Source organism: Phytophthora ramorum, assembly GCF_020800215.1.
Source record: "Phytophthora ramorum isolate Pr-102 chromosome Unknown Phyram_PR-102_s0008, whole genome shotgun sequence".
Taxonomy (NCBI): domain Eukaryota; phylum Oomycota; class Peronosporomycetes; order Peronosporales; family Peronosporaceae; genus Phytophthora; species Phytophthora ramorum.
The window spans coordinates 1,343,492-1,480,416 of NW_027150654.1; the positions used below are offsets into that span (position 1 = coordinate 1,343,492).

Sequence of the window (136,925 nt, forward strand, 5' to 3'; positions counted from 1 at the left end):
TGCGCCCAGAAGACTGTGGCGGGGAACGGATCTTCGGTTGAACATGCACCGTCTTCGGACCTACCTTCTTGGTAGCTTTCGCAGCCGACCGAGTTTTGCGCGACTTGCGATTAGCAGCTTTCTTGTTGACAACGGCCAGCTGCGGTCGAGACCGCTTTCCGAGAGATGACACACCCGAAGGCGGCACGCTGGATGGAGATATTGCAGGCGAGGAGTCCGACGGACCATTGCGGCCCTCAACTTCACCCTCGCGACCTCCAACAAGGTCGGTGTCCGAATCAACAGTACCCAGAGCTACTCCGGCGTGCACAGACGACTCGCTATCACCCAGGGTGTCATCACGGAGATGATGAACCAGACTGGCAATTCGCCGAGCCGAAGCTTTTGGCGTCAACGACGGATCCAGCTCCTGGACGGCGTCGCGAACGATAGCAATAGCCTCCGAGTCCAAACCCAGCAGAGCGAAGTCTAGCTCGCCGACACATCCGCCTGAGGTAACGTCCAAGACGATGTCAGAATTACCGGCCGAGATGACAAGCAAGGGGGCAAAGACCTACCTTTCGACAAAACGAGCAGTGTGTCAGCATCCAAATCGCGCTGATCGACATATTGACGAAGGCACTGGTTTGCTTTCAGAGTTTCAGCCACCGTGAATTTCATGTCTTTGAGCAAGGCTCGTTGAGACCGATCAGCGGCGGCATCGCCAAAATGAGTCAAGTGTCGGTGAAGCTGGTTCACGCGATCAGAAAATAGCGCCAGGTTCTTCTTGTAATGTTCGCGTTCAAGGTCCATCTTTCGCTCCAGTACCTGCAGCGAGTCATCGGCAGCCTTCAAACGAGCTGTAGCTTGCGCTACCACCTCACTGTGGACTGCCATTTGAGCCGCTTGCTCGGTGAACTGACGATCACTGGCTATGCGAAGCCGATTCGCTCTCGTCACTGATCTGGAAAGCTCGGCGTTTTCATCTTGGGAATGCTGCAGTAGCAGCTGCGCCGTCTCCAACTTCATCTTGTCACCAAAAGCGGCACGCTCGGCAGCTTCCTTCGCAGCCTGCGCATCTTTGACTTGCGCTTGCAGCTGTCCTAGCTCCTCAACGAGGTTGCGGGGGTCTTCCTCCGGTTGGCCTAAGGCGGCAACAAGGTCTGAAATTGACTGAGCATCGGCGATTTTGCGATTGCGTACGTGGCTTGGACGGCGAGGCGGGTTCAGCATCAGCTGCGTAATGCAGCGGACCGCATCGGTCAGTCGCGAACCAAGAACCGCTGATAGCCTGTCGGATGTCTCCTCCGAGGCGTCCATCAAGAGACCATGCAATGCCGTGCCTTCGATCTCGGTTAGTCGAGGTGCGCGCAGATGCGTCAATACCGATGTCTACAGTCGCAACGAGGAGTCGGCAAGCATGTCAAAATGAGTGACGAGTGGCGATAGAATTGGTGCAACACGTACCAACTGCTGTGTACTGTCAGGGGTTGCATCACGACTTGACGTCGGAACAAGAGCTGTTGACGAAGTCGCAGCATGGGTCATAGTCATCACCGCTGGTGACGGCACGACTGCACCTGCAGACGAGGACTCGTTTGCAGTTGGAGTGTGCGCAGCACCAGCGGAAGAAACTGCTGCACTCGGGTCCGAGTTCTGTGCGAGCAGCAGAACAGCGAAGACAAAGCAGGTCATGTGAGTTCGAGATAGCGGAGCAAGCGACGCCAACGATGAGGAGCAAGAACGTACCGAGTTGTCGTTGGTCGCATCAGGCCAGCCCATGCGGCGTGCAATTATCCGAGCAGACTCAAGCGCAGGAGAGGGCTTGGACATGGAGTGCACTCGACGCGCCACAACGCTCGCCAGGTGCGGTGGTTCGCGATGCGGCGGGGGCAGTTGTGGTGTAGTGAATTGACCGGAGCTGCCGTCGCCGTTGCCGCCGTTGCTTTCGAGGTCTGGTCGTCAGAATCCCGTTGGGGGAAGTGTGCGACAGGGCGTTGATTGGCCTAGAAGACCCGCGGCAGAATGACAAGGCACAAGAGCGAGGTGATGTACGGCACACTACGGCCTGACGAGGAGTCATGTCAGGGAAGATATCCGAGTCGTGCCCTTTGAAGAGAAGTCGCATCCGGAAGATATGCCGGATACGCCTCCTGAGACCTCGCTGAGCAGTCGTCAGGAATCCAGGAGTTTCCCAACGGACGAGTTCACACTAGATATTTGTATTGAGATATAGGAAACCATAGTATAGCGATAAGCGCCCGCAGGGCGCAACAAACAGAGCAGATTTTCCTCCCGATCGCACAAGAGTCAAGTCCGGCTACGGTAAGTGTCCGTAGTGTCTGGTCCCGCTTGATCGCCAGGATTATGCCTGCCGGTGGACTCGTGAGCTGATAACTCAAGTGTTCATCCGCCCGGCAAGTCCAAGAAGTAGAGATTGTGTGATTGATTTGCTGCGTGTTGCAGAGAACGAGAGAGCTCGTTCGACCTAGGAGTGCTACAGAAGCCTCCTATCTATCTACCTACCGGAGCTTTGCTCCGGCCCCCTCGCTTACCGGCTGAAAAGTCCTGGACCCTTCCTTCTGAGGGCCAGCGAGGTTTGACTTAGTGTGTGTTGCAGACTAGCCTGTGCTCGTGGCTAGTGCTGTTGTATTGATTGGTTGTCCTACCGACAAGTCGGAGTGCGCAGGGTCATTAACCAACCCGGTGCTAGGGCTGAATCAAGGCCTTCAGGTCGAGACTTCGCCCGATATTCACCTCGTCTTCAGGGGCGAGGTGTGTGTTGTGGGTGGGAGTACTAGCAGACATAATTCTGGCGTGTTCCTACACGACAAATTTATGATGCGAGCAACCAGCCTGTTTCTCATACCGTGCCACGAAAGAATGGGGTTTCCCAGTGTCCTCGGTGCGTTTACACGTCCAGCGTCCCCAAGACGCTACAGCGACATTGCAAGGCTGCCGCAGTAAAGGACCCAAAACCGAAGATATGTACTCCAGCAGAACCGTTACTTGAAGTTGGCATCGAGTACAACAAAAAACTGAAGCTCATTGTTTTTGCTATCTGCCGTAATGCAATTTCTCGGGTTGCAAGGAACACGCGAAACATTTCAAGCGTGCCCACAGAGTTGCTATCACTATCAAAGTACTTGATTTTTTTGAACCGCTATTATTTGCCTCGACTGCATCACTTCAGCAATATATGCAACCATCTCAAGTTTTGATGGAACGAGTAGCCGGGATTGAGATAAAACAAGGATTCCGATGATTTCACTGTGTCTACTTCTTGCCTACATATATTAGCGCCGGGATGAACATTCATCCGGGGTCCCGTGGGTCCCCATTTACACAGTATTTTAGGCATCTGGGCCCCCAGGAACCTAAATTACGGTATTTTGGTATATTATTTAAGTCAACAAAAAAAAATGAATCTTAAACCTTATAACCCGTCAAAACTAATTGATCATATTCGAAGGGTATTATGTTGTGAATATGATTTGGTATGATTGGGCTTGATAAACCGCTAAGGGTTTAGTTTTTTTCTCGTAAGTACGTATTATCTCCATAAACGGATACCTGTCTAATCCGATCAACCGGTTTTTGACGGGTTATAAGGTTTAAGTTTCACTTATTCATATTTGAGTCATTTATGGATTGCCCAAAAAAAATACTTGAAAATCCCTAATATACCTTAATTTGGGTTCCTGGAGACCCAGATACCCAAACTACTGGGTTTTTTGGGGACCCAGAGAACCCTAAAGGAAAGTTCATCCGGGAGCCAATATATATATAGCCTCCACATCCATCTTCGGATGGCAGTCTAGTGTGTGTATTATGTAAGAAGCACTTCCGCATATTATAGCGGTTTTTCTATAGTACCGTTTCCATGTCAGAAAAAAACCATTGCAAAACTGATTGGACAATTATAATAAGATATATGATTTACAGGTATTTAAAAACATTTTATTAATATTTTTAAAAAATGTTCATTGTTTTTCACAGAGTATAGGTTAAAAAAAAGTGAGTTTAAAAACACATACCTGTCAAATCAGTTCTAACGGTTTTGACAGGATAAATTTAGTAGTGTTTTTGGCTCTATTTTGATTGTCTTAAAGTTTGAATATTTTTCTCACATAATTGGCCGTTGTGTCAGTATATCAATATGGACAGGAATCATCACCAGTTATTGCAGTTGAAAATAGTTGTTTTGGTTAAAAATGAAGTCTTTAAAGTTCATTAGTTTATAATTTGTTTGACTTTAGAGTAACTAACTTCACTCAATTCCATATTGTATCAATAACGGAATCATAAATCTTTGCCCTTGATCCCTTGTTCACGAAATTGATGAAGCCACACACTTTCTTTCACGTCATGCCGAGGGTATAGTCTCGGTTGGTGGTTTTGCCATGATCGATAAATTCTTTTTCAGAATTCCCTGAAATCGCTCCAGAATATCCACTTAGCTCGAAAGCGTACTGCACAGCCAGGAAAGCACACCCATTGTTCGTGCTCGCCGTGTATACTGTGCAGCCCTTGCTCCGCTTATAGTAGTCCAGCCAAGGTTCAAATTTGACCCCTACAGCGATTGCTGGTTTCTTGACTTCATAAACCTAACTATGGTCAAAGTTATACAAGAAAAAAAGTTGTACAATTATTTTTCATAGTAAAACGTAAAGCAGGCATCATTGCTTCGTTTTAGGTCTCACACCGCAGCATAATCATACCATATTGCGTAGTTTTACGAATGTCATTTCAAAAGTTAAAGTATGTGACCATTGTTTTACCTCATGGCGAGTGTAATGATCATTCAAAATTAAAATATATCTATTTTCTTTTTGATAATATTAGCAAAATTAAGTATATTATCAAGTTTTAGAGACACTAACCGCAATATATTTGGCACTATATGTCATTACCTTGCAAATATCTTTAGTGGTATCATTTATCTCAAAAAAATAATACCCTGTAAATCTGGGGATCATTTTTGCAGGGTATTAATTTTTGCAGGGTTAGTTTTTTTATTTGATACGTAGTAAATCTTTGCTATTTCAATTCTTATCATTATTTTTAACGTGAAATTAGTTTTTGTCGAGGTCGTCGGAAGAGGAGGAGCATAAGCGAGGCAAGGTAAATTTAGCTGTGGTCGAGATATTAAAGTGTCGGGATGTAGTAGGGTCTGGTCTTCAAAGTACTGAATGGATGCATTACGTAGAGAACACGTATGTACGACTAGGTAATATCATATCAATCCAATCAAGAAGTTTATGTGAAGTACACGGAATATGGGAAAGTCCCTCGCATATCCCCAAAAGCGTTCTTAACGCGCATATCTGTCTAGTGTGGTTATTCCTTGTCAAAGGATTTTTGTTTTGTTTTTCATTTCTTACCCTGTTAAAGTTGATATATATTGGACATTACGTACGTTGATTTATCAATATTGACAGGTGCTAACTCAGTCCGCCAAAACTTTGAAATACTTGCTTGAAATATCCTTGTAAGCCCTATAACCCCCAAATACCATTATAAACTACCCAAAATTGCGTAAAGTGGACTTAATGGGTGGTTTTAGGGTCTGGATGCCCGAAATATACGGGGTTCTAGAAGGTCAAATGACCTCAGATGAACGTTCATCCGAGCATGTATATAGAGATGGCCTTGCCATGCAAACAGATCCATTATGATCCCGTGATGTATGTTGTACGATAGATAATGCTGCCCTTTTATTTCGGGAAAGATATAGTTTGCCAATAAAATCAATACAACACGATTGTGTTCTCATCTCAAACATATATATATATATTAGGACGAGTCTCCTGCCCAGGTATCCTGGATCAGATGCAGGTCTCCACCAGTTTCCTTTCAGGTTTTTATTTATGGAGGAAATAAAATACCATCCAAATATTACACAGGTATCGGTAGCCGTGATACCTGGAATAGTCATGTGAACGCTTCACAAGCAAAAGTCGAAGTGACGAAAAGATTGTTTTGTCGGCCATCACAATTGCAGCTGAATCAATTGTTTCGGCCAGGTATGGCAAATATGAGCATGGGTATCATCCAGGTAAATGCTTCATCCACTTCTTCGACGGAGCGCTTTTTCCGCCGGCGTGAAGACGACCCTCGATCCTGGGCTTCAGCCTTTTGCTCTTCCTCCTCCTCCTCGTCTTCCTCCGTGTCATGGGTGTTGGCTACTTTGTTCACGGCATGCGGACCAAACAGCATAGCGCTGGCTTGTTCACGCTCCTCTCTTGCGCGTCACAGTGCGGCGGCTCTCTCAGACCGAGTGCGAGCCTTCTCTTCCCCCCCCTGCTTCGGCTGCGGCTGCTGACAAGCGAGCCTCCTCCTCTAGGCGAGCCTCCTCCGCCATCTGCTGTTTGATATGAGCCGTCTTGTGGATGCGCGCCATAGCTGTGGCGTCCGCTTCCGGCGTCGCCGCGCCCGCCAACTGCGTGGGAGCTGCCACGTGGCCCCGGATGAGTGGCTGGGAGAAGAAAGAAAACTAAAATTTTGGAAAAGAAACGGTAAACTAAATACCTGCTCAATACCTGTTGTCATACCTGGTCGATACCTGCTGCAAAAAAATGGACGCGAGCCGTGCTCTATATAATAAAATTTAATGAGACGAGGGCCAGCCTTCGACTACAGTATTCCCCGTGTGTTCTCAAACCATGAGCAACTCTACCATTTTCAGCACTGAGCGTTCATCTCAAGATCGACTTGTCTTCACTCAAGCACTGACCAACTTTTTGTCGTCATCGCCAGCCCTTCTCGCGGAGCGTTGTTGTTTTCAACAGAGTGTTTCTCTCGTCAAATATGTAGTACCGAGTCGTCCGTACAGCGAGTGGTGAAGCAGATGAAAAGAATCTCCCCAAGGCGAACTGGGACAGAATCCAACAGTTGTGATGGAAAGTATAGATCTTGGACACACACAGTGAAGCTTGACGGAGCGGAGGGAGGGCAGCACTCTGGGCGAGACCGGAGCGGAGACAGGAAACCACTTGAGGGGTAGAATGAAGATTCGAAAGTGATTGATTGAGGTCTTTAGCTCGCTAGCCTTCTCGCTACTCTAGACCTACTGGATACACACTACTTGATTCTTTACTGGATACTGAGTTACTTCAGCCAATGAGAGAGCGCCACGTCGAAGCCCATCTTGTACCTACAATCTTGTACCCACAGGTGGCGTAATCGACAGTGGCGTAATCGTCGATGGCGTAATCGGCGTGGGTTCGGATTGGACCGGTTCGGGTTAACCGGTTCACGGTCAACAACCGATACCAAACCGGTAACCCTCAATACCCTCAATATAATATACATCTTGCACTACATAGCGATCTACTAGATAGCTTGGCTAGTGACTCGATCCTCGATCCTCGATCCTTCAGCCCTCGCAACCCTCACGGTCCCGCTATAGGAAGCAGCAAGCGACGGGAAGCCCCCCCCCCCCCCCCGCGGATCTTGACCCGCATCAGGATCCGCCGGATGAAGACCCAATGGCGAAAGACAAAGGATGTTCATGCACCACCACTACATCCGCCTCCGTTGGAACGTCTAAGAAGAAAAAGATGGCTACGAGGGAGAAACTCAGAGCACCCGACTCTGAGGGCGAGGGTCGTGCTGTATTGAAGTCTACCTGGTCACGATCTAAGCCGGAGGTAGCATATCGATTCACAGCGCTGCTCGATTTCATTCGCAAGAATCCAGCAGTGCGGGGCTCACAAACCAATCTACGTGGATCTCTCACCGGACCCGTACGAGCTCCAGTGTTGACGACAAGCAAGTTAGACGCTACCATAGATCTACTACGGCTGGTGGAAGAAGATGGCATTACGACTGGAGCATTTCATGCCGATGACCTCTTCCGACTTGACAAGGATGCGACAAGAATCTCGGCTGCGTCACTGTTAAACCTACTGAGGAACCTGGTCGGTGAAATACCGGCGACTGAATGCAGGAACACATGTCAACGGATACCGAGTCGATGGAAAAGCAGACCGGACTGTCTTAATACGCTTCCGCTACATCGGAAGCCAGATCAGACAACTCGTATGAGCCATGGCGCATGTCGCTGGATGCGTCCGGCGCGGCGATGCTTCACACTTGTCTACAGTCCCAAAGGAGGTAACGAGGCAAGAGAACCGTGCAGGAATCAGTCGAATGTTCGAATCAGGCGGACCTCTCTTGTGGGACCACCTCAAGAATCTACAGGTCAGCTGTAGACTATCGAATAGGAACACGCAGAAAATCTCACTACCGAACGGTATGAGTCCCACCAACAACACACGCTTCCCTCGCGAAAGATCAGCGAACGTTCGATCAACACCTGAAGACCTGGAGCGATCACTTACACCGGGTTGGTTGCAAGCACCTCTGCATACCAAGGTTGAGTTTGGTCAATCTCAAAACCTGTACTACTAGCCACGAGCGAGGGCTATAATGCAATTTTGCGCTTTCACGCGAACCCCCGCAGTCCCTCAGAAGGAAGGGCACCGGTTATCACGCCTAATACGGGTTTGCCGAAAGTAACCTCAGCGGGTACTGAAATATTGTCCTGGCCAACGAACCTTGGATGGATTTGGGCTACAGTAACGGTCTCTTCCTGTGACATAACTCAGAACGGTAGTTATATATAAGGGATAAAAACGGGCGCAGATTCCGAATTTGACATATTTTTCCCCATGTTTTGAGTCCTTTCCCTTCATTTAGGCTACTAACGGGAGCTACTTTATCTTGCAATATTGTTTGCAGTTGCAGTCTGCCACGTAGGCGTTGTTCATTGTTGGAATTGGCTAGAACGAGAAAACAGCTGAAGATGTACAATCAGACCAAAATATACGCAGTATATTACCGCAGATCGTGATCGTTAAAAAGATGGGGTGCCTGTTAAAATAAATCTTCAAAGAGAATATATTTTGAGTAACGAAAATCCGTAGAGTCACTTGCTTACTCTCAGTCGCTCTCCTCTCCAGAGTCGTTTTCGCTCTCATCTTCGCCCGACATGAGCTCGCACAGCTCCCCGCCTCCAGCCACTTCGTGCTTTTGTGCATGCTCATACGCGTTAGTTCAGGTTTCTGAGACTAATGAAGCGAGGCCAGCGTCGATTTTGTGTCGCAACTCAGGCATGTCAGACGCTGGTTCGTCAGCAACCTGGCCCTTGATGTGGGCCCAAATAAGCTCGATGGGTTGGAGCCCCGGGTGGTATGGTGGAGTATAGTACACCAAATGCCCACAGGATGTAACGATTTCTGTTGCTCTATAGATCGCTGTGGGCTTGTTAGCGCGCACCAGCGTTAACAGCTCCGCATTTGTGTAGTTTGTGTCGTACCAGATTTCAAACATTTGCAGTTATTAGTATCAACACATCAATAATATCAAAATAATAAAATTGTAAATACCTTTTTCTTCGAGCCAAGTCTGAATGTCTGCTTTTAGGGTCTTGGAATTTGTGGCGGCATTTGTCTGGGTTTTGTGATAACTGACGCCGTCCACGTGAATATTGCAAGGATTATACTTAGACGCCAATACAGCACTCACATTATTGAACCACTTTCAAACTGTTCAGTGTTGAAGCTTCCGTGGTAATCGTCATCGTGCTTTCATTTTAAGTTGGATTGCCAAACTTCACGTGATTCCTTGATCAGCTTCCCTATAATTCCTTTTTTTCTTCTGCGAATTACACCAGTGGCTATAATACAAAATCTTTTGAAGCAACGTTAAGATTAAATAAAAGCAAAATAAAACAAATAAGCAGAAGAAAAACAGTATATTGGGTCTCGTCCACTTTTGGTGAACCGTATCTTGTCCAGGTCCACCCAAGACAGATTAGCAACGTGGTGCAAGTTGCAAAATGTTTCGTCAAGAAACACATCAGGCCGCACCGGAATATTTCTTCTGTTGAGGTTGCCTAGTTTTTTCTCCAAATATTGCGTCCGAAATGTAACATTTGCCGTAGATTCTGCCAAAATATTCCGCGATTTACCTTTTATAAAGCGCATGCCCATACGTCGAAGTACGCGGCGTAGCGATCGCACGGAAATCAAAATGTCGTACTCTTCCTTTAACCGTTTGGTTAACTTGGGTACGGCAACAGGCTTTCCACTCTAGTTCATCTCGGATACCAGCCCACGCACGAAGGGATTTAAAAATTCACCATGTTTTGGTGGTCTATCATATGATTTGTTTCCTTCATCCCCTACAAGTAACAGAGTAACCTGTCCGTCCGTCCGTCCGTCCGTCCGTCTGTCCGTCATTCCGTACGCACCTCGAGCGTAACGCAAATCCGGACTTTCCGTTGGCTATAAATAGCTGCCGAGCGCAGCGAAGGCGGCCCTCCCATTCGCTATTATTATAATTCAAGCCCTCTCATTGGCTATATATTCGAGCCTCTGCGCGATTGGCTATTATAATGCGTAGAGTAGACTACACCACATCGGAAGTAGCCGAATGAAATCGCTGCTGATTGGACAAAATAAACCGCCTTTCAACAACTTTTCTTTTCATTTCCATTTTCAAAACGACGCTCCGGCGACGGACCAGCTCGACGGAGGACCGGGCGCGATAGCTTCGCAGGCAGGTCATCCCCGCCGCAGGCAGGGTAGGTATAGATTAATCCTATTTAATTCTAATACATAACGATTTCGGGAGTGCCGCCTGTTGCGGATAACTGGTACCTTCAGGGCAGTCGAGGGGTAACCGTGCGTGTTAGAGGAGGATAACCGGAGCCGTGCATTGTGTGGGAAGGGCACAACTGCATGGAGGGATGGGTACCCTATGACGGCCACACTGATGCGGCCTAGCCAGCCCCCAAGAGGATCCCATCCCTGCCCAGCGAGCCAGGCCGACCTCTCTCGAAGCAATCGTGACGGTTACCCCGTATTTTCGGGCTTTCTGGTGAACATGCTATTTTGGGGAGCTCCCTTCACCCCCGGGAAGCATAATTCCAGGTTAGAGGTCCGATAAAAAGATTGCAGCTGGCGCCCGAAATGCGTTCCAAGACAGTCCGCCATCCAACCTGCTCTTCGGAGCCGCGGTGCTGAGGCGCCCATTTATGCCCGCCGGCATAGTGGGAAGTCTCATACCAATCCGGGGGACTGGGATGGGTACACACGGCGATAAAAGCCGGCCTAGCCGGGTCGTCCATCCTAGCCCCGGGCTTGACACCGTGTAATGGGACCGGCCCGTAGTGTGGTAACATGCTATTTGGGTTTCTGTGCAGTTACGGCTGTGGCGGACACTTTCCAATCAAAAGGACGAGTCGGCACTATTGTGACAAGTGAGGACCGCTCGACGGTGGCCATTTGCAGTGGTACCGGTGGAAAACCGTTGGTTTGGTGCAGTCTGCGCGCGAACTCGGGGTTTGTACGGCCCTTTAATGCCTATGATGCCTTGCTGCTAAAAAAAATATTAAAAAAGATTCCCAAAAAGCTGACACGTGTCCCTTTACAACCAAAACGGTTAATTGCCTGAGCTGATAAAGCTCAGTGGCATTGAGCGCGACCGGTAGACCTCCGTTGCCAAAGGAAGCAACTAAAAGAAAAGAAAACAAAAGAATTGAGGTACCGAGTCGCGCTTCAGCACCTCGAACCCGCAGCTGTGTCTCCAAAGGTATTGAGACGCAGCACCAATGCGGGGGTGCTTTAAAGGGATAACGGTGGATGTGAGGGACCAGAAACAAACGAAAGCAAACGCGGCAAGGCTAATGAGGTGTTTTACAGCCGTGCAGGACTCGGGTTCGTGGCGAGGACTGTGCAAGACTGGCGGTGCTACACGGGTATCCTGCAGGTGTGTCTCCAGAAGGCGTGTCCTTTCGAATTGCGAAGTACCGGCCGTCCTTTTACTAACGACTGCAGTTTTGGGTGGTTGTTTTCCAATGCACGTGCGCATTTATTGGGAAGTCCACTAACGCTGCATTTGCTGTTGCAGTTGTTGCGGACAGCACCATGGTGAATGTCGGCAGCAAGCGGGAGCGGTACGGCTGTTTCTTGGTTGTTGTCAAGTGTCCCTTGCTCAGTGGTCTCTTTTGTTAGTGATGAGCGGCGTCAGGAGCTGGACCAGCGCCATACCCAGGCCCTCGATGCCAACGCGTCACCACAAGGATATGAGTCTCCAGCGTCTAAGAGGCGACGGTTGGGACGCCGCCGCGCGGCTCAAAGGCGGTTTCGGGTGGCAATGGAGCAGATGGAACAACTGAGCCTACAAGAGGCGGCCGCAGGTGGAGGGGACGTCGTCACAGTGACAACGGGTGAAACTGCCCCTCCTGTGCCAACGGTCGTTGGACAAGGGGCGACTAGCCAGCTCTCTGCAGGTGCTCCAGTGCAGAGGGCGACTGACCCACAAGCAAATCCACGTCGGATGAGGGAGGCGCAGCGAGCGCGTTCCAGAAGAAGTAACATGACCGACTCTCAGCGGGAGAGTGCGCGGCGGCGTGACGCGGAGCGAAAGCTAGCCCGGCGAGCCCAGCTCCGTGCCGAGCAGCTTCAGGACGTACGAGAACGAAACCGGATCGCACAGCAGGAACGTCGGCATAATCTGAACGAAGAGGTCCACGCCGCGGAGCGTGAACGCAACAGTGCTTCTCGCGCGCTTCACAGGAGTGTACACGATCGCACTGAAGAGCGCAGGACAGACCGGGAGCAACACGCGGACCGCCGGGTTCAGCTTACGCAGGAGGAGCGTGCTGAAGCGCAAAGGGTAAACCAAGAGCAACACGCGGACCGCCGGTCTCAGCTTACACACGAGGAGCGCGCTGAAGAACGCATGGTAAACCAAGAGCAACATGCCCAGCGCCGATCACAGCTCACACAGGAGGAGCGTGCCGAGGAACGGATTGCAAACCAAGAGCAACACGCGGAGCGCCGTTCTCAGCTTACACAGGAGGAGCGCGCTGAAGAACGCATGGTAAACCAAGAGCAACATGCCCGGCGCCGATCACAGCTCACACAGGAGGAGCGTGCCGAGGAACGGATAGTAAACCAGGAGCAACATGCCCAGCGCCGATCACAGCTTACGCAGGAGCAGCGTGCCGAAGATCGCATGGTAAAACAGGAGCAACACGCGGAGCGACGATCACAGCTTACGCAGGAGCAGCGTGCTGAAGAACGGATGGCAAACCAAGAGCAACACGCGGAGCGCAGATCACAGCTTACGCAGGAGGAACGCGCCGAAGCGCGAAGGGTAAACCAAGAGCAACATGCGGAACGCCGCAGAGAACATACTGAGGAAGAAGCACTGGAGCAACGCGAGAGAGAGCGATTTCGGCGTAGATCGGCTCGACGTGGAGAGGCGTTGGCAAACCACGACGATTTTGACGTGGCCTACGTCCAGGGTCCAGACGTTGTGAATGGACGCCATCGGCTTCCTCCCACCACTGTTTGTGAACATTGTGGCGCTTGGAAGTGGCCTGGCGAATCAAAAATGAGCTGTTGTCTGGAAGACAAGGTTCGTCTTCCCCCTTTACGGCCTGCACCTCCAAGATTGTTGCAACTGTACCGGGATCCAGCGTTTCGACAGCACATACGAGCGTATAACCAAGCTTTTGCGTTCACGTCCATTGGCGCTTCGTGCTCCAACCGATCCTTCCAGGACGTCAATCAGGATGCAAGCGTAGCGGGACAGAGGGGCGTGTACACGTACCGCATCCAGGGTGCAATGGGTCACTACTTGGGATCTCTACTCCCCTATATTGATCCCGCCACCGGAGAGCGCACGGACCCTAAATTCGCGCAGATCTACATTGTGGACCCGGACATGCAGCAGCGCGCCCAACGCCGCAGAGGAATTTTTGCTGACTTGGATCCTGTGGCGTTGATGGACATTGAGCAAATGATGGAGCAGCACAACCCATTTGCTCAGCAGTTCCTGAGTTTCGGAGAGCAAGTGCGCTCGCGAGACACGAGCGACGTCGTGGATATGGTGTTCCGCCTCCACGAAAATATAGCGCATCCTCGGACATACAATTTGCCAACCGTTTCTGAGGTAGGCGCGACGCTCATCGAGGACGGCAACCTGGATAGGCCTCGCGATCTACTACTGTATACTCGGGATCACAGGCTTCTGCGACTGTTCGAGACGCGCCCGGAGTATGATCCTCTTCAGTATCCTCTTCTGCTTCCGTATGGGGAGCTGGGTTGGACCTACACGGACACATACGCGAACGGAGTCAGACGTCGCAACAAGAACCAGATGTCCCTTCGCGAACATGTCGCCTTCCGGTTGCACCAAAAAGTGGGAGATCAGTCTGCTCTTCATCAAGGCGGTCGTCTCTTTCAGCAGTGGTGTGTCGACCAACGCGCTAAATGCGAGCAGGAGCAACTTCGCTGGGTGGCCTCACATCAGAAGCAAATTCGCGCCGATCAGTACCGAGGGCTTCAGGACGCACTGCTTAACGAAGGTACAATTCAGCTGGAAGCAGGCGAAGGGCTACTCTCTGAGTTTGACAGAGGCGATGGTACGTTGGTCCACCCTGATCGAGGCCGTGGTGGTGATACCCATTTTCTCAACCAAGTGGGACGCCGCGTTATTCTGCCCTCATCTCATATGGGCAGTCCTCGAGCGATGTACCAGTCCTACCAAGACTCAATGGCCATTGTTAGAGAATTCGGCAAGCCTGATGTGTTCATGACAACGACCTGCAGCCCTACATGGGAAGAGATAGTGGAGGCCCTTGGGTCCGATCAACAAAACGCTCAGGACCGCCCCGATATTGTAGCCCGTGTCTGGCAGCAAAAACTGCAAGCTCAGCTTAAAGACCTGAGCGAAGGAGTGCTGGGCCGTATGGAAGCGCGGATTTACGTGGTCGAGTTTCAAAAGAGAGGGCTCCCTCACGCGCACATCTTGATCATTTTGGCTGAAGAGGACAAGCCGCGTACTCGCCAAATCGTAGATCGTATGGTGTCTGCAGAGCTTCCTGACAGAGAAAAGTTCCCGCAGCTATTCGAGACAATCATGACATGCATGCTGCATGGACCCTGTGGAGCGGCAAACCCGTCATGCGCTTGCATGAAGGACGGGAAGTGTACGAAAGGATATCCGAAACCTTTTGCAGAGGCGACAAGGACCAATGTGAACGGCTATCCGGTCTACAGACGGCGTCGACGAGCTGAAGGCGTCCTGGTATGGAAGGGCAGGGAGTACGACAACGCCACTATTAACCAGTGGGTTGTTCCGTACAACCCGTACTTATCCCAAAAGTACAATTGCCACATCAACGTCGAGGTGTGCACGGATATTTCAGCTGTGAAATATCTATACAAGTACGTCTACAAAGGGTCCGATAAAGCTGTGCTAACTGTCGAGGCAGTTCGCGCGGGTGGAGAGCTCCCTCGGCAAGAGCCAAACGAGATTCTGCGCTTCCTCACGGCCAGGTACATATCTCCAGTTGAAGCCTGTATCCGCTTACTCGACTTCTTGATCCAAGGAAAGACACACGCAGTCACTCAGCTTACCGTTCACGTCGAAGATGCCCAAACCGTGTTCTTCAGAGCGACGGAAGACCCGGAGCGTGTCCTGGGTCGTGGGAATCACACCATGTTGACCCGCTTCTTCGAATTGTGTGCGAGCGACGAACCCGAGAACCAGATCGCGAAGACAATGCTGTACCAGGATATACCCAAGGAATTCCGCTGGATGGGAAACACGAAGTGCTGGGTTCGACGTAAAAGGTACCAGGCTGCAATTGGTCGGGTGGTGCATGTTTCACCGCGTGATATGGAGCGCTTCTATTTACGCCTGCTATTATGCCATCGCCGAGGACCGAGGTCTTTCGAAGACCTGCGGACAGTTGATGGTGTGCTGTGTCCCACGTATCGAGACGCGGCTGAACATGCCGGCTATCTGGAGAACGACAGCGAATGGGTTTTGTGTTTGTCGGAGGCTGCCGAGTTCCAGATGCCGTACCAGCTGCGCCAGCTCTTTGCAACAATCTTGGTCTACTCGGCGCCTACGGATGTTCGGGGTCTTTGGGACCAATTCTTCAAAGACCTTTCGCTTGACTATGCGTACAGGAACCGAGAGATGTTGGACCCTTTTAAAACGTCTGTTGTGACGTTCGACACACTGAAGAGTATCCAAGACTTGCTCAGTGTCAGTGGGTACTCCGTCCAAGACTTTGATCTCCCTCGGCTGAGCGAGTTCCCTCGCCTGGTGCTTGAGTCTGTTCTGCAAAACAATCTCATCCGACGAGAGCTAACGGGATATGACGCGTCTGTTCTTGAACAAATTGTGAGCGAGGAGGACCACCTAAACGAGGAGCAGCGCTTGACCTATGATCAGATCACCCAAGCTGTCGAGGACCCACAGGAAGGCAGGAAGCTATTCTTCGTTGATGGACCAGGCGGTACCGGGAAGTCGACACTGCTTCGGAACATACTGGCCAAGGTTCGTCTATCCGGAAAAATTGCAATCGCGGTCGCTTCCAGTGGGATTGCTTCTCTGCTGCTTATGGGAGGTCGGACGGCTCATTCTACCTTCAAAATCCCATTGAAGATAGACGGCGAATCTACTTGCAACATCAACAAGCGATCCCAGGTCACGGAATTGATGAGGAAAGCAAGTTTGATAGTTTGGGACGAGGCACCCATGGCGCATCGGCACGCGTTTGAGGCAGTGGATAGAACGCTTCGTGATGTTTTGGATAACGAGGCAGAACCTTTCGGTGGGAAAGTCGTTGTGCTTTCGGGAGATTTCAGGCAAATTCTCCCCGTGGTGAAGGGCGGCTCGGCGACAGAGACAATCGACGCATGCCTGAAGTCATCCGAACTGTGGCCACTTTTCCAGAAGGTGCGTCTGACAGAGAACATGCGTGTTCGCACGGCTGCCACGTCCGATAGTGCTGCTGAGATGGCTGCGTTTTCCGAGTACCTGCTGGAGGTTGGAGAGGGGAGACACGAGGTACACAATCATCTGGGAAACGACTACATTAAGATTCCACGCGACATGCTCATCGACAACCCCGCCGGTGATCCAGATGAGGACGAGGAGATCCGTCCGGGAGCTATTCCGCGAGGTATGCGGCGCATGATCGACGAGATGTACGCCGACATCAACAATTCGGAAGTCGCAACGGACGAGTACTTTGCGAGTCGCACCATCCTCACCACCACGAACGCGATAGTCCATCGTATCAACGAAGCCGTAGCGGATCGCATGACTGGGCCAGCTCGAGAATATGTGTCCACGGACTCAGTGGAGGATGACGAGGACGGGAACTTATTCGAGCAGGAGGTGCTCAACTCCCTGAACATCAGTGGCATCCCACCCCACAAGCTGAAACTCAAGAAGGGGATGCCGATCATCATGATGCGGAACTTAAATCCCGACCTGGGGTTGTGCAACGGAACACGCCTGCGAATCGTCGAACTCAAAGATCATGTCATCCACGCCACTATCATGGCCGGCGACAGGCAAGGCCAGCATGTGTTGATCCCGCGCATCGTGTTCATCAGCGATGGCGACATCCGCGATTTCCCATTTCGACTGAGACGCAGGCAGTTTCCTATCCAGACTGCCTTTGCCATGACGATCAACAAGGCGCAGGGACAAACGGTGCAGTACCTGGGACTGTACTTGGCGACTCCTTGCTTTTCCCACGGTCAGCTGTATGTGGCCATGTCAAGGGTTACGTCGAGGTCGAGATTCAAGGCGTTGGTCGAGTATCCAGAGCGGGAGGAAGAAGACGGAGTGTACACGGCGAACATAGTGTACCGACAGCTGTTCGAGAGGGCGTAGGCAGCGACTTCGTGTGGATGCATATTTTACGAAATGAATACATTTGTCACTTTGCATAGCGGTAATTGTTGAGAGTCACCATTCCCCCTCGAGCGCAGCGAGTACGCCTGCGGTTTGAAGTCCGTGTGCGAAGCACGCGGGTGAAAACCCAGGACCAAGCAGTGCATGCTAGACAAGCGGAGGCGAAGCTTGCGAGCCGTAGCGGGCTTAGGGTTCGTACACACGGGAACCACGTGAGACGAGCGCAGCGAGCACGCCTGCGGTTTGAAGTCCGTGTGCGAAGCACGCGGGTGAAAACCCCGGACCAAACAGTGCATGCTAGACAAGCGAAGGCGAAGCTTGCGAGCCGTAGCGGGCTTAGGGTTCGTACACACGGGAACCACGTGAGACGAGCGCAGCGAGTACGCCTGCGGTTTGAAGTCCGTGTGCGAAGCACGCGGGTGAAAACCCAGGACCAAACAGTGCATGGTAGACAAGCGAAGGCGAAGCTTGCGAGCCGTAGCGGGCTTAGGGTTTTGATACAAGTCTACTGTAAAATATACTGATAAAAACATAACCCTGTCATAGTAAAAACAGTAGTGAAGCGAGCTGGATGAGCGAGCGAACGGGCACCAACCAACCATGCACCCACCGCCCGCAACGCGGGCGGCGCTCGGCTAGTCTCCTACAAGTAACAGAGTAACCTGTCCGTCCGTCCGTCCGTCCGTCCGTCCGTCCGTCCGTCCGTCTGTCTGTCCGTCATTCCGTACGCACCCCGAGCGTAACGCAAATCCGGACTTTCCGTTGGCTATAAATAGCTGCCGAGCGCAGCGAAGGCGGCCTCCCCATTCGCTATTATTATAATGCGAGGCCTCTCATTGGCTATATAGTGGAACTTCTACGCGATTGGCTATTATAATGCGTAGAGTGGACTACATCACATCGGAAGTAGCCGAATGAAATCACTGCTGATTGGACAAAATAAACCGCCTTTCAACAACGTTTCTTTTCATTTCCATTTTCAAAACGACGCTCCGGCGACGGACCAGCTCGACGGAGGACCGGGCGGGATAGCTTCGCAGGCAGGTCATCCCCGCCGCAGGCAGGGTAGGTATAGATTAATCCTATTTAATTCTAATACATAACGATTTCGGGAGTGCCGCCTGTTGCGGATAACTGGTACCTTCAGGGCAGTCGAGGGGTAACCGTGCGTGTTAGAGGAGGATAACCGGAGCCGTGCATTGTGTGGGAAGGGCACAACTGCATGGAGGGATGGGTACCCTATGACGGCCACACTGATGCGGCCTAGCCAGCCCCCAGAGGATCCCATCCCTGCCCAGCGAGCCAGGCCGACCTCTCTCGAAGCAATCGTGACGGTTACCCCGTATTTTCGGGCTTTCTGGTGAACATGCTATTTTGGGGGGCTCCCTTCACCCCCGGGAAGCATAATTCCAGGTTAGAGGTCCGATAAAAAGATTGCAGCTGGCGCCCGAAATGCGTTCCAAGACAGTCCGCCATCCAACCTGCTCTTCGGAGCCGCGGTGCTGAGGCGCCCATTTATGCCCGCCGGCATAGTGGGAAGTCTCATACCAATCCGGGGGACTGGGATGGGTACACACGGCGATAAAAGCCGGCCTAGCCGGGTCGTCCATCCTAGCCCCGGGCTTGACACCGTGTAATGGGACCGGCCCGTAGTGTGGTAACATGCTATTTGGGTTTCTGTGCAGTTACGGCTGTGGCGGACACTTTCCAATCAAAAGGACGAGTCGGCACTATTGTGACAAGTGAGGACCGCTCGACGGTGGCCATTTGCAGTGGTACCGGTGGAAAACCGTTGGTTTGGTGCAGTCTGCGCGCGAACTCGGGGTTTGTACGGCCCTTTAATGCCTATGATGCCTTGCTGCTAAAAAAAATATTAAAAAAGATTCCCAAAAAGCTGACACGTGTCCCTTTACAACCAAAACGGTTAATTGCCTGAGCTGATAAAGCTCAGTGGCATTGAGCGCGACCGGTAGACCTCCGTTGCCAAAGGAAGCAACTAAAAGAAAAGAAAACAAAAGAATTGAGGTACCGAGTCGCGCTTCAGCACCTCGAACCCGCAGCTGTGTCTCCAAAGGTATTGAGACGCAGCACCAATGCGGGGGTGCTTTAAAGGGATAACGGTGGATGTGAGGGACCAGAAACAAACGAAAGCAAACGCGGCAAGGCTAATGAGGTGTTTTACAGCCGTGCAGGACTCGGGTTCGTGGCGAGGACTGTGCAAGACTGGCGGTGCTACACGGGTATCCTGCAGGTGTGTCTCCAGAAGGCGTGTCCTTGCGAATTGCGAAGTACCGGCCGTCCTTTTACTAACGACTGCAGTTTTGGGTGGTTGTTTTCCAATGCACGTGCGCATTTATTGGGAAGTCCACTAACGCTGCATTTGCTGTTGCAGTTGTTGCGGACAGCACCATGGTGAATGTCGGCAGCAAGCGGGAGCGGTACGGCTGTTTCTTGGTTGTTGTCAAGTGTCCCTTGCTCAGTGGTCTCTTTTGTTAGTGATGAGCGGCGTCAGGAGCTGGACCAGCGCCATACCCAGGCTCTCGATGCCAACGCGTCACCACAAGGATATGAGTCTCCAGCGTCTAAGAGGCGACGGTTGGGACGCCGCCGCGCGGCTCAAAGGCGGTTTCGGGTGGCAATGGAGCAGATGGAACAACTGAGCCTACAAGAGGCGGCCGCAGGTGGAGGGGACGTCGTCACAGTGACAACGGGTGAAACTGCCCCTCCTGTGCCGACGGTCGTTGGACAAGGGGCGACTAGCCAGCTCTCTGCAGGTGCTCCAATGCAGAGGGCGACTGACCCACAAGCAAATCCACGTCGGATGAGGGAGGCGCAGCGAGCGCGTTCCAGACGAAGTAACATGACCGACTCTCAGCGGGAGAGTGCGCGGCGGCGTGACGCGGAGCGAAAGCTAGCCCGGCGAGCCCAACTCCGTGCCGAGCAGCTTCGGGACGTACGAGAACGAAACCGGATCGCACAGCAGGAACGTCGGCATAATCTGAACGAAGAGGTCCACGCTGCGGAGCGTGAACGCAACAGTGCTTCTCGCGCGCTTCACAGGAGTGTACAGGATCGCACTGAAGAGCGCAGAACAGATCGTGAGCAACACGCGGAGCGCCGGTCTCAGCTCACGCAGGAGGAGCGTACCGAAGAACGGTTGGTAAATCAAGAGCAACACGCGGAGCGCAGATCACATCTCACACAGGAGGAGCGTGCCGAGGAGCGGATAGTAAACCAAGAGCAACACGCGGAGCGCCGTTCTCAGCTTACGCAGGAGGAGCGTGCTGAAGCGCGAAGGGTAAACCAAGAGCAACATGCGGAACGCCGCAGAGAACAGACTGAGGAAGAAGCACTGGAGCAACGCGAGAGAGAGCGATTTCGGCGTAGATCGGCTCGACGTGGAGAGGCGTTGGCAAACCACGACGATTTTGACGTGGCCTACGTCCAGGGTCCAGACGTTGTGAATGGACGCCATCGGCTTCCTCCCACCACTGTTTGTGAACATTGTGGCGCTTGGAAGTGGCCTGGCGAATCAAAAATGAGCTGTTGTCTGGAAGACAAGGTTCGTCTTCCCCCTTTACGGCCTGCACCTCCAAGATTGTTGCAACTGTATCGGGATCCAGCGTTTCGACAGCACATACGAGCGTATAACCAAGCTTTTGCGTTCACGTCCATTGGCGCTTCGTGCTCCAACCGATCCTTCCAGGACGTCAACCAGGATGCAAGCGTAGCGGGACAGAGGGGCGTGTACACGTACCGCATCCAGGGTGCAATGGGTCACTACTTGGGATCTCTACTCCCCTATATTGATCCCGCCACCGGAGAGCGCACGGACCCTAAATTCGCGCAGATCTACATTGTGGACCCGGACATGCAGCAGCGCGCCCAACGCCGCAGAGGAATTTTTGCTGACTTGGATCCTGTGGCGTTGATGGACATTGAGCAAATGATGGAGCAGCACAACCCATTTGCTCAGCAGTTCCTGAGTTTCGGAGAGCAAGTGCGCTCGCGAGACACGAGCGACGTCGTGGATATGGTGTTCCGCCTCCACGAAAATATAGCGCATCCTCGGACATACAATTTGCCAACCGTTTCTGAGGTAGGCGCGACGCTCATCGAGGACGGCAACCTGGATAGGCCTCGCGATCTACTACTGTATACTCGGGATCACAGGCTTCTGCGACTGTTCGAGACGCGCCCGGAGTATGATCCTCTTCAGTATCCTCTTCTGCTTCCGTATGGGGAGCTGGGTTGGACCTACACGGACACATACGCGAACGGAGTCAGACGTCGCAACAAGAACCAGATGTCCCTTCGCGAACATGTCGCCTTCCGGTTGCACCAAAAAGTGGGAGATCAGTCTGCTCTTCATCAAGGCGGCCGTCTCTTTCAGCAGTGGTGTGTCGACCAACGCGCTAAATGCGAGCAGGAGCAACTTCGCTGGGTGGCCTCACATCAGAAGCAAATTCGCGCCGATCAGTACCGAGGGCTTCAGGATGCACTGCTGAACGAAGGTACAATTCAGCTGGAAGCAGGCGAAGGGCTACTCTCTGAGTTCGACAGAGGCGATGGTACGTTGGTCCACCCTGATCGAGGCCGTGGTGGTGATACCCATTTTCTTAGCCAAGTGGGACGCCGCGTTATTCTGCCCTCATCTCATATGGGCAGTCCTCGAGCGATGTACCAGTCCTACCAAGACTCAATGGCCATTGTTAGAGAATTCGGCAAGCCTGATGTGTTCATGACAACGACCTGCAGCCCTACATGGGAAGAGATAGTGGAGGCCCTTGGGTCCGATCAACAAAACGCTCAGGACCGCCCCGATATTGTAGCCCGTGTCTGGCAGCAAAAACTGCAAGCTCAGCTTAAAGACCTGAGCGAAGGAGTGCTGGGCCGTATGGAAGCGCGGATTTACGTGGTCGAGTTTCAAAAGAGAGGGCTCCTTCACGCGCACATCTTGATCATTTTGGCTGAAGAGGACAAGCCACGTACTCGCCAAATCGTAGATCGTATGGTGTCTGCAGAGCTTCCTGACAGAGAAAAGTTCCCGCAGCTATTCGAGACAATCATGACATGCATGCTGCATGGACCCTGTGGAGCGGCAAACCCGTCATGCGCTTGCATGAAGGACGGGAAGTGTACGAAAGGATATCCGAAACCTTTTGCAGAGGCGACAAGGACCAATGTGAACGGCTATCCGGTCTACAGACGGCGTCGACGAGCTGAAGGCGTCCTGGTATGGAAAGGCAGGGAGTACGACAACGCCACTATTAACCAGTGGGTTGTTCCGTACAACCCGTACTTATCCCAAAAGTACAATTGCCACATCAACGTCGAGGTGTGCACGGATATTTCAGCTGTGAAATATCTATACAAGTACGTCTACAAAGGGTCCGATAAAGCTGTGCTAACTGTCGAGGCAGTTCGCGCGGGTGGAGAGCTCCCTCGGCAAGAGCCAAACGAGATTCTGCGCTTCCTCACGGCCAGGTACATATCTCCAGTTGAAGCCTGTATCCGCTTACTCGACTTCTTGATCCAAGGAAAGACACACGCAGTCACTCAGCTTACCGTTCACGTCGAAGATGCCCAAACCGTGTTCTTCAGAGCGACGGAAGACCCGGAGCGTGTCCTGGGTCGTGGGAATCACACCATGTTGACCCGCTTCTTCGAATTGTGTGCGAGCGACGAACCCGAGAACCAGATCGCGAAGACAATGCTGTACCAGGATATACCCAAGGAATTCCGCTGGATGGGAAACACGAAGTGCTGGGTTCGACGTAAAAGGTACCAGGCTGCAATTGGTCGGGATGGTGCATGTTTCACCGCGTGATATGGAGCGCTTCTATTTACGCCTGCTATTATGCCATCGCCGAGGACCGAGGTCTTTCGAAGACCTGCGGACAGTTGATGGTGTGCTGTGTCCCACGTATCGAGACGCGGCTGAACATGCCGGCTATCTGGAGAACGACAGCGAATGGGTTTTGTGTTTGTCGGAGGCTGCCGAGTTCCAGATGCCGTACCAGCTGCGCCAGCTCTTTGCAACAATCTTGGTCTACTCGGCGCCTACGGATGTTCGGGGTCTTTGGGACCAATTCTTCAAAGACCTTTCGCTTGACTATGCGTACAGGAACCGAGAGATGTTGGACCCTTTTAAAACGTCTGTTGTGACGTTCGACACACTGAAGAGTATCCAAGACTTGCTCAGTGTCAGTGGGTACTCCGTCCAAGACTTTGATCTCCCTCGGCTGAGCGAGTTCCCTCGCCTGGTGCTTGAGTCTGTTCTGCAAAACAATCTCATCCGACGAGAGCTAACGGGATATGACGCGTCTGTTCTTGAACAAATTGTGAGCGAGGAGGACCACCTAAACGAGGAGCAGCGCTTGACCTATGATCAGATCACCCAAGCTGTCGAGGACCCACAGGAAGGCAGGAAGCTATTCTTCGTTGATGGACCAGGCGGTACCGGGAAGTCGACACTGCTTCGGAACATACTGGCCAAGGTTCGTCTATCCGGAAAAATTGCAATCGCGGTCGCTTCCAGTGGGATTGCTTCTCTGCTGCTTATGGGAGGTCGGACGGCTCATTCTACCTTCAAAATCCCATTGAAGATAGACGGCGAATCTACTTGCAACATCAACAAGCGATCCCAGGTCACGGAATTGATGAGGAAAGCAAGTTTGATAGTTTGGGACGAGGCACCCATGGCGCATCGGCACGCGTTTGAGGCAGTGGATAGAACGCTTCGTGATGTTTTGGATAACGAGGCAGAACCTTTCGGTGGGAAAGTCGTTGTGCTTTCGGGAGATTTCAGGCAAATTCTCCCCGTGGTGAAGGGCGGCTCGGCGACAGAGACAATCGACGCATGCCTGAAGTCATCCGAACTGTGGCCACTTTTCCAGAAGGTGCGTCTGACAGAGAACATGCGTGTTCGCACGGCTGCCACGTCCGATAGTGCTGCTGAGAATGGCTGCGTTTTCCGAGTACCTGCTGGAGGTTGGAGAGGGGAGACACGAGGTACACAATCATCTGGGAAACGACTACATTAAGATTCCACGCGACATGCTCATCGACAACCCCGCCGGTGATCCAGATGAGGACGAGGAGATCCGTCCGGGAGCTATTCCGCGAGGTATGCGGCGCATGATCGACGAGATGTACGCCGACATCAACAATTCGGAAGTCGCAACGGACGAGTACTTTGCGAGTCGCACCATCCTCACCACCACGAACGCGATAGTCCATCGTATCAACGAAGCCGTAGCGGATCGCATGACTGGGCCAGCTCGAGAATATGTGTCCACGGACTCAGTGGAGGATGACGAGGACGGGAACTTATTCGAGCAGGGTGCTCAACTCCCTGAACATCAGTGGCATCCCACCCCACAAGCTGAAACTCAAGAAGGGGATGCCGATCATCATGATGCGGAACTTAAATCCCGACCTGGGGTTGTGCAACGGAACACGCCTGCGAATCGTCGAACTCAAAGATCATGTCATCCACGCCACCATCATGGCCGGCGACAGGCAAGGCCAGCATGTGTTGATCCCGCGCATCGTGTTCATCAGCGGTGGCGACATCCGCGATTTCCCATTTCGACTGAGACGCAGGCAGTTTCCTATCCAGACTGCCTTTGCCATGACGATCAACAAGGCGCAGGGACAAACGGTGCAGTACCTGGGACTGTACTTGGCGACTCCTTGCTTTTCCCACGGTCAGCTGTATGTGGCCATGTCAAGGGTTACGTCGAGGTCGAGATTCAAGGCGTTGGTCGAGTATCCAGAGCGGGAGGAAGAAGACGGAGTGTACACGGCGAACATAGTGTACCGACAGCTGTTCGAGAGGGCGTAGGCAGCGACTTCGTGTGGAATGCATATTTTACGAAATGAATACATTTGTCACTTTGCATAGCGGTAATTGTTGAGAGTCACCATTCCCCCTCGAGCGCAGCGAGTACGCCTGCGGTTTGAAGTCCGTGTGCGAAGCACGCGGGTGAAAACCCAGGACCAAGCAGTGCATGCTAGACAAGCGGAGGCGAAGCTTGCGAGCCGTAGCGGGCTTAGGGTTCGTACACACGGGAACCACGTGAGACGAGCGCAGCGAGCACGCCTGCGGTTTGAAGTCCGTGTGCGAAGCACGCGGGTGAAAACCCCGGACCAAACAGTGCATGCTAGACAAGCGAAGGCGAAGCTTGCGAGCCGTAGCGGGCTTAGGGTTCGTACACACGGGAACCACGTGAGACGAGCGCAGCGAGTACGCCTGCGGTTTGAAGTCCGTGTGCGAAGCACGCGGGTGAAAACCCAGGACCAAACAGTGCATGGTAGACAAGCGAAGGCGAAGCTTGCGAGCCGTAGCGGGCTTAGGGTTTTGATACAAGTCTACTGTAAAATATACTGATAAAAACATAACCCTGTCATAGCAAAAATAGTAGTGAAGCGAGCTGGATGAGCGAGCGAACGGGCACCAACCAACCATGCACCCACCGCCCGCAACGCGGGCGGCGCTCGGCTAGTGTACCTCAAGCTCGCTGACAGGCATCCCAGGCAGCCGAGCGTATCCAGACTCTAAGATAAGCTAGCTAGACTTACCGAAGACGAACTTGACCCCTGGTGGCTTGGGGGGGGGGGGGGGGGGGGCTGATTTATTTCTCCTTTATCCTACAGCTCTGGGAGCCTCTGTAGGTCATCATTTGGCTAGTCCTATATCTATTTACAAATATCAAGTGTAAACAGATCTCTGTGGGAAATCGTATAGCCGGCTCTACACAACCGAGGGTACGACACCAGATGGATAACAACGAGGCTTTTAACCTCAGCCGGGGATTTATTAGACCCAGCCGAGACCTCGGTCACTATTTTCCTAGGTCACTATAACGCGGGAAATGAGACCTGCCAATCAAGACACTCTGTCGCCTTTCACTGAAAGGTGCAACGTCCGCCGGACCTTGACAGATCGGCTCCAAATTTGTGGCTTTGGGTTGCTATTTTCATTCACGATGAACACTAAGAAAAATCTTCATTGCCTACCAGCACTCCGACAAAATCTTCAGTAACTCATGCTTCTTTGCCCGTCTTGTCCGCAGCAGGTGGAAGTGTCAGTATCTCACTTCGTGACTCCAACCGGGCCTCCTTGCGCTTCCGCTTCAGCCAATGGCCTGTACCAATCTCGCCCTTTGCTCCGCCGTCGGTATACAGCTTCAGTCGCTTCATCATGGCGGCGATCGATGGAGGAAATAACCCGGTGCAGGAAAACCCGCTAATGGCATTGTTGGGTCGCTCAATAATAGAAGTCTGGTAGACCGCACACGCAATCTGAATGGAGGCTCCTTTGGACAGTACCATGTCGGCTGTATCGTGTAGCTTTGACTGCAGTGCGTCCGTAACTGCATTCTTGAAAGATTTAAATACGGCGACGTCTAGCGGCTGGTACATATGGGTAGCATTTGGTGGCAGCGCCAGCAGCAAAATTCCTTTGTCTTTCGCTGCGCCAATTGACTCTTAAATAAAATACCCGTCCAAACCGATAAAAAATAATTTCAGTTTGAGCATATTTGGGTAAATACAGCACGTACCGATGTCGAGGTGCGTTGAGCTGTTGTCCAGCACTAACACGATAGGGAATTCAACGCCAAGTCTTGCAACTTAATCTGCAAACATGGACAACCACAGACGAAAAATACTTCCGTTGCTGAACTCCTTCGGTGCACCTGTCGCCCGTGCACCCTTGATGGAAAGTTTAGCCTTCTCGGTCTTGTAAATGTGCTTGGCTGGTAGAACAATAAGGAGAGGAATCGCAGATCCCGCAGCGTTTACCGCAGCCACCACTGCCATGTGGAAGTTGGGGCGCGTCTCCTTACTCCATACGTTGGGCGAGCCCCGCCATACTGCCGTTTGGGCTTCACGTTTCGTAGTGCCACCAGGAGAATGTGGTGCTAGCCACCAGCCAACAAGAATAACTTTGATAGTTTTTACGGTCCTGCAAAAACGTATAGTATACCATGCACTAAAGTGATATTGGGATATCTAGCCAATCAGGGGGCGCCACTATAAAAACGCGAGCTGTGATTGGACAAGAACTTGCATCGTGCACTGAATTGGCACTGTCCGTTACCCTTCATTCTGAGGGACTGCGGGGGTTCGCGTGAAAGCGCAATATTACATTCTAGCCCTCGCTCGTGGCCAGTAGTGCAGGTTTTGAGATTGACCAAACTCAACCTGGGTATACAGAGGTGCTTGCAACCAACCCGGTGTAAGGGATCGTTCCAGGTCTTCAGGTGTTGATCGAACGTTCGCTGATCTTTCGCGAGGGAAGCGTGTGTTGTTGGTGGGACTCATATCGTTCGGTAGTGAGGTTTTCTGCGTGTTCCTTCACGACAACTGGTGCCGCGACCCGGGATTGGTGTGACCTTCTGTGTGTCTTGGTTGCATATAGGTTCTTGCCCTAACGAGCATTCGAGAGAAGAAAGAAGAGAAGAAGAAAGAAGATGGCGAAAGGAGCGAAGTCACCGGTACCAGCAACGCTGGTGATGTCAAGTGAAACACGTACCAAGGGTTCGGGGCGTTTTGGTCCGTCGTTCGCGACGTCGAGTACGTTGACGTCGATCAACGAGCGTTCGGATAGTTTTGACGAGCCGATGGACTATTCTGACGCCAAGGAAGATAATGAAGAAGACGATCTGGAAGAGAAGGCAGCAATTCCCGAGCTTTCGGAAGTCGCGGCGGTATCTGCAGGATGCAGCGGAGGAGTGAGGTCGCTTGCGCGAAACCTCACCGAAGAGTTGAACGAAGTGGCTGGCCCGAACCAGCCAACGGTTACGACGAAGATGGGTCCGACGATCACCGATCGTCGGCGATGGCCGAGGATGCGAATTCTCGGCCGAATGGCGGCCGGCCTCCTCTTAACGGAGACACCCCGGCCGCCAACCGAGTTCTGGGCCGATACCTAAAACTCATGAAGGTGAAGAGCAACTGGATGCGATCCTTCGCTCCAGAGGTTGTTCGCCAAGCCATCTGGATGGAGCTCGGTGGCGAGTTAACTGTGCCCGTGGAGTCGTGGAGTACTCGGCAGGTGGCCGAGGACACGGTGCAACTCCTACGCGCTATGGGATGTGAACCCCAAGTGTTCCCGTCGGAAGCAGACCTCCGAGCATGGGCACCCGAGGACGCCGCTACGGCGCTCCGCAAGTGGAAGCAGAAGCTTCGGTCGGCCTTCGGGGTGGCCGAGGCGGGAGCCAGCCGTCAACTGAATGTCCGCCACGCATCGGATCCGGTCGACCCGTCCATAATTTTATTGCCCTCGACCCCTGGGAGACGCCCCAGAGGGTCGACCGAGGCCGGAATATTTTCGGCCCAAGGTGCGACGTCGACGTATTTCCAAGACTCTCACATGGTGACGCCAAGGTCGGTCAGTCGTACAGAACGACTGGCGAGAGAGGCCGAGGGATATCGAACCGCTCCGACTGCTGGACGAAGCGCAAGTCGGACGCCCAGCCGACGTTACGACCTCCGCGATGACTCGTCTGACGAAGATTCGTTCGACGTCGGAGACACCAGGGGTGACTTGACGGGAGAATGGGCACGCCAAATCCGTGAGTTGAGCTCTGTGGGGAAAGAGAGTGCGACACCAAGGCTAGAGATCGCCACGCATCTCCCACTCAGCAACATCAAGCCGTACTTGGGACTCCACGACAAGAGCGAGAAGTCCATGCAGTGGCTCCGAGCTTTCATATACGAGATGAAAGGGACGCACACGTCGCCCAACGAGTGGTGCATGGCGTTCGAACTAAGTCTTCAAGATGGAGCTCTGCACTGGTACCGACAGCTGCCCCGCAAAACGAGGCGCACTTGGAAATTGTTGAGCGATGCGTTCATCAAGTACTACTGTTCACGGTTCAACCAGTCTGCGAAGGCTCGGTACTACTCGGCAAAGCGAGAGGAGAAAAAGCATGCCTGCGACTACCTCAACCGACTCAACGGTTATGCTCGCAACGCCGGAGTGCAGTTCGAGCATGGCGGTCGTGATGCAAAGGACCATGTCGAACACTTCTTGGGTTCGTGCGAAGACCGAGGTCTGGAAGAGCGTCTGTGCCATGTCCGAGTCAAGAACATCCACGACCTCGAAGATATGATCAACGATATCTTCCGTCGCCGGGAGCGGATATCGGGACGCGAGTCCTCGGTCCGCCGTCCTCGGGGACAAGAAGTGGTACGTCGACGCGACGGTGGACGCTCCGAGGAGTCGCGGGACGGCTATCGCCGCGACAGACGTCACCGAGAAGATGACCGCCGTCGAGAAGACCGCTACCGAGACGAGAACCGTCGTCGGGATGACCAACAGTCCCGACCGAGGGTCACTCTCACTGAAGTACTGACCGACATAGTGACTGCGCTGAATGCGAGACGCCCGGCAGACACGCGAGGAGGATACCTAGACGTATACAACGGGGAATATGATGACACCGAGGAGTACGGACTGGAGTCTCACTCTGGCGATGACGACCGATATTCCGAAGGGTACTCGGACGGCGGATATGGGTCGACCGAGGACCGAGGCCACGTGGCCGCGGCAAACGACACTGAACGTTGTAATGCGGCTGAGGGAACGTTCGCTCGCGCCGACAACCGTCGGCTGAGAGGCAATAAACGGTCCACGCCCGTATGACCGAGGTGACCAAGGCCGAAACTCCACCGGACGCGATGGTCAACGCCAATATGGTCCATGCGCCGCCTGCGGAGGACTCACCCATTCGGCACACGACTGTTTTAAGCGATGCAAGATGTGCAAGCAAGTTCGTGATGCCGGAAAGTATGAAGCCTTCCAAGAACTCACGACTCTCCTCCGAGCTAAGGTCGAGAAGAAGGACCTCTCGCCGGAATTGCAGGAACTCGTCTATGGGAGTCATTTAAACTAGGCAGCCCGCCAACTGAAACTGGGTTGGTCCCAATCGGGCTGCCACAGTTAGCCAAACCTGCGCTGGATGCGTACTATCTGTTCGCATTCGCAGGTGTGTGCAAACGGCCTGATGACTTGAATATGGAATATGTGAAAACGATGGAAATTGTAGAGGAGAGAGGCGTAAGCCTCGGTGGGAGTGAAGTGAATTGGAGACGTACGGAAGGAGACGAAGTGGAGTTAACCGAAGCTTCGATCCTCAGCATGGCCAAAATCGACCATCCATCCCGAGACCTCGGCCAGACGATTAAACTGTTATCTGGCGAGAAAATAGGGTGGTGGTCATCCCAGCGGTACGACAAGAGGAAGCGATTGCGTGTCTTTGTCAAGGGTGCTGTGAAAGACTCGCGAACGAGGATTCTGCTGGACACGGGAGCGAATGTCAGCGTAATTTCCGCGTCATATGCGAAGCGGTTACGCCTGCGCGAAGTTCCAGACCACGGTAGGAGTCTGGAAGTGCGGGGAATTAACCCAGGGGTGATGGAAACTCGCAGGCGAGCACTCGTCAAAGTCACCCTGGGGTGGGAACGCGTGTACGAATTTGAAGTATGGATTATGGATCCCAGCGCAGGAGTAGACGTGGTCTTGGGAACAGATTTCATGATTCCTGCCGGAGTCCGGCTGGATCTGTTCCACGGCACTGCGAGTCTACCAGACGAGGTAATGGTGCCCTTGGTGAAGTCGCAGAATCCGGCAGAGGCCGAGCCGTACAGCATGCGAGTGACTGGACGCCCGACCGAGGACTTGTCGGTCCCTGGGCGTGAGTGGAGAGAATTTAGGTTACCACGACGGCGGCCGCCTCTGACTACTCACGACGTGTGGGCACGCCGGATTGGAAACCTGGTGCCCACTGTAACGAGGTCTCGACGAGGGCAGCCGACGATGGTGCGACTAACGAACGTGTCACCGAAGATTGCTCACTGCGCGAGACACGAATCGGTACTGCTTTGGGTGAAAAGGGGTGACCTGCCACAAGGAGATGGATACACTCGTTTGAACTCCGCTAAGTATGAGGAGTGGCAAGTCCTGGCGTACGCGGAGTGTCGAGACGAGACTTTGTTCGCGCGGGAACGCAAACTCTACGAACGATGGTTGGCAGATCAGCCACCAGCTGTAGAACGACGAGACTATCCGACACCTCGCGGCATCCTACCTCGACCATCCGACGACTTGGGAGGCCTAGACGAGGGCCAGATAACGTTCGCGAACAGGAACACGGAGGAACCGACAGAACGAGACCGAATGCCGTTGACGACTTCGGTGCAGCCCTCTGACGAACCCGTCGGAGATAGATGGGTCGACGAAGATGACGACTCGGTGCCGACCGACACCTCTGATGGCGCGGGTACCACGTATACGAGTGAAGAGGACTCCATCCCAGTCCTCGGTGATGACCCGGAGACCCGATTGGACTCTGCCTTCGTAGCAATGATGCATGAGATTACCACGGGGGACGGTTCAGGTGGTGAGAACACCGATACCGATACCTCCGAACATTTGGCGAATGAGATCGAGTTGACGGACTATGCACACGAGTTGGCGTTCTTACCAGACCTGACCGAAGCCTCGGAAACGGTACTGGATTATTCAGGACCGAATGTTCTGAACCCGAGCGCGACAGTCCGTCAACAAGAGAGTATCGTTGCGGTGCTAAAACGACACGAGAAGATCATGATTGCGAGTGGGAACTCTCTGCCACCACCGGCCTACGGTGTGGTGTGCGATATTGACGTACAGGGGCACCCGCCCATCAAACAGAGAGCTCGGAGAACACCGCTCCGACACCTTCGGAAGCTGTACGAGCTTCTGAAAGGCTTGCTGAAAGCTCGTCTAGTGGCGTTTTCGGACAGCCCGTGGGCGTCGCCCATCGTGATTGTGCTCAAGAAGAATGGAGTTGATATTCGGTTGTGCATCGACTACAAGCTGGTGAACGCTGTTACGGCGATTATGGAGTATGCCATGCCGTTGGTCGACGACTTGTTGACCGACCTGGAGGGCTACCTATGGTTATGCTCGCTAGATGCAGCCAGTGGCTTCTGGGTCATTATGATGACGATGCGGGCCCGCAAGGTCTCAGCCTTCGTCTGTGCGCTTGGGCATTTCGAGTGGCTCCGCATGCCGTTTGGATTAAAGAACGCACCGATGATTTACCAACGAATGATCGACAATGCTCTGTGGGGTTTCGTCCAACCGAAAGGCGGTTGGCTCCACTTCTCGGAGCTTATGCGAACGGCCGAAGCCCACGCCGAGGCTGCACGGACAGGGATGATCGACCCTTCACTGCGACCACACCAGGATTCAACAACTCTGCCGACCAAATTCGAGGCCGACCGAGAGTCCTCGGTCACGCTAGATGCGGTGAATCAGTTAGTGAACAGCCCGATCGCTGACATGTTCTCCACTGGAGACCTGGATGAATCCTCGTTAGTGCCGGTGTTCGACCGGCGGTCGTTTGTCGATGATATCTGTTTGGGGTCCGAGACTTTCGACGCATGCCTGGAGACCCTAGACCGACTGCTCCAACGGTTCACCGATTGTCGCATTAGTGTGAGTTTTACGAAGAGTATCTTCGTTCAGCCGAGGGTAGACTTCCTATCGCACGAAGTCTTTGCAGAAGGTATTCGAGCCGACACCAAGAAGATGAAGGCAGTGACCGAGCTGCCGTTCCCTGCTTCGAAAAAGGGGATGCAGTCTTTCCTCGGTGCGCTGAATTACTACAGTCGGTTCATCCAGGACTTCGCAGTGTATGGAGCAGCCTTGTACCAGCTGAAGGACGCAGACTTCACACCTAGTGGCAGCCTCTCGACGGCCAAACGAAGCTTCGCGGCGCTCCAACAGAAGGTTGCAGAGGCACCGATCCTACGGCACTTTTTAACCGAGACAAGGAGGTGCATATCACATTATTCGCGAATGAGTGGGCATTGAGCTCCACTTTGATGCAATACCATGATGACAAGTTGCACCCGGTCCGATTTTGTGGCCGAGTCCTCAAGGACACCGAGATGAACTACCACCCGGCCGAGAATGAGGTCTTAGCACTACTGCTGGTGTTGACAGTGTGCTACTCTCAGTTAGTGGGTCGGATCATCCACATCTATACGCGATTTTCGACGCTCGAATGGGTGCACAAGTCTAAGACACTGTTCGGTCGAGCAACCCACTTTGCGGTAATGTTGTCCCCGTGGCACCTGGTGGTCAACCGAGTCAAGGAACGCGATTGCACGTTTGCCCAGCTTTTGCAAGCCGGCCTTACAAGCTTCGTTGAATTGGAAGACTCGCTGGCCCTGGTTACGCCGCCTACGAAAGGGTCACCTACTGCTCATATGGACCCCCACTTGCTCTACGCCTGCCTAGCGAGATCTAAAACTGGATTTGTGATATCGTTTGATGGTTCGGCCAAGACCGAAAAAAACGGCGGGTATGGCAGTTGCTCCTGGATTTTGTGGAAATTACCAGAATGGACTGTAGTGACGTGACACGAGACTGAGTGCAATTTCTCGGTTGGAATCAATGGGTGACTAGTGACGTGGATATATGCTGATATTTGATTGGATGCTGAAATTTTTGAGTACTGGTTATGCGCATTGCGCATGTTGAATGTGGAATTCGGCTGTGTTCCGCGGAGCGGATGCACTCAGGCTTTAAGATGGGCCCCCCAGATTTGGAAGGTCAGATTAGGCTCCAAACAGCCTGAAACTGGATCTATGTCTGAATCAACCCCGTCCTCAAGCGGGTTAACGCAATGGAGTTGAAAATGCCTATGTGAATGTATCACATATGGTGTCCCGCCTTGCCTAAAGCCTGAGCGTGTGAATATCCGTGTACCCGGAGTGCACCGTAAGTCACCAGATGCCAGACAAACAAAAAGCCCGTTGAAGAAATGCCGTGTGGACCCTCACAATGAAGTATGATTTTGGTCATGAGACCTTGATCACATTAGATGTCTGAACGCAGATGTCTGAACGCGGATGTCTGAACGCATGTATTATACGTGCTCAAGACTATCCTGTACTGTGAGGTCGTACACACTGGTTTCAGCTAAATGTCCAAGTTGAAGAACCCTGAGCGTGAGTTCGAAGTATCTACGTTCAAGGAGATTGGAACCTGAAAATGATGTTCAAGGTCAAGTACTTGAAAGTAGGTTTGAAGAACCCACGTTCAGACAACCCAGAACCCAATGCGAGGATTTGACTCCTTGAAGATGGAAAGTGAACCCACGAAGTGACAGCCAGTATACTCAAACTAAGTCAAAGTCAGAAGGTCGCTATGAACGCTATGAAGAACACAGAAGAACACAGAAGAACACAGAAGAACGAAGACAGACAGATACCCTTTACGAAGAAGCTAGCGATCGGCTAGCAAAGATAACAATCAGAGTTCGTTTAACCCCCTACTACGCAAGTCGCTCAAAGTAAGTGAGCTTCCGACAAGCAGGACACGGGTCCGCCGTTCAGTTAAGGGCAGTTCGGTGCGGGGCTCTCTACAAGATTCAAGCCCAGTTGCGAGGGGATCATTCACGTAAGTATTTGACGTGATCCTTGCATTCCTTTATTAGTTGGACCCGCTGCGCGTACGGTAAGGGCGGGGTTTTCATTTCATATTAACAAGGCCTTCTTGGGTGATAGTAGCAGTCATCCCCAGGAATATTTGATAGACTGCGTTTGAGATAGGATTGTATTGGTGTGTATTATTTCCCTCATCTGAGGGTGGTGCGCGTGTGAAGAAAAGGCTTCAGGATTGACCAGTATCCTGGATTCAGCCTTAGTTGACTGGTGTTCAGACCCACCGTTCAAGGGTCTATAAGAATAAGTAACGGCTGTGTGTTGTATATAACTCTGTATTTGTATTGGGTATCTGAAAGTGGTGTTGTTCCGAGTTCTCGATACCGGTTCCAGACATTGGAGAAGTACATTCAGGAAGTGGACGTTACGCTCAGCATCTTCAAGGCCTATTTGTATTTGACAACTCATTGTGGTGATATATCCGAGCTTCCCCCGAAGCAATCGACGCCGATAGGGATTACACAAGGTGCCACGCCACTCTGAATCACGGTTTCAAGGAACCGCGTTCAGGGTTTACACCCCCCAGGCTTAAGTTTCAGGACTAAGTCTAGGCTACCGCTATACACTTGGGCGAGAAAGTTTCATCCGACTTCGTCACAACGGGTGCATGTGCCCGGATTTGGGGTCTTAGGATTTCACCGGAGTTGTTTATATTAGTAGGAATTGATTAGTTGGGTCTCGTTAACTCCTAACTACTCTCTAATGGCGGGAGGACGAGGCAAACTGAAATGAGGACGTGGAGACGGCGGACAAGCAACACGTGTGTCCACGCCGAGCGCAAGGACTGCCTGCAGAGGAGCATAAGGACTTGGACACAATCAGCCGAGAACGACGTGCTCGAATGAGGCAGAACGAGAGGCGAAGAAGGCTGAAACCTGAAGATCAAGCAGTCATCGAACTGGAAGCTGCGGGAGACGTAATGTCGACTGCGGAAGCTGGTACTGGTAACCAGCGGTCAGAGGTGAAGCCTCAACACATCTCGGAGGAGCAGTCTCAGTCAATGGAGACTGCGCAGGCGTCTGTGGGATGCGCCAACGAGGTTGAGACCCCAGCAGTGGATTGAGTTTCGGACACTCTGCTGCCGGTTGAAGAAGAAGAAGAGCTTGCTGAGGAAATTCATGTCAAGGAAGAGTCATCACCTGTGGAGAGATTGATAGCTGAAGATGTCAGGGACGCATTGCATCCAGTACCAGCGTGTCAAGATCCCTCGTCGCACGACTTAGCACCCATGCCTGAAACGGCACCGACACGCACACTGAGTGAAGAATCTGCGCTCCAGAACCTGAACGCGGATCCGCGTTCAAGCTTGACTGTGGAAAGTAACTCAGAGTTAGTGACCAGAGAACCTGATTCAGCACGGGGCGAGGACACGTCGAAGGAGTTCATCGCGCGACAAGTACATCGCTGGGAACAAGTGCGCTCAGGGTTGGTCACTCCTCCGAATGTGGTGTACGAGTGGCCAACACCTGCACTGGACTTCTCGGTATGGTTGGAAACAGCGATGAGGACGTCTGACTATCTGCGGCACCGTATGGCTCTGCCAAACCTGGATGCTGCCTGGATCGTCGAGCTGAACCCTGAGCGGAGGACGTTTGGAATTGCTGAAGACCTGACTGCGGTCACGGTTTCTCCAACTAGGATGACTCCACGTGAATGTGCTGCTTTCGTGCAAACTCTCTTCTTCGAAGCTGGATTTGAGTTCATCAACGTGGTCCCAGATTGGTATCGCACTAGAGCCTCTCAGATTGTGGTTGGATATGTTCGCTCAGTGGTTGAGGAAGTTCAGCAGCTGATCGCGATCGAGCTCTTGGAGTGGAAACAACTCACTGTTGACTTGCCGTTCAAGATTGTCCCGAACGCGGATGTTCTCAACCCGTCTGAAGTTTTGAATGCGATCAAGTATGAACCCATTATGAAGCTGAACGCGGAAGGTGAAAGCGAAGATCGATTGATGTCGGATTACGAAGTAGAACTGCTGGGGAATTCGTTTGCTTCACTATGTCGACTCGTGAGCATCACAGTGCTCAGAAGTCCTCGGGGTCCCCCTGAAAGTGAACCTGAAGCGAAGCGCCCTCAGCGTAGACCTCCTCGTCCGCTCAGCATCTCGACACCTTCGGATCATTCAGTTGCGTCCAGCCGGAGATGTAGGATATGACACTGAGGATCAAGTGATGACCAGCCACAGTTCAGGAACTCTGAACGCGTCGAGCAGGATTTCCGATTCTGTCCCAAGTGTGATTGGTCCTTCAGGCACCTCAAGTGGAACCGCATACGACACGTCACCAGGAACGCAGACATCCAGAGACAGCTCGTCCAGTTCATCCATGTTGTCGTTGGGGCAGCCCAGCCTCAGCGCATATGTCTCACTCAGGATCAGTCCCAGTGATGATGGCAATCCAGTCTCAGGGGTACCCGGGTGCAGGATATGATGGTGGAGCGTTGGTGACGCGTACGCTGATCCCAGCTCGACCTGCCTCGGTGGATCAAGATGATGTCGACATGGCTGATTCAGAGAGTGCTGGCGCTCAGGATGCTGAAACCGCTTCTCAACCGAGACACTCTCAAGCGCGATCGACGGTCAAGTACGGAGGCTCGGGTTTGGCACCAAGCGAATCAAGTTTGAGTGCTAGGACACCTGCACATTCGACGCGGACGAAGTCCAGTTGCACAAGCAGATCACGTCGGTACGTTCGCACTCTTCAGCATCATCCGGAGCAGCACCAGTCGCCCTGAACGTCATGCGTCAACACCAGGAAGCAGTTGCCCAACTCAAGGAGCAGCAAGAAGCGTTTCACGATCGGCAGTATAAAGCCCAGCTGGAAATGCAGCGCAACATGGATCGACAGCTTCAGGGTGCTGCGTTTGAGATTCGTTCGCTGAATGAACGCACAACTCGCGCCGAGGAAGCAAGACATGCCGCTGAACAAGCTTTGCTGAATATCGAAGAAGCTCGGGTGGAGGCTGAACGTCGCGCTCAAGCAGCTGAAGAATCGTTAGCACGACCTACTCCCAAGACGGAAGAAGCTGCACCTGAATCTCATGAAGAAGGGGCTGCCCGGCTGGAGGAAACCATTCGTCTTGAGCGCCAACGTTTGCAGGCTGAAAATACTGAACAACTGAGGCGTGAACGGGAGCTGGGTCAACACAACTTGGAGCAGGCTTGGCAACAACGTCTTACCGAAGTGAATGCTGAACGTGGTCACATGGAGAATGAGCGAGCTGAGCGTGACAAGGAACTGAATGAAAGCCTGAATGCGCGCTTGGAACGCGTACAGCAAGCCATGGAGCATTTGAACCTGGAGCGGGAGCAAGAACGTGAGTCCACACTGAATCGCCAGAAATTTTTGGCCGACCAGAATCGCGATCTCCGAACTGTCGTCTCCCAGATTCAAGCTGGTAAGCTGACCACATCCCCTGAAGTGACAACCCCGATAATTGAGAAACCCTCAGCTGAACCCCATTCGGCAACCAAGAGTTCGGTGGTCAGTGGCGTAATCAAGGATGGCGTGCGTCCTGATACAGAGTCGGTACCGTCGAAGAACAAAGGGACGAAGGCTCAACCAACCACAACCACTTCAATCGTCAAAGCGGAAGGTTCCAGCAAGGAATCCAAGTCATCTGTGCCTAAGAAGACTTCATCCAAGAAATCAGCGGTCAAGAAAAGTGCAATCAAGAAAACGAGTTTCAAGAAATCTCCGCTGAAGGAAAAGAAAGGTGCAGATCCTCCATCTTCAGATCCAGATGAATCTGATTCAGACTTGTCGAGCTCAGATGATGATGATTCAAGCTCAAGTGATTCAGACAGTAGCTCCAGTGATGAGGCGGATCCAAACCTAACCACTATGTCCACGACGGGTAAAGACGGTCAAACGATTTGGACCTATCGACCGTATATTAACTACAATGCGGTTGAGAAGTTTGATGAAGATGCATCTCTCGAAGACCGAGTTGGATGGTGGGAGCGTTTCACTGATATGGCGGATCAAGGTTTGTGGCCAGACAAGATGAAGATCAGACAGCTGAGAGGGAGAGTGTCATCGGCTCTCAGAGATTGGTATGTCCAGCTGCCTAAACATGTTCGTCATGACTGGAAGAAGTTGACACACCGTTTCAAGACCTTGTATTGCCGCACAACTGGTTTTTACTCGGAGCGCTATTACACTATGAAGATGCGTTCAGGAGAATCCGCGCTCAAGTTTTTCTATCGGCTCAACGCTGCTGCGGTTAAGGCTGAGGTGGAGTTTCAGAAGACCACCAAGTCTCGCGAGAGGCACATTCGTCGCTTCATTAAGAAGCTGAAGGACACTCAGCTGAAGACCGCATTTCAAGGTCAGACATTCAAGAGCATGAGCGAGATGGAATATGCGTTGAGACGTAGCGAGGGCATTTGGCGAGAAGAAGGATATGACACACCACCGGCCAAGCAGCTGTATCAAAACAATGCTCAATCACCGCGATACAAGTCTCGGAAGATGGGCAGAACGTACGTTGCCAAGATTGAGCCTGAATCAGATTTGAGGTATCTCAACGTGTCCAGTTTGAAGAATCTGAAACGGAGGAGAAAATGTCTGTTCCTGCTACACAGGTAGTGCACGCCAAGGGACGTGGTGTTCGGCAAAATGAACCTGCCAACTCTGAAACACAACCCATGCTTAGCCTGGAAGATGTCTCAAACGTCGTTTATCGAGCTATGGAGAATGGTGGATGGAAACCTGGGTACAATCAGCAAAATGTGCGTTCAGACAATGCACGCTCAGGATATTCGCCACATTTTCCACCCTGTGAGAGTTGCGGTCGCCATGGACATTCGAAGGAGTACTGCTGGTCAGAAGTCATTTGTGATAAGTGCGATGAAGTTGGTCATCCTGCGATGAACTGCCGAGTAACGCCGTGTCCTGACTGTAGCCAGTTTCATCGTGGATTCCTGTGTGAAGAATGGAAGGCGTTTCAAGCTGGGAAAGCACATGCTCGTCAAGGCACGCTCAAGGAGTAGCCAGACCAAGTTCAAGACCAGCTACGCGAGGACACATATACGTCTGGGAAGAAGCCGTTAAACCTGTAAGCCCGCTGGATGGGGATCCAGCACGCGTCGGGCTCAAGAAAACCCCAGATGTGTGTGTATTAGCGTATGTTGGCCCAAGATCGAAAAAGAATCAAGATAACCAACACTGTATGACTGCAGTTCAAGATTCAACCTTCAACCCTGTGCGTTCAGACCTAGCTGATGTCGAAGTTCCTGTGGAATATCAGCTGAAGCCTGGAGAACGCTATGGTTTGTGGGAGGATCATGAACCTGAAGACACGCATGAGATTGCAACGGTTCATGGAGCCGTGAATGACTGTCGGACTAGTATCCTCCTGGATACCGGTGCATCTGTGAGCATGCTGAGTTTTAACTTTGCACGTAAGCTCAAGCTCAAGCTCTGGACGCACAAACGGATGAAGGTCTTAGGCCTGGGAGGTGTTCCGACGTATATTTCAGCTCATGCTGAGATCAAGATTACTCTTGGCCCCAGGTTGGTTTATGTTTTTCGAATTTGGGTGGCGAATATTGGTGAAGGAGTGGATGTGTTGCTGGGCATGAATTTCATGTTCAGCGCTGGTGTGAGGCTATCGATTCGAGAAGGACTCTTGCAACTTCCAGATGAAGAGACGGTGCTGATGTATGGTAATTCTCCCAAGGATTATATAGGCGCGGATTTGCCGGTGTGTCCAAAGCAGAATCTGTATCTACGCCCAGGTGAAAGTGCAGTGGTTCGTGTTGACTATGGTCGATTGAACCCTCAGCGCGGACTTGTGTGGGCTGGGCGTGGTGATCGGTGGGTGACTCAGGTCATTTTCGCGGCTAGGTCTTGGGTCACTGCGGTTAAGGTGGTGAATATCTCGGACAAGATGCTCTGGGTCGATAATTGTACACAGATTGCAAGAGTGGTTGAACATGTTTTTTTTCCCACGCTCAGGAAGGTTTGTGCGGCCTGGAAAGAGGCAGTATCAGGAGTGGCAACAATTGATTTATGAAGCCACTTTATCTGCCCAAGCTCAGATGCGTGCTCGACGTCTTGAGCAGTTGGTGACTGGAAAGCAGAACCCCAGCACTCAGGTCCCTGAGTATCCGTGGCCATCCAAGATCATGATGAGGTCGACCCCTGAGACTGCTGTGGTGAACATGGTTCGCACGAATCCCAGGCCGAAAATCTTCGAGTGACGTTTGCTGAAGAAAATTCACGAACACATTGTCCAGCCAAGCGTGAATCCAGGACCAGGGACGCTGAAACGCAGACTGAATCAGCGGTGAAAGAAGTTGACGTCCAAGGCCCTGAACCAGACGTTCAAGAGTGTGATGATTCCGAACGAGTGTTGGTAATGGAGGAAGACACTGGACAAGCTTCACTTTTTGAAAATACACTCTCTGAAGGTGTCACTCAAAATGAGAGCCTGAGAGAGGACCAGTCTGAAAATGAGTTTCAAGGTTTCTCAGCTCAAGGATTTGCGAGTATGCCTGTGCAGAAACTAGAAGAGGAGTATGCGAGGTGTATGCGTGTGTCAGCTGAAGAATTGGATCTGGAACCACCTGTCTATATCAGGGAAGGTAGTGAGGCTATGGCTCAGCTACGTGAACACTTGATTATGTTACCTGAGGTCCAAGATTTGAGTCCTGAGTGCAAGATCGAAGATGCGGATGTTGGCGTCTCAGGAGTCACGACGCCAGAGATGGAAATGAAGATGACGGAAATCCTGAAACGACATCGGAAGATCTGTCTGGGAGACGGAAATGCAGCTCCAGCTCCAGCGCGAGGTATTGTGTGTGATCTGGATGTAGGGGATGCACGTCCAGTGTATGTCAAGTTGCGCCACATCTATCGATCAAGGTGTACGAGTTGCTCAAGAAATTCGTTGAAACGGGTCTGATTGAGCATTCCAAATCAGAGTGGGCTTCGCCAATCGTGATTGTTCTCAAAAAAAATGGAGAGGACATCAGGATGTGTATTGATTATCGCCTGTTGAACGACTTCATCAAGCTGTCACGACACCCTCTGCCACTGATCGATGATTTGTTGATTGGTTTTGAATCTGCGATGTGGTTTATGAGTCTCGACATGGCTAGTGGCTTCTGGGCTGTACTCATGACTGAGCGCGCGAAATTGATTTCAGCGTTCATTTGCCCTTTTGGACACTTTCAATGGATACGAATGCCCTTCGGACTCAAGAATGCACCTCTAGTGTACCAAGCTGTGATTAACAATTGCTTGTGGGGTTTTGTGCGCCTGCCTCCAGAAGGGGAAGCTTTGGTTGACCAAGAAGTGTTGCAGTTTTTGAACCTGAATGTTCCAAGTGCTGAACGGGACAAGACTCAGGATTCTGAACGCACATGTGCTGAAGGTCCTGAACTTGACAAGGTTGAACTACCAATTCTTACGGAGCAGATGACTGTATTCAAACGTAACATACCGATGCGTTTTGTGGCAGCTGCCCGACTGGGAAGTAGTGGATGCGCAAGGATTTATCTTGGAGGATGTCACTGTGAATGATGCTGAGTATCATGGGATAATAAATGGCCTGAAACTGGCATTATCTCGCAACGTTCAGAACCTGGTTGCAGTTGGTGATTCAAGAATTGTGATTCAGCAAGCTCAGGGCTTGATAAACTGTAATACTCCGAACCTTCAGCGCCGACTTGCCGAGTACGAAGCTCTCAAAGCCAAATTCAAGTCAGTTCAACTGGTACACTTCAAACGCTTCTACAATCAAGCAGCAGATTATCTGACGTCCAAAACATTGATTTTAGGTGAGTCTTGGCGAGTTGAGGACGAAGATGAACGACTTCATCTGCAATTGGTGTCAAAAATCCCTGAGCAAGTCATGAAACCGACTGAGACTCTGACTGGAGATAAAGATTTGAAGTTCGAAGCTGAATCGAGTCCTCTTCCTCCTGCGGCCAAGGTTCTAGCAGCGTTTACGCGATCTCAGGTCGAGCGATCCGGATCAACTGAACCTTTGGAACCAGGCAGAACGTTGGCGCCGAATCAAGGCTCATCAAGATGGTGACGCTTTCTTCAAGCGGATACAAAGCTATCTGAAAGGCAAGTTGGATGAATTTTCCCGATCTGAGGTCAAGAAACTTGCCAAGTATGCGGATTGCTATATTCTGGACTCACGAGAAGTGCTGTACCGCTTGGCTGCAGAAAATAAGGGACGCCCTCGTAACAGAGAGTCTGAGCTGAGACTAGTTGTTCTTGAAAACTTGCGTCCAGACATGTTGCACTATGTGCATGAGGATTTTCAAGGTGGGCATCAAGGCATAACTCGCACATATCAACGATTGTGTGCAGAGTGTTATTGGCCAGGTATGTTCGCTGATGTGGAGATCTTTGTCAAAGAGTGCACTGATTGTGCGTCGGCCAAGGGACGACCTCCTAATTCTGGACCTTCACCTGGAAATATCGAACCTCAGCGCCCGTTTGAACTAGTGTCAAAGGACTTTGTCACCCATATGCCCAAATCTGAACGCGGGAATACTTTTCTGCTCCTGTTTCAGGATTCATTTTTAGGCTATGTGATGTGCAAACCCATGAGTTCGACCACTGCCCAAGAGGTTGCTGAGGCTTACGAGGAATGTGTGTTCAGGCGTTTCGGAGCAAGTTTAATGCTGAGGCATGACCAGGATCCAAGGTTCATGAGTGAAGTTTTTACCCGATTCCGGGAAATGCTGGGTAGCAGGCAACGAGCAACCCTAGCATATCGACCTCAAGCTAACGGCCAGCAAGAGCGGTCGGCCCAAACGGTAATGCGAAGTGTCCGTGCTTACGTGGCTGAATCAGATCAAAGCGACTGGGACGATCACGCTGAACGTTTGATGTTTGCCCTGAACACGTCTTTTGACGCCACCCGGTTAGATACACCATTGTACTTGGTGCATGGTTGGTATGCTCAAGGGACGGTGTCAGCGATGCTTGGACCCAAACCTTCAGGCGTCGTTGAACGTACCGCTTACGAGTGGCGTCGGAAGTTACAACGTGACTATAGTTACGCCCCAGCCTGTGCCAAAGACCTTCAGATAAAGGCGAAACGACAGCGCTCAGAAGCTCAGACGGAGAAATGGAAGGAGTTGTCAGAGCGTCTCAAAGCTGGTTTCAAGGTTGGCGATGCTGTATGGCTATACATCCCCAAGGTGCAGACTGGGTTGAGCAGGAAGTTGGCTCATATGTGGCATGGTCCGTTCAGGATAGATGAGATGCATGATGATTTCAGAGTCAAGCTGAGAGTCACCAACACTGGATATCGGGTCAACCCTTGGGTGCATGTGAGTCGCCTGAAACCGAGAGCTTTGTTCCTGAAACGTCCAGTTGAAGCAATCGAGTTGGACGAGGATGGTGATTTTGACACCGCTTTGTTACCCGAGGACAGCTGGGAGCCAGAAAATATGAACGACGAGTTTGAAGTTGAGAAAATTCTGGATCTGCGTTGGAATAAACGCACTCGAACTGCACGACGCACACGAGAATATCTCGTGAAATGGAAGGGCTATGAAGAACCAGAATGGCTACCAGTTTCACAACTGAGTTGTGGTGCTCTCCTGTATGAATTCAATCAAGGAGCTAGAGCGAGAGCTCGCTTCAGGACCATGCAGGCAGGAGATGATCATCCCAGAGCATAAAGTGCCCCGAGCACTTGTGCCTGGATGTAGACCGCTGACTTTGTGAAACGATTGAACCTGAAACGGATTTTCATATATGTACCCTGAAGTGATGAACATGCTGAACGTGAAAATGAGAGAAACCTGAAACCGGAATTGAAGAACGGATGACTCTGGGGCAGTTGTGACTCAGACGCGACTTTTGAAGAGAGTGTGACTTAAAAGAAATGGATTCCAGAATTGACAATGCTGAAATGCAGGTTGGAGTGACAAGTTCTGAAACGAGAAAAATGTATTCCTGGACGTTAAGAGTACGACACTACTACATTCAAAATAAGTAGAGCGGAAGCAGCGTCCAGGATTTGCCGACTTGAATCGGGGCTCAGACTTCAGATTTCCGTAGTTTCTGTCTTTTCGTCATCATCCACGATCTCGTTGTCAGGATGTCCTGGTACGATCCAGTTGAACGCACGACGCGGAAGTGGGATAGTTCGAGCACGTAATTTCGCGGGGATATGCTTGGTTCGCTGAATCTCATTTGTTGCTGAAACCCAAAGTGTGCGCTCAGGCTCCCGTTCGTCCACCTCCATCAACTGCTGGCGGGGAGGCTTACGTTTGCCGGTTTTATCGACGGAGGGAGGGTCTTCCCAGATCCAGTGACAGACACGAAACGGGCCAGATTCCAGGTTCCTGAAGCAGAGTCTCGGGGAAGCCTTGAATCTTCATCAGACGCTGGACCTCAGTGCGATGTTTCCGCATCAGCGAATCTGTTCTTGAGCGACGTCCGTCATACAAGACTTGAGACTATTCATCTTGGTCCGGGTCAATGGTGATCCAGTGAAGCAACTCCCACCCAATCTGACTGTGGTCTTCCATGAAGGACACGAATTTCTTCAGGCCGGCCATGATTGCAGGGCCCAGCTTGGAGGCTTGGTGATAGTAGAAGACCTTGGTGCGTTCAGCAAACATGTGTCTCCACGGGAGCTGTTTCTTGATCCAGGATCCGTTCTTCCTTTTCGGCAAGAGGCTGTCGTACAAGTCGTAGTTCCAGCGTTCTTGAGCGTACCGAATCTCAGTCTTCTGTGGAGCGTAGTTGGGGAAACCTTGAAGCTGGGCCTCGCTCTTCTTACCGAAGAAGTATATCTTGATCCCGAAGTACCTGAACAACGACGTGATGTTTGGATCAACAATCTCGATCTTGCGAAGCTGCTCCAGGCTCAGATCTTGAAATGGGATATCAGCCAGAGGAGTTGAATCTCGACTACTGAAAAGATAATTGGTCTTGGAGTTCAAAAGCGCTTTCTTGCGCGCAGATCCCGAGTGAGAATTGGAGTCCTTGGAGCGCTTATTCTGCGAAGAACGCTGAGGGGTCGAGCGAGGCGCTGAATCTTCTGAATCAGAACTGGACAAGACGGTTAGAGATTTGGGTTTCTCCTCGAGAACGTCGGTCTTGAGGTATTCCACTTCAGCTTCGCCTTCAGCGTCGTCAACCTCTTCCTCCTTGTCAACAGTCTCAGGGTCGAACGGAGAGTCGCCGTCGCTGCTACTCTGGTCCGAATTTTCAGGAATTAATTGGTCACACACCACTTCGACGAGAGGATGCCAAGGCTCAGGCTGAAGGTTTCGTGCAAACATGTGCTCCAATCGAGTTTCGGCGCGAAAGAAGTACATCTCAGGGACATACTGCGTCCAAGGAGTTGAGTCCAGTTTTTCGAAATAAATCATGCTCACAAGCATGGTTACGAGAGGCTCATGATGGAAGACGGGGTGAACCACCTTGTTCCTGCTCACAAACTCAACTGAGGTCTCGTAAGAACACCCGGTGAGCATAGTGTAGCGAACATCCAATCTAAGGCCGTTCCAAACTACACCTCCCGGGAGATTCCCGCGTGCAACTTCCTCCGTCCACTCCAATTCCTCAGTTCCAGAATGAGTATACTCCAAACACGGCAAGCGAGAACTGGGACGTAACGGGAATGAGTCCTTGAAACTGATCCAAGACTCTTTCGCTGCAGACTTGCGAGTCTTCTTCGGTCGTCGAGATTCAGGAGTCTGAATTGAATTTTTGGAACCCTTGGACTTGAGACCAGAGTGAGACAAATCTAAGGTCTTGGGCGGAGTTTTCAGCTGAGAGTCTTCATCGTCATCATCTCCAGCTTTCTTGCGCTCCACCACGTAGTCCCCAGGGACGCACCTGGGATCGTCGACGGCGAGGACGTTGATGTTTGAGATCCACGATGAAGGAGGCTTGGTCCGTTTGACGAAGTGCTCAAAGAGACCCTGACGTCGTTGCCAATTGGATGTGATTGAGACGTTTGGATCTTGGTTCAAGAAATCGGTGAAAGACCACGAGCTCAACTTCTTCTCCATCATGTCTCGACGCAGAATTTCACACCGAGCCTCAGATGTGTTCAGTTGATCTTGGAGCTCAGTGATCTTGTCATCACGCTTGTTCAGTTCCAGCTGGTGCTCTTCGGGCATGGATCGGATTGAGGCTTCGAACCGCATCTCAGCATCATCCTTCTGAGCGGACATGTGTCCCAACTCGGATTTCCAGTATGCCTGCATGGCGGTCCACTCGCGTTCAACAGCGTCAACCCTGGAACGCAACTGGAGCATATCTTGAGTTGGTTTGTTGTTTTGCTGGAGAAATTGGGTACGAAAATGACGATATTGCGAGAGAAGTCGTTTCAAGAACGAAACCATGTTGAAAGTTCGTTCAGCCAAGCGATCGGTCCGAACACCCCCAAGAGCGAAGCCATTTCTCTCTGCACTGTGAGGGCACTCAACATGCTAACGAGGTTGGAGATCGAAGGAGGCCTAGAGACAACTTTCAGAGTGTTCTGAGCCGACCCAGGACCCAAAAGCGGTTCCAAGTCATGCATGTCAGCGTCGCTGAGGGTCTCAAGCACTTGAACAGCCTCCAAACCTCCATATCCATCACGAAGATGGACACCATGACGAATGGAATCCTCAGTGGCAGGAACCCCGACGAGACGCATGGGGACATCCGCATCACAATCAGGCGGAACCACCCAGTTTGTTGGACGCTTCATCTCGAAGTCTATGTAGTCAAAGCTGGACGACGGCACGAGCTTGGAGAGCGAAAAGCGGGCGTACTCACCGCGAGTTAGCTGGCGTGGAACCTTGTTGACGAAAGAAATCAATGCGCCAGACCGCCGATTACCGGTGCTCAGAGAGAGCGGAGTTGAATCAGAGCTCCGCCCCTTGTCATCATCCGCACCAGCGCTTGCCTCCGCTTTGCGCTTGGACGCGGCCTTGTCTGATGCGTCGCCAAGGTTGTCTGAAGCTGCGTTGTCGATCTCCGCCGTCCGCTTCAGCTGAGTGTCTGCCGATTCCTCCATAACGACGTCTCCATCACGCGAAAGGTTGTCGGGAGCACCATCCGCTTCTTGCGATGCACTAGGCGTGACTGAAGAAATGAGCGCTGTGGTGTGACGCGGCCCAAGACGAAGGTTGCTTGATGCAACGAGAGGATGTGTTGTTGATCAAGTGGAAAGTTGGAATGTGAGAATGGCTGTGGCTAAAGGTTGGCCGCAAAAATGAGTTTGAAGGTTTTGGACCCGGAGCGAAAGGGTGAGAAAGGGGCTGAGCCCGCGCAAGTTGCTGAGCAACGGTAAAACCACGTTCAGGCTTAAGCCTGCTCCTATCAGTTCCAGACATGGTGCCTCTCCTCGGAAAGTTCCTCTTTGACAGACCATGACCGGAAGGGACGGTTGAGTGCAATTTCTCGGTTGGAATCAATGGGTGACTAGTGACGTGGATATATGCTGATATTTGATTGGATGCTGAAATTTTGAGTACTGGTTATGCGCATTGCGCATGTTGAATGTGGAATTCGGCTGTGTTCCGCGGAGCGGATGCGCTCAGGCTTTAAGATGGGCCCCCCAGATTTGGAAGGTCAGATTAGGCTCCAAACAGCCTGAAACTGGATCTATGTCTGAATCAACCCCGTCCTCAAGCGGGGTTAACCCAATGGAGTTGAAAATGCCTATGTGAATGTATCACATATGGTGTCCCGCCTTGCCTAAAGCCTGAGCGTGTGAATATTCGTGTACCCGGAGTGCACCGTAAGTCACCAGACGCCAGACAAACAAAAAGCCCGTTGAAGAAATGCCGTGTGGACCCTCACAATGAAGTATGATTTTGGTCATGAGACCTTGATCACATTAGATGTCTGAACGCAGATGTCTGAACGCGGATGTCTGAACGCATGTATTATACGTGCTCAAGACTATCCTGTACTGTGAGGTCGTACACACTGGTTTCAGCTAAATGTCCAAGTTGAAGAACCCTGAGCGTGAGTTCGAAGTATCTACGTTCAAGGAGATTGGAACCTGAAAATGATGTTCAAGGTCAAGTACTTGAAAGTAGGTTTAAAGAACCCACGTTCAGACAACCCAGAACCCAATGCGAGGATTTGACTCCTTGAAGATGGAAAGTGAACCCACGAAGTGACAGCCAGTATACTCAAACTAAGTCAAAGTCAGAAGGTCGCTATGAACGCTATGAAGAACACAGAAGAACACAGAAGAACACAGAAGAACGAAGACAGACAGATACCCTTTACGAAGAAGCTAGCGATCGGCTAGCAAAGATAACAATCAGAGTTCGTTTAACCCCCTACTACGCAAGTCGCTCAAAGTAAGTGAGCTTCCGACAAGCAGGACACGGGTCCGCCGTTCAGTTAAGGGCAGTTCGGTGCGGGGCTCTCTACAAGATTCAAGCCCAGTTGCGAGGGGATCATTCACGTAAGTATTTGACGTGATCCTTGCATTCCTTTTATTAGTTGGACCCGCTGCGCGTACGGTAAGGGCGGGGTTTTCATTTCATATTAACAAGGCCTTCTTGGGTGATAGTAGCAGTCATCCCCAGGAATATTTGATAGACTGCGTTTGAGATAGGATTGTATTGGTGTGTATTATTTCCCTCATCTGAGGGTGGTGCGCGTGTGAGGAAAAGGCTTCAGGATTGACCAGTATCCTGGGTTCAGCCTCAGTTGACTGGTGTTCAGACCCACCGTTCAAGGATCTATAAGAATAAGTAACGGCTGTGTGTTGTATATAACTCTGTATTTGTATTGGGTATCTGAAAGTGGTGTTGTTCCGAGTTCTCAATACCGGTTCCAGACATTGGAGAAGTACATTCAGGAAGTGGACGTTACGCTCAGCATCTTCAAGGCCTATTTGTATTTGACAACTCATTGTGGTGATATATCCGAGCTTCCCCCGAAGCAATCGACGCCGATAGGGATTACACAAGGTGCCACGCCACTCTGAATCACGGTTTCAAGGAACCGCGTTCAGGGTTTACACCCCCCAGGCTTAAGTTTCAGGACTAAGTCTAGGCTACCGCTATACACTTGGGCGAGAAAGTTTCACCGACTTCGTCACAGACGGCTGCGAGTGCTTTTCTCGAGACCACCACGGTAAACCTCGCTGAGTATGCTGGAATGAACAACGGCGTCTCGGCTGCGCTCGAACATGGAGCCGAGGATTTAGTCATCGTTGGCGACTCGAGACTCGCAATCCAGCAGTCCCTAGGGGTGATGGCATGTCGAAAGGAATCTCTGATGGTACAACTGAATCGTCACCGAGAACTCACGACCAAGCTGCGGTCAGTGAAGTATTTGCACGTAGTCCGAGAGTTCAACGCTGCGGTAGATTCGTTGGCAGGCGAGGATCTAAGCAGCAAGGAGTCCAGTGTAGCTTCGACTGAGGCTAGGATATCAGAATTAGTCGAGCTGAACCGGATCGGGGAGGTCATTTATGAACCTTCAGTACAGACCACGGCCGAAGAGAAACAGGCGGTGAACTTCGACCGAGCTCAGGTAGCCCATGGAACCTCTCGCGACAGATCTTTTTTCGACTTTCTGCGGGACGAACCAGACTACCTAACTGCAACGACCAGACACCAAGCAAAAGCGAGGAAGAAACGAGTCCAGTTTGCGGATGAGACTTCGGTACTAGGCCCGAACGATGCGGCTGAACGAGACGAAGCGAATGGTGTGGCCACCGAAGCTCAGAACGAGCGGAGAGCCGAGCAATTGAGTAACGAGGCGGACCCTGGCGCTCCGAACGCAGAAGACGTTGACCCTGTGGTTATACAGGAAGAGTGCCGGCGACGAATCTCCGCCGCCCAGGACGAAGAGCTGAGATGGTCGAACCTAAAAGCGGTCCTCCGAGGCGAGGAAACAGACCTAAGCTACAGAGCAGCCAGAGACGCTTGGAAGATGGCCGACAAGTTCGTGCTTAGCAAAGGTGGTGTACTGTATTTCCTTGGAACGAACCGTCGGTGGGGCAACGAACGCCGAGAGGAGACAACGATACGTCTAGTGGTGCCCACAACGATGATTCAGGAAGTACTACGGAGTTGCCACGACTCGTTGGAAGGTGGCCACCAAGGTATCGGTCGAACTTACCACCGAGTCAAATCGGACTATTTTTGGATTGGACTATATGCAGACGCCGAACGACACGTCAAGTCCTGCCCCGACTGTAGTTCGAGCAAAAGTCGACCACAGTTCCGAGGCTACTCGCCAGGGAACGTTTTGGCAGAGCGACCGTTCCAGATGGTGTCGATGGATTTTGTCATACCGTTACCGAAGTCTCGTCGAGGCAATTCAGCCTTATTACTGTTCCAGTGTGCGTTCACAGGATTCGTCATGGGTAAAGCTATGTCGGACACTGCCACTCTGAAAGTCGCACAGGCTTTCGAGGAATGCGTGTACCGAAGATTCGGAGCACCAACTCTAATCCGACATGACCGAGACCCTCTCTTCATGAGTGAGGTGTTCCCGGCCTTTGCAGAGATGATGCAGTCTCGGTCAAGAGCGACCCTGAGTTATCGGCCGCAGGCGAACGGACAGCAAGAGCGGTCAGTGAAGACAGTCATGCAGTCGGTGCGAGTGTACGCGGAAGACCCGCTACAGCAGGACTGGGACGAGATCGCAGAGCGGCTGATTTTTGCTATCAACAGCCCTCAAGATGGCACACGAAAGGACACTCCGTTTTACCTAGTTCATGGGTGGGACGCACAATCCACGCTGCGAGCGATGTCTTCGTCACTCAAACGAGGATTCGGAGGCCAGGCTGACGCGTTGGCATGGCGCCGAGAAGTGAATCGGCAACAGGAAATCTCGTGGAGAATGGCGATGGAGTACCAGCGTGTCGAGTAAGCTCAGAGAGCAAGAGAGCACAATGAGTCGCTGGAGCGGCGCGAGAGAGCTGCAGTACCGAGTGTCGATGAAAACGAGACTTCTGACGAGTAACAGGTGGAGACAGGTGTGGTGTAGGGAAACTCATATTTTGGGTAGACCACCCAGTCTGGCTCAGTTAGGTACGTCGTACCTAATCGAAGTTCGCACCTAAGCGGCGAACTCAGCGAAGCGGTCGGACTCGGCGAGCATTAAGACTCAGCGAGCGGCAAAACTCCGCGAGCGTATTTCATTTGTGAGTTATTCCAAGTGGGAGAGGATAAGCCAGGGATCGGAGCGAAGGGTCGGCGGAGATCCATAACGACCCGACTCGACGAGGATCAATTAGGAAGCTGAGCGAAGAGTCGCAGGGAGATCTATAACGATTCCATTTCACTAGATATTTGTATAGGATCGATAGGAGACCAAAGAGGGGAGCCCGAATGGACTCCCCGAAGACACAGAGATAACAAAACAGAGCAGAATCTTCTAAGCCCAAGAACAGCGTACGCTTTTTCCGGTAAGCCCCTGCGTGGGCTGGATTATGTCTGCCGTCGTTCCCCGAGAGGCATAGCTTGTAGGGGAATCGACTGGTAGCGCCAAGAGATCAAGGTCGGCCCGGGGTGGGCACTTCTCGCTACCAACGAAGACAAACCTCGTCGAATCGACGAGCCGGTGGGTCTGCACAATCCAGGACACCGCAATCTTCTAGCTGAGCGTACTCTGCGCTTGGTGGTCTGTAAAAGCGCTCGCGCGCCAACGTCCATCCTTTGGTGGAGGTCACAGGGTTTGAGGAACGGAAGCTGCCCCGCTCAGGCGAGCTTCTGGAGTTTGGATTGGTACTCAGCGAGAGCAGGGCCTCAGCTGGACCCGGCTGGGCCGAACCGCAAAGGGAACCAACAGAACCCTTCGCAAGCCCAACAACGCCGACCTGACTCGGCGAATTGTTGTGTTGTTGCGTGGAAGCCGCACTAACGAAGTTTTTGTGGATCACAACACCACAAATACCAATTGCTTTATACGCGTTGGTACCCAGCGCAACTTGTGTCACGATATTGCCAACTCCTGACCCGATATCCACGAAAAAATCATGTCCATCAAGCGGTCCAAGCGCTTCCAACAACGTGGTGACCCCTTCCGGCAACATTTCACCAGCATTACGTTGTGGATCATTGAAGTCTCGTGTGGCCACTTTGCGAGACACAGCCGCAAACAAACCAGACACCGCTTGCTCAACAGATGAAGGAGACATCGCTGGTGACCCTGGCGCCATCGATAGTGCCAACGAATCGCTCGTGGGTTCGTGAGTACTTGGTTCCTCGTCAGAATCTTCAGGGGGTGATGCGGGAACCGGGAACTCCTGCGGAGGACTACTTATTACAGGTGCAGTCGGAGGGCTTCTTGGAACTTGCGGGATAGCAGGTTGTTCGGGAGGCTCCGGTGGTACGTGACTGTCTAGAGATGGTGTAGTGATCGTAGTAGAGGCCAATAGTGCAAGCGATCTTGGTGGACTCCTTGTAGTCGTATGATTCGTATCTTGTCCAACAGCTTGCTCACGAAGTTGACGCATTACCGCAGGCGGTTGTCCACGGGGCCGGCGAACAGGAGTTGAGAAAGCTCGGCGGAAATCGACGTAGGTCATTACCCCAAGTTCGCATTAGAGTTCTCAAGCGGTGCTGGAGCGCTGTGACAATGTGCTTTGTCCGGCGCATGTGATGCGCTACATCTTGCCATGAAATGCAGGCCCCTCCTTCCACAAAAGCACGCGCGCGTTGTGCCAATTCCTTGTCGTCTTCAAAACTGAAGCTTGTACGCATGATGCGCCGAAATGAAAGATGCGCCAAGCAAAGCAAATGACCTCAGTTCACTATCAAAATTGAAAGATGCTGACTGATACGTGGTGAAGGGAGAGATATGGGGAGGATGGGGAGGACAGATTTTTGGACCTATAACGCCACGTAGGCTGTGTCACGGACAAATCGCACTTATGCTGCGTTTTGGTTGACGCAATCTCGCCCAAATTCGGACTTAACTGCATATTTTGCAGTGATGTTTGCCACATAATGCAAACTATTCAAGGGTTCGGGGAGACCGTCATGCCAGGCAGGCGATGTGATTGGTAGTAACAAAAGTGGGTTGGAGCTTGGCTGAACTTCTGTCAAGGGGGTCATTTTGACCCCCTTCTTGGCCACTTTCCTCGCAGGTTTTGACTCGAGCATCAAGGGGGTCAAAATGCACCCTTTGTTCGCGAAAGGGTTAAGCGTCCTAATTTCTTGCTACGTTTTCTTTCATTTTTGGTACGACTAAAAAATGTGATTCATCGCATAAACATTTTCGCATACAAAATCCAAGTGACCCAATTACAGTAGCGGATCTACAAATCAGGCGATGCTGTCACCGACGCAGAAGCTGCCCAAGGCTCGCTCAGATGCCTCCGACCCAAGCGATCAGGTTTACCTCAAGTCCACGTGGGTGGTCACGTCGCTGCGGCATCCGGCGCTTCGGGTGTTGTGCTGTCTGGCTCACTTGGTTCTGTGCTTCATCTTGGGGGTCACCTCCCCTCTGCTGACGTCGCTCAAGAGCCCCGCCAACTTCCCAGTATACGGGGATCTAGTGAAGGCAGCAACCGCAGGCTTTACATGGCAGAAACTTATCTTCCAGAGTGTGTTGAGTGTCACGTTGCTGCTGTTCCTGAGACTTGTGGCATACCCGCGCCTAGTGCAGCGCCAATGGAACTGGGAGGTGTCGTTCCACCACGCTACACAAACTTTTTCGATACTTTCGAGGGCCTCTGAGGCTGACATGAATCCCCAAACAAACTTAGCAGGAGCTCGACTGGGAGTACTGGCAGTGCATACTTTCCTCTCTGGTAGTTCTAAAGACGTCCCGGCGGTCCGGTTGCACGTCTGGAACATCGGGTCTTCGCATGGCTCTTGGACATTTATGGCTGCAATATTCCCCTTCCTCTGGGCGGCAGTGATGTATGCTACCAGAAAAATTGTTCGCGATTCTTCAATCCAGAAAATGTTCTTTCCAGAAGACCAAGATGAAGCCTGGACAGATCTGCGCCAGCTGGAGCTGCAAAAAACTTTATCAACTACGCTGCTGACGCTGAGCTGCTTGAAGCTGTTGGTGACGCTTGATTGGGTACTTCAAGACCGCGAGTACAATCGCGTTCTGTTTGGCAGCTGGTTGTCTTGGGTGCGTCAAGTGTACAGGGAGTTGCCGGCTGTGCGTCTGCTATGGTGTTGGCTTTCGCTGGTTGGAATTGGTCTCGGTGGGGTTTATTTTGGTGCAATATGGATGGTTCAAACTGAGTGGATGAAGTGGAGCCTTAACGATATAGACGAGGGGGATATGATGAAGTCTTGGTTGAGTAATTCGTCCTGGAACGCTCTGCTCTGCTCACTTGTCGTAGCTTTGGACTTGCTCTGGATCGTACAGGATTGGGAGTTCCCGAGTTTTTCTTCGTCACGTGGCTCCCATATCTTTGGGTTGACCTTGGACCAAGTTACGCTTCGCCTTCCTTTCCGACTACGACTGTGTTTCGCTAGCAAATGGATCGGTGGATTTCTTGTTCTAGCGCTCCTACTGCCTCTCGAAATATCGCAGTTTCTCCAAATCGCTTGTTATTCGCCGCTTGAATATGCACAGCGCGTAAATGTGCTGTCATTTCGAACCCTCCCCATGAACTCTAGCTACAGCAGCGTCGATGACTCTCGTATGTCTGACGCTCTAGACGCAGCCACCCGCACAATGCTGCAAGTGGGATCTCTTAGCCGATACTTCCCATGGTCTGCATGGGAACGCGTACCAGCACTTGTAGTGCTCTTTCTTGGTCTGGCCGCGCTGCTTTGGCTTTGGGAAAAGGAGCGTTGCAAAATGTGCTTTGCCGTCTATCTCGGGTTATCAACTGTTGACACGGAGCCGAGGAAGGACTTTATGAGACTGAACAAAGCAGTACCTGCAACTACCAAACGAGTTTTGAATACCCACCAACGTTTGCGTACTCTGTACAAGTTGCGTGCTCGCAGTGACAGCTTCTGTATTGGGTTGGCAGGACTCTCGGTGCTAGCTGTGTGGATGCAGTTCCGCACAATATGGCGCTCATCTGCTGAATATCACCGTGATCTGCCTTTGCAGTCGCCAGGAGAAACGTACGCGATGTTATTGATGCTCATCACGCTCATTCTGCTTCACCAAGTACATTATCGATACTGCGTGAAGATGGAAATCATGGCATTGCGGAATCAAATTCCCCTGGATTGCCGCTACTCACTTTGGCGCTCGCCTCGCTTGTTGCTTCTGCCATTTGTCGCCGAATTGCTACTCTGTGGGGCTTTCCTGCCTCCTTTACTACACGGTCGAGTGTATCTGGATGAAGACCGGTATACACTGCCTCGGGCTACACTGGACGTAGTTCCTGCGTGTCCTACACCTCTGACGATGACGTCTAGCAGCCGTGCCTGCGAGCTCCAATACTCGTATCCGCTGGAGATCGTGAATATGATCGTGCTGGTGCGCCTCTATTGGTTTGCACGCGTGATTCGCAACCAGCTATTGAAGCAACTGGTCAATGACAAGGCGATTGCGGTGGGCTTTCCCATCGTCACTAGGAAAGACGTGCCGGTCAATTCGCTGTGGTGGAGTTTTCGGGTGTATTTCGCGTTGCGGCCGTCCAAAGTGCTTTTCTCTCTCTTTATGATCCTGTGGGTGAGCACAGCCGCCGCAGTCTCCATTTTTGAGAGGCCATTTCCATCCAAATTGGACGGCGAAGACCACGCACTTTGGCTTACTCTCGTCACCATGACGGGTGTAGGATATGGCGATACGTATCCGATCACAGTGGGTGGGCGCGTTGTCATTGTGCTAGGCGCGGTTGTTGGTGGCTTGGTCTTCATCTCTCTCTTGACGTCCGTGTTTCTTGACTCACTGAAGGGTACCAAGCGAGAGCACGCGATGTTGTCTTCGATGGACAGGTTGAGGTGGGAGCGCGCTGTACGCACGTGTGGCGCAAGACTTATTCATGCAGCCTGGAAGCGTCACCATTTTCTAAGTAGCGACCATCTTCGCGCTGGGAACTCGAGGCCGCAGAGTAAACAGTCAGTCGATCGACGACTGCAAAAGACAGCGCACGAATTCAAGCTGTGTCGCAAACGTAAAACCCATGGAGAGCACTGACACTTATCTCGCACTGCAGGCCAGGGGGTTGTCAATATCTTACTACTCCGGCGCGATGATGAGGTTGATGTCATCAACCCACGCCGAAGCTATAGCAGACCTCGACTCGCTGGAACAGCAGATGGAAAGCGTGGAGAGGTCGCTACAGCCATTGTTGACAGTGTATCGTGGCATCAACACGAGCAAGGTCTGATCGCACCCTGCAAATCATTCTGTGCAGGCACCACGTGACGAGGCAGATCAACAAACCAATCGCAGATCATACTGTCCAAGACGTGCACTTCGGCTTCAATAACCAGGCTTGCTGATCCAGTTTGGCGATATCGGTGCCTAGCACATTCAGCTCATTTCAAATCTCCTTGTTTGTAAAAGACTTCCAGGCTGTTGTCGATAGATGTACGGGTATTGCATGATCCATGTGCGTGCGCAGCATGCAAACATGTTAGAGAAGATTTTTTGCCAAGGACCTCTTCCTCGCAGCAAGGCTCGGTGTTAATTGCTTCACTTTCACCATCTCAAACACGTACATCATGGACGAAGAAAGGGCGTACATCAAGATGGCCATGGTAAGTGCCGTCGTTGACCTTCGTCATGATCTTTGCCAACGTCCAAGTCACTGTCGACCTCAGATCTCGTCGTAAAGCTCATTCTTGAAATCACCCTCGGCCGTGCAGATGTCCAAACAATCATCTCCGTCTCCGGTGCTCACACCCCAGTTGACCCCTTCGGTCACCGATTACGGGATCACCAAGCTCTGGGATGAGCGCCCCGCCAAGTATGCCAAGCATGTGCTCAAGAACGTCTGCATCATTCTGTTTATCTTGTCGGCGTTCAGCCAAGTCACGAATTTTGCCATCGCGCAGTCGCTCAAGAACTTTTTCCAGAAGCTAGGGTGGTCCAACAAAGGCTCCACCTCGATGAAGCTGACGTTCGACTCTCTGTGTCAGTTCATGTGCATCATTGCTGGCTACATCTCTGACGAGCGCCTCGGGAAGTTCAAGACGTTGCTGTCTGCTGCCACTCTCGACTGCTTCGGCCTCCTCCTCCTCGTCGTTGCTGCGTTGCCCACAGTGTTAAGCCACGTCGGTGCAAGCAAGACTATCTTCAACATCGGTCTGTTTCTCGGCGTTGCAACCTCCCAAGTCTACTTATCATCTCGTATGGAGGTGATCAGTTTTCACCCGCGGCTCCTGCGACCGAGAAGTCTCTGTTTTTCAGCATCCAATATGCTGTCGCGAATGTTGGTGCGTTTATCGGCTACGCTGCGTTCCCGTACGTGTCCATCCACGGAATGGGTGCTATTCCCGCGGACTACGGCTACGTCAGTGTGTATATTGCCGGCTTCGCCATGGTTCTTTTGTTCCTGGGGCTACTCTGGATCTCTCGCCAACGCTACGTGAACGTGCCTCCGACGAGGGAGTCGATCGCCCTAGTGATCAAGATCATGACGACCCACGCGAAGAAGAACTTCAATGCCAAGATGATCACGCTCGGCACAATCCTGTACGTTGCCGCGTTTGCGTTGAACATCCTGGCTTCCTTCCTGTCGGACCATGGCGAAGTTGGTCACAACATTTCGTACGCATGTGGTGTGATGATCGTGGTTGCAACGTTCCTCTGGATCTACTTCGGTTGCACTTCGACATTCATGGAGGGCGCTAAGGATACAGTCAGCGGTCAATTTGACGGTGACCTCGTGGATGGTGTGAAGCAAGTGATTCGGATTCTGCCACTCAATGCTTTCCAAGTGGTGTTTTGGATGTGCCAGAATCAGCGAGGTAACAACCAATCGATCGTGCAACAGACAGATATGCGTCTCGGCAGCGGCCCGGACGCTAGTCAAATGCCGGGCCCCTCGGTTCAAGCGTTTAACCCCATAGGCTGTATGGTCTTCGTCGCACTCACCGAGAAGGTGGTCTACCCGATGTACACGAAGTTCGTTGGAAAGCCACCGAGTCGCTACGGCAAGGTGCTTGCCGGCTACTGCGTCGTCACTGTGGCCATGCTTTGGACGGGCTGCTACGAGATCATCCGTCGCAGCGCCGATCCGCTCACCTATGTGGACTCTAACGGTGAAGCTCAATTCATCCTGAACGACGATGGAGGGCAAGTGATGAACAACATTCCGTGGTGGACGGCCATCCTGCAATACCTATTGGTAGCGCTTTCGGAGGTTCTGGCTGCTGTTGCGTCCTACGACATCAACTACTCGAGGTTCCGCAGAGTATGCGCAGTACGTCCATCGCGCTCGCTTTCTTCGCCAACTCCATGGGCAGCACACTGCTCTCCGTCCTCGTGCTTCTCTTCGGCAAGTACATTCCGTCCAACCTGAACGACGGCCACATGGAGTACCTCTACTTTACGCTCGCCGGCATCATGGTCGTGACCATCTCCCTGTATGTGGTGGTGATGAACAAGATGCAGTTGGGGATGAATCCTCGTGTGGGCAAGTCAAAGGACAAAGAGCAGGAAGAAGATGAGCGTAATAGTGCTGTGTAGATGGTTCAGTGGCAACCAGTAGCCAAAAGCATTGTCTGAAACTCTCTATCTACACAATTCTCACACAATTTCCCAAGTCATAATCAGAAAGATGCCTCGCCGCAAGTCGACGCCATCCAAGCGGCCGCTCGACCCGTCGCAGCGCCGCGTCTCCAAGCGTCTGAAGCACAACACCGTCCAACGTCAGCGTACGGAGCCTCTGAGCCTATCAGCAACCGCTGAATGGGGCGAAGACGACGCGCTGCGGCTCCAGTTCCCCGTGGGTTCTTCCCTCGCGTCCTCTCTAACTGCGTTTTGCACTAGCAAGAGTTCTCCAACTGCTTTGCAACTGCATCTGACACTTATAGAGAACGACCACGTGAAGCTGCAAGTCCATGACCACGACCACGAAGACGCAGACGCAGACGCAGACGCAGACGCAGACGCTCAACTGTCCCTATCAGAGCTCTTTCCACACACGTACGAGACCTGGCAGCCTCACGTCACCACGTTAGCAGAACAGAAGCTGCTGAGTCTCCATATAAATGCCAAGAGACAGAGAGAAGAAGGTGACTGGAGCTTCAGCTTCTCGGTCGGAGTAGCGTGGCCCAAGTACGTGGAAAGTTGTAGCTCTCGGAGCTTGGCGCCCGTGCAGGCGTCTCCGAGAGCGACGCCAATGCGCGCCATGCACCACGTGATGATTTGGCTGCTCAAAAATATTCACGACACGCAGAGGGGGCTGTCTGAAGAAGAAATTACGTGCAGATATCGATACTGGAACGAGATTGAAGTGTTGTACGATCGATTCGTGGGTCCGAACAAAGCGGCGTGTGCGCAGTTTGAGGGGCAGACATTTGCGATGCCGGAGATGTACGCGCGAATTGACGCAGCAGGGCAGCTGCGTCGCAACATTAGTGCATTTGAACAAGTTGAGGCGTGTTCAACGGATTTTCTGCCCACACTGCGGGTGTATCAAAAAGTTGCTGTTTCTTGGATGCTGGCACGGGAGAATCCGTCGACACAGCAAGCTGGCACACTTCCCGTGTGTGTTACCTTCAGTAAAGCAGTGGCGAGACAGTTGAAGGCCTATGATCCGTACTGTGCTGCGTTCCATCCAGAGCCATCAGCCTTTCCTCTGCAACTAGAGCAGCTCCGACCTGAGGTGTTAGATTTGTCAGCGGTTCGCGGTGGCATTCTTGCCGATGAGATGGGGCTCGGTAAAACAGTAGAAGTGATCGCACTCGTGCTGAGCCACCGCCGACCGTCCATGAGAGCGCAACTGCTGTCCTACCATTCACCCTGTCGTCGCGATGATGATGGAGTACATCAAGATGACGAGAATGATGAAATGGCATGTATCTGTGGTTCGTCGGACAACCACCCACTGGGACTGGTGCAGTGCGAATTTTGCGGTACATGGCACCACCAGATCTGCACTGGTTACGAAATTGATGAGAGTGGTAGCGACAGTGAATCCATCACAGCCCCTTCCGGTAGTTCGCGCGGACTCTGGGATTTCGACACAGTGCGATCAAACAAATCATGGTCGAGTGGTGGGTTCATGTGTTACCATTGCCAAAGCAACGAGCGGCCAAGCTTTGCGAGCCGCACAACTCTTATCGTGTCGCCTGAGCCTATTCATGCGCAGTGGGAGAATGAGCTCTCACGTCACGTGCGCGGGGGTGCGCTTTCGGTAATGCGGTATCCAGGCGTCCGTACCTTAAAAACGCGATTGGAGGAAGGGGGTCCAAGTGCGGCGTGGCAAGTATTGGCGTCACCGGGCCTTGTCTTAGCTCGTTATGATGTCGTACTAACGACGTATGAGGCTCTTGCTGCTGATCTACGCCACGTCCCTACGACTGAGGGCGGAGATCGTCGTTCCAGCACTCGTTCACAGAGCAAACGCTACGCTTTCGTGAGCTCTCCACTCGTAGCATTGAATTTCTGGCGCGTCTGCATGGACGAGGCTCAGGTTGGAGTGGAGAACACGCGTTTACAAGCAGCGCTAACGCTATCAAGACTTAGCGCTAGTAACCGATGGGTGGTCACGGGTACACCATTCTCATCACGTGTGAGCGAGTTGTTCGGCTACTTACGGTTTTTGCGTATCCCGCCGTACACCTCGCCACAGACGGAGGATACTTCCGAGGTAAATCTTCAACGAGTTCAGGCAGAGCATGACGAGCGAGAGAGTTTAGATTTGGGATTCTTTCGAGAATCTGTTGAACACAATTTCGTCCAAGGAGCGGTTGACCGTGTACTAGATCTGCTTCTATGGGATGGCCAAGGTGCAGATGGTGCTGTTAGTGGAGGTGGAATTTTGTGGCGCACCGGCAAGAGGCACGTGCTGGATCAGTTGGGCCTTCCGCCGCAAAAGAGCGAAGTTGTTTGGTGTCACTTCGCTGCTGTGGAGCGACACTTCTACGATCGGCAGGAAAAACACATTGTTTCTCTCATCCAGCAGCGCCAGAGACAGAGCTCGCGGACGAGTGATGTCATTGAGCGAGACGATAGCTTGTGGCGGGATCTGCTCGTTTTGCGACAGTTGTGCTGTCATCCCCAGGTCGGTGGTGCTAGGCAAGCGTGGGGCTCCGGAGGCAACTTGACAACCGGCACTGTTATGACTATGGATGCCTTTCTTCAAGAGCTCGTGAATAAGGCAAAACGTGAATGCGAGGAGGCACAGCGGCAGTTTATCGGAGCGCAAAATGGTTTGGCTGCTATTCTTGTGCTTGATAGCGACATGCCGGGTGCCGCCCTCAAGTATATGGCAGAAATTAGCCTTATTCGCACAAATTGGCCGCATTTTCGCGCTGATCTGCTTCCACGACTACACATACTACAGAACCTCGAGAAGTGCATCCAGAAGTTGTATGCGCTTCCTGGTAATAACGCCAAGAAGGGAGCTATTTCTTCGGAAGGCAATGCAGCAACCGTGGATCCAACGAAGTTGAGTCTGCTACCCGATCTGCCCGCTTTAGAGAAACGCATCTCGCCGACAGGCCTGCTTCCTGACTCAGGTGGTCTGGGCGAGGACCGAATGACCATTTCTCACGAATGCGCATTGCTTGGACAAAGTGCTCAGTACATCAGACAATACTATCTGATGCAAGTGGATGTCCTGCATGCCCAAGCTCTCAGTAATTTCAAAAGAATCAACCAGGAGATCGCTACAAGCCAGAGACATTCATCTGAGGTACCGTCAAAAATGCTGTGTACGTCGGGGGGTTGGTGGAATGAAGCCCTTGGCATTGTTGAGCAAAGCGAGCGAAACAACGAACAGCAGCTGGTGGCCCGAGTACAAGCTCGACTTTCTGGGTTTGACACGTTGGGGAACGACATTTTGCTCTCAGCTCGTGAGCACGCGCTCTTTGCGGTTATTGCTCGTGCGCGAGTTGGAAGCATTAGCAAAACGACGACGAGACCTTTTTGGGCGTCTTGAGGCTCTAAGCGACGGATCACCTACAGATGCCGATATTGAACTATCTGGAAATTGTGCAAAGTGCCGTGACGGTGGAACGGGCCCGACGTGTGTCCATTGTCAGTTGTACAAGGAGCTTGAAGCCTATCGAAAACATTTTCTTGGAATCGACAAAACTTTTGTCGGAAAAGGAAGAATCAAGGACTTGATAGATGATGAAGAATTGGATGATGATGTCACCGGTACTGAGACCAAGGCCACTGCTGGAGGTTTATCGGTATCTCTATTCATTGAGATATTCAAGGAGATTGCTAGCTGTGCACGTAGTGCTTTACGCTCACAGCAGGATGGAAGAATGCTTGCAACCAATATTCAAATTTCTATGCAAACTGAGACGGACTTCTGGGTGAAACTGCAGCGTGAGTGGCAAGCAGCAAAGAAGCTTTTCCAGACTCAGCATCAGCGTCTAGGCGCGTTGGACGAATTGGTTATGGCGTGCAGCCAGTTAAGACTACGGCAGCCTGGGGAACCAGCGGCACACACAAAAGCTGAGCGGCTGTACAAATTGGAGCGCGTAGAGGTGCCGGTACGAGCTGCCGAGTTGGAGGAAGAGCGCGCTGCCGCCGACCTTGATCTGCGGGACAAAATGGCTCAACTACGGTATCTTTTGCAGCTACAGAGTGAGTCGCATGCTCGTCTGTCACAGCAAAACTCGGAAGCTTACAGACTGCCACAATCTGCGCGGTCTACATGTGCCGTCTGTCTGCAGGAATTTACGCAAAGGCGCGCTGTATTGCCCTGTGCGCACGTCTTCTGTACGGCTTGTGTATCCAACCTGACTGGTAGTCGCCGTCATACCCGGAAAAATGTTCGCTGCCCAACCTGCCGTCGTGTATGCTCCGTTGAAAGAATAACTATTGTTGTGGACGGTTCGCCATCGGACTCAAGCAACCCTGAGAACCCAAACGAAGCCGAAGCCATGCCGGAGGTTCCACGACAGCCTTCGCCTTCAGGGAGCTTAGGGTCTAAGCTTGATGCCTTACTGAGGCGTGTCGATATGCTTCGACAGGAAAACCCGGGCGTGAAATGCTTGCTATTTTCCCAGTGGTCTCAAATGCTGGAGTTAGTGGTACAAGCTTTACCACGTCTTGGCGTACGTTGCTTCATGTACGGAACGAAGCGCCAGCTACCGAAGCTTTTGAGTCAGTTTCAAGTGTGTCCAGCCGCCTGTGTGCTAGCGCTGCCCTTCAAAGTTGGTGCCAATGGACTCAATATCGTAGAAGCGACCGAGGTTATCCTGGTCGAACCCCTACTCAGCAATAGTATCGAGGCACAAGCGGTCAACCGTGTTCATCGTTTGGGTCAGACACGGCGCACTCGCGTGCATCGTTTTATTGTTCAAGGTTCAATCGAAGAACGAATTTATCGCCTAGGTCACAAGCAAAAAGCAAATACTGAGCAAACAGAAAATGAAGGCGCCGAAATCCATAGTGATGATGATGACGAAGGGCTCCAGCGCCTGGGTGTGGCGCCTGGACGTAAAGAGCAAGAAAAATTGACGATGCAAGAACTGACGATGCTACTGCACGGAGACTCGGATTATACGGCTGCTGCTGCGGAGACATTATTCTGGGAGGAACTGGTGCTACTGAATGAAAAGAGTATCAGTCGTCACACAGCGCATAACTTCGTGGAGCGTCGGCGTGCAGCAGAGGCGCGAGAAGAAACCCAAAGTCTCCGCAGTGCGACCCAGGAGCCTCAAACGAGATTGTTCAACAAAGTGGCACTTTTCGTCGCTAAGGAGCTGCTTGACCTTCCATACCCCTCCGACGAGAATTCTGGAGAAGTGATCGAGCGTGTTGACCCACAATACTCAAGCGCTATCGTGCGCGCATTATGGAAGAGATCCGTGTGTGGAAAGCAACATATGAGTGACAACATTGGAAGGTTTAGTGGTGTGCCAATCATCTACCAACTTGTCTGCGCCGTCAATCAAATGCTCTGACATAATCAAAGCTTCGGTTACAGTTTACCTTCGCCGTGCATCCTTCAAAATACGCCTCGTTAGCGTCTCTATCCATCCGCAGCATGCTACTTCTTTCCCGGGAGACAAAGCACGCGACCCAACGCGCGGTGCACCTCGATCTTCACTTCAGGTCCAGGAAAGAGCTCGCCATCGACACACATGAGGTCGTCGGCATTGCTGGCACGCACGGTAAAGGCACGCGTTCGGATGAGTTGTACACGCTCTGCATCCAGGTGGGTTCCTTCCTCAATCCCCATCATCAGGCTAGCGAGTCCCATGCGTGAAAAACTTTCGCCCGAAACTAGCATCAAATAGAAGTAGCCATCGGAAATCCCGGCGGGTGGTGCGATGTGAGCGTCCGCGGCGGCGTGGGAGACGTTCATGCTCCAGAACATGTAGAACGGGCCATCCAGCTCCTTCCACTCTTCAGACTTTTCTCCTTCTTTTTCCTTATCAAGACAAATGCATGTTGGCTTGGCTGTCGTCTCCTTGCCACCGAAAGTGTCGTGATACTTTGTCGGTAGCGGCTCGTCTTCCTTGGAGACCAGGTAACGTAGTCGACCAGGGAAGTCCGTCTGTCCGAACCCAAAAATCTGCAGCGTGGACGCAATAAGGAAGCGCATATCACCGAAATATCGGTACCGCTCGGATTTGATGTCCATGTCGGCAATGAAGGCCCACTCCAGAGACAAGAAGCCGTGCATGACTTTTCCGTCGCCGTTGGTGGCAGTGAACAGATCTAGCTCCTGCGTGTGGCCCTTTGCGAGGGAGTACGCCGCGTTGATCGCCTCGAAACGTTCTCCAGCTCTTGATAACAGCGACGCAGAGAGACCATTGCCTGATCCACCCGGGACAATCTGCAAACATCATAGTAGCATCATGTTAGTCAAAACGGCATAGATCCTCATTAATCAGGCTGGTCTCACCCCCAGCGGCTGCAGAATGGCTTGCTGCCAGTCCTTGCGCGTCATTAACCCTTGCAACACTGTAGCAAAACGACAATATGAGCCTTCCAACACCCTTCACCTCCACAATGTACACACTCACTCTCTGACAGCAACCCGTCTCCTCCGACTGCCACAACGCAGTCATACTTGTTCAGGGGCACCTCGGCCAGAATATCGGTTGCATGGGCAGCTTTACGCGTGATGACGGTCTCCACCTCCACGTTTGCCTGCTCCAGCACGGGCGCCACCTGCTGCTCAAACGTCTGCTGCGCATCGCCCTTCCCTCCTGCAGGGTTGATCACCACCATAAACTACACCGTCGTCAGCCCCCATCAACCCTCCCTCCCCCGTCTCCCTCACCTTCCGTGGCGGCATGAATCCGTACGGATCCAGCAGCTTCTCGGCCGCCTTGACGCCCGTCTGCTCCACCCTCGGGTCTGCCAGGAACCTGATGGCTTTCACCGTCCTCATGGCCACTGCGTCTCCGTCCTCATCGTCACACCTGAACACCCACTGCAGCAGCTCCCGGTCCACGCCCGCGTCCTTGGCTTTGGCTCCCGTGAGCGCCGTGGGCAGCACCGCCGTAGCCAGGGACGCGAGGCCGCCCAGGAGGCCTCCACGCCCTCCGCCAAGCCCCTTGGGCGCACATCCGAACACCACAAACTCCTTTTCTTCGCCGTACTCGCTGCCCTCGTACGCGGCCACGAAGCGCCGCCGGATGCCGCTCGTGGACTCGGACGCACCCAAGACGACGCTCCAGGGGATCACATCCGGCTCGCTGGACGACGATGGCCCCACGGCACGCAGCTCGATGCCCTTAGACGTCAGCTGCAGCCGCTTGTGCTCGTCGGCGCGGCGCTGGCTCGCGTACACGCGGCAGCTCACGGACACGGAGCCCTGCGGCCAGAACTTGCCCAGATATGCCTCCATCGATAGATTTCGGAATGATGACGTTGGAGACCGAGACACTCCTGTTTAGGGTTGTGTCCGGATGATTATGGCACATTTACATGCAGCGATCAATTAACCCCTCCAGATAGGCACATGACGACACTAGGAAACTTTTCTGCTTACGTCTTGTCTTGAAGCAAACTTGGACGGTGCTCAGTCTCGTGACGTGACATCCGTTGAGCAGCTCTCGAGTCGACGTAGCCTCGAGTCTTACGTCCGCACTGGGAGGTCCGCCTAGAATAGCATTTTTAGATGTGGCGGGTAGCTCTTCAGCAACGAACAACGGGCTGTCGAGACTCCTTCAGCGATCTTCTTCTTCCTCCTCTCCATCCTCGCCTCCGCGGATGGCGCTTGCGCGACGCTGGAACTTGGAGACTGAACGAGTGCGCTTGACGGAGCGAAGTGAAAAGTGAGAGCTTGCTGGAGCAGTGAAGTCTCGGGGTGTAGTCAACAACAACACCTTCGAGAACACCGTCGAATTGGATGCAGACACTGGGTTCATGAGAGCAATGTTGAAGTGCGTACATGCAGCAGGACAATGCGTGCGGCCAGCAATGGTTACACTTGAGAGAGCTGCACGGACGGACCTTCCCAATGTATGGACTGGGTAGCAGCTCTCACTTTTGATTTTGATCAGTACATTACGGCACGAAATCCTCCGGAGCAACGACAGCTCCCCTCGCTAGTGTTTTACACTATCTTACAAAAACGACAATAGCCGACACCTAGATTCTGACTTGTCGTACCCTCTGACATCGGTGAATTGGAGGGGAGGGGGGTTAAATAGTGCTGCCGTGTATTATTTTACTTCATGTCTCCATGAGCTGTTTGAGCTCGGAATCCGAGCGAACGCGGGTTTCCTGGCCGCTGGACGTCACGCAGGCCATGTGCCCGTCCGGGAAGTAGCGTATCTTCTTCTGGTTGAGCAGCGTCACTTCGCGCAGGCCGTCGGGCTGCTCGAGCATGGTGGTGCCGTCCGGGAACACAGAGAACTCGTCGCCGTTCGGGCGGATGGTCTTCTTGATACCGTCGGCGAACTGGATTTCCGTCGTGCCATCGGGGAAGCTCGTCTCGACCTGCTGATTCGGAAATTCGTACACCGTTCGATTGTCTGGGTACGTCGTTAGCTTCGTCTGGGCCTCGTAGTAGTAATATACACTGATCCCTGTGTCAGGGAAGAGCTGCAGCAGTTGCATCAACCAGAAGAAAACCGTTAGTGATACGACCCATGCACTTCGTACTACAATTAACATACCTCTTTGTGGTCACCGTTCGTGAACTTGATGACAATGTGGCCGTTAGCGTCAATATCCTTCTCGTTGCCGTCCGGGAATGTGATCTTCCTGCTGCCGTCCGAGAACAGCAACTCCTTCTTCCCGCCGGAGTGTGCAATCTCTTGACTCACCGTTTTGGGCTCTGACACTGACGCAGTGAACGCCGAAATAGCGCCATCCACATCACCATCGCCAGATTTCCGACAATCCAGACCGTGCAGAGCTTCATCATCTTCCGAATTCGGAATTGCCCATTCGAACGTGGCGGCGCCAGCGCTTGCACGAGCGTCGTCTGCGTCGCTAGCATACTTGTCCTCCCTTTTGCGTGTTAGGTTAGAGTAATCAGTGAAAACTCCTTCGCTTGAGTGCTTGGGGTCTTCTTGATCGAAACTGTATCGCTTCGGGTTGTAGTCATCCACTGTGTTAGATTGCAGATGATGATGGTACCCAGGGTGCTCTGTAAATGCATGGTCTTGATTACCGCTTTCTTCAGAGCGACTGCCTTCGTTCGGGAAACTCCATCTTTGCAAGAGTTCATCTGCAGTTCCCTTAATCGCTAAAACGTCGTCTATGGTGCGAAGCTCGTTCCTTTCACCCAGAACAAAAGGAGCTGCTTCAGAAGTTATCCTGGGTGTTGTTTGCGATCGAGTAGCCTCCTGTTTCTCCTTCACTAGGCACTCATATTTCCCCCACTGCTCCAAGCGATCTTTTTCCAGGAACTTAATTTCATCACTCAGCTCTCGGTTTTTCTCCTCCAATTCCTGAGCACGTCAGGCAACAATACAATCAGTTACTAACGACACAGATACGAGTCAGCAAGTAATCACATTAGAAACACATACCATCAGGCGTTGCCGCAAGTTGTCGTTCCCAGCCTTCCACTTGGTCGTGAGATCCTTTTCATCAAGCTGCATCTTCACAATTTGCGCCTTGAGTAATTCCACCTCACCGCGGTCTTTTCGACTCTGGTGTGATATTGTCGCGTTCATACGCAGTTTCCACTGCCGGTCCTGGAGTTTCTGCTCTGTTTTCATCTTGGCGCGCTCTTGCTCCCATTCTTTCTCAATGAGTACGCGCTGTTTCTGCTGATATTGCGCAAACTCGTCCCGTTCGAGGGCTAGCTTCTTCACCTCTTGTTCAAAGTAGTCCTTGCGCTTTTGAAGCTGCAGCGTCTCTGATTTGTAGAATTTGACTTCTTCCTCTAGCTCGTACAGTTTTTCTTCGATAACCGCGGGCAGGATCATGCCAGAGTCTGTTGGCTGCGAGATTCGACCATGAGGTTGCGGCGGTTTGCCCGTATTTGCGCCTGCTTTTCTTTTGTGGTGCGCGTGAAGACGCAGTAGTTTTACCCTTCGCAGTCCCCGCGCGTTTGCTATCAGTTTTGGTTTTGCTGGTCGCTGTCCTCACGGCAGGTGGCTTTTGCTTCCCGCGCAACTTTTGTTTCAGCGTCGACAGCGATTTGTCCTGAGCAGGAGGCGGCGGTGGCACGGGAAGTCCGTTTTTGCCACGTCCATTGCCACCGCCACCAGCAGTTGAGTCAACATCATCGTCATGCGATGGGCTAGTACTATTGAGGCCTTCATCCTGCTCATGTTCTCCGAATACGTGCTGTACCAGCGATGAGACAGGAGCATTACTGTGTGCTGAGCGATCGGGAACGTCCATTTCATTGTGTCCAAGGGTATCAGTGTTGTCATCGGCATGCTCCGCAAAGTAGGCTGCGCGGGCTGTTGGTTGTTGTCTGCCATCCATATCGGGTGCTCTATTAACTAAACCATACCGGCCACCAGTGGCAGAATCAACATTGGAACGTTGTTCTGGAGCCAAGCTTTGCCGTGGCTGAAACGATAAACCGTCATCCCACGGCACAGAATCATCGAAGCTGACAGCGCTCAGTTCAGAAGGAGGGTCACCGTAATTGTTGCCGTATCCAAAGTGATCACGAAGTTGGTTGGTAAATCCCCCCGATCGGCCATCCAGTCATCCTTCGACAGGGTTGAGTGGTCGTCAAATACGAGCGCCGAGTCTGCTTCCTCGTCCAGATTGTCGTCGAATATCGAGCCTGACTTAGCAGTTTGCCACCTAGACCGCTCTTGTTCGTGCAGATCCGACACGAAGGAAGAATACGGTAGACCCCAGTGATTTTCATCTGTTGGGTATCCGGAACCTGATCCCGTCGCTCAGCTGCTGAAGCTGACTGTTGCTGTTGCTTCTCCATCAAATACGCCTCTTTCTCCGCTGCCAGATCGCGCTCAATTGCCTCAAACTCGGCCATCTCATTCGCTTCCCGCTCCTGCTTGGCTTCGTATGACTGACGCACGTGCTTCATGCCCATTATATCCGTGCTTGTTGTAGAGCGGAACGACGCGTTTTGCCACTCTGCGAAATGATCCGCCTGTTGCTTCCTATACTGCGCCTGATATCCATCATTATCAGCCTGGTTGTTGCGTTGTGTCTGCCGTATTGGCGACACCGGCGGCGACAGCGTCTGCGATGGACCTGGAGCGGTCCGCACTAGCTCTGGAGGTGTCGTAACAGGCGACAAAGTCCCCGAAGAAGAGGCCAATGAGCTCCTCTCCTTTGCTTCTGCCTCCTCGTCACTGACACCTCCTCCTCCTCTACCTTCGACACGAGCTTGTGTTTCACCACCTTCTGCTTGGCCCCAGGCCGCTGCATCCACCAGCCTCGCGCTCCTCTTTAAGGAAAGGCTTCTTGCTCACTTTTCCAGTGGCTGTTACCGTTGATTTAGCCCCGTTTCCCTCGGATTTACGCAATTCCCGCGCCAGCAGCTCCTCGAATGGAACTATCAGCAACACAAAAGACGGTGAGGAGTCTCATTCAAGCACCGCAGGCATAAACAGCGCGTACCTTTTGCACCTGATACTGGGACGTCCTCGCTGGAGGTGACGCTCAAGCGCCGGTTGCCCGCGTCATTCTCCTTGCGCCACGCGCGACCGCCGGGCGCCATGGTCAAGCCGTCGTTGCCAGGTCCAGGTCCGACTTTCCACAAAAGGTCAAACTCGCCGCGATTGGATGAAATGTTCATTTAGCTGGTCGATACGGCGTAATTACGTTTGTAAGAAGCCGTTTTTACGAGCTCGAAACGGGTGGATGGCTTTGAAGGGAAAGCCGCCGCTGTCATGTGAGCTCATTTTCAGAAGTGCAGCGGGAGACGACAGGGGAGTAAACCAGCGGAGTATGTGTTGTGCGTGTGGGTGTTGCCTTCAGACTGGGGAAAATGATGATTCCTTTATCTCGATAGTTTCACGACGGTCATCTGAGTAGGCCAAAGGCCCGCGGTGGTGAGAATCGAGAAACAAAAAAAGCTCTGATACTTCCAGTATCCTCTGTGTTTGCATGTGGGGGTCCTTTACAAGTAGGGTGCGATGACGAGAAACCTTTATATCTGTCAATCCACTGAGTGCGACTGTGAAGATAAAGTAAACTATAGCTTTTTAACTGCAAACGTGAGCACCAACAATCAAACCAAGTTTCATTCTCTTCGTTTTGCTTCAAAGTTTATGAAGGTGGTGGTATACTAGTGAATATGCTTGTGTGTGGCTTGCTATCAACATTTCGTGCACATCGTACTTCTTAACACTAAGTACATGAAACTTAAACGCAACACGGAGGATATCTGCACACAACATTTCCCACCGCTAACAACACGAGGGTCTTTTGACCGTCTTAATCGTGGTCGACCGGGTTCAACTCACTCAGTGCGGGGCTTGCGGTACTGAGATGTAGCTCCGGCGCATATAGGGGATAAGTAAGAGGGGCGACGGGAACCTGGAAAGATCATGATAATGATCAGAAATGGCTGATGGGTGTGCGGAAGTACATCCGAGTAGTGGAGGATTTGCGAGCCTTGTTATAGCTCCCCAGCATCCAATTTCAACAACTTCACTAAAACGGAAGTCAGGTTGAGAATCCTTGGGAAGTAGCAAACAGGACCTCCAGATTCAATGAGCTAGCTCGCACAACACAGAGGTGTTTCCTTCGCAAGTGAAATCGGACGTGTACATTTAATTTTTGTTTAGGGGAGGGGGGTAAAAGCAATGCTTCGTCACCAGTGCATCCATTTAGACAAAGAGAAGATTGCCAGTTATGCACCTCTAAGCCCCGCTTTCTTCTCCTCTTCTTTGCATTCCTCCTTGCCCAGAGGAGAAATCATTCCAATCTACCTTTTATTCATCACTACCACGAACAGGACGATAGTCACGATCATGATACCACCGACAGTAAAGTGCATATTCGATATGCTTATCGTTCAGGTCGGACGGGATAAACTTGCCAAAGAGAAGCACCATGATAGACATCAGAGTGTTACCCATGGAGTTGGCGAAGAAAGCGAGCGCGATGGACGTACTGCGCATACTCTGCGGAACCTCCGAGTAGTTGATGTCGTAGGACGCAACAGCAGCCAGAACCTCCGAAAGCGCTACCAATAGGTATTGCAGGATGGCCGTCCACCACGGTGTGTTCATCACTTGCCCTCCATCGTCGTTCAGGATGAATTGAGCTTCACCGTTAGAGTCCACATAGGTGAGCGGATCGGCGCTGCGACGGATGATCTCGTAGCAGCCCGTCCAAAGCATGGCCACAGTGACGACGCAGTAGCCGGCAAGCACCTTGCCGTAGCGACTCGGTGGCTTTCCAACGAACTTCGTGTACATCGGGTAGACCACCTTCTCGGTGAGTGCGACGAAGACCATACAGCCTATGGGGTTAAACGCTTGAACCGAGGGGCCCGGCATTTGACTAGCGTCCGGGCCGCTGCCGAGACGCATATCTGTCTGTTGCACGATCGATTGGTTGTTACCTCGCTGATTCTGGCACATCCAAAACACCACTTGGAAAGCATTGAGTGGCAGAATCCGAATCACTTGCTTCACACCATCCACGAGGTCACCGTCAAATTGACCGCTGACTGTATCCTTAGCGACCTCCATGAATGTCGAAGTGCAACCGAAGTAGATCCAGAGGAACGTTGCAACCACGATCATCACACCACATGCGTACGAAATGTTGTGACCAACTTCGCCATGGTCCGACAGGAAGGAAGCCAGGATGTTCAACGCAAACGCGGCAACGTACAGGATTGTGCCGAGCGTGATCATCTTGGCATTGAAGTTCTTCTTCGCGTGGGTCGTCATGATCTTGATCACTAGGGCGATCGACTCCCTCGTCGGAGGCACGTTCACGTAGCGTTGGCGAGAGATCCAGAGTAGCCCCAGGAACAAAAGAACCATGGCGAAGCCGGCAATATACACACTGACGTAGCCGTAGTCCGCGGGAATAGCACCCATTCCGTGGATGGACACGTACGGGAACGCAGCGTAGCCGATAAACGCACCAACATTCGCGACAGCATATTGGATGCTGAAAAACAGAGACTTCTCGGTCGCAGGAGCCGCGGGTGAAAACTGATCACCTCCATACGAGATGATAAGTAGACTTGGGAGGTTGCAACGCCGAGAAACAGACCGATGTTGAAGATAGTCTTGCTTGCACCGACGTGGCTTAACACTGTGGGCAACGCAGCAACGACGAGGAGGAGGAGGCCGAAGCAGTCGAGAGGCAGCAGACAGCAACGTCTTGAACTTCCCGAGGCGCTCGTCAGAGATGTAGCCAGCAATGATGCACATGAACTGACACAGAGAGTCGAACGTCAGCTTCATCGAGGTGGAGCCTTTGTTGGACCACCCTAGCTTCTGGAAAAAGTTCTTGAGCGACTGCGCGATGGCAAAATTCGTGACTTGGCTGAACGCCGACAAGATAAACAGAATGATGCAGACGCTCTGAGCACATGCTTGGCATACTTGGCGGGGCGCTCATCCCAGAGCTTAGTGATCCCGTAATCGGTGACCGAAGGGTCGACTGGGGTGTGAGACCGGAGACGGAGATGGTTGTTTGGACATCTGCGCGGGGAGGTGATTTCAAGAATGAGCTTCAGTAGTCGCCACTACATTGAACCAACGAACCAATATCATCGGTAGGGTAACCTATTGATGACCACATTTTATCAGTATTAAACTGTGTGCTGTGACGAGCTCGAAGTGCATGTCGACGCTTTATGGTTCCTTTGGCGCGCTGGAAAGCCATAACTTGTTCGTGAGCATCGTGGCACTCACAATTGGTCTTGGTGAGTCACCAAGGCGGGAGCTCAGCTCAAGGAAGACATACTAATCCAACGACAAGTACCTTGGGGTCGGGAATCCAATGACAACAGCGACTGCTTCACCTCCAGAATGTCGGTATTGTAGATCGTGGCCACCACGTGGGAAAAAGAAGCAGTGTGTGTTATCCAAAGTAGTAGTAATTAACAAGCGTACACTGTAGCTTTTGCCTCCACATGAGTCGCAGCATGCATTAGATTCCCAGGCGAGTAGCGCTGTTAATGATGACACACTAAGTACGAGTGATCCAATGAACCGGTACCTTTATAGTGACATCCCCTCTTCGTTATCATAGTATATGTATAAATTATACCTGTGCCCTCCGTCCTCCCCTCCTTCATTTCAGAGGCCACCGTCATCCCGGCGGTCTAGTATTTTACCGAGAGTCTCGGGGCAGCCATGTACGCCGCACAGCTCCGTTCCAAGGACGAGATCCTGGCCATCCGCGCCGCCGAGCGCGAGTACGCCAAGCGCGTGCAGCTCGCGCAGGAGACACTCAAGGTCGTGCGCGAGGAGCTGGCTACGTGCTACCGCGAGAACGGCGTGAACCACAAGATGGCATGCAAAAGCATCCGCGAGGAGTACGGCAAGCTCATCCAGGACCCCACGCACGGTGCTGGCTACCCGGTACGCTAATAAGCTCAGGAACTGGTGAGCGATTGACGAGAAGCTGAAGTACTTACCAAATCTGCTATTTCTTGGAACTTGTACAGACGCGACCGGAATTCTAGGTGCTGACTGGACACTCGGCGAGCGAGAATTAAAACAATATGTGGTCGAGCGAGCAGCGGGGCGCGACCTGAAAAGGAAAAACATGACAGAAAAACCATGAAAATACAAGCGAACGCGAATCGCAGGCTTGTTGTTGTTTGGGGTTGAGGTGGTCATTTTGGTGACTGTCTGGAAGCTGCTTGTAGGTGTGCCGTGCGCAACTTAGAGGTCGTGCAGGTAGTTGCAACGCTTCGCCCGGAGAGCCTCAATGCGCTGGAGTGCGTGGTAAAGACCACCGCTATCCGCTTCAATCTGATCCATCTCTCGCCCAGATCGAGTGCCGTCTTCATAGCGAAACAGGGATCGAGACCTGGTGCGTAGGGGTGAGCCGTCAGCCGAAGGAGGGGAGGTGTAGCAGGCTGGGTTTCTTTCAGCTGAGTTGCGACGACGCGGAATTCGTCTTCGCTTTCTGGTAGCTCGTCCACCTTCTGAAGTGACTTCAGCAGGTGCAGCATCTTGAGGGCAGTGACAAGATGAAGCTTCAACCGCTGACAGCAATGCCTGATGCTTCATTCTCTCCCCATTAAGCACCCGAATGACCAGATCTGAGCACGACTTGACACTGCCTTCAACTGTGCCGACTCTCGCTTGAAGCGCAGAGAGCGCTGCTTTCACAGCCTCTGCCTCATCGGCCACTGTCTTGCGGCTTTCTTTAAAAGCAACTTTGGTCTCGAGACGCTACAGACATGCGCGTGGTAAGTTTCAGCACGACGTCTAACCCAGCACGGCTATCAATTCAAAAACCTGCTGGTGGAGATCAGCGACTGATGCAACCACGCCCTTGACGCTGTCCGCGAGTTCCTTGATACGCGCCCGTTGCTCCTCTTGTTCTTCGGCTCCGGTCGTCAAGCTCGCTTGGATTTCGTCAACCGATTTCTTTATTGGACTGGCAAGCCGCGCCAGCATATCTTTGTGTTGTTGCTCCTGCTCGTGGGTATGTTCAGCAATCGCCTTTGTCAGATTCTGTTCTAACTCTTGAAACTTCTCATTGTTGCTACAGCGGGGTGGCAACGGTGGAGGCGGGAGTTGTATTTGCTGAGTCTGCCAATGCTGAAGGCGATGCAGCTACCATTACCAGTCAGCAGAGTAGAAAAGGATTGCAGTGAGGACAAGCACGCAGCTTCTTGTCACCTGGTCGTCTTGACTTGACCCTAACAAGTTTTGCGATTGCGTCTGCGAGAAAGAAGACTGCGACATGGACGTTATGGCGCTCAACTGCTCGCTCTCCGGTGCATACACTGACATAGCCACCATTCCATGAGCTCTCCATGCAGATCTTCACTTCCCAGCGCAGACGCCCTACCTTCGTGAGAGTGGGAAGCCGCCGCTCGTCTGGCTGCTCGCCCCACCTTCTGGCTGCGACGTCGACAGGCGACTCGCGTCGCGCACGCGTTCAGTGAACGTCAGCGGTTGGTATCGGGAGGTCGCTGGTCTCTCCGTGAGCGGCACTGAGGTGCTCTGTCTTCCTGCCGTGCGATGGCCCGCGGAACCTTGCAGTGGCAACGACGGCGCGCGTCCAGCTGCTCGACGAGAGTTCCTGCGTCAATGATCTCCTACTCAGTACAGACAAGACAGGTCCACACCGAGCCAGCGCTTACGAGTTCTCATTACGACGCAGTAGCTGCGAGAGCGTAACCACCTCGTGGCGAACCGACATGCTTCCTCTTCACGTGCGCGCTCCGATGCGGAATCGAGAGTGAATGTACAACTTCAACTATCAGGCTAACTACAGAACATCTCCCTCTAAGTCCGAATCTTGAATCAGTTCTGATTCAGTGCAGTTGACAATGGGTACACATTGTCAAATTGGGTACAAGATCCAACTCGCCTTCAAGCCTCACATTCACTTTTACCGTGTCCGACGCGGGCCTTTCGTGCTGGGCTGTAGATCATCGTCTCCTGCGGCCAAGCAAGACAGACATGACGACGGCCATGAGCAAGACGATGAAGAAGTTCTGGATGGACTCCAAGATCGCGGAGGACAGTCGCTGGCACTCCAAGCACGAGGGCGACTTCCGCACGGACGACCGCCTGGCCGACCACTTGTGGGCAAGCTGCGCGACGAGTGCCGCTTCGACGACGAACGAAGTGGCCATTATGGTCCGCTTCACGCGCATCCTCAAGGAGCTGCTGGATTCGTATGAGAGCCAAGCGAATCTGCTCTTGAAGTTGGCGGACACGGGGCGCGTGGTGACGCTGCTGCACCGCTACATCAACAACGCGCTGGACACGCTCGACATCCACGAGCCAGTCACTCGAGAGCAGTGGCACAGCCAACTTCTGGTCGAGCGAGAGGAACGACTTCAGCTGTTCAAGGACTTTGTCCAAGATTCGGAGCAACTGACTGCTGCTCTTGGAGGCAGGAACCAACAGCTCGAGATTGTGACGCTGCTGCGCTACTGTATAGAGAAATATCACGATGGTTTGACGCCATTTGCGGGAAAGGACGAGAAGTACCGTGATAAGCTGACGGGGGGAGAGTTGGATACGCTCTCATATGTGTACGACGTTGTCGTCCAGAGGCTGGCATCGTGTCCGGAGAGCTGCCGGACTGGTTTGTCACCTCAGAGCATGAATGGGCCTGGGTGAACAAGGGTAAACTGGAAGACAGCAAGCTCCAATGGGACGACAAGGCCCGAATCAAAGTCACCGATAAAAATGTGAGCGACGAAGTGCGTGCCGAAGTGTGCGAGGAAGTATGCGTGCGACTCGCGTCCATTTGGACGGAGCTTAACCATCCTCATGTTCGAAAGTTCTTCGGTGCATCGTACGTTGGAAAACCTTTCGTTATCCACGAGACGTGTTTTCCACCAACATTTGAGAAAAACTTGTGGCACTATTTGGCAAACTGCACTCTTGGGCTCCAGTATATCCACGACCGTGGCCTCGTGTATCACGACATGTCGCCAACGACGCTTCTCTGCAGTTACTCCGAGCGCAGAGGTGTTTTGGACGGTCTGGGGTTGGTGTCACGAAGTCTAGTGGACCGATCCAACGTGATTAGAAGCCATACGGGGGGGAATCAATACGATGACCAGGAATCAGCGGTGAGTTACGATGTGTTAAGGTTCGGGATGGCCGTGTTCTTCCTTCTTTTAGGAGCTCGTAACTCGAACCTCCCGGGACCTACACGCGACAAGACATTTGACTCGTGGAAACACAAAACTACAATGCACCTTCCGGATGTTCAACCGGGGTTCATTGAAGACGAAGAATGGGAGTTGTTACAAGGCCTCTGTGCACCGAATCCTGCTGACCGAGCCACACTAGAAGATATCGTTTTCAAAATGGAACTACTGTCGGAGAGCGGGTCTCAGCAACGTGTAAATCGACCCCAGCAGTCCGTAGATAACATCTCGAGCTACAGTATCCCAAGTTACGGTGGTACCGTGGCCGAGTTGTTCGATGATTTCTCTGAGGAATTTGAAGATGACCTCAGCACAGTGGATCGTTCGGTGTACGATCGACTAAAAAATATGTTCGATCAACTGGAAAACGCGGGGCAACCGATACCTATCGTGGTGGCTGAAGATTTCAGCCTGCTACTCTGGGACTTATTCCGAAAGGTTGAAAGCTCCATGTCAGATTGCAGCAGCATGTCTATTCAGATCGCCTCGCAGTCAGTAGCAGGGCAAAACTATCACTTTCATCACCAGATTGATCAACTGCAACACGGCTTCTCGCCATTGCAAGGGGCAGATACTGTTCACCGTTGGCAGCCTACCTGGGATCAAGCCCAGCGCAAACAACGAGATCAGTTCTTGGAGTGCCTGAAGAACCCGTCCACACTTCTTGAGCAAATCAATCGCCCAGAGGATATCGCAATGCTTCGGTTTGAGGCACAGAATCGTGCTGGCGCCTATTCACCGGACATTGTGGAGGCGATGATAAAGGTGCTGAGAGAAGCTGAAGAGCGCGGTATGAAGAACGCTGGTGTGATTCCCAAGTGGTTTATCCCCAGCTACCAAGTGCAACTGGACAAGCGCCTTGGTGACGGCGGGTTTGCTTTTGTGAATTTGGGCAAATGGTTCGGGACGAATGTGGTCGTGAAAAGACTCAAGCCTGCAGACGTAAACGAGGATTCTCGTGAACAGTTTCGTCGAGAGGCGGATTTGTGGTTCACGTTGAATCATTCCAACTTGATCAAACTATATGGTGCGTGTTATGAGGGTCGTCAGCCATTCTTCGTCTGTGAGCTTGCAACACGCCAAACACTAACGGACTACTTGAAACCTGAAAACGGTAGACGCCGAGAGTTGTGGTTTCGCCTTTTGCAAGCAGCTCTTGGAATTGAGCATCTCCATGACCACAACATCGTGCATGGAGACCTCAAGAATGATAATATTCTAGTCTGCGAAGGAGGAGCGGCGAAAATCGCAGACTTTGGACTGAGTGTTCTGGGCACGAACCCCGAGGCCAAAATGACGGAGGCGGTGCGTTGGAAAGCACCCGAATGTCTGGAGGGCGAGCACCCCACTTTCGCATCCGATATTTACGCCTTTGGAATGTGCATTATCGAAGCAGTGACTGGCGATTTCCCTTGGGGGCGATCTATGCCAGACAATGCTGTGATTCATGCTGTAAAGAATGAAAAGAAAATGCCTGCCCAACCCGCAGTCTTCATGGACAACGAATGGGATCTGGTGGAACGAATGTGTCGCTGGGACCCTCAGAGACGCATTGGCATTGGCTCTGCCATTAAAATCCTAGAAGATATTGGAGTGAGGAACCTGGTCGAGACTGATGGGCAGATTGAAACAATCAAGATCGACAGCAAGACTCGACATGGGAAGCGATGGACTGCGAAACTACGGAAGTCAGCAGCCCGGCTCGGTCATACTTCCAGAGTATACACCAAATAACAGGAGTTGCGTGTTGAATTTTCAACGTTGCTACGAACAGCACGGCTTTAATCGCTTGATAGTTTTGAAAACAAAATCAGTGCTAATGTTGCAACTCGGTCCGTGTCTGCTTCTCACTCTGCGTAGACTTGACTACATTTGCATGTATCGGCTGCCGCCAGCTCCCCCCGTAGGGCCATACACGTTTGAGGATGAGTTTCCGTAAGCATATCCCGCATCTCCTCCACCTCGGTAGGCCGTAGATGCCGACTCAGCGTAGCTGGGAGGCAACCCTCTTCCGCCTCGGTAGGCCGCCGACGAAGATGAGTCGCTAGTATCGCCGCCTCCGTAGGCTGATGATGAGCCCATCGACGAGCTTGAGGAAGCGTGGCTGCGCGTGCCCCCTTGGGCAGCGGCACGGCCGGCCGCAGCAGCACGCAGGCTACGCACCCATTCCTGCTTCACCTCGCGGGACTTGGCGTGTAGCTGCAACGGATAGTACTTATCATCGCGGAAGGAGACGCTGAAGGCTTCCGGTACGGCATAGTTGTCTTCGATGATCGAACCAGTGACATCCATGGGAGGGTTGTCTGAACGGCAGCGCTCGTAGTCCTCCTTGGTGTCGTAAAAACTTAGCTGCGGACCTTGGAGGACAAAGTATCGCTGCTGCCATTTGGCGCGGGCTGATCCACCAGCACCAGGAGCCATGTGCTGCTTGATGAGGTAGCCGCACAAGATCTGTGCAAAAGCCGAAGATGCAAATTCCGTTGCACGGTATTGACCCTGCTGTGCTGTGTCGGCCAGGCGTTTCATAGTAGCGTTGTGATTCAGAATGTGCTCTAGCTCATTGGTCTTGAATTCCAGCGTAGAGCGGAGTCCTGCCAGCTCGGCCGCACACCGCTGTTCTGCCTCTTTTACTCCCAGCTCACATTTTTGCTGCTGTTGAGCAGAAAGCTCCTGCATTGCACCAGCTTGTCCTTGTGCCACCGCTACCTTGACGCTAAGGTCATTCATTCCTTCTCAAGAGAGCGCACTTCAGTCATATGGGCGGCATTTGTGGTCTCAGTACGCTGGATTACTTGCGAAATAACGCGCTGGCTCACAAATTCACAGTATGCGGCATCTGCTGATGGACCGACGGCGTGGGAAAAGTACTCCTTGTGTAATGCAGTCAAGTCAGCCTGTAAGAAGTGCTGCGTTTCACGGAAGAGCTCCATGGCAGACTTCTGGCGGTGCTTCTCTGGGTGTGCCAAGTACTCATTTCCAGGCCGACTCAGGACATCCAGCACGTGCCGGCAGTACGCCATTGACGCCGCTGCGTTCTGCTGACGATAAGAACCAAACTCTGCAGTCACTGCCGCACGGAACTGCGCCATGTAGTCTTCACCTCCTCCTGCTTCGGCATCCGCACCCATGTCACCATCGACAACCTCGCGCAACTTCTTCTTGGCTAACCGCTTGCACAAGCGATGCACATTTTTCAGCCTATCGTCGGCACAAGGCAAGCGTGTGCGCTCCACGTTGCGTGCTGCAGCTTCGGCGTCAGCATCCTCTTCCATGATCTCAATCATCTCATTCTCGGGTGCCGTGGGATCCTCATCTTCGTCACCTCCATTCGAGTCTTGCATCTCCAACTCGGGACGCAGTGTCACAGACCGCAGGTTTCCGTGTTCGTCGAACATGGCGTTAGTTCCTTGCCCGTTATCGACCACTTCAAGTTCGCCGTTCTCCTCCTGATCAACTTCAAATCTAGCATCTTCCTCAAACTGCTCGGGTGAGACAAAAGTCCGCACACGCGCGTGCAGCTCCGCCTTGTACCTGTCGACCGCGTCTTCAAGCGCGTCGTGGCACTGCGCCTGCACAACACGGCTCCAGGCGCTCGAGATCACGGGCGCCTTGCCGCTGTTCAGCGCTTCCACGTACGAAGCCGCCAGATTGACGAACATGGCTCCATTCAGCGGTTTGCCGAACATGGTCTTAGGTTTGGCCTTGCCAAAAAGCCTCTTGCGGAGACTCTCGAAGCTGGATCGGAACTCATCGCGCAGGTCGTCGTACGGGACTTGGGGCAAGTTGCGGAGCTGCTGCTCGTCGTCCACAGGCCGCACGAGCGTAACGCAGTCTCTCTGTCGGAAGAAATCACTGAGCAGCGCGCGGATCTGGTCCTTCTCCACGGCGTCGTCGCTGTACCCGCCCGTGGGCTGCAGCGCGTTCTCCAGGTACTGTTTAGCCGAGATCTTCTTGCCGTTGTCTAGCAGCTGCAGCGTAAAATCTCGCACGACCCACAGGAAGCTCGGGAAGAACTCGTGCAGCCTGTCGTCACTACTGGCAGAGGAGGACGTCTGGATGTGCTTGGACAGGTTCACCACGAGCGACAGGTCCTCGATGGCGTTGCCGTCGATAACACCGCGGCTGTTATATACGAAGCTCGAGGCCAGCAGCAGCGCCAGCGCGAAGATGCGCGTGTCGTGGGTCTGCTCGCGGTCGACGCTGCCGAGGCCTTCGGTGTCCAGGAACAGGACGCTGGTGTCGTCGTCCAGGGGGATGGGCCGCCCCCACATCCAGATGCCCTTGGTGCACGCGTTCACGGTGCCACCCACGGCGAAACCCGCGGGCTCTTGTGTCTCCTGCTGTGCCGACGGGTTGGTCAAGCCTTGCACCAGCAGGTTGAGCAGGAAGCTCTTGCCCGTGCGGTAGAGACCCGCCACGGCCACCACCACGAGCCGCGTCTTGACCTGCTCCAGAACCGCGCACGCCTCGGGGTTTACGCGGAAGCCCCCGTCATCGTCCACCAGCACGAAGGGCAGCGGCTGCACCGACGCCATGCCACTTGCTTTTTGTATATGCGTGAAAGTGCTACAAAAAGCGAACCCACGACAGGTACCGATTGATAGGTACGTTTCGAGTGACATACATTCTGACGTACCCGTGGGGTACGACGGGTTACGCCGCCATACTTGACTGGAGCCCATTGAGCAAGTTGACATGGCACCTTCGACGTATGGAGCGACGTCCCGCCAGGGCAAGCGCGGTGCTGTGGGCAAGGCCAAGCTGGGCCGCGGCGCTACAGGAATGGGCGCCAACCCGAACAAACGCAAGAAGTCGAAGCTCGTGGTGACGTTCGACCCGGACAAGCGCAAGTACGAGTAACAATGGGCGATTGATACATTGGGCTCGAGACTGACTTAACTGATGTGTAGGGAGTATCTCACGGGTTTCCACAAGCGCAAGCAGGAGCGCCGTCGCTTTGGCTTGGACATGGAGGCGTACAAGGTGAAGAAACGCCAGTTGGAGGCCAAGAAGCAGCGGCGAGAGGAGCAGAAGGAGAAAATTGCGGCACTGCTGGACGAGCACCCGGAGGAGAACGAGGAGAGTGAAGAAGAAGAAGAAGAAGAAGAAGAAGAAGAAGAAGAAGAGAAGAGTGACTCTGACGCCTCGGAAGACGAGAGCAAGCCCGTGCTGGGCGGAGCGAACGCTGTGACCAAGGTCATGACCTTCAACGACGACTTCACACAGGGCAAGTTCGGCGACGTGGTGACGGTCACGACGTCTGTGGGTGACCTCCAGAGCGACAGCGAAGATAGTGGCAGTGATGTGGAACCCTCGGACGACGAAGAGGCGGACGCGGAAGTTGCAGCCAAGTCCAAACACCCCGCCTTCCGCCAGATAAACAGGAAGAAGGTCGGCAAGGAGCAGCACTTGACGCTCTTTCAGCGGATACAGCTCCAGCGCAAGGGCAAGGCGCTGCCATCCAAGCGCTCGAAGCTCAAGGAAGCACGCACGGCTAGGAACGCCATGCTCGGCAAAAAGGGTGCCCACGGCGGCGCGGTGACGGGTAAGAAGCGCGGCGGTGAGGACGGTGAAGCAGGAGGCTCGGCAATCAGCAAACTCAGCAAGAAGCTCAAAACGAAGCGTCAGGGTGGTGGCGCCACTAACAAGCGCAACAAGAAGCGGTGATTGCCCAGGTGCATTTAGCTTAGATTGAAAGGCTCAGTGTGAGCTCGCTACCAGCGAAGTCATCATGTGCATTGGTTTTCCATCAATGGGTTTCTTCATTTTATTGTCTTAAGCTTAGCTGACCACTTCAATACTCTCGTCTGTGCCTACTGCTGGACGCCGAGTTACTTCCAAACCTTGATAAGGGCATCGCGGCCACTGGAAACGAGCATTGGGCTCGGATTCTGGCTGCTTCCGAGCTCGACAAGAGTCAGGTCCAGGATGCAATCTGTGTGTGCCGGGGACGGCGGAACAAGGCCTCTCCGCTCCATACTGATGGCGGACTCGACACCACCCGCTCCAGAAGCTCCAGCACCTCCGACACCTCCTGGACTCGAGTAGAAAGACGAGTCCTGGCATACCGTGATGAGCGGTGGGCTAAGCTTGCTCCAAGCCAACTCAGGCTTGGTGGTGACGGCAGTTGTCGACATCGGCGCTGCTGGCATCTCGCCGAAGCGCTGTCGCGGAGGAGAGGCCGCAGACGACGAGGAAGATGGGTTCATGCGCCACCAGTCGTTAGGGGGTGCTTGATTGTCGTAGAATGACTTGGCCTCTCCGTTACCGCAGATAGTGTACGATTGCTTTCCGTTGCGAATATCCCAGTAGCGCAATTGCCGGTCCTCACCGCCTGTGATTAACGCGTCTCCGATGCCGCGCAGGTGAAGTGACGGACACAGCATAGCGCGTACGCTGGGTTCCTCGCTGAGGGGCGAGGTGGAGATCTCGTCGAAGGCCGTCGCGATGCCATATATACCCAAGAAGCTTCCAAGCACACTTCGACTGCGATGCGGGATTGGTACGTGCAGAAGCGTCGGGCACTTGCACGCCTCGGCTTCTGATGCCTGCGCCTCGAGTGTCCGGAAAACAGCACGGCACGCGCCAATACTGAGGTCGAACACAGCAACTTCGCCATCGCCTGCCGCCACAAACACCAATGGCACAGACGTCTCGTCCAATGGCAGCGTATTAGGCAGTCCCAAGCAGGGCTGTAGCCGGTGGATTGCGCGGTGAGACGAGTGACGCCAGATTCGGATAAGCACCAAAAAGCGCAGATCCCAGAGACACAAAAAGCCTCGACTTGTACCGACAGCGAACCAGCTAACATCGAGAGAGTGCGTCATGCACGTTACGTAGCCAAGTTCAGGAGAAATGCTGAGAGTCCAGGCCTCCCGCCGCATACGCAGATCCCATGCGTGAATTTTACCATCACGGGTGGCGTAAATAAGCAAAGCTTCCGTGACGTTGTTCAGGTAGTCGATTGCCATGACAGCGCTGTTACTTGCACGCAGCTCCTTGAGACCAGATGCCTGGACGTTTCCGCCCACGGAATTCACCTTGTCCACACGGAAAACGTGCACCGTGCCATCGCTAGAGGCCGAGGCGACTGAGTGGCTATTGGTAAGTACCTTCATATCGGTGATCACTCCACCCTGGCCATCATAAGTGCAGCGCGATCCTTGATTCACACTGTGCTGCAACGACCGCACAGACCAGATCTTCACCGTGCCATCGTTAGAAGCGGATGCCAAAAAGCTGTAGTCTTGGGCAGCATTGACGCGAGTCACGGCACCTGAGTGTTCCGCCAATTCAGCCACCAGAACGTTCTTACGCGGCTGCCAGTTGCGATAGGACGAGCTGGGATATCCACCACCACCGCCAATCCCGTTAACGCTACTTGAGCTTCCGGGCGCTGTGCTGCCGGACGAACTTCCAAAGCTTCCTGGTGATACGCCTCCGTGTCCGTTGATTGCTGTAGCAGCTGCCGCCGCTACATTAAATGCTGCACCGCCACTAGGAGGATACGTACTACTTCCAACCTGTATCGGAGACGACGTGACACTTGAAACGCTTGTACCTCCTCTTTCGCTGCCTGGTGCCCCACTGCCTCCTCCGCCAGAGCTTCCGGTAATGCCGATACCGCCACCAACTAGACAGTAGGGGCTCGGCGCATGGCTATAGATTGAGTATGATGAACCATCAGTAAGCCGCAGCGCACCAAGATCAGGCGGTAACGGAGGAATTCCCAGCGCGTTCAACCGTGCCAACAATTTACGAGGGTTTCCGAGGGCCGGGTCCATTGCAGACTCCTTAAAGGCAAAGTAGTGATGGTAGGTGGTGTGCGTCTTCTTGGCCATCCTTTGTCGAGGAGGTGATACAGGCGATGCATGAACTGGATGGTGGTGTGGATCCAGCAAGCTGCCCATGCCGTCACCTCCATACATATCGCGCATGTTCATATTGAGCATGCTCACCATAACACCTCCGCTAGTCGGCGCGAAGTGATTAGAATCCATTGGGCCCAGTCCGGAGTCGTCCAGTCCAGATGATACTGAGCCAGGAGGAACGATGGATGACGGACCCGTGACTGTGATTGGCGGTGCAGAAATGGGTGTGCTGGGCTCGACCAGACTGTACATCTTCCCCACATGCGAGAGTGAAAGGCTCTCCAACGAAGGTGCTCCCATCGCCGACCCAATGTTCGAAGAAGCCGGAGTTGCAGGCGCTCCACGATGAGACGGTGAGTTGCTTGGTCCATGAGAACGAGACTTAGTCACCAGAGCAGTAGACGTCGAGGTAGCAGAGGTCGAGGTAGCGCTGCTGGCCGCCGCCGAAGATGAAGGAATTCCGAAATTACTAGCCTTTAGAGGTTGCGCAGTCGAAAGGGCGAAGCGCATATCCGGCACGAAAAGCACACGGAGGTGTGAACGTGAAAGCTTGCGGGCAAACGGATTGCTATTAGCACCAGCAGCACCATTTCCAACAGCCACAGATGCATTCGCCACAGAGCTGTGCGGCGAGCCAGCGCGGTCGCTCTTCGAAGGTCCCTGCATTCGCGCAGCTTGTTCAGTTTTGGCCATTTCCAACTTGCTACGCATCTGCATGGAGGCGATCGACACGTATTGCTGCATGAGCTTTAGTGACTGGATCTCATTCTTGCGCTGTTCGTAGATTGAAGACACGCCATTCTCCACACTGTTCGAGATTTTTTCTGCTGTTGCCGCTGCGGACGATGCAACAGCTGTACCAGACGATTGCTGCCGGAACATACTGTATCCATCCAGGGAGTCGGTACTCAGCAAAGGATCCCTGTTCCTTCGAGACTGTGACATATTGCTGATTGGTTCTTCTAGTGACTCTCGTGAAGTAGTCGTCATCGCTGACAGAGGCGCATCTGGAACCATATCGTCGTCACTATCATCAGGTGCCTGTGAAACAGATCTTTCCATTTCGGCAATGACTTCATTAAGCCCAAACGACGAAGAAGATGCCAAAAGCGCGCGGTCGAACGTCTCGCGTGATACATGCAGCCGACAGCAGTCGTGCAGTCGATGTGTAACATCACAAACCTCTTCGTCCGGCAAAAAGACCATTGTCTTGCGCAGAAACGGCCGAAGAAGTGGGCTCAAGAAGACGTTGGCATCAACACTTCGCAATTGCAGCGCAATCTCACCCATGAGTTTCAGCACAGCGTCACGAATCCACCAGCTTGGGTGCAACAGCAACGAGCACGTCATCCGAGCCTTTTCGACGAGTGTGCTGATTTTCTTTTTGAAAAGTCCAAGCTGACACAGCCCCGTAAGACACTCCACGGCCTTAGTGATAACAATCTCCTGCACATCGAACAAAGCCTGCTCGATGCATGGTAAGATATTGTGCTCGACAGCCACGCAACCCACAAACGAACACACGCCAACGATGTAGTCGAAAAATGCTCCACGCAGCTCCCAGTCTGGATCATTCAAGAACGTAATGAGCTGTGGGAGCACTACATCAAGAGTGCGCTCGCGACCAAAGAATACGCATAGCCTTGTGATGTCGACGAGTAGCGCGCGCTTGACAAGAGACGATGAAGCCTTTTGGTCGGGTGTTGTGAGCTGGATCACAAAGCGTGATATCATCTTGTGGAGCACACTCAGCTCCTTATCGAAGCTACTCGCCGCCATGTACATCGTGCTGGGGCCGGATGAGTCATTGCCACGGGTAGACATAGTGGACAAGGACGACGCTGACGACGAAGATGACAATGTCTTTTGCTTCATAGCGTGCGCGATTTCCAGAAAGCGGCGACTAGTTTCAGCCAACTGCGGCAAGCATTCAGCAAACGTAATACGCACCAACTCATCCGGATCGGACTGGAACGGCACCATAGCTGGCAATACATATTGCGGGAACACCGACGCGTCGGCAAGCGGAAAGGATTCCACCAGTGATAGCAAGTAAGTGATCGTACGAAGCGCCAGGGCGCGGACGGCAGCACTTGGGTCATCAATGACTTCGAGCAGGTAAGGAATCAGACGCTGCAGTCGTGCCTCGTCACTCGTAAACTGGCCCAGAGAACGGATCAGGTACAGCGCCGTAACCTTTGACTCCGGTACTTGTACATTCCGCAGACTTGAACAAATCAGTGATAGAATAATAACAATGCCGTTTCGATCCTGTGGCCACGGTTCGCTGCCTGGGTATGTAGGTGGCTTCATCCGCCGCGTCTTACTTGAGTGGGGTGGAGGCGTCGACATGTTTTCTTTAGCTGGATCAGAGTTGCCCTTGCCCAACCCGTCTTCGTCTGTAGCATCGTCCGAGCCTGTTTCTTCGTCCAACCGGCCGGTCGACGGCTCACGCGCGTAGTCTAACAGCAGCGAGTTTTTCTTCTTCTGCGTCAGCGCGTTGTATTGATCATGAAGCTTTTCGATCTTCTTTTTCAGCGTGTTGTTTTTAAGACCGCGCATGTCGTTCTCCTTCTCCTTAAGTTTTTGCAACTTGGTAAGAGCAGCATTATCCCGTTCGGCCTTCTGTTTATCATGCTTGGTAGGAATCTTCTGATCGAGCTCCTCAAGCACACGCTGCGCTACATGTGTTTGTTGGTCGCCTCCGGTGGCTGTCGCAAGTCGATCCGAACCGTAGCCTTCTTTTAGTCGCAACTTGAAAAATTCTTCGCCTTCCGAGTCCTCGACTCCAGCCACCTCACGCACCAATCGCCCGTAATACTTGCATACAAGACGAATGCGTGCATCGGGCACCTTTCCGCCACGACTGAGCACCAGCACCAGAAATCGGAAGAGGAAACTGTCAAAATACGTGGGGAACAAGCCGCTTTGGCTCGTATACTTGGCAAGATAACCACTTGCCGACAACCGCGCGTTCGGATCCAACTGCAGCATGTGAAGTAGAAGCTCCTCAAGGCGAGGGTCGCCAACCTTTCTCAGTTGTTGCCGCAGTGTTTCTGAATCTCCTGTGCGGTACTTGAGCAGTGAGGGCAAGTCGAAAAGCGGCTTCCCACCCAAGAACAGCTCCGCGATAACACAACCAGCCGAGAAAATATCCATAGACTCCAACAAACTGCCTTCCCGACGCGAGCGTGAGTACGAAGACGGCGCGCTGCCATTCGAGGTTGCAGAGGGGGGCGTGTGCATAGGAATTCCCCCCGACATGGTCCCGCTGCCCATGCCCATGGCCAGGATCTGCTTGTCCACTTCCTCCACCGTCACTTCACTGTCTGCCATTTTCGAAAGCATGATGGCCGCGTCCGGCGTCTTCATCGAATGCAAGCCAACACTCCCAGGCGTGCCTCCAGCCGCACTGCTGATCGAAACCGAGCTCTTCCCGTAGAACCTCTCGGGCGCCACACTGCATCCGCGCCGTGTGGCGTCAATGGCACAAAAGTAGTAATTGTAGTCTGCAGGATCGTCCTCCGGGATGTACGTGGGCTTGAACGGCGCAAAGTCCGTGAGGAAAACCCAGTTCCAACTCGTGACCATGACGTTCTCCTGCTTGATGTCTCCGTGGCAGATGCCCTTGGCGTGGCTCTGCTCGAGTGCACGCAGGATCTGGAAGGCGATCCATTTCTTCTCCACCGTCGTGAGGAACGGCCGTGAGCAGATGCGGTCGTACAGGTTCGACGCAAAGTACTGGCGCACCATAAAGGCCACGTTGTATTTGTTCGAGAGCTGGAAGTCCGCGTACGGGATCACGTTGGGTTGCTGCTCCACGGAAAAGGCGAGTGCCAGTCGGCGCAGAGCCACTTCAGCGCTCGTGAGCGACTCGCGCTCGTCGTATTTGCGGTAGATTTTCACCACCAAGTGGCCCTCGTCGCATTTGCACGAGATGGACTTGAGGAACTTGCCGTCGCCGATGAGACTGCCGAACATCATGTCCATTGAGCGCGGCGTGTAGTCCATAAGGAAGGTTCGGTACTGCGACGCGCTGTCCAGCGCGCTCTGCGGCTGCGCGCGCGGCGCGGCGTTGCCCATACTAGCTGGATGGAGGCGAGCGACACACCACTGGAGAGCGAGAAGTCTCCTCTACAAATTGCGGAGTCTGCGGGCCCACGAGACGCGCTGTGAGGGGTGTACCGGTAAAGAGTCTTCTTTCAGGAGCTCCGTGACCTACAATCGGTTTTTTCTCCCCGATGTCGCCAGTTGTAGTGATGCCGAGGAAACATGGGAGTACGGTACATGTCGCTATAAGTGCGATTGAGAAAGTACCGCAAGAGTGACGGTCTTCAACTTGCCGCAACCTTGCCACACAAAAATCAAACAAGCATGGGCAATAGTGTATTAGAAAGGATTCGTCTCCTCGTGCGCTCGCGCTCTCTCGAACCTCCTCACTCGGCTGTATTCGACGACTCTCCTAACTGCTTGATTCGGTTCTTGCCACTCGCGCCACTCCAAGACCATATCGCTTAGCTGTAGAGGTCCTCCTCGTCTTCGTCGGCAGCGGCTTCGGCAGCGCCGCCAGCAGTGCCAGCGTTGACGTTGCGGCCCGGGAATGAGAAATTGGCCAGGGAGGTTCCGCCCGCGGTCACGTGCGAACGTGCCTGCTGTAGCGTCTGTGCGAAGGTCGAGTACTGCGCCAGGTCGCGGTCGCTGACAGAGCGACGCGCGTTGCGCACGGCCTCCTCGAAGTGGCGCGGCGTAATCTCTGGCACAGGGTCCTCCTCCTCGATGTCTTCCATCTCGTCACCGGCCTCAGCACGGAGGCGGTCTCGTTCCATGTCACGAGCGATGCTCTCGCGGATCGCCAGCTTGGCGGCACGCTGACAGATCTCCGTGAGATCGGCACCCGAGAACTTGTCCGTCTGTTGAGCCAGGAAGTTCAGGTCCACTTCCTTCGACACGGGGCTCTTGCGCAGCACAGAGCGCAGGATGCTCAAACGCGAGTCGAAGTCAGGCATGGGGATGAAAATAAGCTGGTCAAGACGACCAGGACGCATAAGCGCCGGGTCGATAATGTCGGGACGGTTCGTAGCACCAATAATGAACACGTTCTTCTTGGCACCCATACCATCCATCTCCGTCAGCAACTGGTTCATAACACGGTCACCAGCACCACCAGCGTCACCCGAACTGCTGCCACGCTGCTGGGCAATGGAGTCCAGTTCATCGAAGAACAGCACGCATGGAGCAGCGCCACGGGCCTTGTCGAACACCTCACGCACGTTAGCCTCAGACTCGCCGAACCACATCGTCAGCAGCTCAGGGCCCTTGATGGAGATGAAGTTTGCCTGGCACTCGTTGGCCACGGCCTTAGCCAGTAGCGTCTTACCGCACCCAGGCGGGCCGTAGAAGAGAACGCCCTTGGACGGGCTGAGACCGTACTTCTCGAACTTCTCCGGGTGCTCCACAGGGTACTGCACCAGCTCCAAGAGCTCGCGCTTGACACCCTCCAGGCCGCCAATATCCTTCCACGTGATCGTGGGCACCTCCACCGTGGTCTCACGCAGCGAGGACGGATTCGACACACCCAGGGCGTACTTGAAGTGCGCCTGCGTAACAGACATAGCGTCCAGGATTTCAGCGTCAATAGTCTCATCCTCAATGTCAATCACGTCCATCTTCTCACGGATGCACTGCAGAGCGGCCTCCGTGCACAGGGCAGCCATATCGGCACCCACGAAACCCTGCGTGTCACGCGCAATAAGCTCCGGGTCGACATCGTCGTCGAGCTTCATGTTGCGCGTGTGGATACGGAAGATTTCCAGACGGCCATTCTCATCAGGCACACCAATATCAATCTCGCGGTCGAAACGGCCAAAACGACGAAGAGCGGGGTCCATACTGTTAGGGCGGTTGGTAGCACCGATCACCACCACGCTGGCACGCTGCTTCAGGCCATCCATCAGCGTAAGCAGCTGCGAGACAATACGACGCTCCACCTCACCGTTCGTCTTCTCACGCTTAGGCGCAATGGAATCAATCTCATCAATGAAGATGATAGCAGGCGCGTTCTTCTCGGCCTCCTCGAAAGCCTTACGCAAGTTGCTCTCGGACTCGCCCGCCATCTTCGACATGATCTCGGGGCCGTTGATGAGGAAGAAGAAAGCGCCCGTCTCGTTAGCCACAGCACGAGCAATCAACGTCTTACCCGAACCGGGCGGGCCGTACAGCAACACACCACGGGGGGGCTTGACTCCCAGCGTCTTGAACAACTGTGGGTGACGCAGGGGCAGCTCAATCATTTCACGGATCTGCGCCATCTGGCGACGGCATCCACCGATGTCGTCGTAGCCAACCTCGTCCATCTTCTCCTCGTCCTCGCGACGCACAGGCTCACCCTCGCAGTGGATGATCGTGTCGGGCGCCACAATACAATACGGGGCGGGCTCGGTCTCCACGACCTTGAACTCCACGGGGTGCATGGCCTGCCTCACCAGGAACAGGTCGCCCTTCTTGACGGGGCGGTAGGCCTCCACGAAGTACGGCTTGAGGTACACGTCGAACAGGTTGCCGGTCACGCCCTCGATCGTGTCGTCAATAGGTAGCACGTGGATGCGCTTACCGTAGGGCACGTCGCCGCACGTGTGGATACCCACGACGTCGCCCAACCGCACACGCAGGTTCTTGCGCACCACCTTGTTCATACGGACGTTATTGTCGTCCACCGTCTCGTCCTGGAGGACAACGCAGACCGTGTCGTGGCCCTTCTTGCCCTTGATGAGCACCGTGTCGCCGCGGAACAGCTGCAGCTCCTCCATCTTGGCCATGCTCAGCGCGATCACCGAGTTGTCGTCGTTCGTGGCCTCGTCCACCACCAGGCGGTTGGGCGACCGCTTGCGGTCCATGATGCCAGCCTTGAACTCCTCCTTCCTGCAGCAGGCACAGTTGGTCAGTGTCCCGCCCCCTTTAGTAGTAAAATGTATCAAGTGACGTACTTGTCACCCATGTTTCAAGTCTTCTGTTGTTTTCTCGTCTCCGCCGGGTACCGAATCAAAGCAAGCGAGGCTCCTGTGACACAATGAAAAATAGCCGTTATTTCCCTGCGTCATTTCCGTTGCAAGCCCCCAGATTATGTTGCTGCACTCCTCCTTCATTATCGTTTCCCTCTACTTCCAGTGCGCTCCACGCGTTCGCAGTAGGATTGGGGCGACGACAACCACGAGAAGAACGCAGCGAACTGGTCTGGGGGGCCGGAAACGCTACTGGCGCCGAGCAGCGGCGTGGCAAGATGACGCACCTGGAGGCTCTTGCTTGTGACTGTTCTTCCGCGGAAATGGGGCAGGAAATCCTCCCCCCGAAGATATCGGACACTTGAAGCTTGTCCATTGGTCGAAAACAGCGACATAGTTAAATCGAGAATATTCCTGTTTTTAACCAATCAGCTCGCTTTAATAAATCGATGATGACGTAGCAAATTGAAATTCAAATGCACATGTAAAAACAAACGGGGCTCTTGGGTCAAAACGCTAGGAATGCATGCTAAAAGCTGTGGATGAAGTAATAAGCTGCGTGGGGACGAGGTTGCTCGCAGCAGCCTAGTCGCGACGGCTCTCGCGGGGCTTGCCGCCCTTGTTGTTCTTGAGCAGCGCGATGAGAATGCGCACGAAAATGGACATGAGGTCTGCACACAGCAACAACAAATTTGTTAGCCGTTCTATAGCAAACTGCATGAGGAAGCACGCACCCATGAACAGATCGAGTGTGTGCTTGAGCACGTCCTTGTCGCCCATGCTGGCCTTCTCGATGATCATCTGCGTGTCGAACACCACGTAGCCGCAGAACATGAAGAGTCCGCCATACTGCCAGCAACAAACAACAGAAACGGCGAGTTAGTCAGATATTCTACATGCAGTACTTTTCTCCAATTGCCGCTGCTCGTACCAGATTAAGGTTGAATAGGTACGATGAGCGGGCGAAGATATTCAGGACGGTCGTCAGGAACATGACCGACAGCGCCGAGCTCAGAATGCCGCCAAGATACAGGTACGTGCGACGCGTAGCTGTAGCACCAACACAAACATCAGTCCTCAATCTCAACGACCAGCAGCAACCGGGAAGCTCAACTCACCGAACAGGGCACTTCCAGTGAAGCACAGGAACACCAACGTCGTCAGCAGTCTGTCAGTATCAACATATACAAAGCACAAGTCAATATTCCTATCTACTGTATACTACCATCTACGATTCTTACAGGGCCGACACGAGGATGCTCGGGTCCACTTGGATGGCCACGGCCACGAGCGTGGAGACGCTGAGGCCCATAGCCGCCGAGATGGCCATGAGGATGCTGAACCGCCGCCGGTAGTTCTGTACAGGCTCCATGTAGAGCCACACGGAGCCCAGTGTGGACACGAGCGACGAGCCCACAAACGACCAGCGCTCCGGGCCGAGAGCCAGCACGCAGGCAGCACTCAGCATCGCGGCCAGCACGCAGGCCGACAGCGTCGCGTACACGCGGATCAGGTGCTGTTGCACGTCCTGGGTGATGCCGCTGGTCTTCAGCATCGTCGCCATGTTCCACGACGACGTCGCGGGGGACACACGCGTCCCGAACATGTTCATCCTTTCTTGCTTCTCTTTGAGGTTTGGGAATCTGCCAGAAATAGGAAACCCTATGTCATGTCATAGGGAAAACCTATATCGCGTCATACGAGGATGCACAGATGATGCCACAACGCACACGGAAGCTACTCGAACCGGGTTTGATTCCTAGCCTCTATTGTCGTATTACGAAGATGTAGCTGCATCACTTGCGCCGAGACTTGGAGCCTGCTAGTAGTAACACTTGTGAGCAACAGTGCCCATCTAAAAGCATAATGTAGCCATGTCAACTTGAAGTGCATTGTTAGCCCCTACCTGAGACGTCTGCGTACGCGGCCGAGCTGCCCACGATCTTTTTCGTTCGTGCAGACGGGATACTCTTCTTGAGCGCCACACCAGCCACGATTTTGCGGTTCTTGACGTCCTGATACGTTGATCGGTTCGTGCTGCCTCCGTTCGCAAGTCCGCCCTTGGACGCCTTGGACAGCGACGACGATCCTCCAGAGTACAACGACCCACCGCCTTGGCTGCCTTCACTTATCTTGTTATTGTTGCCGTTCTTGCTGCCGTATGAATATTTCGTAGCCTTGCTCTTTGTGACGCTGCCTATGCCCCTGCCGCCCGCCGCGTTGTTGATTGGCGGCAGCTCGTCCTCGCTCGCGTCGTACGCGCCGTAGTCTTTCGTGTCATTACTAGCCTGAGGACCATGGGATCTGTACAAACGTCCACACTGATTAGTTTCTTGCGTATCGGTCATGCAGACACATTGAAACGCACCCGGTCTGGATGGAAGGAAGCGGGGCTTTGTCGTCCGAATTGTCCTTGCGCTGTTTGTACGTCAAAGGCAGTCCTACCGAAGGTTGCTGCTGAGGCTGGATTACATGCTGCTGTTGTTGCTGCTGCTGAGCCCTTTGAGTAGCTTCTTCGAGCTCGCGGATCTCACGAAAGTATTCATGGCGCAGCGCCTCCCGAGCGTTCATCCGTTTGCTGGGGTCGTATGCCAGCATCTTGTGCATGAGGTCGATGGCAGCAGGCGATGCGTGGGGAATAAGCTTGGCGATACTGGTGCCTTCTTCTTTGGGGAAGTTAAAATCAATGTGAGCAGCTCCCTTCCGCTTGAAAATCTCGAGCACTTCAGGAGATGGTGTGCCTAGAATTTTGTGAATACGATGGATTTGATCCAATTCGTTGGAGCCCGGGAAAAGCGGGTAGAGCGACGTGATCTCGAAAAATACACAGCCAACGCCCCACATATCCATTTCCGGTCCGTAATAGCCGTCTGTGAGCAGACATTCAGGCGCGCGATACCAGCGCGTAGAGATATACTCGGTGTACGGCTGCTTGGAGTAGATCCCTCGACACGAGCCAAAATCTGCGAGCTTCAACTTGCTGCTGTCTTCTACCAAAATATTTTCAGGCTTGATATCGCGGTGAAAAATGCCCTTGTTGTGCATGTGGTCTAGGGACTTCACAAGCTGGTACATGAGCGACTGAATCAGGTCCGGCTTGAGATAATGCCGCCGACCTCGAATCATCTCGTACAAGTTGGCGTCCATCAGCTCGAACACGAGCGCTAGTCGCCCCGACGGCTGGTCGTACAGCACTTCTTCCAGCTTGACGATGTGCTGGTGCGGCGACAGTCTCCGCAGCGCCTGAATCTCTCGCAGGTTGTTCACCTGGTCGATGCTCTCGAAATGGTTCTTCATGCACTTGATGGCGTGGAACTTGCTGTCCTTAACGTTCTGCGCCTTGAGCACCTCGGAGAAGGTGCCCTCGCCCTTCTTGGCCACTAACCGGTATTTCCTCATAGCGGTCGCTGCGGTGGTGCGTCGAGTCAAGTGTGTTACAAGAGCTCCTCGACACTAACTCGAAGCGCTTGAGGCGTCAAAATACATGTACCAGCACTAATGCAGGAACCGTTTATAATTACCGGCGGCATCCATCATGCACGAACCAAACCGAGCGAGAGCTGCGTGTCGCGGTAGGAGCAAGTTGCAGTCCAAAAATAAATGGCTACCTGTTTTGGTCCCGTTTAGATCCCTACCACTCTCTACGGGACGCAATTTGTGACAAATAGAGCTGCGCTCCGTAAAAAGCACCTGCCATCCATTTCCGCCCACCCGAACGGCACCATGTCGGAGCTGTACGAGAACAAAGTGTGTCTGTCGCCCATGGTTCGCTCCGTACGTACCTCTTCCTTGTGCACCATGTTCCTCACTCTCTTGCGATTGTATCGCACCTGGTTACACTCTCCAACTCGCGCTGGCCACCGACTTACGGGGATTTTCTACAGGGAACGCTACCGCTGCGTCTTCTGTCGCTGCGCTACGGGGCCGACCTTGTTTACGGCGAAGAAATCGTCGACAAACGTATCATTTCGGCTGTGCGCATGAAGAACGGTGCGATTGGGTGGCGGCTCGATTAGCAGAGCTCAACTCCTTCTGTGTCAAAACTGTGGATGCTGCAAGCTTTTCGTGTGTGGCAGCTTGATAGTGACGCTTTGCAATGGATTCACTGCAATTTCGCAGAGGTTATCAACTCGGTGGACTTTGTCAGTCGCAATGGCGACTCGGTCGTCTTTCGGACGTGTCCGGAGGAGGCTGGCAAGGTCGTCTTCCAGATCGGAACGGCTGATGCGGTGCTGGCGCTCAAGGCGGCTGAGGCGGTGTAAGTTTGCATCGATTTGTCGAGTAAATGGGTTTATGAGCAGATTCAGATGTGAATTTCTGTCTCGTACTGCAGCGCTCGCGACGTCGCTGCCGTGGACATCAACATGGGCTGCCCGAAGCACTTCTCGGTTCAAGGCGGAATGGGTGCAGCACTGCTGCGAAAGCCGGAAGTAGCTTGCGACGTAGGTTTATTGTCTCTCGTTGAATTTTTCGGTGCAGCGTTGCAACTCGTAACTAATTGGACTTGGTGCTTCGTGTACAGATCATCAAAACGCTGCGGCGAAACCTGAACATTCCGGTATCCTGCAAGATTCGCCTGCTGCCAGAAATCCAAGACACAATCGACACAGCAAGACGCCTAGAAGATGCAGGAGCCTACGCAGTGGGTGTGCACATGCGGCAGATCCACGAGCGTCCTCACGACAAGGCGAGCTGGGAAAAGCTGGCCCCTGTTGTGTCGGCGCTGTCGGTCCCAGTGCTTGCGAACGGCGACGTCTTCTTGCATGAAGACATTGACAAACTTCGCAAGATTTCGGGCGCGTCCTCCTTTCTCATCGCTCGCGGTGCGCTTACTAACCCATCCATCTTCCGGAAGGAAGGTCGTCTGCCTATCGACCAAGTGGTGCGCGATTATCTTCAGGCAGCGGCAGAGGTGGACAATGTGTACCAGAACACCAAGTACAACGTTATGCGCATGATTCCGAGCTCGCTGGAAGATGCCTACGCAAGCGGCAACAACTGCGGATATGCAAAGGGTGCGCGTGTTGTTACTGTGCCGGAGCTGGCTGCAACCAGGAATGGCTTGCAAATGTACTCGCTGTGGGACCTGCAGAACTGCTACAATCAGCACCAAGACCAGTTCCAGGCCAAGGCTGCAGCAGCGGAAGCTGCACAAAGCCAAGATTCCGAGACACTTGCAACTCTGCCAGGGGCTCATGATCGTTACGCTGAGGCAATTCATTCGATGGAGGAAGAGGCTCCCAAAGCTCGCAACAACCGTGTTGGCAAGCCTGAGTTTTTTTGTGATACATGCAAGGTCCAGCTGCTGAGTGAGCAGGATGTCAAGCTTCACTACAAGGGCCGCAAGCACAAGAACGTGCTGCGCAGGCAGACTTCGGCCACTATCTCCAAGTTTGTCGCGAAAGTACAACTGGATCAGGCACCCGCTGATGGTGACGCTACCGCCCTAGGTGCCACAAGTGCTGAGAAGGACAAGAGTATGACAGAAGAAAGAAATCATGAAGGGGAAAACGAGCGGGCCCCGAAACGCGCAAAACTCAATGACAACAGTTCGGTGAAGCATGAGAAGGACCAAAAAAACAAAGAGGAAGAGTCTGGGTCGCCGACGGAGGCGAGTCATGGTGCTTAGTCCATCGGTAACCTTTTTTTAAAGTTTGACGCCTCATTCCTTACACTACTTGGTATGCATGTGCAAGATGATCCAAACATTATTACCCTTACTTCTTTCGGTTTAAATCACCCGGAAGAGAGCACTCGCGGCAATGCTTTTAGCCGCGCTTCAGCTCTGTATGCTCCATATTGAAGTTGCAACGATTAACGCTGCGTACACATGTATCAAGATGACCAGTAATACATGAAAACAACTGCACTATCGGTGGGGAATGCTTGCTGTGCCAGAGCTGCATCTGTCGGGAGTGTGTCAGTACGACCAGTACCGGTATGGTCATCACACATGGTGAGCTGTTCACATGGCGGCAATTTTGGTCATGAAAGACGAAGGCCTGCGCGAAAGAAGAAGAAATGCATCTGGGGTTCCGCATCTCAACGCAAGATGCTGGTCATCAGCCACCGGCTATTCAAGTGCAGCAGGTCCTGTCGACCGGCAGCGATTTAAAGCGGTTGTAGCTCAAGCTCCAGCGCTCCTCGCCCCAGAGCTCATTATCGATTTCTCTCTCTCGAGCTCACACCAAGCAGTCCTGCTTGTGCCAAGCCAATCTTCTCTTCCTTCAAGAACAAAAAAGTCAATCAACCTAAAATCATGTTCAGCAACAACAAGATTTCCATGCTATGTCTTGCCGTCGCGGCCTTCTCGAGCGGCGTACACGCTGAGGGAGAGGCCGCCCAAACGTTCGGCCTGCTTGGTGCGGGTCTCTATGGCGGTGCCGGAGTAGGTGCTGATGTCGGTGGTGGCGTTGGCGTCGGTGCCGGTCTGAACGGCAACGGCAACGGGGCTGGGTGGTATGGCCCAGGTGTCGGCGTGGGCGTCGGAGGCGTTGGAGCTGGTGTCGGTGTGGGTGGCGTTGGCGTCGGTGTCAACGACTACGACGGCTACAACGGTGTTGGCGTGGGCAATGTTGGTGTCGCTGGAGGCGCGGCCGCCAATGCGAACGCTGGCGCTACAGCGAGTGCCAACGCGAATGCCAACGCGAATGCCAATGCCGGAGCTACGTCTCAGTACCGCAAGCTTCGCACCGAATGAGCTGAACCGGGTCTTCACGGTCTGAAGAGTCGAGATAGGACCCTCGTGGTTTTGCAAATGTTGTGTGCATTCCCGTCACGTTTGCTGCAGTAGCCTGCAGTAACTTCGTCGTGTTGATCAGTAATGTCGCGTTGTATGAGTAAATCGCTGTTTCATATGAACCACTGCGAGTGTAACCTTACGTCTGGGAGCTTCACGTGTTAACGATCGCCACTCATGCACTTAATTCTTGTAGCGCGCTTCCTCCTCGTAGTACCCCGTAAAACCAACGACATCCTTCACGTGAGCAAAGTCGCACAGCAGATTATCGAGTTCAGCACTCGGAGTGGCGTTCTCTCGTGCCGTCGTTTGGCTCTTCCCATTTGCCGTTTGGCACTTAAGCAGCCGCAGTGCCTCCTCCATTGCCTTAATGCTCACACTCAGCAGTGTGATCGGGTACGCCGCAAGCCTGTAGCCCATTGCGCCGAGCTCTTCTGGCAACAAGACAGGTGTGAGTCCGTTCTCCACCATATTAGCCATCTTGGGACCCGGTACCTCCCTGCAGTACGTCTCCATCTCCTCCACCGACTGCGGCGCTTCCAGGAACGTGATATCAGCTCCGAGTCTCGCGAACTCTTTGCAGCGAGCGACAGCTTCATCCAGCGAGTGGGTCCCTCTGGCATCTGTCCTCGCCACGATGACGATGTCAAAGCCTCCTTCTCTGCGCGCGTCCACCGCAGCTCTGATCCGAGCGAAAGCCTCTTCCCGGGAGACGACCGCCTTGCCGGCAGTGTGTCCGCATCGCTTGGGGGACACTTGGTCCTCCAGCATGATGCCGGCCATGCCCGCTTGCGCATAGGCCGCCACTGTCCTCTTGACGTTCATGGCGTTACCATAGCCAGTGTCTGCGTCGCCAATGCACGACACGTCGTTCAAGGACTCACAGATGGTCGCGGCGCTCTGGACCATTTCGCCGAATGACAGCAGCTAAAAATAGCACAAGGAATACCTGTGAGGACCACAGAGGACACTCTAATAATAGAATGCCTACCTGCGTATCCGGTACGCCGTGCACTGCCGAGACGCCAAAGCCCGTCATGAACGTCACCTCGAAGCCTGCGCGCTCGATGAGTTTGGCGCTGAGGCCGTCAAAGCAGCAAGGCATCACGGCCAGCGCATCGCACGCCAGCAGCTCGCGGAGCCGCGCGACCCGTTGGGCCTGCGTCGGTCGGGTCGCCATCTTCACGTTTGAATCTTTGTCAGACATCCGTTGAAGAGTCGCACGAGTGGCCTCCCGCATGTCCCTTTGGAATTGGATGCCAATGTGTGTGGGCGCTGATACTGGATCGAAGACAAAAGGGGTCGTGATCTTTGATATGTCACTGAAAACAGATGGTTGTATGCTTGTCAATCAGCCCCCAAAAAATTTGACGTGCGGATATCGCTGGTCATTCTGCTCTCAACACCACAGCAATGTCCAGCCAAGACCCGACCGCGCGCTTTGCTACCTGTGCACAGACGCTCTTGGCCATCTCGGGCAAGTGTACAATGTAGTTCACATGGCGTGATTGCAGTGTCGGACGCCGTCAGCAGCTGCAATTTTGCCCATGCAAATCAACAGCCCAATTGAAGAAGGGTCGCCGGCTTTATGAGAGTGGGAGCATGCCATTGTGTAGGTTGCCTTACACAGCATGTCAGTCACCCCCTTTCCAAACAAATTACCGCCTTCCTTAGGTTTATGCCGATCATAAAAAGTGTCGCTGGTTTCTTGCGACGGGCATCATCTATGGAAATGCACCCGGAACCTACTTGACCTCTCACTTCCACAATCACCCCGTTAGCCACAAGCCAACAGCCATGACCGACAAGAAGCCGACGCCGCAGCTCCCGCTTCCCACCCCCGGTGCCGAGCCTGACTTCGTGGGCGGAAGCCCCAGCAACGAGTACGTGACGGTGCTCACGCCAGACAACAAGGCGCTCACACCCAACCCGAACACGGCGGACGCGGACTTCGACCCCAACGGGCTGCGCCTGAACGTCTGGACGGTGGACCTGCACGACGCTGACCTGCGTACCGCCTTCTACTGGTGGGCCTGCTGCTGCCCGTGCGTGTCGCTGGCACAGCTCGAGACGCGTCTGGGGCTCAACTCGTACAGCGCCGGCTTGTCGTTGAGTCTTGCGGCGTACACGGGCCGCCTGTTGTTCCTCGTGCTGGCGCTCGTCTACCTCCTGGGCGGCAGCTTCGTCTCCTTCGCCGTGTTCCTCGCGCTCTTCGTGCTCTGCCTGCTGACCGTCGCGCAGCGCGTGGCGCGCGTGCGGCTGCAGACCCGCGAGCGACTCGACATCGCCGGCTCCCCAAAGGACGACCGCTACATGGGCCTCCTGCGCAGTGCCAGCGCCATCCGCCAGATGGCCGTGCAGCTCAAGTGTGACCAGGTCCACTTTGGTGCGCCCGCTACGCTCCAAGCCTACCAGGTGTAAAGTTGGAGGGTGGGGACTCGAGTTGACATTTTTTATCTGCGAGAACAAGGCGAAAAAAAAAGAAATAAAAAGTGTGTTTTTGGTTTCTGAAAAGTGACCGAGTCATTTTCTACGTTGGCAAGGGGTAAGCGTGAGAAGGAGACGTTTGGATCGTCGGCGGAGTACATGCACGAGCATTGCAATACACCCAGAGCTTTCCAGAACGGCAAGTCAGTCCTGAAAACAACAAAACATGAGTGTTTCCTACAAACATCAAACTACAAACTCAGTGACATTACTGATCAACACGACGAAGTTACTGCAGGCTACTGCAGCAAACGTGACGGGAATGCACACAACATTTGCAAAACCACGAGGGTCCTATCTCGACTCTTCAGACCGTGAAGACCCGGTTCAGCTCATTCGGTGCGAAGCTTGCGGTACTGAGACGTAGCTCCGGCATTGGCATTCGCGTTGGCATTCGCGTTGGCACTCGCTGTAGCGCCAGCGTTCGCATTGGCGGCCGCGCCTCCAGCGACACCAACATTGCCCACGCCAACACCGTTGTAGCCGTCGTAGTCGTTGACACCGACGCCAACGCCACCCACACCGACACCAGCTCCAACGCCTCCGACGCCCACGCCGACACCTGGGCCATACCACCCAGCCCCGTTGCCGTTGCCGTTCAGACCGGCACCGACGCCAACGCCACCACCGACATCAGCACCTACTCCGGCACCGCCATAGAGACCCGCACCAAGCAGGCCGAACGTTTGGGCGGCCTCTCCCTCAGCGTGTACGCCGCTCGAGAAGGCCGCGACGGCAAGACATAGCATGGAAATCTTGTTGTTGCTGAACATGATTTTAGGTTGATTGACTTTTTTGTTCTTGAAGGAAGAGAAGATTGGCTTGGCACAAGCAGGACTGCTTGGTGTGAGCTCGAGAGAGAGAAATCGATAATGAGCTCTGGGGCGAGGAGCGCTGGAGCTTGAGCTACAACCGCTTTAAATCGCTGCCGGTCGACAGGACCTGCTGCACTTGAATAGCCGGTGGCTGATGACCAGCATCTTGCGTTGAGATGCGGAACCCCAGATGCATTTCTTCTTCTTTCGCGCAGGCCTTCGTCTTTCATGACCAAAATTGCCGCCATGTGAACAGCTCACCATGTGTGATGACCATACCGGTACTGGTCGTACTGACACACTCCCGACAGATGCAGCTCTGGCACAGCAAGCATTCCCCACCGATAGTGCAGTTGTTTTCATGTATTACTGGTCATCTTGATACATGTGTACGCAGCGTTAATCGTGGCAGTACCATACATTTTTGAAGTGAGCATTGCTGGGTATAAAAATCGATTGTTGTTGATAAGCTCTGTTATTGATAAGCTCAGTAGTTTGTAGTATTTCCTAGTCCACGGCACTCATGTCGAGTCGCGTGGTGGTTGGCCGGGGGTCCAAGTGCGTGATGGTGGCCTTCCTCGCAGCCTGGTACACGTTTTCGGCAGCGTTGCAGAGCTCAGCGAACTGGGCCAACACCTCGGACGTCGACGCTCCCGCGTTGATGCGAGGGATTTGTGTGGTGCGCGGCATGGTGGGCGGTGTCCACACCGTCGCCCGCTCACCTTCTGCTGTCGGCCAAGACTCCTCGGTCTCTTGCAGCAATGGCTTGGGGGACTGCAACGGGGACGATGGCGGCGACGGCCACGCCGCGGGAGACCCAACCGACTTCCTGTTCGTTGGAGAGGGCACCACCGCTCCCCACGCGTACTGCACCACTGCCTCGGGAAGCGAGTCGTCAACTTGTACGGGCACTTCTTGGTGCATCGACACAGCTTGCGAGCTCACCACGGAGCAGTCGTAGTCGTCCTCATCTTCCGCCTCCGAGTCGACGTCCCATATATCTCTGCGCGCTGCCACCGGAATCGCTGAATCCGCATTCCTCGACTTCGGCGTCCTTATAGTCTTGATTGGGCCCTTGCTGTTGCTACGACTTCTACATGTAGTATCCTTTGTACGGGTGAGTGGCTGCGAGTCCAGATGCATCAGCACCCGGTTGGAGCGCACCACTGTGTTGTCGTCATCGTCGTTGTCTTCAGTCTCCGAGTTATAATCCCAAGCTGGTTTCGCATTCGACCCCATCTCTCTCTGAGACTGTGTTTGACGTGGTGTCCGGCTTACCCTGCGAACAGGGGTCGTGAGGAATACCTTTTCCGCGTCTGCTTTCTCCTGTTCTCGTTCGTTGTTTGAACGCCCACTCATTGTTCCACGCCTAAGCTTAACGCCGTCAACTCGGCTGTTACTTCGGCTGCGAGTACTGCGGCTAGAGGCCTCAGTTCCTCGCAGGGTGCCTCGACGCTGACTCAACCGCTTCCGCTCGCTGATTTCCTGCTTTGCGATGTCCAACGAGTTGAGCTTCCGAGCATGCGTGAGGCAGTGCGTACAGATCGCAACCGAGCGCTGGTCAACCGCCTTATACCCCGGGCCCGGGAAGCTCAGTTTCTTCTTCACGCAGCAGGTGGAGCACGCGCGAGCACTGCAAACACGGCAGGTGTGCCCTCGCGAAAAAGTCCCAATCGGCCTGGTGCAAACGCCGCAGTCGTTGCGCTTCTTGATTCGCACAGTGCTTGGTCGTGCAGATCCGGCCTCGGTCTCATCAGTTTTCGGGTGAGTTAGCAGCCACGACAGCTTCTTGTTCTGAGCGCATAGCGCAGCCTTCAAGCAGTATGTGAGGCTGTTCGCCGCCGAAAGCAGCGCCACGCTCTCATGGACCGAACCATTCGGCTCGAAGTTGGTCTTCATGTACACGTCCACGGTGTTCGAGGACGTCTGACGGTAAAGGAAGCACGACGATACGCGACCACGCACGATTCGCTTCCCTTCGAGAGGACCGAAACTTTTGCCGAGATCCACCGAGTGCATGAGGTGATACCCAACACGTTCGCCACCCTGGCGGTTCAAAATGCCTGTCGCCGCGATAAACGTGAGATCGCGAGGCCATACAAAAGCCTTGACTGCAGGCGAGGTAGCCTTCACGACCCATTTCAATCCGAGGAACCGGAACGGCTCGTCCGGAGTGGGGCCCTGAAACTCGTACAAGGTGTCCGCGTCCACGACCTCTTCAGCCGTGTATGAAGACTTGATCAACGTTCCAGTGGCGTCGAACGTAGCGGTGCCGTACATGACGTCGTTTAACGTCCCCTCGATGGTTCCTACCTGGAGCAGCGTCGGCATATTCCAATCTGTGTTCGCCGTTGGTCCTGAGCCTCGGTTGGGGATCAACGACCATGTATCATCCGTGACCGATTCTTTCGGGGCCGACGAGACCGAGTCCTGTCCTGTAGCGCGAGCGAGTCTCATGGCCTCGAGCGTCCTACTACGTGCTCGCCTCCTGATTCCTTTTGACGGGGCTGTGACTACTGCGTCGTCTGCGGGTACTCGACGGTAGACGGTGAGCTGCTCCATCGTCTTGACGGGCTTCCACATCGCCGGATGAAGTTGATGCCGAAGACTCGGAGGCCGCGACGCCTGCCACTTCTGGTACTTGTCGTAGTCGCGCAGCGCCCGCGTGAGCTGCATCAGCGCCGTGTTGATCAGTTTGTCCTTGGCGGACTCGTTCAGCTGCAGCTTGGGGAACACCGCCTCCTGTATCGGGAACCGGTGGCTCATGACGCGTCCACGCAACGAATGCCCTGCGGTCCTGTCGGCAAGATGGAGAATGGGGTCGACAGCGCACAGCCAGGCACAGAGGTGTCTCGAGTTTTCTTGCACTTCTTTGTTCGAGAACTAACATCGGCTGTTCATGCCTCGCATAGCGAAGTTGAGGGGGCCCAAAGGGAAGGCAAATCGAAAGGCGAGCTCAACAGGATCGGGCGGCGTGCGTCGGGCTCATTGCACGCTCGTGCTTGGGCTTTGCCTTCGAGTTCTCAAGCGAGGATGGTAAAGCGGCGCGAAATGGTAGCCGGACTTGAAAGCGGCTTTACCTAAGCGCTGGATGTAACCCTGTGGAATTCGAGTGCGAAATGATAAAAGTCGCTTCAAGGTGGAAATCGTTTGACTCGAGCACTCGGGTCGTCCATTCGGACGCGGGTAAATCTCAAGATGCATCCTACGAGAGAGCGCTGCTGTGACGCCCGGCGCCACAGGTTCTCCCCACCCCAGGAGAGCAAAAATGTTCACAAAAGGGCAGGCGGAATTCGTTTTTCAACAACGTTGGCCGCCCACCGAATTGTGTTACCGGTACGAAGATGGCGCACGAACGAACGACGCGTGAAAAAGGTTTGTTCATACACTTGCGACGCAAGTTGCGTTGCCACGGATACAACTAATGCTGACCAATAACCAGAAGCTCGGCTAGCAATATTGTACATGGTATACTATCCACTACATGTACGCCGTGTGCTACCGTTCGGTTCGTGACGTCGAAGAGGCAACGACCGCCGCCATCTTTCGAGGACACCTTCCCACTTGAGGCTTTCCATTCCTGAGGTCGGACCGTCTTGAACTTTTTATTCAGGTTTGCCATCGCGCCGTCGCTCTCCAGCATGATCGTCTGCAACTTGCTCTGCATTATCCAGCCGCAGACGCTGGCGTCAGGCGCTGTCGCAGCCGATAATTCACTCCGCGAGATCGACACGGCGACCAGCTCTGCTCAGTGGGCCCACGTATTACATGTACTCGATCCCACGCGGCAGTAACTTGTCTGTGTTGCAGGTTACTCTATCCACCCGCTTCAAGTCGACAGTGCACAATGGTCACCTTTCGATAGAGGGATCACCTCAATCACCTCGTGTGTCTCTGTCGCGCGTAGAGGCGAAGGTCGGTTGACGCCCTACCGAAGCTTCGGCTTGTGTGCATAGAGGTTCGCCATGACGGCCACGAACTCGTCGAAGTCTAACGTAGCGTCCTTGTCGCGGTCGAACTCCTTGTAGAGCTGCTCCACGTCTTCGCGGGTGAGGCCGCTCGAGACTACCGGGTCCGTCGATCTGCCGCCGGCCTTGTCGTGCTCGCGGGTCATCACCGCCGCCATGACGTCGTCGTCGTCCACCCGCAGCGCCTCCATGATCTCCTGCATGCTGACGCCGCCGTCTCCGTTAAGGTCGAAGACGCGGAAAATCGCCATCAACTCGTGTCGGTGCTCGGGCAACAACGTGCCGCCAGCGCCCATGAACGGGTGGTGAGACGACACCGCGTTCGTGTCGGGCCCGTTGCCAGCACTGTTCGCTCCTAAGAGGAACGCGCGTACACTGCCGACTTTCGCGAGCTGAAGCATGCCGTCAATTTGCTTCTTCGTGGCGTAATAGAAGCAGGTTGTGAGCAGCTCGCGCAGAGAGACCTGGCCGTCGCCGTTCGAGTCGATGGTCTGGAAGATGGAGAGCAGGTTGTGGTACCCCAGCTTGTCAAACATGGTCTTAAATCGCTGCAGCTCCATCAGCGTGATGTTACCCGATCCATCGGCGTCCATGGACCAGAACAGGCGAACCACCGACATGACCTCCTGCACACTGTACATGCCGAACGTCTTCTTGGCAGTCAGCAGCTTCGGTGACATCGGGTCTGACACTTTGCCCCTGACTTTAGGCAGCCCTGTGTCTGAACTTTGCTCTTCACCTTCGTCGGTCTCCTCGCCGGCGCCACCAAGTGTCTGTGCCGTCTGAAGTCCTTTGAACACGTTGCCAATGTTGGTCGTGAGCTCGCGCCGCTTTTGCTGCAAGTAGCCGTTCATGCGCCGCTTTTGCTGCTGCTGTTGAGCTTGTTGGCGCAAACGCCGCAAATTCTGTCGGTGTGGTACGCGCTTATCCCCACGCAAAGCTTCCTGCATGCGGTGCTTGGTGTCCTCCAGGTGCTGACGCAGCACCTCAGCGTCTGCTTCCGGTGTCACAATATCGTGGACAGATTGTTCAGAACAAGCCGCGACAGGATCATCCATCGACAACGAAATACTGCGCCGGGGAACTATTGGAGCCGTGCCAGGTCTCAAAGACTGACGACGTTGGTCTCCACCCGTGTCGTTGCAGTATCCCTGAACTCTATCGATGATCTGATTGATTTCGCGCAGCTTGTGAAGTGGCCTCGGTGGTTGTTTATCGCTGTCGATTGCCGTATCCTCCGGGACGCTGTCAGCTAAGCCTCTTTCCTTGTGCTGCTGTAGCTGCTGGCGATGACGATGAAATCCCTCCATGTAGACTTCGTCGAGCGAGCTTCTGCGACGATTACTTCCTGACGCGTTTGGTCCTGAGCTGCTTGGTCTTCTTTCTGGATTAACGTTTGTCGGCGAGCTCTCTTGTGGTGGAAGTGTCGCCTCCGAGACAGAGATCTTCAGTCGCTGCAATGGGGTTTCCTTTTGGCGGCGTAGACCAATCTGTCCGGCACTGCTACTGCTGGTTAGTGCACGAACGGGGGCTGTCTGGGGCCGCACAGCAAGTGCTGATGGTGGAAGGTGGCGCTTTAAGAATTCTGATGCCTCGAGTAGGTCTCCGACGCCATCAATTCCGTCTTGGGAAGGCGGTCGATGAGTGCTGTGGCGCGTCCGAACTCCCTCCATGTTGCTATACATTTCCCGCGCTTTTCGTGTGAGTGTCGAGCGAGTGGCGATAGCTTGTTGTGCTAGTTGGTACTCGGCTTGGATTTGTTGTTGAACGTCGGTGTCTCGATTGAATTTCACGTTTAGTAAGGAGGACGATGTTGGACACGTGATGGAGAGTTCATTCTCGAGATAAGTCTTGTCCATCTTGAGGTCCCCCGGTTCTAAGAAGGGCGGTGGATCACCAGGTGCTGTCGATATGTTGCGTCCGAGAGTTTCCTCGTGGAGAAGCGGGCCCACCTGACTTAGGCTCTGCAGTCGCAAAGATTGCCTTGGAGTACTTACTGCCGGTGGCGCTGGTTTCGTCTTTGTCGGTAGTAGTGCCAGTGTCCGAAGGGTTCCTGCTTTGGCACGTGATTCTCGAAACTTGGAAGACTTGGCAACTGTCGAGACTGCTTCTGGGAGCTCCTTTCTTGCTGTGATCTCCTGTTCGAGCATCTTGATCTCAGGATTCTTGGCGATTATATGTTCTAGCAGCATGGCGTTAACATTACGGAGATCGTTCACGTTTCGGCGACCTACGTGCTCGGCATACAACGCCTGACGGCGTAGCTCCATTTTTTCAGCAGGAGTTCTCTCGAGCTCCTGTAACAAGTCACGAACTAGTATGTCACGCTCCTTCGTTCGAGTGGCATTATCCTTTCGGAAGTGCCACGGCCATGATCCCTGGTTGTCGGGGTCGAACAACTTGCCGAGGCAAGTGCCATCCCAGTCCCACACAAACACACGCATGTCCAGTCCACACGTCACGACGATGTTTGGATGCCGACTGATCTCCAGGCTGGTAAGTCCATCTACATGAGCCTCCCAGCGTCGCACAAGCGTCACATCCCGCGGAAATGCTTCGTAGTAGGCGCTACCAGGCCAAGACTTCGACGTACTTGACTCAGGCGTAGCACCTGCTTGAGTCACACTCAGACCTCGTGCCGACCGATGTTTTGGCTTGGAGAAAGCCGATCCCTTGCCTAATAAGAATTCGGCAGCAGCTACGGCATTTACCACTGCTGCTTCTTTCACATGAGCAGATGACCGGTTCTTTTGGTTTTGCTGAGCTGGGAGTTTTGGCGTATTGCTACCATTGCTTAGTGGAGTCGTAGGGCGAGACCCTCGATTTTCTTGACGCCTCCGCGATAGTCTTTTGAGGTCCATGTGTGATGCACGGACATTCATGTGCTCCATATCGTCTCCTAGAAGCATGGCTCCCCTCCAGTCACTCGACGATCCCTGGCTGACTGCCTGGCGATGCTTGTCTCTTTGACTTGGAGGGCTGCTGCCATCAGGGTCAGCTGTCTCCTTCATGCAGTCACGATAAAACATCGCCTTTGGTTGGTATCCGCGACGTAAATACTTGCACTTGATCTCGGGGATTTTGGAAAGCGCCAGTCTCCGCATCATCACGGCTGTGTCCCAAACCCCAACACTGCCATGTTCATCCCCCACAAACAGCAAATAGCGGTCATTTTCCTCATCTAACACCACTTTCATACACGTTACCGCGGATGAGGTCTCCATCGGTGATTTTGCTTTCGTTGTAGCCTCAGACTCGGGTTTCATCACTGGAATAGTTGTCAACGCGTTCTTCCGAAACAATTTCGTGTTCAGCAACAATTTTCGAGCCGCACTTTCGGCCGCCTCCGTGACAGCTTCTGTGCTATTAGCTTTTTCATCGTCACTCTCATCCTCACCTTCATCTCCATCTTCGTTGAGACTTTCTTGAATAGCTCTGGAGGATTTTCCGCGGGTTCGTCGGCGGTGTGTGGCAGCATTGGTCCCGAGATCGTTTGCAAAAGCATGCAACAATTTACCAGTGTAGGCGTGCAGCAGTGGCATGACAGCGAAAAAGTAGACACCACCCATCGAATCACCAGCAAGCAGGATGGGGAATTCAGCCCAGAACTGCAGCACTTGGATGCTCAAAGTGGATCCATCTTTACTGGTTGGCATCGAGATAGGATCATCCTGACTGTATCGGCAGTTTGCTTGGTGAGCGAGCGTCTCAAAGTCCCAAAGTGAAATGGTCATTCCCTCCGGTTCAGCAGCAACGGTAGCTATCATGGACACGTGAAAGCTGTAGGCACTGGTGGAGATGCCACCAGGAATGTTGATGAGCCGACGCAGTACGCCAATTCCTTTCGACAATTCCTGGTTAGAATTATCGTCAATGACGATGATGGCGCTGGTTCCTGCGTCTGTTACAATAATGAGTTTATTCTCTGAGCAGTAGTCCACGCCCACGACAGCGCACGATGGTGCGGAGCTCATCGCTGGTGCGGCTTTGCCGGTTGTAGAAATTTTGCGTTGGGTACGAGGCTTCGACAAGAACGATTCCTGACAGTGCCGCATCTGTACGAAATTCTGACAGTTGAAAACTCCTACTGCCCCTAACTCCGACACCACTACCAGTTTCCTGCATTTTGTATCGTGCGCACAGATCAGAAGCTCCGTTCCAGGTTCGGAGCGATTCGATTGTGCTGCTGATTTTGACGTCGCTGGGTCCGATGGGGCGGTCAGCATCGCAGTAGAACGCGATGATGACATGGACGAAGATTCTTTTTTGGCTACCGTTCCCTGTGACGTACTCGTAGCTCTGTTGCTTCCAGCAATGATACCCACATTGCCGACGTGCGTAAACTCCTGGATGCAAGAGCCTGTCTCGCCATCCCAAAGACTGCAAACAGAGCCAGCCACCACGGCAAATTTATTGGCGGAGTAGTGGTAAAAGGCACGGAGGGGAACTTCATCGAACTGTTGAACCCGTACACTACGAAGGTGTTGCAGCGTGCAGCTTCCTGATGTGGCAACCCAGAGATTCCGACTGTAAGGATGCATGCTCACAAAGGAAATTGGCTCCACATGCACGGACGGCATTCCCAAGTCGACGGACTCGAGCTGTACTGCATGTGACGTGCTAGAAACTGAGGAGCTTGCGTTCTCTCTAGTGATATCCCAGACCTTAAACACACCCTGGCAGTCACCAGTGATAGCACGCTCCGTTTGAAACAGTGCAAGCTGTATACCAATAAGTGGGGCACGGTGGCCTGACAACTTGAGCACCACTTGACGAGAACTCAAATCCCAAGCTAGAGCCTCAAATTCAAAACCGGCACTTAGAAGCAGATCATGGTCTGTGGAGTAGCAAAGCTGCCGGACGCCGCGCTCATGGGCGTTAAGAGAGCCACGAGGGCGGCCATCAGTAATATCCCAGAGCTGAATGTTGTGCCGTAGGTCACAACTTACCAGCAAGTCATGCACTGGGATTTCAAGAACGTCTAGTACTAGGTCCGTGTGACTTGAAAGACGTCGCCACAGAATTTTGGTCTCGGCATCCACAACTTTCCAAATGTTCACCACGAAATCGTTTCCAGAGCCCACGAGTAGTGCTGAAGACTCACAAAAGCGCAGCGTCAGCTGTGCGGTAGTCGTCGTAAGACCCAGATTTTTCAGCAACGCAAAGTTTCTGCCCGATGACGAACTCGTTGTCGATGGTATTTTCCTCGAGTCACTCATGTCGTAGAACGAAATGGCAAAATCTGTAGTACTGACGCCAAGCCACTGGTAGCGGTAAATGAAAACAGCATCGAGAACCGACACGCTAGAAGCTGACGGGGGCGCTGCAGAGGTAGGAGTCACAAAGGCCACGCCATCGCCCACGAGAAGAACATCGTTGATGGGCATAGCAAGATTGGATCCTGGGCTTGTTTGGGTCTGCTTTTCACCTCCTACACTCACCTCAGTCACGAATTTGCCCTCACTCGTGAAAAGCTTCACCGACCGAGCCGCATTCTCCAGCACAAGGAACATCCGAAAGCCTGCTGACCACCTGAGCTTCTCGATCTCCGTGCTGAGAGGGTTTAGAATCGAGCTGACACTCGTGGGGCCATGCGAGTTCGAGTCGGGCCCAGGAGTCATAGCTGCTGTCGTCTTCAGAGCATGTTTGGCATCTCGCTCATAGCGATGTTTGAGTGTACCCACTTGAGACCTCATAGCTACCATGCCAGCATCGACACAGAAACTGGTGAATTCGTCGAACTCCATGACGCCGTCGCCGTTGATGTCAATGTCCTCGAAGAGGTCCACAAGTGCACTCACACTGGCGGCTTTCTCCTCCGCTGTCTTGGGTCGTGGCAGTCCAGGGAGCACAATCTCCACAAAGTCCAGAAGCGGCAAACCCCCACCCAATCTCTTCTCACGTTCACGAAATGCGTTCGCGATGGCCGAGAAGCCTGCGCCCTTGAGACGCATCATGATGTCCATGGTGAACGAGTCGGATCGAGCCTGCCACAGCTGCAATACGCTCGACGCAAACTGAGATCAAGCAACGATCGATTTCACAGGGTCAACCGTCGGCCTCGAAAAATAGGATACGAGCATGATTCAATTGGAAATACACGTTATCTATCTGTCTCTCTTCGAAGCCATGGAGGGAGCTCGATTTGGTCAGTACCGAGTTTCTTCATCGCTCTGAGCTTGTCACACACTACCAGCTACGCGATCGATGATCCGCCGTTCAGAATCTTGCCACGAAGGCTTGGGTGGCTCATGGCGCGAGCGAAAGTCCGCAGCTCGTTCATCTTGTGCGCGAAGAAGACCGTGTCGAAGTAATATTGCTGAAGCGCACGGTTGGCGCGCAGTTCCCGCTCTTCGGACGTCGAGTTCTTCAAGAGATTGACGACAGTGTCACACACATCCTCTCTTTCAAACTTTGCTACGAGTCCCGAGATATTGCGTAGTGCGTGTTCCTTGTCAGATACCCCACCCATGAACTGCTCCCCGTACGCGATCGTTCGAGCTTTGACCAGTGCACCCGACGACGGCGTGATCAATTCATTCATAGGTGCAGCATCCGTCGTGATGATAAACGCATTTGCAGAACGCGCTTGGTTGATATAGTGTCCGTAGCCCTCCATCATGCTGGTGCACAAGAAGTAGCGGCCTTGAGTGACCACGCGTCCGAATTCTCCAGACGACAACTGGCCTGTGTGCAGGTAAATGTTGCTACTTTCACTGATCCGCTCTTCGTAGTCGCCGAACTCGCCGTCGTAGAGCTCTTGGTCCATGTAGAAGTCCAGCCGCGGGAACTCGGGTTGGCCCAGCCAGCAATCCAAGATTTGCCGCGTCCCTTTTTGAATGCTTTTGCCTGCTGTGTGCAAGAACGAAATGTCTGAAAAGTTCTTGCTCGACAGTTCGTTCGCTTTCCTCGCGCTCAATTCACTCTTGGTAGCCAGTGCCAGGTTCGTTGTCGTGTGACGCGTGTAAACAACGCGCGTGCCTCGAGGATTCCCCTCTTGACTAAGCCACTTCCTCAAGTATCGAGCACACAGCGCTGTCTTGCACAAAATAACGTCGGCCCGCCAGTAGTGCATGCTCTCCAGCTCGTACATTTCGATGTTGGGCATGAGGTAGAATGGCTTAGCTGCTGGCCAGTTAGGTGCGTCTAGTGCTCCCTCCCAGTAGTGGTTGAAGAAGATCATCGGCGTGTGCGGACACAAGTCGTGGTATGTGATCGAGCGATTCCGAGCAGCATCTTCAAACTGGAGCTCCAAGACCCACTGCGGTAGCATCCTCGATTCCAGAACTGCATAAAGGTGACAATACAAGGCATTAGAACCTTGTCGCCATTCACCAAGCTCTACGTCAACGTACATTTGGTGTAGGCGGCTGCATCTTCGCAGTAGCCGAAGGAGCGCAAGTGATCAGGCAGTAAAATATCCACATCCGGGCATCTTCGAAGCCTTTCGAGTAGATCCGAGTCATTGCGGTGCACCAGCTCGTCGAGCTCTTCACTTTGATTTTGACCGACGCGTCCAAACGTCCACGGGATGATGCTGTTCTTGTGGTTGACGCATCCACGATGCAGTGCACTTTCGTGTAGAATGTCACTAGCCTTGATGTGCTTACTCCAGTCAATCTTGAATAAGTCTTCTGGGTAGAAAGTAGCGTTGAACAGCAGAGATTCATCGGTGCTATCCAGCACCGGAGAACTTTCTTCGGCATCATTCAAGATGCGTTGAACAGCACTGATAGTGGTGAAACCTGGTGTCAACAGGGAGAGCTCGGCTGAAATTGACCAGAGCGTTAATACCAGGGGGACACACAGCAGCAATGGCAACAGCAATGGTCGTGATGGCCGCAACTTGTCGCCGCGCGCCCTCTTTTTCAAGGGCTTGAAGACACTGTCAAAGGCCTCACGGGGCACCACGAAGGACGTCCTCATACCAGCACCAAAGCTTATCGGAAACTGCCCACGGCAATGTACAACTTCGACATCTCTCGCGTCTCTCCGACTCAGGGACGGGCGACATGTCAACGGCCAGGAAACGGACTCGCCTGAACCTGTCCTGAAACATCCTTGATTCGTGTCTTAACTGGTTTTCTTGCTCGTGGCGGGAGTACTTCGTCGTGGGCTCAACGCCCGAGTTATTTTCACCGCTCTATGATCTCGTCGTTATGGTTGGCTTTCGACGTGCAGCCGTAAAGTGATACCAGAACGATCAAGGTGGCTTCGTGCACGGGTTTAAATTGCGCACCTTTTGCCCGAAGAAGTCCATGTCAAAATAATACTACTGCAAAAGCTTTATCAACACGTTGAGCACACTCTCCAGTATTGTCATATTTCACTGCGTCATATAACGCACCGCTATCACAAACTGTGGATACATCGAGCAGCTTGGTGGATAACCTATCCGAGAAATCGTGCTGAGTTCATCCATGGGCACCACTACGTCTGTCCGATAGGCAGTCTTGAAAACCGTGCTTGGTTGATGGAGTAGCCGTAACCTTCTGCAAACTCAATTTTGTGAAAGGAGCAGCGGAGCTTGTCCGAAAACAAACGTTGTTCGGTGTGTAATAATCGAATGCACCACCGTACAAGCCTTGATCAACGTAGATATCAAGGGGTAAAAGCTCAGTGTGAGAGTGCCAACAGTCCAGCACTCCCCAATAGAGAAGTCCTCCTCCTGCATTTCCGCCTCACTTGAACTAAGCTGACACTGCCAAATTCGAAGGCGTGTGGTGAGAGTTCACCACGCAGGTTACTCAAGGATTACCTGTTTGTTGGAATCACATGCTCAGATATCCAGCGTCTTGCACAGGATCATATCTGCGCACATGTAGTTGTAGTCCAGCTCGTACATCTCAACATTAGGGTCAACGCCAATGGAACACGCAGCAGCAGATGGCCGCGAATTTTGTAGGCGCCGCCGTATGGATGACTTCCCAGGACTGGAGGAACCACATTCCGGATGCCTTGCTGTTCGAGCTGCACCATCATCGGAGACCTTGGTGCGGGGCTTGATGACAGCGTCAAACGTATTTCTTGTATTTATCAAGGTGCCCAAATAGTGCTCAAGACGAGGCACCAACGTCGTCAGCCACATCACGCGACTCAGCTATCCCTACGATTCACTTCATTCACTGAGGGTCCGAAGACTGGGACGACAATTTCGACTCGTCCTCGTGCCGCCTCAGCGTACCGTGGGAACGGCCGAGGTGGCTGTGCGCCCGCGCGAAATCGCGAAGCTCCTGCATCTTCTGCGCGAAGAAAACTGTGTCGAAGTAATACTGCTGCAGGGCCTTGTCGGCACGCTTAGCGCGCTCTTCGGGCGTCGTGTTCTTCAGCATGTCCGTCACTGCGTCGCACACCGCGCGGCCGCTGAAGTCAGCAACAAACCCGGGGACACCACGCAATGCGTGAGTCTTCTTTGACTTGCCACCTAAGAACTGGCCGTCGTGGGCGATGCCTCTAGCTCGGATCAGCGCACCAGACGACGGAGTGATCAGTTCATTCATGGGAGCGATGTCGGTAGTGAAAATCAGCGCTCGAGACGAGCGTGCCTGATTGATATAGTGACCATAGCCCTCCTGCAGACTCGGACACATGAAGAACGCCGCGTCCGTGATAAGCCGACCGAAAGCTGCAGGATCCAGCCGCCCTGTATGGAGGAAGACGTTCTTGCTCTTTTCAATCTTCGCAGCATATTTGGCTGAGAATGCGCCGTCAAATAAATCCTGGGCCATGTGCAGTTGCAGCGGCGGCAAGTCGGACCTCGCCAACCAGCAGTCCAACACTTGGCGTGTTCCCTTCTGGATACTCGTGCCTGCTGTGTGCAAGAACGACACGTCCGAGAAGTTCTTGTCGGGTCTCGCTTCCGCCTCGCTGGCCGTCAACTGACTCTTGAATGTCAGTGCCAAGTTGGACGTCGTGTGTCGCGTGTACAGCACCCTCGTTCCTCTCGGGTTGCCCTCCTGTTTGAACCACTTTCTCAAGTACCTCGAACACAGCGCCGTCTTGCACAGAATCACGTCCGCCCTCCAGTAGTGCTCGCTCTCAAGCTCGTACATTTCCATGTTGGGCATCAAGTACAGCGGCTTCGCTGCTGGCCAATCAGGTGCATCCGGTAATCCCTCCCAGTAGTGATTAAAGAAGATCATGGGTGTGTTTGGACACAAATCGTGGTACGTGACCGTGCGGTTCCTCGTTTCGTCCTCAAATTTGTGCTCCAAGACCCACCGTGGGAGCATCCTCGACTCCAAAACTGAAATAAAACGCCATCGTCATCAACAAGAGTGATCATCGAATCAGAAACCAAAAAACGATCACGTAGGAGCAAACTTCCACGTACACTTGGTGTACGCTGCAGCGTCTTCACAGTATCCAAAGGACCTCAAGCCTTCGGGCAGGAACACGTCCACATCGGGGCATTGTCTCAGTTTTTGCAGCAACGCTGGGTCGCTCTCGTTCACCAATTGGTCGAGATCTGTGACCTCGTCCTGGCCGAACGTCCACTGGACGACGCTGTTCTTGTGCTTGACACAGCCGCGATGCAGCGCCGCCTCGTGCAGGATATCACGCTCCCGGATCTGTTGGCTCCAGTCGTTCTGGAACACCGCGTCCGGGTAGAACGCGTCGGTCGGCGCCTTGTCCGCGTCTTCTGCCGCGGCAGCGGCGTCCAGCACGTGTAGCACGTCTCTGTACTCCTCTACGTCGGCGTCTGGGGACACGAACGACAGCTCGAAGGCCAGCGCGCCCAGCACGAGCGCCACGAGCAGCCCCAGCAGCAGCAGCAGCGAGCGGTGGCGCGTGGAGCTGACGCTGTTCGAGCGTGCGCGCGGCGGGGCGTCCATTGCAGTTGCCTTGTTGAATTGTCACGGAATCAGGGAGAGAGCCAAGTTTGCACCAATGGGAGGCGGAATCAGATGGTCGGCGTCAGATGGATACACTATAGATTGGTGCTGTTCGGCGTTCAGCACTTCGTGGCATATTTTGTTGTCGTCGTAGGCACGAGCTGCCTTCTTCAACTCATTCATGGCATCGGAGGCAGCGCTCATTATCTTGCGTGCTGCAGCGATCTCCCATTGCGAAAGATGCAAGTTGAAATGCTGCATTTAGTGCTGAAACGCTGCGGGTCCTGGCTCAATGGCGACACGACCTCTGGCAATTTCGGACTCTGAGTGCGTTTGGGTGCGGAATCGGCTGATACTGGGTCATCTTTTTCCTCTGCATGAACTGTGTGCATTGAGAAGACCCTGCGCGGAGGCAACATGCCAGTCTCCGTCGTGTGTGACACACAATGCACTCCAAAAACATCCCGAGTTTAAAGTCGCTAAATGGTACTGAATCCACCTCCTCAATGTCATTTCCGGGTACTCTTCATACCGATCCCACGTCAACTTGTTGGTCAATTCTTATCTGGATCAACTTGTGTCAAAATGCGCATCATTTCTATCACGGGAGCCGTGCAGCGAGACCAAAAATACGATAGTCTCAGAGCCATAATCGACTGTTCCTCTTCCCGGGCTCGCATCCCCGGGCACTCTGTCTACGTGGCAGCATGAACACCAGCAGCCCCGCAGCCTCCACGAACCTGTGGATCCGCGGCATCCTGGCGCTGCTGCTGGCCACAGGTCTCATGGCGCTGGCGCTCGAGGCCTCGACGCTCGATTTCAACCCCAAGCTGCGGCGAGCAGCGCCCACCTCCGCGCTCAATGGCTCCGAGTACGCGCAGCAATTGCTGCAGCATCGGACGGTGTCCACAGGATCCTCTAGCGGCCAACAGGAGCAGCATCCCGCAACCGTCACGTTGGACGAACTGCTGCAGCGCCGGAACGCCTCAAATGCCAGCGAGCCGGTGACGCCCGACAACTTATTCCACTTGAGCCTGCTGCACGGCGCGTGCATTGCGCACAAGGACGCGATCGTGTCGTGGCAGTTCGGAGCGCCTGGACCCAATCAGGATGACGAGGAGCACAACCTGGCCTCGTTGATCCACGAGGACGACCCGGACCTGCTGCAGAAGCTGAGACAGTGTCCCGACGTGGACTTGTTCCTGCCCTCGGGCGTGAGGAACAACGGCTACTGCGAGGACACCATGGCGTACACAAAGTACCTGAACTCGAGACTGCTGCCGCTGTGGGCGCTGACCAAGGAGATGTACGACCCCGAGCTCGGACGCAAGGTGGACTACTTTGACCTGTGTCCGAAGACGCCGATGCTCTTTTTCCAGCATTATTGGGAGGACATTCCGTCCTCGCCGCGGTGGCCAGAGGACAAGAAGATGTACCTTATGCCAAACATTGAGATGTGGGAGCTGGACGAGAACCACTTCTGGCGCGTGGATGCCGTACTCTGCAAGACGCGTATCTGCGAAGACCGGGTGAACAAATGGTACGAGCAGGAGGGCAATAAGCGCAACACGCAGGTGATCTACACCAAACACACGTCGTCAGACCAGGCGAGCTATGCGCGTCGTGTTCTGGGAGACGAAGTCAAGCCCAAGGACTTTAACGACGTGCGGTTCATCCACACGGTGGGTGGCAGCTACTGGAAGGGTACGCGCCAGGTGATCGAGTGCTGGTTGTCTCGCCCCGACTTCCCGCCGTTGGATCTGTACATCCACAAATGGGCCTACGACGGCATGTTCAAGGGGTCGTACGAGAAGCGCATTCCTAAAAGTCAGATCAGGCTCACAACCGATGAGGTGGACGCAAGCACATTCACCAGGGCAGTGGCTGAAAACGCCTACTTCCTGTGTCCCAGTCAGATGGAAGGTTACGGTCATTACATGAACCAGGCGCGTGCATCAGGTGGCGTTATTATCACGACGGACATGGACCCGATGAAGGAGCTGATCGAGAGCGACGACATGGGCCTGAAAGTGCAAACCAGAGTAGGCCACGACCGCAATATTTTCTTGGGTGGAAAATCAAAAAAGCGTCACGGACTCAAGAACGTGCCTGGTATGGTGGCCTACTTCAGCTCCAAGGACTTGTGTAGCACGGTGGAGCACCTACTCAACGATATTGACATTGAGCAGCGAAAAGCCATGGGCGAAAGCGCTCGGCGGCAATACCACAAGGACACCAAGTACTTCGAGCACGCGATGCTGGACTTGCGCGTCCTCGCACGGCGACAGGCCGGTGTATTCGAAAATGCAAGTGATGACGTCGAGTTCATTACCGACAATGGGAATGCAAGTGACGATGTTGAAGTCATTTCCAGCGAACGCAAGTACATTCGAGGTGAACCTACAACGGGGTAGACGAAGAATAGAGATAGTTAAGTAATAGATCGAGCCCCGTGTTGAGGTAGGCCATTTTGTCGACTGTAATTGGCCAAAGTACATGTATATGTTCGGCCGAGCGTCAATTAGTGTTGCTGTGTCGGTCGGTACCTGCGTTATGTCCCCACAGGTGAATTTGTACAAGTTATCTGCGCTGTCTGTCACTGTCCGTTACTCACTGAGGAGGAATGTCCTCCTCGGAGAGCTCATTCCTCGCAAACCTCCGCAACTTCCGCATGGCACGGGCAAAATACTTGGTGTCTTCGTGATACTGTCGCCGCGCTCGGGCTCCCATGGCTGCTCGTTGCTCAGTGGTCGAGGACTTGATGAACGCTTTGATAGTGTTGCACAGTCCGTGGGAATTGTACCTGACCAGAAGTCCGTTCGGGTCTTTCAGTCCATGCTCGCCAGGGTACTTGCCCCCAAGGAGCATCTTCGGGTCATGCTGGTATCGAGCTGGAATGAGAACGCCCATTTCGTTCGAGAGAATCAGCTCGTTCATTGGGTGGGCATCGGTCGTGACCACAACTCCTCCTGACGCACGCGCCTGGTTAATGTAGTGGCCGTAGCCTTCGCTCCGACTCGGACACATGAAAAACGCCGATTCCGCCGTCAGCCTGCTGAAGTCTTGCGGCTTCAACATTCCATGCTCGATGTGGACAGGGCTGCGACTGCGATCAAGTTTGCGCTTGTAGGACGGCGGGAAGAAGAAGTTAAACGAGCTGTCATCGATGTAAACGTCCAATTGAGGCAGCCCCGCCGCCATGACCCAGCAATCCACCAGCTCTCTCGTGCCTTTCCAAACGCTCGTTCCTGCCGTGTGGATAAACTTGACGCTGGAGAAATCTTTCGGAGCGACAGATTCATTGCCCAGTCGGTGTCGTGCGAACTCGGCTTGGTCCGAAGACGTGTGCTTGGTGTAGAACACTTTGGCGTCGCGCGGGTTGCCATTCTCGGTGTACCAGCGCGTGACTCGGTCGTAGCACACGTGCGTCTTGCACAGCACGGCATCGACGCCCCAGTAGTGTTCAGATGACAGCTCAGTCATCTCAATGTTGGGCATCAAGTACAGCGGCTTGTCCTTGGGCCAGCGTGGGGACTCTGGCACGCCGTCCCAGTAGTGATTGAAAAAGATCACGGGCGTCTCAGGACACAAGTCGTAGTAGTCCACTAGTCGTCCGAGCTCCGAGTCGAACCACTTGGTCTCCAGCACCCACATCGGCAGCAGTCTCGACTCGAGATCTAAGCCACAGCCACAAGGTCAAAATTCACTCACCACCCTTCCCAACAGCAAAACAACTCACACTTGGCGTACGCAACCGCGTCTTCGCAGTATCCGTTGCCACGCAACCCCAAAGGCAGGAAAATGTCCACATCCGGACACTGCCGCAGCTTGTCCAGCAAGTTGGTGTCATTCCGGCTCAGTAGTTCGTAGTCGTTGTCGGCCGTCGCGTTCTCCCGTTGGTGAGCTCCTACCGGCGAGCCAAACTGCCACGAAACGACGGCGTCGACGTCGGTCACGCACGCTTCGTGCAGCAGACTCAGGTGCAGTCGGTCGACTATTGGCACCTCCGCGTCGTCCGATTCCGTCCACAATGGCGCTGCATCGTCATCGCTCTGCTGCCACGAGACACCGAGATTCACGACACTGCGTAGTCGCGAGCCTCCGACGTCGCTGAGCCCAAGCAGTGACAAGGTCTCCAATACCAACGTCAACGCACACAACGCCACAAGCGCCACGAGGAACCCACGTAGCCAGAGCGGACCCTGTGCGTCCTTCATTGCAGATCGAAGACTGAACCTCATCCCTCATCCTGCTGCTCAAAATCCGTTTGCGTGTGACTTGTGACGGGCCCTGTCCGTGGGTGCTGCCCCACCCCTGCTCTTGAAGGAGCTGGTCGTACGTCAGTCTCCCATTGCACTCCTTCGCCCAGCATGAGCATGAGCAGGACCAAGTCACCCAATTGGCTGCACCGCCCTCTCGTGGCGCTGCTGGCGCTGGGGCTGCTCACGCTCGTGGTGCAGATCTCGTCGCTGCTCGGACGCTCGGGCGACCAGTTGACCGGCAGCTCGCGGCTGCGGCGCGCCATTAAGAACATCGCGATCCCGTGGCGACATCGTAGCAGCAATCGCAGCCACCACTTAGAGACGGTTGCAGAGGCTGTCGACGAGGTATCGGATGATGACCTGCTGCATCTGAGCCTGCTGCACGAACGCTGCGTGGCGGACACGGGTGCGGTGCTGTCGTGGCAGTTCGGCAGCCCCGGGCACCAATCGCCCAATGCCACGGCGAGCAACCCGGAGGTTCTCATGCACCGGAACGACTCGGACTTGCTGCAGAAGCTCCGCCAGTGTCCGGACGTGGACGTTTTCCTGCCGCACCATTTGCACGGCAATGGGTACTGTGAAGACGCAGTCGCCTACGCCAAGTGTGAGTCTTGTTGTTGTTTTGGATGCGTGGGGGGAGGCTGACGGTGACCTGGTTGTGCAGATTTAAACTCGAGGTTGCTGCCGCTTTGGGCGCTGCAGGTCAAGATGTTCGACTCGGAGCTCGGACGAGACGTCGACTACTTCGACTTGTGCCCCAAGACGCCCATGATCTTCTTCAATCACTACTGGGACGACGTACCTTCGATGCCGCGCTGGCCGAAGGACAAAGCGATCTACCTGATGCCCAACATCGAGATGATCGAGCTCACCCCCGAGTTCTACTGGAAAGTGGACGCGGTACTGTGCAAGACGCAAGTGTGCTACGACCGAGTGACGCGTTGGTACGACCAAGAAGGCAACCCTCGCAACGCAGAGGTGTTTTACACCAAGCATACATCTTCGGACCAGGCGCAGTTTGCGCGCAAGCGTCTTGGTGAAGACGCGATCACCGCCAAGGATTTTTCCGACGTGAAGTTCCTGCACACCCCTGGAACAAGCATTTGGAAGGGCACGAGAGCAGTGCTGGAGTGCTGGACGTCGACGGCAGGATTGCCTCCACTGGACGTGTACATTGACGAGAGTGCGTACGCCTACATGATGCCCACCCAGTTCCAGGTCAAGTTGAAATTCAGTCGCAGTCCTGTGAACGTCCATTTGGGCATGATCGAGCGCTCGGAGTTCACCAAGCTGACAGCAGAGGCTGCATTTTTCATGTGCCCAAGCCGTAGTGAGGGCTACGGCCACTACATCAACCAGGCGCGGGCCTCTGGAGCCGTCATTGTCACAACGGATGCAGCCCCGATGAACGAGCTGATCCCTTCGAGGGATAAGGGTGTACTGGTTCCAGCAAGATTTCAGAAGGACGACAGGATGCTGCTCGGCGGCAAGTATAAGGGAGATCACGGATTGCGAGGCGTCAGCGGTCTGGTTGCTGCGTTTTCCTCCTACCACCTCTGCAAGTCGGTCCAAGAGATGGTAAAGTTGACAACCGCCGAGCAACGTGCAGCTATGGGCGCCAAAGCACGCACACAGTATCACGAGGACACCAAGTACTTTGCCAACGAGATGCAAGAGCTGCGGAAGTTTGCCAGGGGGGAAATATAAGCAGACACTGCAAAGTTCTCTCGCCAAAGAGACAGATAAGTGGTGACGCGTAAAAATTTGTGAACAAGCGTATTGATTCAACCGCGCAGTGGCTGTTGTGTAAGATGGTGAATGGTGAAGTGATGTAAGAAGCAACAAAAGTCAATTGCTACCTAACACTATGACAACTTCGCGTGGTGATTCGATCATCTACTCGAAAGAAACTGCTTGCTGCAGCTTGCTGAGCTTGGACCCATTCCACGGGTGTTCGGGTTGAGCAGCACATGGCAGCGTTTGGGTCTCCCGAAAGCCAGTGACGCAGTCCGTGGAGCCATGAAGGCAAAGACGATTTGCGGGGATTTGACGCCACGAGTCGAGCTCCGCGTCGAGTGACTTCGCTTATCCTGCCGCTGCATTGGTCGTCATGAGCAAGTTGGTGGCGCCGGAGACGTCGCGCACCCGCCAAAGTTGGTTGTGCTTCCTGCTGGTACCCCTGCTATTGCTTGGTGTCGTCACGCTGTTTGTGGAGACGTCGTCGCTGCTTGGGGCTGTGGGAGGTCGACTACCATGGCACTACCGCTTTTCTTATGTATTGCCTCCTGCTGAGGCTGTACCGGACGAAGACCTGTTGCACCTGAGTTTGCTGCATGAAGTTTGTATGGGAGACAAGAACGTATCGCTACCCTGGCAGTACGGTTCGCCCGGTCATCAGATGCCAGGCACGATGGCCAATAACTCGCACGTGCTAATGCACCCAAACGACCCAGATCTGCTGCAGAAGCTTCGGCAATGCCCTGACGTCGACGTCTTCTTGCCGGTTGAACAACATACCAGTGCTTATTGCGAAGATGCTGCTGCATATGTAAAGTGTACGTGCTATCCGTTCTTGCTGTTCTGGGGAAATATCTCTAACGAACCCTCCTGCTTCTGTTGTGGCATGACAGATCTCAATTCCCGCCTACTGCCCAAGTGGGCTCTCGAAATGACGTTCTTCGACTCCGATCTCGGGCGCGAAGTCGACTACTTTGACTTGTGCCCCAAGACGCCCATGTTGTTCTTCGACCATCACTGGGAAGACCTTCCGACGTCGGAGAAGTGGCCCAAGAAAAAACCTGTGTACATGATGCCGAACATCGAGATGGTGGAGCTCACAGCAGCCCATTTTTGGGGCGTCGATGCTGTGCTCTGCAAGACAAAAGAATGCTATGACCGAGCGACGCAATGGTACAAGCAAGAAGGCAATCCGCGCAACGCAAAAGTATTCTACACGAAGCACACGTCTTCGGACCAAGCGCTGTTCGCTCGCAAGCGTCTGGGCGAATATGCTGTGGCATCCAAGGATTTCTCGGACGTCAGGTTCCTTCACACTGCTGGAACTAGCGCCTCGAAAGGCACGAGAGAGGTTTTGGAGTGCTGGACGTACACTTCAGGACTGCCACCAATCGACGTGTACATCGACCGCAAGCCATTCTATCGCTTGTTCCCGGCTTCGTACAAAATGAAGATCAAGCGCAGTCTCAGCCCTGTTAACCTCCATTTGGGCGTAGTTGACGGCATCAAAATCAGCAAGTTGACTGCAGAGGCTGCGTTCTTCGTCAATCCAAGTTACAGCGAAGGCTACGGTCACTACATCAACCAGGCGCGTGCTTCCGGGGGTGTCATTGTCACAACCGATTTGCCTCCGATGAACGAGTTGATCACTGCGAATGAGACGGGTCTGCTGGTTCCGGTGACGCCGCAAAAGCACCCGATGGTGATGTTGGGCGGCAAGTACAAGGGGAGTTATGGCTTGAAGGGCGTTGGTGGCCTCGTGGCCTCATTTGAAAGCTCCGATGTCTGCCACGTGATCAAAAATATGCTGCAGTCGACCACGCCCGATGACCGAGCGGCAATGGGCTTCAACGCTAAACGACAGTACCACGCAGACACAAAACACTTTACTAGTGCAATGCAAGAAGTGCTAAGTTTTGCCAAGGGGGCGAGTCCCAGTGGATAAACGCGAAATACTCACGATAGATAGAAGATTGGTACGCTCAGCGAGAAGTTGCTATATGGAAAAGGGATAAACTACATGTACGAACGCTCCTACAGCACTTCGAGCAAAATGAATTGTTACACCTGCCATGGCGGGCACCTTCAACCCTTGGCTTAGCAATGATCGAGAAGAGAGGGAAGATTGTGAAAATTCCGGACACGTTCTACATCACCATCCGATCGATTATCACGAAAATACTTGCCGCATCCACAATGCCTCAATCGATCGCCACTTCCCATTGAGCTCTTGTAGGACGCCACTCCCGGTAGTCCTTCACCATGGATAAGTGGCAGCCTCCACAAGCCCGAAGCCTCAAGTTGCATCGCTTTTTTGTCGTTCTTCTGGTCGTGTGGGGCTTTATTCTCGTCCTCGAGACGTCATCCCTGCTCGAAGTCTCGAAGGAGCGACTCACCAACAACTCACGCTTTCAGCGAGCTGTCCGTATCGGAGTTTCGTGGCTCCAGCGCAATGAAAGTCAGAGGTCTGACAAAGTGCAGGGAATCCCAGAGCCTGCGGTTGATGCTGGTGACTCCAGTGAGGTGTCAGAGGAGGACTTGCTGCACTTAAGCTTGCTGCATGAACGCTGTGTGATGGACACCAACGCAACGCTGCCATGGGAATTCGGCTCTCCAGGTTATCAACTGGCCAACGGATCGGCGAGCAACCCTCAAGTTGTGATGCACCCGAGCGATACAGATCTACTACAGAAATTGCGGCAGTGTCCCGACGTGGATATTTTTCTTCCAGCAAGTCTGCATGGCAACGGATATTGTGAAGACGCAGTGGCCTACGCGAAGTGTGAGTGTGTGGTATGAGTTTACTACTGAGCGTTTGCATGGTGAAGCTGACGCTGTTGTAATTGACTCTTGCTAGACTTGAATTCTCGGTTGTTGCCAGAATGGGCTCTCGAGATCAAGCTTTTCGATCCTGATCTCGGACGCGAGGTCGACTACTATGATCTGTGCCCCAGGACGCCCATGCTATTCTTCAATCATTATTGGGAGGGCGTACCGTCGTCGCCGCGCTGGCCGAAGGACAAACCCATCTACCTGATGCCCAACATTGAGATGTTCGAGCTTACAGCAGTTCACTATTGGAAGGTTGATGCCGTACTGTGCAAGACAAAGGATTGCTACGATCGAGTGACGCGTTGGTACGAGCAAGAGGGCAATCGACGCAACACGGCCGTCTTCTACACGAAGCACACGTCTTCCGACCAGGCTCAATTCGCTCGCAAACGTTTGGGTGCAGACGCCATTAAACCTAAGGACTTTTCAACCCTCAAGTTCATTCACACGGCTGGCACCAGCACCGGAAAAGGCACACGGGAGCTATTGCACTGCTGGGTACTTGTTCCGGATCTGCCACCGCTCGACGTGTACATCGCCAACGAGCCATTTGACCGCTTGTTCAAGCCTAATTTCAAAAGATTCCTGAAATTCAGTCGCAGTCCCCTCAACATCCACCTGGGGTTGGTAGACCGCTCAGTGTTCACCAAGATGACTGCAGAGGCTGCATTCTTCATGTGCCCGAGTGTGAGTGAAGGCTACGGTCACTATATCAACCAGGCCCGGGCAGCTGGCGCTGTCGTTGTTACCACCGACTTATCTCCGATGAACGAGCTCATTGTATCGAACGAGACTGGGTTCCTGATCCCTGTCGAGCGTATACAGCACCCGCGGGTGCTGCTGGGGGGAGGTTATATGGGCAAGCATGGTTTGGAAGGTGTGGATGGACTTGTGGCATTATTCAAAGGCCCCGACATTTGTGAAGTGGTCAAGCAAATGGTTAAGTCTACAACGACTGAGCAACGAGCTGCCATGGGTGCCAACTCCCGCCGCCAGTATCATGCAGACACCAAATACTTCGCCAATGCAATGCAAGAGCTGCGAGCGTTTGCAAGACGCGGTAATTGAAAATATGTACAACTAAAACTAAAGGCCAAGCAATCCAAGTCAGTGTGAGGCCTCTACAGATCAGTCACTTTGCTCTTCTTCATCAGCAGCGAATGTATGCGTCCGAAGGATAGACGAAGCCTGAATCTGGTATGCGTCTCCCTGTTCTTCACGACCGCGCCACTTCATGAGTTGACCGAGCTGCATCAAGGACTGGGCCTCCATCTTCCAGTCTCCGTTCTCCCTTGCGTGTACGAGCTTCTTCTGCAATTTATCCTCCTCAACTACCGTGTCAACCGGAGGAATGTCGTGTTGGAGATACTACGCATAAATGCATCATGATGTCAGACTGGCGAGAAGGCCCCGTGTCACAAACAACTTTCAGCTCACCCTGGTGCGCTCTGTGATGTACACATAGCGATTCTGCTCGATAGTAAGTACATAACCAAGTTAGTCCACCGGTTCCAGAGAAAGCATATTGTAGCACCACGCACGTCTTTGCCCGACTTCTTCTTCTTGGATGAGGGCGGGGCCATTGTTCGAGTTGGGGGGAGTGCCGACGAAAATAGTTCCAAACCTGTATTCTATGACAGTTTGCCAGTGGACAAGAAGCTATCATCGACATCATCTCCAATGTAGTCACGTAATACTCGGTCCTTCTCCATACGATTGTACACGCATGTGTAAACTTGGAAGGTGTCATGCGGTTGGAAGAGTACCGATTGATGTAGCTTGTCGGCCACAGAGATGGTGGGTTCAGCTTTGAGTGCACCGTTTCAATGGGCGAAGTGTTGGATGCTTTGCTTGCGCGCTCCTCATGTCGCTATATCCGCTGCGTCTTCACCCGGTGACACAGCATCAGTCCTGAATTCGTTCCGTTTCGATCACAGCAAGCCATGTGCGCACAATGATCCTGCTCAAGATGTCGAATGCAAACTCAATACAGCAAAAGTCCACCCCGCAGAGCAAGCAGGTGGGGACACCACGCCCTCAATGAGATCACGCTGCTTCGCTGCACGCACAAGATCGATCGTGTTGAGATCAATCGCACTCGAGTGCATGGTGATGTGGTGTTCTACTAGATGGAAGTGTACCTCGAATACCAACTCAATCGAATCCCGACGAACCTGAAAAGGGATACCGACCTACTTACTACCTGACTATGTGGTGGTACGCCGCTTTAGCGACGTTGATATGCTCCGTCGAGATGTTTTGCGGTGTACTCGACGCGAAATTGTGGGAGCCTGTCGATCACTTTCCAACTGTCCTGCTGCATTGCTACAAGCAACCCGCGACGATCGTCAAACTCTGCGCAGGTGTCGAAGCACGAAACCAGTTCCTGTCAACGTTTTTGAACAGGATCATTGAGCTAGCTGTTGCAGACGAGAGGGAGGCAATGTGTCACTCATGCGTGCCCGTGTCCTGGCGTTCGTGTTACCCCAATCTTCGTCGGCCAATTCATGCGATTGTATAGACAAGGTGACCTGAGCTTGACTTGTGATGCAGCTTCTTCTTTTTACCTAGACTGTGCTTTCAACAAATTTCAGGTTTGAAAACAAATCCAAGGTTGAAGTTGGGCACCGTGGGTCACGCTTCGTGCACAAAGGCAAACTCCGAGAGATGCACCGGCATGACCGAGTAATGTGATGCTAACCTGCAGTATTCCAAAATAACGATTCCAGTCTTATTCTCACGTTCGGCGCAGCGCCTTGTCAAGTGTGAAAAAATATGCGAGGAGATGGTCGAGAATAACACGGTGTCAAGAATCAAACAATATCGGAGCCTCAAGCCGACTCGATCACTTGCGGCGCTAGGATATTACGGCACTTTCCTCGCTAGATTACGCGTTGACTCTTCAATCCCTTGTAGCGCATCTTTGCGCTTACCTGTCAGTAGCGGAGTTTACTTTTGTGGTACGGCGCGTAATACATGCTTCTAACAGTATACGAGATTCACCAGTAGGTCGGTACGCTTTAGACGTCAGCCAATAGTGATTGAACTTTGCAATCGAAACACCAATTCAGTCGTACTGACTGGCGCCATAGACCCCAGCACTCCAACCGGAGCGAAACTACAACAATAAATCTGGTAGGCAAGTGTCTAGAAAAAAGATGTCCTCGCTCACTTTGAAACTTGCCTTCGATAGCACGAGCTCAAGACTGATGAAACTCCTCGTCCTCGTCACTGCGCTGGCTGTCAGCTCTGCGAATAGTGCACTCGGCGTGTCGGGGCCATGGGATTCTTACATCCAATCGCCCACGTCTCGAGTTATATTTCCTGAGGATATCTACGGAAGTTCAGGCAACGTCACGCTCTCTGAGTCGAATTCGCTGGCAGCAACTCTCTCAGGCAACGGATCTACTGTCACGTTTGACTTCGGCCGCCAGATTTCGGGTGTGGTCACCGTACAATTCGGCGCTGCAACCACCAGCGGATCGCAGTTGGGTGTCGCCTTCACTGAGAGCAAGCGCTACATCGGCATCACGTCGGACCGCGCTACCGGACCTTTGTTGGATGGAACGCTTTATGCCCCGGGCGAGCCTCGGTCCACCTACACCTTCGGTCGCGAATTCGGACGCGGTGGGTTCCGCTATCTGACGGTCTCCACTAGCTCGGATTCCGGCGTCGTTCAAGTGACTAGCATTTCGACGCACTTCACCGCTGCTCCGAGCACGAAGGATGACAAGCTACGAGACTACTCGGGGTATTTTTATTCTGACGATGACTTGTTGAACCGCATTTGGTATGCCGGTGCGTACACCGTGCAGCTCTGTGGGATTTCTGCTAGTGAGGCGCGTGCTTCACCTCCCGAGATCACTGCTGGGTGGGCAAACAATGCTACGATTGAAAACGTTAGTGCCGAAGCTGAAATCTTCGTGGACGGTGCTAAGCGTGATCGCACACCATGGCCTGGTGACTATGGCGTCGCAACCCTTTCCAAGGTTGTCTCGCTTAACGGGGACAACCTTCTCTCGCTTCGCAATGCGCTTGTGTCGGTCATTGCGATCCAGGACGCCAAAACGGGTGAATTTCCCTACGCGGGGACACCACTTGGTCTAGGCTACCAGGAAGCAGGGACCAACTCAGACACGTATCACCTCTGGACCATCATCGCGGTTGCAGACTACACGATTCTTACCGCCGACAAGACCCTTCTAACGGAGGTATGGGATCAGGTACATCGGGGCTTCGAGTTCACCCTTGCCAAGGTGGACACGGCCGATTCTCTTCTTAACGTCACAGACCTTAACGACTGGGGCCGCGTAGGTCAAGGAGGCAAAAACACTGCTGCCAATTCTTTGCTTTATCACGCGTTGGTGATGTACGTGCAGCTGGCAGATGAGTTTGGCTGGAGTGGGCTTATCTTCAACGGCAAGAAGTTTGAAGAGATTGCGTCGGACCTGAAGTACGCTGTCAACACGAAGCTTTGGGACGCTGCAGCCGGATTCTTCCGCGATAATACGACTGCGCTTGGGGCTGAGTTCTACCCTCAGGACGGAAATGTCCTCGCTGTTCACTTCAACGTCACCGATTCGCCGGAGCGTGCTACCATAATTTCCCAGAGCTTAAGCACCCGCTGGAATGAGTTCGGTGCTGTGTCGCCTGAAGCTCTCGGTTCCATCTCCCCTTTCATGACGAGCTTAGAAATCGACGCGCACCTGCGTGCCAACCCAGGCAACGCAACGTTGGCCATGGAGATCATGCGTCGCCAGTGGAGCTACATGCTCAACAACTTCAGCAACTCCACCACCATTGAAGCGTACTACTACACTGGTGAGCTCAAGTACCCGTTCTACGAAGCCGTTGAGAAGAACCTGGGTAGCTACATCTCCCACGCACACGCTTGGTCCACAGGTCCGACTGCGTCACTGACACTCCACATTGGCGGTCTCAATCCCTTAAGTGAAGCTGGAAAGACGTGGGAGTTTGTTCCGCATGCTGCTGGGGCGAACATTGGAAGGCTACAGACTGGCTACACGCTGGCGACGGGTGACTTTTCCGTGGAGTGGGCGACCAAGAACGAGGACAGCTTCTTTTCAGCTAACATTACCACACCTCAAGACACGACGGGATCCATTTCGGTCCCTACGTTCGGCAAGTCATTGGACTCGATCGAGATTTCAATCAACGGTAACACCATTTGGCTGAATGGCACGTCATCTGGGAGCGGTTTCGGAGTCACGAGCGGCTTGAACGACTTTGTGACGGTGTCGAAAGTCCTGAAAGGAGGCTCGTTCACTATCCTTGCGAAGGAGGTCGGAACATCTTTTGCTACGTATTGTTAGAGGTGGTGGTGAGCTGAGCATGGAGTTGGTCCCAATATGAACGAAGCAGGGCAGGCAGACTTTACCTTCCTATAAAACAAGCCCAAGGACAAAACATGACTTGAATTTTGAATATCATCTGCGGTCGCCGGACCCATCCTCAAATCAAACCAAACTCGCCTTTTGTCCTTAGCAACGAAGTAGAATGCGGATTTCCAACGACAGTATGTGGTCGCTGATTCATGACGGTGTGTTACCAAATTTAGGTTGACATCTGACACTTGACAGTATTACATAGGACGGGTGTCATGGCGTTTAAATCCTGACATTCAAAGGTGCTGGAGACTAACAAGCTCTCTCTACGCAGCCTTGCAAAGCGTGTAGGACCCCACTGAGTAGATCTCGGAGAGATGAACTAGTCTAGAGACTTGAAGCCAGTGGCGTGGGACGTGGGATGCAAAATGCAATCGCCAAATTGGCTATGCCTGGCAGATTTGAGATCACCTGTAACGGGGTACACCGACGTGTATCCATGTTACATAAAGAGTGACGGGACGTCCCTCTTTAGTGTCCATGGTACGTGGTGTGAGCCAACCATAGTCCACTTGTTTAGCTTTTACTGTAGTTGACTTAGAGTTTATAAGGATCAAGCTTGACTCACCTATAAAATATATTCCGTCTTTAAGCTACCGTCTAAGTCGTAGTCGGTTCCCTTAGGCCGGAATCCGTGAACTTGTTGTTCATCGAAAGCTTCCGCTCTCTAGCACTTCCTCTGTGCAAGGTGCTGTGTGCCCCGTCACACTTGGTAGCACTTGTAGTCAATCCACGCCTACGCGGGTAGGATTGGACTACCGGAATCCTCTGTGGTCTCAAAGCCTGGGCCACTATGGAACGAAGTGAGTTTCCTCACTTGAACGACTCGCAGTTCGAGTCCGTTCGAAAGATGGGGGGCATCTTTGGGAGGGATGTCCTCCGAGGCTTGGCGTCGGTGACGCCAGCCGAGCAAGTCGAACGCGTGAACGCGTTCGACACGTATGAGCGTGAGCTCATTGCTCACGTGCAGGGAAACCTGCAGGCCTCTGTGGCCGAGCCGAAGCCGGTCCAGCCGAAGCCTTTGCGGCTGGCTGTGCCTGCGTTCGAAGGGAAGAAAGGTGAAACCCTTCACTTCTGGATCCGAGAAGTTGAGATCGCCATGAGGGCGGGTCTCATCTCGGATCAGGGACTTCGCGTTGCGTTCGCGTTGTCCAACCTAAGCGGTCGTGTCAAGAATTGGGCGTACACGCTGGAAACGACGTCTCCTGGATGCTTTGCATCCTGGGAACAGTCGCGCGAGCGTCTTCGCGCTGTTTTTCTCCCAGCGAACGATGCGTTCCGCCAGCGCTCACGCTTCCTCGCCTGCAAGCAAGGGAAGCGCGAGCTGTACGAGCATGTACAAGAGATGCGCACGTTGGCATCATCGTTGGTGGGGACCCCCTGGCCGAAGACGCCAAGACGACGATCTTCATGGGCGGCTTGAAGGTCGGTCGTGCACGCACGCAGTTATTCCGCGTGCATGCATCCACTATAGAGTAGGCAATTAAGCTTGCCCTTCAGGAAGAGCACAGCCATAAGCAGGCTGGTACTCCGGTTGCTGCGCAACTTGTCGTTGCGAACAACTCGTGAGCCTATGGACTTGAACTCTGCTGAGCTGGCTTGGTCCGCTGCTATAAATGCGGCGGACTAGGACATTACCAACGTGTATGTCCATCGACTGAGGTGGGGAAGAACCCATCCGTGAAATCTCGAGAGCCTAAAGGTCGCTGGCGCAAGCCGCGGTCAGGTGGCCAAGGAAACTCCGACCACCAGTAGTGGTGGGTTCCCCAGAGGGGGGGGAGCTGAGTCTCCATGACGGGTGTACGGGTGACACACGCCATGGAGGCTTAGCCTACGAGAGACTTTATGTCTCGAATTGATGATGGGAGCCGCTGGGTTGCTGGTAGTACACGTGAGTGTACGGGGATGTTAATATCCCTTGGAAGGTTTAGTTCCAGGGGCGTCGAATGATTTCGTACGCCGCCGGAGCGATTACCAACTCTGTGTGGGAGAGCGTAGGCAATGGTCTGCATAGACCTTGCTGTCAGGTTCACATACCTGAACAGCTGCGAGCCGTACGTGGTCGTGGACACGTACGACGTCCGCTTGGGTGCGCCGTACCACGAACGCACGCACCCTGAGTCAATTAGTGCCGTAAAGCCATCGAGGCTGACCGGCACTCAGCTTCTGGCAGAACATTGATGAGTCATGATCCCACCTCTGCCAGAACACACGGCATCCGAAAGGATTACCTGAAGATAATGACGCCCGCTGATTTACGGAAGTTGTAGCCGTGGTCGGCGACTCCGTCGAAGTAGTTGCAGCGGAAGCTGCATCAGGTGATAAGACGCCGTCCACTGCGGGCAATGAACCGCCGCAGGCAATCCCGAAGGACAGGACTTATAGCCCAGCGAGGGGGGCTGCAATGCCAGCAGCTCCCACCGCTCCCGATCGTGGCGCCATACGGGCCTCGACTGTATCGGCGCCAGGGGACGTAAGTCCCCCAAGTAGAACAAGTCCACGTGAGACCAAGGAGGTCGAGACCGTGGCCAGGGCTGAGGTTGCCGAGAGCACCTCCTGTGTGGGTAACAATGTGCCACACGGAGTCGATGAGACTCTTGATACCGCCACCAAGACGTGGGTAATTTCGTTCCACGTCCTGATGGCTGTCGACGACACCGTCGCCGCCGAAAGTCGGGTCAGGTCACGTACCAGACTTTGTCGATATTTGGTGTATTTCACAAAATGTTAACAAGATTTGACCATACAGTGAGTTTGCCTTACCAATGGTTAATCCAAAGTATTGATTCTTAATTTGGTACTGTAGCAGCAGCGTACCCCGCTGATTTACTTAATCAGATCTCCTAATTTGATTGGCGCAAGTCGATTTATAATCAATAGGATTTGATCAAGGCGGAAGGTGTGTCATGTATATCGTGGCTATCTGATGGAAGTTACCACCATATAAGAGTGATAACGGGTACAAGTCGGGCAGAATTCTACCGTACACACACGGACGGAATGTAACGGCCACCCAGCGCTTGACAGTAGTTTACAAAATTAAAGTCTACTCTGATTGGCAAAGGTGTAAAGAAGAGCGCTAAGAAATTTGTAAAGAGTAAGCTAAGAGTGAAGGCTCGAACCCTCCGAGACATGGCAATCGAGAAGTGAGGGCTCGGCCCAGCTCTAATCACAGCACAGAAACCTATGGGATGGTGGTGGACCTTCGTAATGTTACCTTGGACCTCACTAAATTAGGGGCAGCGTTTCTATTTTCTGGATCGTTTGACGCTTCTAGCGCGAAGGCAGCCGATGCTTGCAGCCTTGTTGCTGTTATAGCAATGTAACTGATGTAGATTTATACTACCGACAATGACACAACAAGCAGAATGAACAGGATCGAAAGGTTTCTTCCTGTCAGAGAAAAATTCAAGTCGTTAGTGGAATTTACAATAGCAAAATCATACAAATAAAAAATAAACGTCCCATCAGCTCGAATTGTCATGACAGCGATCATCCGACCTGAATGCTTCGTGAAATCTTGGATCTTGGCCAAACCCTGCGCCCCTTGATGCTCCAAATGCGCGCTGGCGACATGTCGAAATTGATGGCGGCTTCATCGACATTGTAGGTCTCGGACGCCGAATAAGAACCATACGTATACCAACAGTCCAGCGCAAACGCAGCCTTCACCCTTTCCAAGCCGACACTTGGCATCTTCGTTTCTTGGGACTTTTAAGTTGAAAATCCGTAACTTATATAAGTGAAATAAACTTATAATAACAATTGTAGGATACAGTAAAATCAAATATACTCAAATAACAATAATAATTGCCGTTCCACAGCAAACGCTCGAATATCTCCGAGTACTTACTTCTGATTTCTTGTTGACTTGGTAGTTGTCATATCATTCTGGGTAGTTTTCCTGAATGAAGGCTATCATACTTGATGTAGTAAGCCACTGGGACAGTAAAAACTAAAGGTTAGGTGGAATTTAAAAACAAATCAAAGTAAATATTTACGTACATCCTCGTCGCGGCGCGTGTTCTTCATGAAGGTTACGAGTGTAGGAGAATGAGGAAAACTCTCTTTACATCCCTCCCTTTCGTCGCCTTGGCTAGCTTGTTGCCCTTATAAGCACGGAGCTTGGCCCGATTGACCCACCGACGGGGAAGATGCAGCCTGGAATACCTCGCTTCCAACCTAATTTTATTGGTAAATTTAGGAGTTGTAATTATTTTGATTGGCTAAATTGTTTCTATTCGAATTGTGGCAATCGTTGCTTTTCCCGGGTTTTGTGCTTCCCCACGTTTTTGTGTCGTTGTCGGTACCCATCAAAGGTGCAGATCGTTGGCAATGATACTGCCAAAACCTAGATTGATTCAATTAGAAGCAGAGATAGTTAGTCTCCAGGGTTCAGAGGCACAGTAATCTGCTTCCTCAGCGAACAGGCAAAATATTATACTTTTCAAGAAGGCATGACTTTGAAGATGTACTACTCGTCAGCGTGGTGTACTACACATTACTCGATTGCATCAATCAGATATGCGTAGTGAAGA

The 136,925-nt window shown here is 53.2% G+C and overlaps 33 protein-coding genes across 34 annotated transcripts in view; 13 read left to right on the forward strand and 20 right to left on the reverse strand.

Moving 5' to 3' along the window:
• KRP23_9423 (uncharacterized protein) overlaps window positions 1-1,674 on the reverse strand; it is a gene marked incomplete at both ends in the record, with an annotated part of 3,374 nt that extends 1,700 nt beyond the window's left edge. The window contains 3 exons of the mRNA XM_067894975.1: window positions 1-489; window positions 558-1,371; window positions 1,447-1,674. The exon at window positions 1-489 is cut by the window's left edge and continues 566 nt beyond it. Of these exons, the coding sequence (XP_067742601.1) occupies window positions 1-489; window positions 558-1,371; window positions 1,447-1,674 (1,531 nt within the window). The remainder of the gene's footprint in view (window positions 490-557; window positions 1,372-1,446) is intronic.
• A 43,996-nt stretch (window positions 1,675-45,670) lies between these two features.
• KRP23_9424 (uncharacterized protein) lies at window positions 45,671-47,485 on the reverse strand (the record flags this gene model as incomplete). The annotated part of the gene is made up of 1 exon (XM_067894976.1): window positions 45,671-47,485. The coding sequence occupies one exon, from the start codon at window positions 47,483-47,485 to the stop codon at window positions 45,671-45,673; it is 1,815 nt and encodes a 604-aa protein (XP_067742602.1).
• A 6,985-nt stretch (window positions 47,486-54,470) lies between these two features.
• Window positions 54,471-55,798, forward strand: KRP23_9425 (uncharacterized protein; the record flags this gene model as incomplete). Its single annotated transcript, XM_067894977.1, has 2 exons — window positions 54,471-54,824; window positions 55,781-55,798. The coding sequence occupies 2 exons, from the start codon at window positions 54,471-54,473 to the stop codon at window positions 55,796-55,798; spliced, it is 372 nt and encodes a 123-aa protein (XP_067742603.1).
• A 2,139-nt stretch (window positions 55,799-57,937) lies between these two features.
• KRP23_9426 (uncharacterized protein) lies at window positions 57,938-59,045 on the forward strand (the record flags this gene model as incomplete). The annotated part of the gene is made up of 3 exons (XM_067894978.1): window positions 57,938-58,345; window positions 58,438-58,966; window positions 59,032-59,045. 3 exons carry the CDS (start codon window positions 57,938-57,940, stop codon window positions 59,043-59,045), a joined length of 951 nt encoding a protein of 316 aa, XP_067742604.1.
• An 808-nt stretch (window positions 59,046-59,853) lies between these two features.
• KRP23_9427 (E3 ubiquitin-protein ligase SHPRH) lies at window positions 59,854-63,183 on the forward strand (the record flags this gene model as incomplete). Its single annotated transcript, XM_067894979.1, has 1 exon — window positions 59,854-63,183. One exon carries the CDS (start codon window positions 59,854-59,856, stop codon window positions 63,181-63,183), a length of 3,330 nt encoding a protein of 1,109 aa, XP_067742605.1.
• Window positions 63,184-65,253: 2,070 nt separating this feature from the next.
• On the reverse strand, window positions 65,254-67,065 carry KRP23_9428 (Sphingosine kinase 1; the record flags this gene model as incomplete). Its single annotated transcript, XM_067894980.1, has 4 exons — window positions 65,254-66,045; window positions 66,115-66,173; window positions 66,236-66,446; window positions 66,496-67,065. The coding sequence occupies 4 exons, from the start codon at window positions 67,063-67,065 to the stop codon at window positions 65,254-65,256; spliced, it is 1,632 nt and encodes a 543-aa protein (XP_067742606.1).
• An 830-nt stretch (window positions 67,066-67,895) lies between these two features.
• Window positions 67,896-69,604, reverse strand: KRP23_9429 (Centromere protein J; the record flags this gene model as incomplete). Its single annotated transcript, XM_067894981.1, has 3 exons — window positions 67,896-68,267; window positions 68,342-69,121; window positions 69,203-69,604. 3 exons carry the CDS (start codon window positions 69,602-69,604, stop codon window positions 67,896-67,898), a joined length of 1,554 nt encoding a protein of 517 aa, XP_067742607.1.
• Window positions 69,605-71,002: 1,398 nt separating this feature from the next.
• KRP23_9430 (uncharacterized protein) lies at window positions 71,003-71,406 on the reverse strand (the record flags this gene model as incomplete). Its single annotated transcript, XM_067894984.1, has 2 exons — window positions 71,003-71,163; window positions 71,229-71,406. The coding sequence occupies 2 exons, from the start codon at window positions 71,404-71,406 to the stop codon at window positions 71,003-71,005; spliced, it is 339 nt and encodes a 112-aa protein (XP_067742608.1).
• A 1,772-nt stretch (window positions 71,407-73,178) lies between these two features.
• On the reverse strand, window positions 73,179-74,041 carry KRP23_9431 (uncharacterized protein; the record flags this gene model as incomplete). Its single annotated transcript, XM_067894985.1, has 2 exons — window positions 73,179-73,192; window positions 73,258-74,041. 2 exons carry the CDS (start codon window positions 74,039-74,041, stop codon window positions 73,179-73,181), a joined length of 798 nt encoding a protein of 265 aa, XP_067742609.1.
• An 897-nt stretch (window positions 74,042-74,938) lies between these two features.
• On the forward strand, window positions 74,939-75,270 carry KRP23_9432 (uncharacterized protein; the record flags this gene model as incomplete). The annotated part of the gene is made up of 2 exons (XM_067894986.1): window positions 74,939-75,166; window positions 75,253-75,270. The coding sequence occupies 2 exons, from the start codon at window positions 74,939-74,941 to the stop codon at window positions 75,268-75,270; spliced, it is 246 nt and encodes an 81-aa protein (XP_067742610.1).
• Window positions 75,271-75,472: 202 nt separating this feature from the next.
• On the reverse strand, window positions 75,473-76,967 carry KRP23_9433 (uncharacterized protein; the record flags this gene model as incomplete). The annotated part of the gene is made up of 5 exons (XM_067894987.1): window positions 75,473-75,988; window positions 76,055-76,375; window positions 76,442-76,548; window positions 76,660-76,847; window positions 76,909-76,967. 5 exons carry the CDS (start codon window positions 76,965-76,967, stop codon window positions 75,473-75,475), a joined length of 1,191 nt encoding a protein of 396 aa, XP_067742611.1.
• Window positions 76,968-77,230: 263 nt separating this feature from the next.
• On the forward strand, window positions 77,231-79,660 carry KRP23_9434 (uncharacterized protein; the record flags this gene model as incomplete). The annotated part of the gene is made up of 3 exons (XM_067894988.1): window positions 77,231-77,768; window positions 77,831-79,465; window positions 79,557-79,660. The coding sequence occupies 3 exons, from the start codon at window positions 77,231-77,233 to the stop codon at window positions 79,658-79,660; spliced, it is 2,277 nt and encodes a 758-aa protein (XP_067742612.1).
• Window positions 79,661-80,304: 644 nt separating this feature from the next.
• KRP23_9435 (uncharacterized protein) lies at window positions 80,305-81,114 on the reverse strand (the record flags this gene model as incomplete). Its single annotated transcript, XM_067894989.1, has 1 exon — window positions 80,305-81,114. The coding sequence occupies one exon, from the start codon at window positions 81,112-81,114 to the stop codon at window positions 80,305-80,307; it is 810 nt and encodes a 269-aa protein (XP_067742613.1).
• Window positions 81,115-81,161: 47 nt separating this feature from the next.
• KRP23_9436 (Guanylate-binding protein 4) lies at window positions 81,162-82,973 on the reverse strand (the record flags this gene model as incomplete). The annotated part of the gene is made up of 1 exon (XM_067894990.1): window positions 81,162-82,973. One exon carries the CDS (start codon window positions 82,971-82,973, stop codon window positions 81,162-81,164), a length of 1,812 nt encoding a protein of 603 aa, XP_067742614.1.
• A 160-nt stretch (window positions 82,974-83,133) lies between these two features.
• KRP23_9437 (Nucleolar protein 12) lies at window positions 83,134-84,105 on the forward strand (the record flags this gene model as incomplete). Its single annotated transcript, XM_067894991.1, has 2 exons — window positions 83,134-83,288; window positions 83,349-84,105. 2 exons carry the CDS (start codon window positions 83,134-83,136, stop codon window positions 84,103-84,105), a joined length of 912 nt encoding a protein of 303 aa, XP_067742615.1.
• Window positions 84,106-84,269: 164 nt separating this feature from the next.
• KRP23_9438 (Phosphoinositide 3-kinase regulatory subunit 4) lies at window positions 84,270-90,392 on the reverse strand (the record flags this gene model as incomplete). The annotated part of the gene is made up of 1 exon (XM_067894992.1): window positions 84,270-90,392. One exon carries the CDS (start codon window positions 90,390-90,392, stop codon window positions 84,270-84,272), a length of 6,123 nt encoding a protein of 2,040 aa, XP_067742616.1.
• Window positions 90,393-90,823: 431 nt separating this feature from the next.
• On the reverse strand, window positions 90,824-93,303 carry KRP23_9439 (Cell division cycle protein 48-like protein; the record flags this gene model as incomplete). Its single annotated transcript, XM_067894993.1, has 2 exons — window positions 90,824-93,227; window positions 93,293-93,303. 2 exons carry the CDS (start codon window positions 93,301-93,303, stop codon window positions 90,824-90,826), a joined length of 2,415 nt encoding a protein of 804 aa, XP_067742617.1.
• Window positions 93,304-93,892: 589 nt separating this feature from the next.
• KRP23_9440 (Bax inhibitor 1) lies at window positions 93,893-94,919 on the reverse strand (the record flags this gene model as incomplete). The annotated part of the gene is made up of 5 exons (XM_067894995.1): window positions 93,893-93,978; window positions 94,042-94,156; window positions 94,239-94,357; window positions 94,426-94,475; window positions 94,549-94,919. The coding sequence occupies 5 exons, from the start codon at window positions 94,917-94,919 to the stop codon at window positions 93,893-93,895; spliced, it is 741 nt and encodes a 246-aa protein (XP_067742618.1).
• Window positions 94,920-95,103: 184 nt separating this feature from the next.
• KRP23_9441 (MAPK/MAK/MRK overlapping kinase) lies at window positions 95,104-96,706 on the reverse strand (the record flags this gene model as incomplete). Its single annotated transcript, XM_067894996.1, has 3 exons — window positions 95,104-95,126; window positions 95,214-95,611; window positions 95,676-96,706. 3 exons carry the CDS (start codon window positions 96,704-96,706, stop codon window positions 95,104-95,106), a joined length of 1,452 nt encoding a protein of 483 aa, XP_067742619.1.
• Window positions 96,707-97,030: 324 nt separating this feature from the next.
• KRP23_9442 (tRNA-dihydrouridine(20) synthase [NAD(P)+]-like) lies at window positions 97,031-98,936 on the forward strand (the record flags this gene model as incomplete). The annotated part of the gene is made up of 5 exons (XM_067894997.1): window positions 97,031-97,081; window positions 97,192-97,297; window positions 97,427-97,565; window positions 97,641-97,749; window positions 97,830-98,936. The coding sequence occupies 5 exons, from the start codon at window positions 97,031-97,033 to the stop codon at window positions 98,934-98,936; spliced, it is 1,512 nt and encodes a 503-aa protein (XP_067742620.1).
• Window positions 98,937-100,426: 1,490 nt separating this feature from the next.
• Window positions 100,427-101,226, reverse strand: KRP23_9443 (2,3-dimethylmalate lyase; the record flags this gene model as incomplete). The annotated part of the gene is made up of 3 exons (XM_067894998.1): window positions 100,427-100,480; window positions 100,542-100,973; window positions 101,038-101,226. The coding sequence occupies 3 exons, from the start codon at window positions 101,224-101,226 to the stop codon at window positions 100,427-100,429; spliced, it is 675 nt and encodes a 224-aa protein (XP_067742621.1).
• Window positions 101,227-101,843: 617 nt separating this feature from the next.
• KRP23_9444 (uncharacterized protein) lies at window positions 101,844-102,467 on the forward strand (the record flags this gene model as incomplete). Its single annotated transcript, XM_067894999.1, has 1 exon — window positions 101,844-102,467. One exon carries the CDS (start codon window positions 101,844-101,846, stop codon window positions 102,465-102,467), a length of 624 nt encoding a protein of 207 aa, XP_067742622.1.
• Window positions 102,468-103,855: 1,388 nt separating this feature from the next.
• KRP23_9445 (uncharacterized protein) lies at window positions 103,856-106,114 on the reverse strand (the record flags this gene model as incomplete). 2 transcript variants are annotated; one of them, XM_067895001.1, is made up of 2 exons in its annotated part: window positions 103,856-105,274; window positions 105,662-106,114. In XM_067895001.1, the coding sequence occupies 2 exons, from the start codon at window positions 106,112-106,114 to the stop codon at window positions 103,856-103,858; spliced, it is 1,872 nt and encodes a 623-aa protein (XP_067742624.1). The 2 variants fall into 2 exon arrangements, with proteins under 2 accessions (XP_067742624.1, XP_067742623.1); XM_067895000.1 differs by lacking the exon at window positions 105,662-106,114 and having other exon boundaries at window positions 103,856-104,272.
• Window positions 106,115-107,276: 1,162 nt separating this feature from the next.
• On the reverse strand, window positions 107,277-113,282 carry KRP23_9446 (Dynein assembly factor with WDR repeat domains 1; the record flags this gene model as incomplete). Its single annotated transcript, XM_067895002.1, has 1 exon — window positions 107,277-113,282. One exon carries the CDS (start codon window positions 113,280-113,282, stop codon window positions 107,277-107,279), a length of 6,006 nt encoding a protein of 2,001 aa, XP_067742625.1.
• Window positions 113,283-113,512: 230 nt separating this feature from the next.
• Window positions 113,513-115,242, reverse strand: KRP23_9447 (uncharacterized protein; the record flags this gene model as incomplete). Its single annotated transcript, XM_067895003.1, has 2 exons — window positions 113,513-114,603; window positions 114,672-115,242. 2 exons carry the CDS (start codon window positions 115,240-115,242, stop codon window positions 113,513-113,515), a joined length of 1,662 nt encoding a protein of 553 aa, XP_067742626.1.
• A 1,196-nt stretch (window positions 115,243-116,438) lies between these two features.
• Window positions 116,439-118,151, reverse strand: KRP23_9448 (uncharacterized protein; the record flags this gene model as incomplete). The annotated part of the gene is made up of 2 exons (XM_067895004.1): window positions 116,439-117,562; window positions 117,650-118,151. 2 exons carry the CDS (start codon window positions 118,149-118,151, stop codon window positions 116,439-116,441), a joined length of 1,626 nt encoding a protein of 541 aa, XP_067742627.1.
• Window positions 118,152-118,858: 707 nt separating this feature from the next.
• On the forward strand, window positions 118,859-120,565 carry KRP23_9449 (uncharacterized protein; the record flags this gene model as incomplete). The annotated part of the gene is made up of 1 exon (XM_067895005.1): window positions 118,859-120,565. One exon carries the CDS (start codon window positions 118,859-118,861, stop codon window positions 120,563-120,565), a length of 1,707 nt encoding a protein of 568 aa, XP_067742628.1.
• A 196-nt stretch (window positions 120,566-120,761) lies between these two features.
• KRP23_9450 (uncharacterized protein) lies at window positions 120,762-122,368 on the reverse strand (the record flags this gene model as incomplete). Its single annotated transcript, XM_067895007.1, has 2 exons — window positions 120,762-121,828; window positions 121,891-122,368. 2 exons carry the CDS (start codon window positions 122,366-122,368, stop codon window positions 120,762-120,764), a joined length of 1,545 nt encoding a protein of 514 aa, XP_067742629.1.
• A 153-nt stretch (window positions 122,369-122,521) lies between these two features.
• On the forward strand, window positions 122,522-124,120 carry KRP23_9451 (uncharacterized protein; the record flags this gene model as incomplete). The annotated part of the gene is made up of 2 exons (XM_067895008.1): window positions 122,522-123,017; window positions 123,078-124,120. The coding sequence occupies 2 exons, from the start codon at window positions 122,522-122,524 to the stop codon at window positions 124,118-124,120; spliced, it is 1,539 nt and encodes a 512-aa protein (XP_067742630.1).
• Window positions 124,121-124,523: 403 nt separating this feature from the next.
• Window positions 124,524-126,095, forward strand: KRP23_9452 (uncharacterized protein; the record flags this gene model as incomplete). The annotated part of the gene is made up of 2 exons (XM_067895009.1): window positions 124,524-124,968; window positions 125,044-126,095. 2 exons carry the CDS (start codon window positions 124,524-124,526, stop codon window positions 126,093-126,095), a joined length of 1,497 nt encoding a protein of 498 aa, XP_067742631.1.
• A 317-nt stretch (window positions 126,096-126,412) lies between these two features.
• On the forward strand, window positions 126,413-128,050 carry KRP23_9453 (uncharacterized protein; the record flags this gene model as incomplete). The annotated part of the gene is made up of 2 exons (XM_067895010.1): window positions 126,413-126,932; window positions 127,008-128,050. 2 exons carry the CDS (start codon window positions 126,413-126,415, stop codon window positions 128,048-128,050), a joined length of 1,563 nt encoding a protein of 520 aa, XP_067742632.1.
• A 60-nt stretch (window positions 128,051-128,110) lies between these two features.
• On the reverse strand, window positions 128,111-128,565 carry KRP23_9454 (uncharacterized protein; the record flags this gene model as incomplete). The annotated part of the gene is made up of 3 exons (XM_067895011.1): window positions 128,111-128,350; window positions 128,420-128,452; window positions 128,524-128,565. The coding sequence occupies 3 exons, from the start codon at window positions 128,563-128,565 to the stop codon at window positions 128,111-128,113; spliced, it is 315 nt and encodes a 104-aa protein (XP_067742633.1).
• A 1,626-nt stretch (window positions 128,566-130,191) lies between these two features.
• KRP23_9455 (uncharacterized protein) lies at window positions 130,192-132,315 on the forward strand (the record flags this gene model as incomplete). The annotated part of the gene is made up of 1 exon (XM_067895012.1): window positions 130,192-132,315. The coding sequence occupies one exon, from the start codon at window positions 130,192-130,194 to the stop codon at window positions 132,313-132,315; it is 2,124 nt and encodes a 707-aa protein (XP_067742634.1).
• Window positions 132,316-136,925: the final 4,610 nt, after the last annotated feature.